Source organism: Haliotis rubra, unplaced genomic scaffold, assembly GCF_003918875.1.
Source record: "Haliotis rubra isolate DU_JTF1 unplaced genomic scaffold, ASM391887v1 Scf43, whole genome shotgun sequence".
In the NCBI taxonomy this organism is placed as follows: Eukaryota; Metazoa; Mollusca; class Gastropoda; order Lepetellida; family Haliotidae; genus Haliotis; species Haliotis rubra.
Window position 1 is genome coordinate 207,014 of NW_025767113.1, and position 122,088 is coordinate 329,101.

The window sequence follows — 122,088 nt, forward strand, 5'->3', positions numbered from 1 at the left end:
TCCCCTCACCTCATAATATGGATAGTCGTCATATGAGCAAAATATTCTCAAGCACTACGTTAAACCCAATTTCCCCTCACCTCATAATATGGAGAGTCGTCATATGAGCGAAATATTCTCAAGCACGACGTTAAACCCAGTTTCCCCTCACCTCATAACATGGATAGTCGTCATATGAGCGAAATATTCTCAAGCACGACGTTAAACCCAATTTCCCCTCACCTCATAATATGGAGAGTCGTCATATGAGCGAAATATTCTCAAGCACGACGTTAAACCCAGTTTCCCCTCACCTCATAACATGGAGAGTCGTCATATGAGCGAAATATTCTCAAGCACGACGTTAAACCCAGTTTCCCCTCACCTCATAATATGGATAGTCGTCATATGAGCAAAATATTCTCAAGCACTACGTTAAACCCAGTTTCCCCTCACCTCATAATATGGATAGTCGTCATATGAGCGAAATATTCTCAAGCACGACGTTAAACCCAATTTCCCCTCACCTCATAACATGGAGAGTCGTCATATGAGCGAAATATTCTCAAGCACGACGTTAAACCCAATTTCCCCTCACCTCATAACATGGAGAGTCGTCATATGAGCAAAATATTCTCAAGCACGACGTTAAACCCAGTTTCCCCTCACCTCATAACATGGAGAGTCGTCATATGAGCGAAATATTCTCAAGCACTACGTTAAACCCAGTTTCCCCTCACCTCATAATATGGATAGTCGTCATATGAGCGAAATATTCTCAAGCACGACGTTAAACCCAATTTCCCCTCACCTCATAATATGGAGAGTCGTCATATGAGCGAAATATTCTCAAGCACTACGTTAAACCCAGTTTCCCTCACCTCATAACATGGAGAGTCGTCATATGAGCGAAATATTCTCAAGCACGACGTTAAACCCAATTTCCCCTCACCTCATAATATGGAGAGTCGTCATATGAGCGAAATATTCTCAAGCACGACGTTAAACCCAATTTCCCCTCACCTCATAATATGGAGAGTCGTCATATGAGCGAAATATTCTCAAGCACGACGTTAAACCCAATTTCCCCTCACCTCATAATATGGATGAGTCGTCATATGAGTTAAAAATATTCTCAAGCACGACGTTAAACCCAATTTCCCTCACCTCATAATATGGATAGTCGTCATATGAGCGAAATATTCTCAAGCACGACGTTAAACCCAATTTCCCTCACCTCATAATATGGAGAGTCGTCATATGAGCGAAATATTCTCAAGCACGACGTTAAACCCAGTTTCCCCTCACCTCATAACATGGAGAGTCGTCATATGAGCGAAATATTCTCAAGCACTACGTTAAACCCAGTTTCCCTCACCTCATAATATGGATAGTCGTCATATGAGCAAAATATTCTCAAGCACTACGTTAAACCCAGTTTCCCTCACCTCATAATATGGATAGTCGTCATATGAGCGAAATATTCTCAAGCACGACGTTAAACCCAATTTCCCTCACCTCATAACATGGAGAGTCGTCATATGAGCAAAATATTCTCAAGCACTACGTTAAACCCAATTTCCCCTCACCTCATAATATGGAGAGTCGTCATATGAGCGAAATATTCTCAAGCACTACGTTAAACCCAGTTTCCCCTCACCTCATAATATGGAGAGTCGTCATATGAGCAAAATATTCTCAAGCACTACGTTAAACCCAATTTCCCCTCACCTCATAACATGGAGAGTCGTCATATGAGCGAAATATTCTCAAGCACGACGTTAAACCCAGTTTCCCCTCACCTCATAACATGGAGAGTCGTCATATGAGCAAAATATTCTCAAGCACTACGTTAAACCCAATTTCCCCTCACCTCATAACATGGAGAGTCGTCATATGAGCGAAATATTCTCAAGCACGACGTTAAACCCAATTTCCCCTCACCTCATAATATGGAGAGTCGTCATATGAGCGAAATATTCTCAAGCACTACGTTAAACCCAGTTTCCCCTCACCTCATAACATGGAGAGTCGTCATATGAGCGAAATATTCTCAAGCACTACGTTAAACCCAATTTCCCCTCACCTCATAACATGGAGAGTCGTCATATGAGCGAAATATTCTCAAGCACTACGTTAAACCCAATTTCCCCTCACCTCATAACATGGAGAGTCGTCATATGAGCGAAATATTCTCAAGCACGACGTTAAACCCAGTTTCCCCTCACCTCATAACATGGAGAGTCGTCATATGAGCGAAATATTCTCAAGCACTACGTTAAACCCAATTTCCCCTCACCTCATAATATGGAGAGTCGTCATATGAGCGAAATATTCTCAAGCACGACGTTAAACCCAATTTCCCTCACCTCATAACATGGAGAGTCGTCATATGAGCGAAATATTCTCAAGCACGACGTTAAACCCAATTTCCCTCACCTCATAATATGGAGAGTCGTCATATGAGCGAAATATTCTCAAGCACTACGTTAAACCCAATTTCCCTCACCTCATAACATGGAGAGTCGTCATATGAGCGAAATATTCTCAAGCACTACGTTAAACCCAATTTCCCTCACCTCATAATATGGAGAGTCGTCATATGAGCGAAATATTCTCAAGCACGACGTTAAACCCAATTTCCCTCACCTCATAACATGGAGAGTCGTCATATGAGCAAAATGTTCTCAAGCACGACGTTAAACCCAATTTCCCTCACCTCATAATATGGATAGTCGTCATATGAGCAAAATATTCTCAAGCACGACGTTAAACCCAGTTTCCCTCACCTCATAATATGGAGAGTCGTCATATGAGCGAAATATTCTCAAGCACGACGTTAAACCCAGTTTCCCCTCACCTCATAATATGGATAGTCGTCATATGAGCAAAATATTCTCAAGCACTACGTTAAACCCAGTTTCCCCTCACCTCATAATATGGATAGTCGTCATATGAGCGAAATATTCTCAAGCACGACGTTAAACCCAATTTCCCCTCACCTCATAACATGGAGAGTCGTCATATGAGCGAAATATTCTCAAGCACGACGTTAAACCCAATTTCCCCTCACCTCATAACATGGAGAGTCGTCATATGAGCGAAATATTCTCAAGCACGACGTTAAACCCAGTTTCCCTCACCTCATAACATGGAGAGTCGTCATATGAGCGAAATATTCTCAAGCACTACGTTAAACCCAGTTTCCCCTCACCTCATAATATGGATAGTCGTCATATGAGCAAAATATTCTCAAGCACTACGTTAAACCCAGTTTCCCCTCACCTCATAATATGGATAGTCGTCATATGAGCGAAATATTCTCAAGCACTACGTTAAACCCAATTTCCCTCACCTCATAACATGGAGAGTCGTCATATGAGCAAAATATTCTCAAGCACGACGTTAAACCCAATTTCTCCTCACCTCATAACATGGAGAGTCGTCATATGAGCGAAATATTCTCAAGCACTACGTTAAACCCAATTTCCCCTCACCTCATAACATGGAGAGTCGTCATATGAGCGAAATATTCTCAAACACGACGTTAAACCCAATTTCCCCTCACCTCATAACATGGAGAGTCGTCATATGAGCAAAATATTCTCAAGCACGACGTTAAACCCAGTTTCCCCTCACCTCATAATATGGATAGTCGTCATATGAGCAAAATATTCTCAAGCACTACGTTAAACCCAATTTCCCCTCACCTCATAATATGGAGAGTCGTCATATGAGCGAAATATTCTCAAGCACGACGTTAAACCCAATTTCCCCTCACCTCATAATATGGAGAGTCGTCATATGAGCAAAATATTCTCAAGCACGACGTTAAACCCAATTTCCCCTCACCTCATAATATGGAGAGTCGTCATATGAGCGAAATATTCTCAAGCACGACGTTAAACCCAGTTTCCCCTCACCTCATAACATGGAGAGTCGTCATATGAGCGAAATATTCTCAAGCACTACGTTAAACCCAGTTTCCCCTCACCTCATAACATGGAGAGTCGTCATATGAGCGAAATATTCTCAAACACGACGTTAAACCCAATTTCCCCTCACCTCATAACATGTAGAGTCGTCATATGAGCAAAATATTCTCAAGCACGACGTTAAACCCAGTTTCCCCTCACCTCATAATATGGATAGTCGTCATATGAGCAAAATATTCTCAAGCACTACGTTAAACCCAGTTTCCCCTCACCTCATAATATGGATAGTCGTCATATGAGCGAAATATTCTCAAGCACTACGTTAAACCCAATTTCCCCTCACCTCATAACATGGAGAGTCGTCATATGAGCAAAATATTCTCAAGCACGACGTTAAACCCAATTTCTCCTCACCTCATAACATGGAGAGTCGTCATATGAGCGAAATATTCTCAAGCACGACGTTAAACCCAGTTTCCCCTCACCTCATAACATGGAGAGTCGTCATATGAGCGAAATATTCTCAAGCACTACGTTAAACCCAGTTTCCCCTCACCTCATAATATGGATAGTCGTCATATGAGCAAAATATTCTCAAGCACTACGTTAAACCCAGTTTCCCCTCACCTCATAATATGGATAGTCGTCATATGAGCGAAATATTCTCAAGCACTACGTTAAACCCAATTTCCCCTCACCTCATAACATGGAGAGTCGTCATATGAGCAAAATATTCTCAAGCACGACGTTAAACCCAATTTCTCCTCACCTCATAACATGGAGAGTCGTCATATGAGCAAAATATTCTCAAGCACGACGTTAAACCCAATTTCCCCTCACCTCATAACATGGAGAGTCGTCATATGAGCGAAATATTCTCAAACACGACGTTAAACCCAATTTCCCTCACCTCATAATATGGAGAGTCGTCATATGAGCAAAATATTCTCAAGCACTACGTTAAACCCAGTTTCCCCTTACCTCATAATATGGGAGTCGTCATATGAGCGAAATATTCTCAAGCACGACGTTAAACCCAATTTCCCCTCACCTCATATGGAAGTCGTCATATGAGCAAAATATTCTCAAGCACGACGTTAAACCCAATTTCCCTCACCTCATAATATGGAGAGTCGTCATATGAGCAGAAATATTCTCAAGCACGACGTTAAACCCAGTTTCCCCTCACCTCATAACATGGAGAGTCGTCATATGAGCGAAATATTCTCAAGCACTACGTTAAACCCAGTTTCCCCTCACCTCATAATATGGAGAGTCGTCATATGAGCGAAATATTCTCAAACACGACGTTAAACCCAATTTCCCCTCACCTCATAACATGTAGAGTCGTCATATGAGCAAAATGTTCTCAAGCACTACGTTAAACCCAGTTTCCCCTCACCTCATAATATGGATAGTCGTCATATGAGCAAAATATTCTCAAGCACTACGTTAAACCCAGTTTCCCCTCACCTCATAATATGGAGAGTCGTCATATGAGCGAAATATTCTCAAGCACGACGTTAAACCCAATTTCCCCTCACCTCATAACATGGAGAGTCGTCATATGAGCAAAATGTTCTCAAGCACGACGTTAAACCCAGTTTCCCCTCACCTCATAATATGGATAGTCGTCATATGAGCAAAATATTCTCAAGCACTACGTTAAACCCAATTTCCCCTCACCTCATAATATGGATAGTCGTCATATGAGCGAAATATTCTCAAGCACGACGTTAAACCCAATTTCCCCTCACCTCATAATATGGAGAGTCGTCATATGAGCAAAATATTCTCAAGCACGACGTTAAACCCAGTTTCCCCTCACCTCATAATATGGAGAGTCGTCATATGAGCGAAATATTCTCAAGCACGACGTTAAACCCAGTTTCCCCTCACCTCATAACATGGAGAGTCGTCATATGAGCGAAATATTCTCAAGCACTACGTTAAACCCAATTTCCCCTCACCTCATAACATGGAGAGTCGTCATATGAGCGAAATATTCTCAAACACGACGTTAAACCCAATTTCCCCTCACCTCATAACATGGAGAGTCGTCATATGAGCAAAATGTTCTCAAGCACGACGTTAAACCCAGTTTCCCCTCACCTCATAATATGGATAGTCGTCATATGAGCAAAATATTCTCAAGCACTACGTTAAACCCAGTTTCCCCTCACCTCATAATATGGATAGTCGTCATATGAGCGAAATATTCTCAAGCACTACGTTAAACCCAATTTCCCCTCACCTCATAACATGGAGAGTCGTCATATGAGCAAAATATTCTCAAGCACGACGTTAAACCCAATTTCTCCTCACCTCATAACATGGAGAGTCGTCATATGAGCGAAATATTCTCAAGCACGACGTTAAACCCAGTTTCCCCTCACCTCATAACATGGAGAGTCGTCATATGAGCGAAATATTCTCAAGCACTACGTTAAACCCAGTTTCCCCTCACCTCATAATATGGATAGTCGTCAAAGAGGCAAAATATTCTCAAGCACTACGTTAAACCCAGTTTCCCCTCACCTCATAATATGGATAGTCGTCATATGAGCAAAATATTCTCAAGCACTACGTTAAACCCAATTTCCCTCACCTCATAACATGGAGAGTCGTCATATGAGCAAAATATTCTCAAGCACGACGTTAAACCCAATTTCCCCTCACCTCATAACATGGAGAGTCGTCATATGAGCGAAATATTCTCAAAGCACGACGTTAAACCCAATTTCCCTCACCTCATAACATGGAGAGTCGTCATATGAGCGAAATATTCTCAAACACGACGTTAAACCCATTTTCCCTCACCTCATAATATGGAGAGTCGTCATATGAGCAAAATATTCTCAAGCACTACACGTTAAACCCAGTTTCCCCTCACCTCATAATATGGAGAGTCGTCATATGAGCGAAATATTCTCAAGCACGACGTTAAACCAATTTTCCCTCACCTCATAATATGGAGAGTCGTCATATGAGCAAAATATTCTCAAGCACGACGTTAAACCCAATTTCCCTCACCTCATAATATGGAGAGTCGTCATATGAGCGAAATATTCTCAAGCACGACGTTAAACCCAGTTTCCCTCACCTCATAACATGGAGAGTCGTCATATGAGCGAAATATTCTCAAGCACTACGTTAAACCCAGTTTCCCCTCACCTCATAATATGGAGAGTCGTCATATGAGCGAAATATTCTGGTCGATGAGGCAAAATGTTCTCAGCACTACGTTAAACCCAGTTTCCCCTCACCTCATAATATGAGTCGTCATATGAGCAAAATATTCTCAAGCACTACGTTAAACCCAGTTTCCCCTCACCTCATAATATGGATAGTCGTCATATGAGCGAAATATTCTCAAGCACTACGTTAAACCCAATTTCCCCTCACCTCATAACATGGAGAGTCGTCATATGAGCAAAATATTCTCAAGCACGACGTTAAACCCAGTTTCCCCTCACCTCATAATATGGATAGTCGTCATATGAGCAAAATATTCTCAAGCACTACGCTAAACCCAAGTTTCCCTCACCTCATAATATGGAGAGTCGTCATATGAGCAAAATATTCTCAAGCACTACGTTAAACCCAATTTCCCCTCACCTCATAACATGGAGAGTCGTCATATGAGCGAAATATTCTCAAGCACTACGTTAAACCCAGTTTCCCCTCACCTCATAATATGGATAGTCGTCATATGAGCAAAATATTCTCAAGCACTACGTTAAACCCAATTTCCCCTCACCTCATAATATGGATAGTCGTCATATGAGCAAAATATTCTCAAGCACGACGTTAAACCCATTTTCCTCTCACCTCATAATATGGAGAGTCGTCATATGAGCAAAATATTCTCAAGCACGACGTTAAACCCAGTTTCCCCTCACCTCATAATATGGATAGTCGTCATATGAGCAAAATATTCTCAAGCACTACGTTAAACCCAGTTTCCCCTCACCTCATAATATGGATAGTCGTCATATGAGCAAAATATTCTCAAGCACGACGTTAAACCCAGTTTCCCCTCACCTCATAATATGGAGAGTCGTCATATGAGCGAAATATTCTCAAGCACTACGTTAAACCCAATTTCCCCTCACCTCATAACATGGAGAGTCGTCATATGAGCGAAATATTCTCAAGCACGACGTTAAACCCAGTTTCCCCTCACCTCATAATATGGAGAGTCGTCATATGAGCGAAATATTCTCAAGCACGACGTTAAACCCAGTTTCCCCTCACCTCATAATATGGAGAGTCGTCATATGAGCGAAATATTCTCAAGCACGACGTTAAACCCAATTTCCCCTCACCTCATAATATGGAGAGTCGTCATATGAGCGAAATATTCTCAAGCACGACGTTAAACCCAGTTTCCCCTCACCTCATAACATGGAGAGTCGTCATATGAGCGAAATATTCTCAAGCACTACGTTAAACCCAATTTCCCCTCACCTCATAATATGGAGAGTCGTCATATGAGCGAAATATTCTCAAGCACGACGTTAAACCCAATTTTCACCTCCATGTAGAGTCGTCATATGAGCCACTACGTTAAACCCAGTTTCCCCTCACCTCATAATATGGATAGTCGTCATATGAGCAAAATATTCTCAAGCACTACGTTAAACCCAATTTCCCCTCACCTCATAACATGGATAGTCGTCATATGAGCAAAATATTCTCAAGCACGACGTTAAACCCAGTTTCCCCTCACCTCATAATATGGAGAGTCGTCATATGAGCGAAATATTCTCAAGCACGACGTTAAACCCAGTTTCCCCTCACCTCATAATATGGATAGTCGTCATATGAGCAAAATATTCTCAAGCACTACGTTAAACCCAATTTCCCTCACCTCATAACATGGATAGTCGTCATATGAGCGAAATATTCTCAAGCACGACGTTAAACCCAGTTTCCCCTCACCTCATAATATGGATGAGTCGTCATATGAGCGAAATATTCTCAAGCACTACGTTAAACCCAATTTCCCCTCACCTCATAACATGGAGAGTCGTCATATGAGCGAAATATTCTCAAGCACGACGTTAAACCCAATTTCCCCTCACCTCATAACATGGAGAGTCGTCATATGAGCAAAATATTCTCAAGCACTACGTTAAACCCAGTTTCCCTCACCTCATAATATGGAGAGTCGTCATATGAGCAGAAATATTCTCAAGCACGACGTTAAACCCAGTTTCCCCTCACCTCATAACATGGAGAGTCGTCATATGAGCGAAATATTCTCAAGCACTACGTTAAACCCAATTTCCCTCACCTCATAACATGGAGAGTCGTCATATGAGCGAAATATTCTCAAGCACTACGTTAAACCCAATTTCCCTCACCTCATAATATGGAGAGTCGTCATATGAGCGAAATATTCTCAAAAGACGATTGAGCTGATTCCCTTCATGACGTTAAACCCAATTTCCCCCTCACCTAACCTCATAACATGGAGGAGTCGTCATATGAAGGCAAAATATTCTCAAGCACTACGTTAAACCCAGTTTCCCTCACCTCATAATATGGATAGTCGTCATATGAGCGAAATATTCTCAAGCACTACGTTAAACCCAATTTCCCCTCACCTCATAATATGGATAGTCGTCATATGAGCAAAATATTCTCAAGCACGACGTTAAACCCATTTCCTCTCACCTCATAATATGGAGAGTCGTCATATGAGCAAAATATTCTCAAGCACGACGTTAAACCCAATTTCCCCTCACCTCATAATATGGATAGTCGTCATATGAGGCAAAATATTCTCAAGCACTACGTTAAACCCAGTTTCCCTCACCTCATAATATGGATAGTCGTCATATGAGCAAAATATTCTCAAGCACGACGTTAAACCCAATTTCCCCTCACCTCATAACATGGAGAGTCGTCATATGAGCGAAATATTCTCAAGCACGACGTTAAACCCAATTCCCCTCACCTCATAATATGGAGAGTCGTCATATGAGCGAAATATTCTCAAGCACGACGTTAAACCCAGTTTCCCCTCACCTCATAATATGGAGAGTCGTCATATGAGCGAAATATTCTCAAGCACGACGTTAAACCCAATTTCCCCTCACCTCATAATATGGAGAGTCGTCATATGAGCGAAATATTCTCAAGCACGACGTTAAACCCAGTTTCCCTCACCTCATAACATGGAGAGTCGTCATATGAGCGAAATATTCTCAAGCACTACGTTAAACCCAATTTCCCTCACCTCATAACATGGAGAGTCGTCATATGAGCGAAATATTCTCAAGCACGACGTTAAACCCAATTTCCCTCACCTCATAACATGGAGAGTCGTCATATGAGCGAAATATTCTCAAGCACGACGTTAAACCCAGTTTCCCTCACCTCATAACATGGAGAGTCGTCATATGAGCGAAATATTCTCAAGCACTACGTTAAACCCAATTTCCCTCACCTCATAACATGGAGAGTCGTCATATGAGCGAAATATTCTCAAGCACGACGTTAAACCCAATTTCCCCTCACCTCATAACATGGAGAGTCGTCATATGAGCAAAAATATTCTCAAGCACGACGTTAAACCCAGTTTCCCCTCACCTCATAATATGGATAGTCGTCATATGAGCAAAATATTCTCAAGCACGACGTTAAACCCAGTTTCCCTCACCTCATAATATGGATAGTCGTCATATGAGCGAAATATTCTCAAGCACGACGTTAAACCCATTTCCCCTCACCTCATAACATGGAGAGTCGTCATATGAGCGAAATATTCTCAAGCACGACGTTAAACCCAGTTTCCCCTCACCTCATAACATGGATAGTCGTCATATGAGCAAAATATTCTCAAGCACTACGCTAAACCCAAGTTTCCCTCACCTCATAACATGGAGAGTCGTCATATGAGCAAAATATTCTCAAGCACTACGTTAAACCCAATTTCCCTCACCTCATAATATGGATAGTCGTCATATGAGCAAAATATTCTCAAGCACTACGTTAAACCCAATTTCCCCTCACCTCATAATATGGATAGTCGTCATATGAGCAAAATATTCTCAAGCACGACGTTAAACCCAGTTTCCCCTCACCTCATAACATGGAGAGTCGTCATATGAGCGAAATATTCTCAAGCACTACGTTAAACCCAATTTCCCCTCACCTCATAATATGGAGAGTCGTCATATGAGCGAAATATTCTCAAGCACGACGTTAAACCCAATTTCCCTCACCTCATAATATGGAGAGTCGTCATATGAGCAAAATATTCTCAAGCACGACGTTAAACCCAATTTCCCTCACCTCATAATATGGAGAGTCGTCATATGAGCGAAATATTCTCAAGCACGACGTTAAACCCAGTTTCCCCTCACCTCATAACATGGAGAGTCGTCATATGAGCGAAATATTCTCAAGCACTACGTTAAACCAATTTCCCCTCACCTCATAACATGGATAGTCGTCATATGAGCGAAATATTCTCAAGCACTACGTTAAACCCAATTTCCCCTCACCTCATAATATGGATAGTCGTCATATGAGCGAAATATTCTCAAGCACGACGTTAAACCCAGTTTCCCCTCACCTCATAACATGGAGAGTCGTCATATGAGCGAAATATTCTCAAGCACTACGTTAAACCCAATTTCCCCTCACCTCATAATATGGAGAGTCGTCATATGAGCGAAATATTCTCAAACACGACGTTAAACCCAATTTCCCCTCACCTCATAACATGTAGAGTCGTCATATGAGCGAAATATTCTCAAGCACTACGTTAAACCCAGTTTCCCCTCACCTCATAATATGGATAGTCGTCATATGAGCAAAATATTCTCAAGCACTACGTTAAACCCAGTTTCCCCTCACCTCATAATATGGATAGTCGTCATATGAGCGAAATATTCTCAAGCACTACGTTAAACCCAATTTCCCCTCACCTCATAACATGGAGAGTCGTCATATGAGCAAAATATTCTCAAGCACGACGTTAAACCCAATTTCCCCTCACCTCATAATATGGATAGTCGTCATATGAGCAAAATATTCTCAAGCACTACGCTAAACCCAAGTTTCCCTCACCTCATAACATGGAGAGTCGTCATATGAGCAAAATATTCTCAAGCACTACGTTAAACCCAATTTCCCTCACCTCATAACATGGATAGTCGTCATATGAGCGAAATATTCTCAAGCACTACGTTAAACCCAATTTCCCCTCACCTCATAATATGGATAGTCGTCATATGAGCAAAATATTCTCAAGCACGACGTTAAACCCAATTTCCCTCACCTCATAATATGGATAGTCGTCATATGAGCAAAAATATTCTCAAGCACGACGTTAAACCCAGTTTCCTCTCACCTCATAATATGGATAGTCGTCATATGAGCAAAATATTCTCAAGCACGACGTTAAACCCAATTTCCCCTCACCTCATAATATGGATAGTCGTCATATGAGCAAAATATTCTCAAGCACTACGTTAAACCCAGTTTCCCCTCACCTCATAATATGGATAGTCGTCATATGAGCGAAATATTCTCAAGCACGACGTTAAACCCAGTTTCCCCTCACCTCATAACATGGAGAGTCGTCATATGAGCGAAATATTCTCAAGCACTACGTTAAACCCAATTTCCCCTCACCTCATAACATGGATAGTCGTCATATGAGCGAAATATTCTCAAGCACGACGTTAAACCCAATTTCACCTCACCTCATAACATGGAGAGTCGTCATATGAGCGAAATATTCTCAAGCACGACGTTAAACCCAGTTTCCCTCACCTCATAATATGGATGAGTCGTCATATGAGCGAAATATTCTCAAGCACGACGTTAAACCCAGTTTCCCTCACCTCATAACATGGATAGTCGTCATATGAGCGAAATATTCTCAAGCACGACGTTAAACCCAATTTCCCCTCACCTCATAACATGGATAGTCGTCATATGAGCGAAATATTCTCAAGCACGACGTTAAACCCAATTTCCCCTCACCTCATAATATGGAGAGTCGTCATATGAGCGAAATATTCTCAAGCACGACGTTAAACCCAGTTTCCCTCACCTCATAACATGGAGAGTCGTCATATGAGCGAAATATTCTCAAGCACTACGTTAAACCCAATTTCCCTCACCTCATAACATGGATAGTCGTCATATGAGCGAAATATTCTCAAGCACGACGTTAAACCCAATTTCCCCTCACCTCATAACATGGAGAGTCGTCATATGAGCGAAATATTCTCAAGCACTACGTTAAACCCAGTTTCCCTCACCTCATAATATGGATAGTCGTCATATGAGCGAAATATTCTCAAGCACTACGTTAAACCCAGTTTCCTCACCTCATAACATGGATAGTCGTCATATGAGCGAAATATTCTCAAGCACGACGTTAAACCCAATTTCCCTCACCTCATAACATGGATAGTCGTCATATGAGCGAAATATTCTCAAGCACGACGTTAAACCCAATTTCCCTCACCTCATAACATGGATAGTCGTCATATGAGCGAAATATTCTCAAGCACGACGTTAAACCCAGTTTCCCCTCACCTCATAACATGGATAGTCGTCATATGAGCGAAATATTCTCAAGCACGACGTTAAACCCAATTTCCCTCACCTCATAACATGGATAGTCGTCATATGAGCGAAATATTCTCAAGCACTACGTTAAACCCAGTTTCCCCTCACCTCATAAGCATGGATAGTCGTCATATGAGCGAAATATTCTCAAGCACGACGTTAAACCCAATTTCCCCTCACCTCATAACATATGGATAGTCGTCATATGAGCGAAATATTCTCAAGCACGACGTTAAACCCAATTTCCCTCACCTCATAACATGGATAGTCGTCATATGAGCGAAATATTCTCAAGCACGACGTTAAACCCAGTTTCACCTCACCTCATAACATGGATAGTCGTCATATGAGCGAAATATTCTCAAGCACGACGTTAAACCCAATTTCCCCTCACCTCATAACATGGATAGTCGTCATATGAGCGAAATATTCTCAAGCACGACGTTAAACCCAATTTCCCTCACCTCATAACATGGAGAGTCGTCATATGAGCGAAATATTCTCAAGCACTACGTTAAACCCAGTTTCCCCTCACCTCATAATATGGATAGTCGTCATATGAGCGAAATATTCTCAAGCACTACGTTAAACCCAGTTTCCCTCACCTCATAACATGGATAGTCGTCATATGAGCGAAATATTCTCAAGCACTACGTTAAACCCAATTTCCCTCACCTCATAACATGGATAGTCGTCATATGAGCGAAATATTCTCAAGCACGACGTTAAACCCAGTTTCACCTCACCTCATAATATGGATAGTCGTCATATGAGCGAAATATTCTCAAGCACGACGTTAAACCCGAGTTCCCTCACCTCATAACATGGAGAGTCGTCATATGAGCGAAATATTCTCAAGCACTACGTTAAACCCAATTTCACCTCACCTCATAACATGGAGAGTCGTCATATGAGCGAAATATTCTCAAGCACTACGTTAAACCCAATTTCCCCTCACCTCATAATATGGATAGTCGTCATATGAGCGAAATATTCTCAAGCACGACGTTAAACCCAATTTCCCTCACCTCATAACATGGATAGTCGTCATATGAGCGAAATATTCTCAAGCACTACGTTAAACCCAATTTTCCCTCACCTCATAATATGGATAGTCGTCATATGGGCGAAATATTCTCAAGCACTACGTTAAACCCAGTTTCCCTCACCTCATAATATGGATAGTCGTCATATGAGCGAAATATTCTCAAGCACGACGTTAAACCCAATTTCCCCTCACCTCATAATATGGATAGTCGTCATATGAGCGAAATATTCTCAAGCACGACGTTAAACCCAGTTTCCCTCACCTCATAACATGGAGAGTCGTCATATGAGCGAAATATTCTCAAGCACGACGTTAAACCCAAAGTTGTATTTAACGTTGCATGTGACCTTTAACAAACCCTAGTAGAAGGTCGCAGCAGCTAACCTTTGAGCGACCTATGACCGTCCAATCAAACGCGAGACGGCCGAACGGATTTAACCAATCAGACAACAGCTGCTATTTAGGGTTCGGCGGGACTTACAAACTGTGTTTGGATTTGGTAAGCTGTGCTCTGATTGGTCAGTTCAAAAGGTTAGCTGACGCTGACGCGAATTAGGGTTTGTTAGACACAGTATAGCAGTGAAACGAATAATACTGAGCCTTAGTTTACTTAGACTGCTCCGCGCCGTGGGTATGCTTGGTGGCCATCGAAACACGACCAATTTTGCTCCGTCACTGACAGGCACGTCTTGCCTGATGCAGACAGCATCTAAAGTACAGGAGACAAGATTGGTATGGTGTTTTGTTCACTGGCGAGTCGAGATTTCACCAGGACAGCTCAGATGGCAGGACAAGGGTGTACAGACGGCGAGGTGAGCGGTATACTGACGCGTGCGTTGTTAAACATGGACAGATTTATTTCCTGAGACAGCAGAACAATTCGGTACTCCCCTGGCCAGCTGTTGTCCCGAACCTGCCACCTGTCCAACACGCTTGGGATGACACGGAGCGACGTTTGCTGAAGTAGGACAAGCGTTGGTTCAGACATGGAGCAACATTCACCAAGCTTTCTTCAATCGCTTATTGCTGTCTATGCATCGTCGTTGTCAAGCCTGCACCAACGCAAATGGTGGACACACACGATACTGCATTTGTGAACTGACGTTTGACACCATATCCCTTCAGTGGCGTGCCACGATGCCGTGTGTCAAGTCATACAGATTTCGGTATTATCCAGTCAACAGTTCAGCGGTGATTAAGGAAAACACGGCAAGACATGTATTATCTTTTTGCTTTAAAAGTGGCATAACATCAAATAATGCACAGTTACTTGATTCCAGTAGCATACTTCAAGCTGATTTCACCAGCAATTCATTAGAGACTTGAATAAAAAAAGTACTCGTTCGTATAGATCACTTAATTCCAGTCACGCCAAACTCCATCCGTGAGGCACAGAATCGTAAGGTTTTCTGTAGTGTATACAGCACATCGAGAGGTTACAGTGGTGTGTCATTGCCTCAAAAACAAAGGCAACAAGATCAACAAAAAGAATTTACTACTATCAACCTGTCGGCATGGAAAGCACACAAACCGAGTGGGAAAAAATAGTTACAAGTAACTTCATTTCAGCTTGTCTGATGATTGTCGCACAGAACACTTATATATATGTAAGGAATAAACTCAGGTTGAGTCAGATACCGTTAGACCGAGGACCCCCACCAGCTGAGCGAAGATTGGCAAGTCTCAGGTGTTTATTGCGCTTAAACCTAAAATCATACATATTGGCGCCCTAGTTTCGTAACCCGTGCACCCGAACACTATGCATATGCTATGAAAGAAATGGGTTTGAATCCGAGTTAGGCAGCAAATTATTAAGTCTTTCTGGTGAAGATCTGAATAGAACGCTGAGTCTGTTTGTCCCATACGTAAGGAACCAAAGGGGAGGTCAACACAATTCACGAGATTCGATGCAGAGATTCATGCGGAAAAGTGGTCGAGATTATTATGCATGCATACGTCATCACACAAGAGGGGGATGCTTTGTGGGAGCGCGGGCTGTTTAGGGATGACACCCCGGAGAAATTGCTTGAAACCGTCTTGAATTACAATGGAACAAACTTTTTGTTTACTCGGTGGAGGGGAACATCGTGTTACTAGAAACAACAAACATCAATTGGTATACTCTGAAGGTCATTTCAGTAGATGTTAATGAAGAGAACCCTGCCCGTGGTCCAGTTAGACTTCACCAAAAGTACATGTCATTGAGGTGAGTGAATAACATGGTACATGTAATTACTTTTAAAAAAAATTTAAAAGAATAAATAGTTTGTTTTAAAACCTGACCAAGGCTACATTGCAGCTTGTATGAAATGTATGTACAACTTGACTGCAGGTCAGTGGCATGTGATGACTTTTACCTTCGTCCACTCAAGTATCCTAAGCCTAACCAGTGGTACTCTGCCGCTACCTTAGGGAGACACGTTCTGTCTGGGGTGGTCAAGAGACTCTGTATGAGAGCGGTTTGGATGAGCAGCTGGTTGCCGAAAGAACAGGCCACAGCTATTCGGGCGTAAGCATAGGTGTAATTGCAGTTGAAATAATCATATACTGAATAACAACATCCGTTTGGTTTGATCACAAATGGGCACTGGTATTTTCCGATTCCAACTGACCTTCTATGTGACGGTCTCGACGTACTCATACCAACATTGGTGCTGATTATCAACTCTTATACTTCATCTGGTTATGTCCCAAGTGTATTCAAGTCAGCGCTAGTCTGAAGAAACCAGTCAGCCTACAGAGCACACCACAGCAGAGAGACAGTTCTGAATGACCTGCGATGTGGTAGTGACACAGGACAAGTGGCCATGCTCACATTACATGACCTAAGCAGTGCCTTTGACACGATTGATCACCAGAGGCTCCTTAAAAGACTTGATACAGAACTTGGAAGGATTCAGCTTTATCCTGGCTGGCATCTTATCAACAGGACAGGACTCAAACCGTTGTTGTTGGTGAGTGTCAACCGCATCTAGGCTTGAGTGCGGAGTCCCTCAAGGATCCATGTTTGGTCCGATCCTCTTCACCCTCTACACATTAATGCGCTCGGCATTAATGGGTACAACAAGGACTGGTCAGTATAATGTGTCTGAGTTGAGTATTCATGCTTCACTGCGGCATGGTATCTCAGTGGGCTAGCACTATAAAACCAGCTTAAGTCTGGGCTAGTACAAGCAGCCGCACATACACATACACACGCATGTCGCACACGTCGTCATATGAGCGAAATATTCTCAAGCACGACCTTAACCCCAATTTCACCTCATCTCTGGGACAGACTGGAAAACGCAAGCAATGTGACATAACTAGTGTGCCTGTTTGTGGAGCAGCCATTCCACTTTCTTCCACTGTCAAGGATCTGGGTGTTGTCGTCGATCAAGACCTCAGTGTGACTGAACAGGTCAAGTATGTTAGTAAACCTTGCTACTTCCATCTCCGCAATATCAGCAAGGCCAGACCATTCCTTACCAAAGATGTCTCCAAAACTCTCAGCTTCAGCCTAGTCACATCTCGTATGGACTACTGTAACAGCCTTTTGGCCGGATCTCCATCTTGTGTCACTGACCATCTCCAACGCATACAGAATTTAGCTGCTCGCATTGCCTCCCAGATCAAAAGAAAACAGATCACACCAACTCCATTGGCCACCCGTGAAAATCCCCTTCAAACAACTCTGTCTCGCATGCCAGTGCATGACAGACACAGCCCCACCTCTCAGATCTTCTTCAGGCTTATGTACCATCTAGATCTCTGAGATCAGAGAATCAATACCTCATGTTATCCCCAAAGTCTAACAAGTTAAATATGGACACCGTGTGTGTGCGTGTGTGTGTGTGTGTGTGTGTGTGTGTGTGTGTGTGTGTGTGTGTGTGTGTGCGGTGCGTGTGTGTGTGTGTGTGTGTGTGTGCGTGTGTGCGTGTGTGTGTGTGTGTGTGTGCGTGCGTGCGCATGTATGCATATGTGCAAAACACACGCACAAAGTGTTTCTATATAAAATGAGTTGCGTTGTTCACAGAATTAGCAGATAACAGGTTGATTTGTTGTTCAGCATTACACAGTGAACACAGCTGTCACGTGTCTCGCCTGGCCTGAGTCGATATTTCCTTGTTGGCAAGTTGACCCACTGAAGTTTGATACAATTACAAAAACTCCTCTGGCACCTCACACAACTGGGATCGCGTTGACCTGACGAAGGGACATAACTCCAGCTATCATGGCGCGGCAACCTGGAGAGGCGGGGTTCCCACTTAAGGTAATCTTACTCAACATGGCATGGCATGTCGTTTGTAATTTATTCCAGGTTTAGCTTAGCTTGGAGATGCGATTGACAAAGGTTGCTGACGCTCATACCGATCACTGGGTGTTGGAGACCATCATGGCGTGGTGGGGATGTTCATTAACTGGGACGTCGGCTTATCCTCCATAGATAATGTAAATGGCAACCTTTCACCCCGCCTGGCGAACGAGGCCAGTATTGCACACATACCGTAGGTACGATAGAGCTTTGTCAACTGCATACTCGTTTAACACATAGCAGAATTATGATTATATGGCCTCTGCACATAGCAAAGGAAGCATGCACGCTATACATGACAAGTTTCAAGGTCCACGAAGTCAGTAATATATTGCCCCACGCCATGCATTTCACATTCCCCTTCACCTCATGCTAGATGAAATATGTACACTGCGACAATATTTGAACACAGCCGCCCTTACTTATTTACTATTTTATTTTGCAAACAACAACCACCAAATGATTCAGTCAAATGTTTATGCAATACATTCATTGACTGTTGTGTAAACTATTCCTAGAAATGTGAATATAAATGATGAAAAACACAAAACGATATTTCAAAGACTACTTGTAAAAGACCTCGATTACATCATTTTAACATTCAAATGTCGTTGCGTCTGGCGACTAGCGCTATAAGCGAGGGTTCGCTGTGCCCCGATGACTAAGGCAGTTTCCTTTGTTCAACTTGTGGGAGAAATGTAGGGCTCCCCACACACTGACGTTCTTAGTGCAAACAGTGTGAGTGGTTGATACCTGTAGGGCTCCCCACACACTGACGTTCTTAGTGCAAACAGTGTGGGTGGTTGATACCTATAAGGCTCCCCACACACTGACGTTCTTAGTGCAAACAGTGTGGGTGGTTGATACCTGTAGGGCAGGGCACCCTTCCCTTGACACTGGGTAAACTACACCACACACTGTCGTTCTTAGTACACACTGTGTGAGTGGTTGATACCTGTAGGGCAGGGCACCCTTCCCTTGACACTGGGTAAACTAGACCACACACTGACGTTCTTAGTACAAACTGTGTGAGTGGTTGATACCTGTAGGGCCCCCCACACACTGACGTTCTTAGTGCAAACTGTGTGAGTGGTTGATACCTGTAGGGCTCCCCACACACTGACGTTCTTAGTGCAAACTGTGTGAGTGGTTGATACCTGTAGGGCTACCCACACACTGACGTTCTTAGTGAGTGGTTGATACCTTTATGACTCCCCACACTGAAGTTCTTAGTGAGTGGTTGATACCTGTAGGGCTACCCACACACTGACGTTCTTAGTACAATCTGTGTGAGTGGTTGATACCTGTAGGGCTACCCACACACTGACGTTCTTAGTGAGTGGTTGATACCTGTAGGGCTCCCCACACACTGACGTTCTTAGTACAAACTGTGTGAGTGGTTGATACCTGTAGGGCTACCCACACACTGACGTTCTTAGTACAATCTGTGTGAGTGGTTGATACCTGTAGGGCTACCCACACACTGACGTTCTTAGTGAGTGGTTGATACCTGTAGGGCTCCCCACACACTGACGTTCTTAGTACAAACTGTGTGAGTGGTTGATACCTGTAGGGCTACCCACACACTGACGTTCTTAGTACAATCTGTGTGAGTGGTTGATACCTGTAGGGCTACCCACACACTGACGTTCTTAGTGAGTGGTTGATACCTGTAGGGCTCCCCACACACTGACGTTCTTAGTACAATCTGTGTGAGTGGTTGATACCTGTAGGGCTCCCCACACACTAACGTTCTTAGTACAAACTGTGTGAGTGGTTGATACGTTCTTACTGTGTGAGTGGTTGATACCTGTAGGGCTACCCACACACTGACGTTCTTAGTACAATCTGTGTGAGTGGTTGATACCTGTAGGGCTACCCACACACTGACGTTCTTAGTGCAAACTGTGTGAGTGGTTGATACCTGTAGGGCTACCCACACACTGACGTTCTTAGTGCAAACTGTGTGAGTGGTTGATACCTGTAGGGCTCCCCACACACTGACGTTCTTAATGCAAACTGTGTGAGTGGTTGATACCTGTAGGGCTCCCCACACACTGACGTTCTTAGTGCAAACTGTGTGGGTGGTTGATACCTGTAGGGCAGGGCACCCTTCCCTTGACACTGGGTAAACTAGACCACACACTGACGTTCTTAGTACAAACTGTGTGAGTGGTTGATACCTATAGGGCAGGGCACCCTTCCCTTGACACTGGGTAAACTAGACCACACACTGACGTTCTTAGTACAAACTGTGTGAGTGGTTGATACCTGTAGGGCTCCCCACACACTGACGTTCTTAGTGCAAACTGTGTGAGTGGTTGATACCTGTAGGGCTCCCCACACACTGACGTTCTTAGTGCAAACTGTGTGAGTGGTTGATACCTGTAGGGCAGGGCACCCTTCCCTTGACACTGTTTAAACTACACCACACACTGTCGTTCTTAGTACACACTGTGTGAGTGGTTGTTACCTGTAGGGCTCCCCACACACTGACGTTCTTAGTACAAACTGTGTGAGTGGTTGATACCTGTAGGGCTCCCCACACACTGACGTTCTTAGTACAAACTGTGTGAGTGGTTGATACCTGTAGGGCTCCCGACACACTGACGTTCTTAGTGAGTGGTTGATACCTTTATGACTCCCCACACTGACGTTCTTAGTGAGTGGTTGATACCTGTAGGGCTCCCCACACTGTGACGTGACCCTTCCCTTGACACTGGTTCTTAGTACAATCTGTGTGAGTGGCTGATATCTGTAGGGCTACCCACACACTGACGTTCTTAGTGAGTTATTGATACCAGTAGGGCTCCCCACACACTAACGTTCTTAGTGAGTGGTTGATAACTGTAGGGCTACCCACACACTGACGTTCTTAGTACAATCTGTGTGAGTGGTTGATACCTGTGGGGCTACCCACACACTGACGTTCTTAGTGAGTGGTTGATACCTGTAGGGCTACCCACACACTGACGTTCTTAGTGAGTGGTTGATACCTGTAGGGCTCCCCACACACTGACGTTCTTAGTGAGTGGTTGATACCTGTAGGGCTACCCACACACTGACGTTCTTAGTGAGTGGTTGATACCTTTATGACTCCCCACACTGAAGTTCTTAGTGAGTGGTTGATACCTGTAGGGCTACCCACACACTGACGTTCTTAGTACAATCTGTGTGAGTGGTTGATACCTGTAGGGCTACCCACACACTGACGTTCTTAGTGAGTGGTTGATACCTGTAGGGCTCCCCACACACTGACGTTCTTAGTACAAACTGTGTGAGTGGTTGATACCTGTAGGGCTACCCACACACTGACGTTCTTAGTACAATCTGTGTGAGTGGTTGATACCTGTAGGGCTACCCACACACTGACGTTCTTAGTGAGTGGTTGATACCTGTAGGGCTCCCCACACACTGACGTTCTTAGTACAATCTGTGTGAGTGGTTGATACCTGTAGGGCTACCCACACACTGACGTTCTTAGTGCAAACTGTGTGAGTGGTTGATACCTGTAGGGCTCCCCACACACTGACGTTCTTACTGCAAACTGTGTGAGTGGTTGATACCTGTAGGGCTCCCCACACACTGACGTTCTTAGTACAAACTGTGTGAGTGGTTGATACCTGTAGGGCTCCCCACACACTGACGTTCTTAGTGCAAACTGTGTGAGTGGTTGATACCTGTAGGGCTCCCCACACACTGACGTTCTTAGTGCAAACTGTGTGGGTGGTTGATACCTGTAGGGCAGGGCACCCTTCCCTTGACACTGGGTAAACTAGACCACACACTGACGTTCTTAGTACAAACTGTGTGAGTGGTTGATACCTGTAGGGCTCCCCACACACTGACGTTCTTAGTGCAAACTGTGTGGGTGGTTGATACCTGTAGGGCAGGGCACCCTTCCCTTGACACTGTTTAAACTACACCACACACTGTCGTTCTTAGTACACACTGTGTGAGTGGTTGTTACCTGTAGGGCTCCCCACACACTGACGTTCTTAGTACAAACTGTGTGAGTGGTTGATACCTGTAGGGCTCCCTACACACTGACGTTCTTAGTACAAACTGTGTGAGTGGTTGATACCTGTAGGGCTCCCGACACACTGACGTTCTTAGTGAGTGGTTGATACCTTTATGACTCCCCACAGTGAAGTTCTTAGTGAGTGGTTGATACCTGTAGGGCTCCCCACACTGTGACGTGACCCTTCCCTTGACACTGGTTCTTAGTACAATCTGTGTGAGTGGCTGATATCTGTAGGGCTACCCACACACTGACGTTCTTAGTGAGTTATTGATACCAGTAGGGCTCCCCACACACTAACGTTCTTAGTGAGTGGTTGATAACTGTAGGGCTACCCACACACTGACGTTCTTAGTACAATCTGTGTGAGTCGTTGAAACCTGTGGGGCTACCCACACACTGACGTTCTTAGTGAGTGGTTGATACCTGTAGGGCTCCCCACACACTGACGTTCTTAGTGAGTGGTTGATACCTTTATGACTCCCCACACTGAAGTTCTTAGTGAGTGGTTGATACCTGTAGGGCTACCCACACACTGACGTTCTTAGTACAATCTGTGTGAGTGGTTGATACCTGTAGGGCTACCCACACACTGACGTTCTTAGTGAGTGGTTGATACCTGTAGGGCTCCCCACACACTGACGTTCTTAGTACAAACTGTGTGAGTGGTTGATACCTGTAGGGCTACCCACACACTGACGTTCTTAGTACAATCTGTGTGAGTGGTTGATACCTGTAGGGCTACCCACACACTGACGTTCTTAGTGAGTGGTTGATACCTGTAGGGCTCCCCACACACTGACGTTCTTAGTACAATCTGTGTGAGTGGTTGATACCTGTAGGGCTACCCACACACTGACGTTCTTAGTACAATCTGTGTGAGTGGTTGATACCTGTAAGGCTCCCATCACTCTGACGTTCTTAGTACAAACTGTGTCAGTGGTTGATACCTGTAGGGCTCCCCACACACTGACGTTCTTAGTACAATCTGTGTGAGTGGTTGATACCTGTAGGGCTCCCCACACACTGACGTTCTTAGTACAAACTGTGTCAGTGGTTGATACCTGTAGGGCTCCCCACACACTGACGTTCTTAGTACAAACTGTGTGAGTGGTTGATACCTGTAGGGCTCCCCACACACTGACGTTCTTAGTACAATCTGTGTGAGTGGTTGATACCTGTAGGGCTACCCACACACTGACGTTCTTAGTGCAAACTGTGTGAGTGGTTGATACCTGTAGGGCTACCCACACACTGACGTTCTTAGTACAAACTGTGTGAGTGGTTGATACCTGTAGGGCTCCCCACACACTGACGTTCTTAGTGCAAACTGTGTGAGTGGTTGATACCTGTAGGGCTCCCCACACACTGACGTTCTTAGTGCAAACTGTGTGGGTGGTTGATACCTGTAGGGCAGGGCACCCTTCCCTTGACACTGGGTAAACTAGACCACACACTGACGTTCTTAGTACAAACTGTGTGAGTGGTTGATACCTATAGGGCAGGGCACCCTTCCCTTGACACTGGGTAAACTAGACCACACACTGACGTTCTTAGTACAAACTGTGTGAGTGGTTGATACATGTAGGGCTCCCCACACACTGACGTTCTTAGTGCAAACTGTGTGAGTGGTTGATACCTGTAGGGCTCCCCACACACTGACGTTCTTAGTGCAAACTGTGTGAGTGGTTGATACCTGTAGGGCAGGGCACCCTTCCCTTGACACTGTTTAAACTACACCACACACTGTCGTTCTTAGTACACACTGTGTGAGTGGTTGTTACCTGTAGGGCTCCCCACACACTGACGTTCTTAGTACAAACTGTGTGAGTGGTTGATACCTGTAGGGCTCCCCACACACTGACGTTCTTAGTACAAACTGTGTGAGTGGTTGATACCTGTAGGGCTCCCGACACACTGACGTTCTTAGTGAGTGGTTGATACCTTTATGACTCCCCCACACAGTGGTTGACTGTAGGGCTCTTAGTGAGTGGTTGATACCTGTAGGGCTCCCCACACACTGTGACGTGACCCTTCCCTTGACGTGGTTCTTAGTACAATCTGTGTGAGTGGTTGATATCTGTAGGGCTACCCACACACTGACGTTCTTAGTGAGTTATTGATACCAGTAGGGCTCCCCACACACTGACTAACGTTCTTAGTGAGTGGTTGATAACTGTAGGGCTACCCACACACTGACGTTCTTAGTACAATCTGTGTGAGTGGTTGATACCTGTAGGGCTACCCACACACTGACGTTCTTAGTGAGTGGTTGATACCTGTAGGGCTCCCCACACACTGACGTTCTTAGTGAGTGGTTGATACCTGTAGGGCTCCCCACACACTGACGTTCTTAGTGAGTGGTTGATACCTGTAGGGCTCCCCACACACTGACGTTCTTAGTACAAACTGTGTGAGTGGTTGATACCTGTAGGGCTCCCCACACACTGACGTTCTTAGTACAAACTGTGTGAGTGGTTGATACCTGTAGGGCTACCCACACACTGACGTTCTTAGTACAAACTGTGTGAGTGGTTGATACCTGTAGGGCTCCTGACGTTCACAAACTGACGTTCTTACACTGACGTTCTTAGTACACCTGTGTGAGTGGTTGATACCTAGGGCACCCACACACTGACACTGGTTCTTAGTACAAACTGTGTGAGTGGTTGATACCTGTAGGGCTCCCCACACACTGACGTTCTTAGTACAAACTGTGTGAGTGGTTGATACCTGTAGGGCTCCCCACACACTGACGTTCTTAGTACAAACTGTGTGAGTGGTTGATACCTGTAGGGCTCCCCACACACTGACGTTCTTAGTACAAACTGTGTGAGTGGTTGATACCTGTAGGGCTCCCCACACACTGACGTTCTTAGTGCAAACTGTGTGAGTGGTTGATACCTGTAGGGCTCCCCCACACTGACGTTCTTAGTACAAACTGTGTGAGTGGTTGATACCTGTAGGGCTCCCCACACACTGACGTTCTTAGTGCAAAACTGTGTGAGTGGTTGATACCTGTAGGGCAGGGCACCCTTCCCTTGACACTGTTTTACACCACACACTGTCGTTCTTAGTACACACTGTGTGAGTGGTTGATACCTGTAGGGCTCCCCACACACTGACGTTCTTAGTACAAACTGTGTGAGTGGTTGATACCTGTAGGGCTCCCACACACTGACGTTCTTAGTACAAACTGTGTGAGTGGTTGATACCTGTAGGGCTCCCGACACACTGACGTTCTTAGTGAGTGGTTGATACCTTTATGACTCCCCACACTGACGTTCTTAGTGAGTGGTTGATACCTGTAGGGCTCCCCACACTGTGACGTGACCCTTCCCTTGACACTGGTTCTTAGTACAATCTGTGTGAGTGGCTGATATCTGTAGGGCTACCCACACACTGACGTTCTTAGTGAGTTATTGATACCAGTAGGGCTCCCCACACACTAACGTTCTTAGTGAGTGGTTGATAACTGTAGGGCTACCCACACACTGACGTTCTTAGTACAATCTGTGTGAGTGGTTGATACCTGTGGGGCTACCCACACACTGACGTTCTTAGTGAGTGGTTGATACCTGTAGGGCTACCCACACACTGACGTTCTTAGTGAGTGGTTGATACCTGTAGGGCTACCCACACACTGACGTTCTTAGTGAGTGGTTGATACCTGTAGGGCTCCCCACACACTGACGTTCTTAGTACAAACTGTGTGAGTGGTTGATACCTGTAGGGCTACCCACACACTGACGTTCTTAGTACAATCTGTGTGAGTGGTTGATACCTGTAGGGCTACCCACACACTGACGTTCTTAGTACAAGTGAGTGGTTGTTGATACCTGTAGTGGTGGTTGATACCCACACACTGACGTTCTTAGTACAATCTGTGTGAGTGGTTGATACCTGTAGGGCTCCCCACACACTGACGTTCTTAGTACAATCTGTGTGAGTGGTTGATACCTGTAGGGCTCCCCACACACTGACGTTCTTAGTACAAACTGTGTCAGTGGTTGATACCTGTAGGGCTCCCCACACACTGACGTTCTTAGTACAATCTGTGTGAGTGGTTGATACCTGTAGGGCTCCCCACACACTGACGTTCTTAGTACAAACTGTGTCAGTGGTTGATACCTGTAGGGCTCCCCACACACTGACGTTCTTAGTACAAACTGTGTGAGTGGTTGATACCTGTAGGGCTCCCCACACACTGACGTTCTTAGTACAAACTGTGTGAGTGGTTGATACCTGTAGGGCTCCCCACACACTGACGTTCTTAGTACAAACTGTGTGAGTGGTTGATACCTGTAGGGCTCCCCACACACTGACGTTCTTAGTACAAACTGTGTGAGTGGTTGATACCTGTAGGGCTCCCCACACACTGACGTTCTTAGTACAAACTGTGTGAGTGGTTGATACCTGTAGGGCTCCCCACACACTGACGTTCTTAGTACAAACTGACGTGTGAGTGGTTGATACCTGTAGGGCTCCCCACACACTGACGTTCTTAGTACAAACTGTGTGAGTGGTTGATACCTGTAGGGCTCCCCACACACTGACGTTCTTAGTACAAACTGTGTGAGTGGTTGATACCTGTAGGGCTCCCCACACACTGACGTTCTTAGTACAAACTGTGTGAGTGGTTGATACCTGTAGGGCTCCCCACACACTGACGTTCTTAGTACAAACTGTGTGAGTGGTTGATACCTGTAGGGCTCCCCACACACTGACGTTCTTAGTACAAACTGTGTGAGTGGTTGATACCTGTAGGGCTCCCCACACACTGACGTTCTTAGTACAAACTGTGTGAGTGGTTGATACCTGTAGGGCTCCCCACACACTGACGTTCTTAGTACAAACTGTGTCAGTGGTTGATACCTGTAGGGCTACCCACACACTGACGTGACCCTTCCCTTGACACTGGTTCTTAGTACAAACTGTGTGAGTGGTTGATACCTGTAGGGCTCCCCACACACTGACGTTCTTAGTACAAACTGTGTGAGTGGTTGATACCTGTAGGGCTCCCCACACACTGACGTTCTTAGTACAAACTGTGTGAGTGGTTGATACCTGTAGGGCTCCCCACACACTGACGTTCTTAGTACAAACTGTGTGAGTGGTTGATACCTGTAGGGCTCCCCACACACTGACGTTCTTAGTACAAACTGTGTGAGTGGTTGATACCTGTAGGGCTCCCCACACACTGACGTTCTTAGTACAAACTGTGTGAGTGGTTGATACCTGTAGGGCTCCCCACACACTGACGTTCTTAGTACAAACTGTGTGAGTGGTTGATACCTGTAGGGCTCCCCACACACTGACGTTCTTAGTACAAACTGTGTGAGTGGTTGATACCTGTAGGGCTCCCCACACACTGACGTTCTTAGTACAAACTGTGTGAGTGGTTGATACCTGTAGGGCTCCCCACACACTGACGTTCTTAGTACAAACTGTGTGAGTGGTTGATACCTGTAGGGCTACCCACACACTGACGTTCTTAGTGAGTGGTTGATACCTGTAGGGCTCCCCACACACTGACGTTCTTAGTACAAACTGTGTGAGTGGTTGATACCTGTAGGGCTACCCACACACTGACGTTCTTAGTACAATCTGTGTGAGTGGTTGATACCTGTAGGGCTCCCCACACACTGACGTTCTTAGTACAACCTGTGAGTGGTTGATACCTGTAGGGCTCCCCACACACTGACGTTCTTAGTACAATCTGTGTGAGTGGTTGATACCTGTAGGGCTCCCCACACACTGACGTTCTTAGTACAAACTGTGTGAGTGGTTGATACCTGTAGGGCTCCCCACACACTGACGTTCTTAGTACAATCTGTGTGAGTGGTTGATACCTGTAGGGCTACCCACACACTGACGTTCTTAGTACAAACTGTGTGAGTGGTTGATACCTGTAGGGCTCCCCACACACTGACGTTCTTAGTGCAAACTGTGTGAGTGGTTGATACCTGTAGGGCTCCCCACACACTGACGTTCTTAGTACAAACTGTGTGAGTGGTTGATACCTGTAGGGCTCCCCACACACTGACGTTCTTAGTGCAAACTGTGTGAGTGGTTGATACCTGTAGGGCTCCCTTGACACACAGACCACACACTGACGTTCTTAGTACAAACTGTGTGAGTGGTTGATACCTAGGGCAGGGCACCCTTCCCTGGGTAAACTAGGGACCACACACTGACGTTCTTAGTACAAACTGTGTGAGTGGTTGATACCTGTAGGGCTCCCCACACACTGACGTTCTTAGTACAAACTGTGTGAGTGGTTGATACCTGTAGGGCTCCCCACACACTGACGTTCTTAGTGCAAACTGTGTGAGTGGTTGATACCTGTAGGGCAGGGCACCCTTCCCTTGACACTGTTTAAACTACACCACACACTGTCGTTCTTAGTACACACTGTGTGAGTGGTTGTTACCTGTAGGGCTCCCCACACACTGACGTTCTTAGTACAAACTGTGTGAGTGGTTGATACCTGTAGGGCTCCCCACACACTGACGTTCTTAGTACAAACTGTGTGAGTGGTTGATACCTGTAGGGCTCCCCCCTGACACACTGACGTTCTTAGTGAGTGGTTGATACCTTTATGACTCCCCACACTGAAGTTCTTAGTGAGTGGTTGATACCTGTAGGGCTCCCCACACTGTGACGTGACCCTTCCCTTGACACTGGTTCTTAGTACAATCTGTGTGAGTGGCTGATATCTGTAGGGCTACCCACACACTGACGTTCTTAGTGAGTTATTGATACCAGTAGGGCTCCCCACACACTAACGTTCTTAGTGAGTGGTTGATAACTGTAGGGCTACCCACACACTGACGTTCTTAGTACAATCTGTGTGAGTGGTTGATACCTGTGGGGCTACCCACACACTGACGTTCTTAGTGAGTGGTTGATACCTGTAGGGCTCCCCACACACTGACGTTCTTAGTGAGTGGTTGATACCTGTAGGGCTCCCCACACACTGACGTTCTTAGTGAGTGGTTGATACCTGTAGGGCTCCCCACACACTGACGTTCTTAGTGTGTGGTTGATACCTGTAGGGCTCCCCCACACACTGACGTTCTTAGTACAAAGTGAGTGGTTGATACCTAGGTGAGGGTGAGTGGTTGATACCCACACACTGACGTTCTTAGTACAATCTGTGTGAGTGGTTGATACCTGTAGGGCTACCCACACACTGACGTTCTTAGTGTGTGGTTGATACCTGTAGGGCTCCCCACACACTGACGTTCTTAGTACAAACTGTGTGAGTGGTTGATACCTGTAGGGCTCCCCACACTGACGTTCTTAGTACAATCTGTGTGAGTGGTTGATACCTGTAGGGCTACCCACACACTGACGTTCTTAGTGAGTGGTTGATACCTGTAGGGCTCCCCACACACTGACGTTCTTAGTACAAACTGTGTGAGTGGTTGATACCTGTAGGGCTCCCCACACACTGACGTTCTTAGAACAAACTGTGTGAGTGGTTGATACCTGTAGGGCTCCCCACACACTGACGTTCTTAGTGAGTGGTTGATACCTGTAGGGCTCCCCACACACTGACGTTCTGTAGTACAAACTGTGTGAGTGGTTGATACCTGTAGGGCTCCCCACACACTGACGTTCTTAGTACAAACTGTGAGTGGTTGATACCTGTAGGGCTCCCCACACACTGACGTTCTTAGTACAAACTGTGTGAGTGGTTGATACCTGTAGGGCAGGGCACTCTTCCCTTGACACCGGGTAAACTAGACCACACACTGTCGTTCTCAGTGGCTTTGGGTAGTTCAAAAATTCAAAGATTATGAAGGATGACATTTCTCAATATGTCATCATGGCGACATCATCGATATATCAGCATTATGCCATCACATGTCATCAGATGCCATCATTTCACATCACTATGTCATCATTATGCCATCATTATCACCATGTCATCACTATGTCGACATTATGCCTCCATTGTCACCATGTATCATCATCTGTCATCATCATATCACCATATATCATCATTATGTCATCATATTTTATCACCATGTCAACATCATACCATTATTGTCACCATGTGCTATGATTATGTCATCATATATCATCATTTTGACACCATATGCCATCATATGGCATCCTACGCCATCATCATGCCATCACTATACTATCATATGCCATCATCTGTCATCATTATAACATATGCCATCATATGCATCATATGGTGTCATGTCATCATCATATCATGATATGTCATCATATCTCATCATTATTTCAGTGTATTACATGAAATGCCATCATATTTCATCATATGAGATCATTTGTCATCATATGTCATATAGATGCCACAATATATCATCGTATGCAATCATTTGTCATCATTAAGCAATCATATGCCATTGTATGTCATCATATGCCATCACTTGGCATCATATATCATCATACACCATAATAAGCCATTATATGTCATCATATGTCACCATATGTCGTCATATGTCATCATCTGTAATCATGATATCATCATTTGTCATTATATGCTATCATATGTCATCATTATGTCACCACTATGTCCTTATAATGCCATCATCTGTCACCATATGTCATCATATACAATCATATTTCATCATTATGTCATTATATGTCATCATATGGTATCATGTCATTCTTATATCATGATATGTCATCATATTTCATCATTATTTCACCATATGCTATCATATGTCATCCTATGCCATCATGTCATCATATCTCATCATATGCATCAAATGGTATCATATGTCATCATTATTTCATGATGTCATCATGTCTCAACATTATTTTATCATATCCCATGAAATGTCATCATATGTCATCACTATATCATCATATGCTATCATCTGTCACCATATGTCGTCATAGGCCATCATCTGCAATCATTATATCATCATATGCCATTATATGTCATCATATCCCATCATATGCCATCATATGTGATCATTATGCATTCCCTGTCGATGTTTGATGGTTTATATACTTCATTTTATTCATGTGAAATCATTGATACCCCGGAATATTCCTGTCGAGAATGACTTTGTAGTCATGGGATAATCACTAACTCTCAAAAGGCAACAAAGCACGGGGTGCTAAGAATCTATTCCCCTACAGTCTGGGTATACGATCCTTGGTGTACAGTACAGGTACGCTGTACTCGTCAGTTAGTAGACTACCCTTGATGTACAGTACAATGTACTCGTCAGTTAGTAGACTATCCTTGATGTACAGTACAATGTACTCGTCAGTTAGTAGACTACCCTTGATGTACAGTACGCTGTACTCGTCAGTTAGTAGACTACCCTTGGTGTACAGTACGCTGTACTCGTCAGTTAGTAGACTGCACTTGGTGTACAGTACGCTGTACTCGTCAGTTAGTAGACTGCACTTGGTGTACAGTACAGATACACTGTACTCGTCAGTTAGCAGACTACCCTTGGTGTACAGTACACTGTACTCGTCAGTTAGTAGACTGCACTTGGTGTACAGTACAGATACACTGTACTCGTCAGTTAGCAGACTACCCTTGGTGTACAGTACGCTGTACTCGTCAGTTAGTAGACTAGCCTTGGTGTTCAGAACACTGTACTCGTCAGTCAGTAGACTACACTTGGTGTACAGTACAGATACACTGTACTCATCAGTTAGTAGACTACACTTGGTGTTCAGAACACTGTACTCGTCAGTTAGTAGACTACACTTGGTGTACAGTACAGATACACTGTACTCGTCAGTTAGCAGACTACCCTTGGTGTACAGTACACTGTACTGGTCAGCTAGTAGATGATCCTTGGTGTACAGTATACTGTACTCGTCAGTTAGTAGACTACCCTTGGTGTACAGTACAATGTACTCGTAAGTTAGTAGACTACCCTTGGTGTACAGTACAATGTACTCGTAAGTTAGTAGACTTCACTTGGTGTACAGTACACTGTACTCGTCAGTTAGTAGACTACCCTTGGTGTACAGTACACTGTACTCGTCAGTTAGTAGACTTCACTTAGTGTACAGTACACTGTACTCGTCAGTTAGTAGACTACCCTTGGTGTACAGTACACTGTACTCGTCAGTTAGTACACTACCCTTAGTGTACAGTACACTGTACTCGTCAGTTAGTAGACTTCACTTAGTGTACAGTACAATGTACTCGTAAGTTAGTAGACTTCACTTGGTGTACAGTACACTGTACTCGTCAGTTAGTAAACTACCCTTGGTATACAGAACAGCTTCACTGTACACGTCTATGGGATCATGACATAAGGAGACAAGCAGAAGCTATGCCGTGGCATGGTACTACATGTGTGGAGTCAGATACAGTTTTACCACTTGTGATGCTTCAGGTGGAGCTCCACGTGCACATGGATGGTGCTGCGAGGCACCAGACCATCCTGGAAGTGGCTGCCACCCGGGGACTCATCCCGCACTGCAAAACCATCCAGGATCTGAAACAGGAGATCGTTATGTCCAAACCCAGCACCCTGGAACGACTCTTGCATTGCTTTGCGACCTTTACTCCCGTGTTTGCGTAAGATAAACCCCCAGTCACACCGGGGTCACGTTCTGGTGGCCATCAAGTCACGTATGAGGTCGGCCTTCTTGCACATTGCCTTTGTATTGCAGGCCTGTTGTACTTGGTGCTTTTCACTTCCGTAACTCAAATATACATATGACCAGATACCCTAGGACAAATACCCAGATACACTGAGACAAATACCCAGATACACTGAGACAAATACCTGGATATACTGAGACAAATACATGGATACACCGAGACAAATACCCAGAAACACTGAGACAAATACATGGATATACTGAGAAAAATACCTGGATACACTGGGACAAATACCCAGATACACTGAGACAAATACCTGGATACACTGAGACAAATACCCAGATACACTGACACAAATACCCAGATACACTGAGACAAATACATGGTTGCACTGAGACAAATACCTGGATACACTGAGACAAATACCAAGAAACACTGAGACAAATACCTGAATACACTGAGACAAATACCTGGATACACTGAGACAAATACCCAGATACACTGAGACAAATACCCAGATACACTGAGACAAATACCCAGATACACTGAGACAAATACCTGGATACACTGAGACAAATACCTGGATACACTGAGACAAATACCTGGATACACTGAGACAAATACCTGGATACACTGAGACAAATACCTGGATACACTGAGACAAATACATGGATACACTGAGACAAATACCCGGATACACTGAGACAAATACATGGATACACTGAGACAAATACATGGATACACTGAGACAAATACCTAGATACACTGAGACAAATACATGGATACACTGAGACAAATACATGGATACACTGAGACAAATACCTAGATACACTGAGACAAATACCCAGATACACTGAGACAAATGTCCAGTGTTCCGACTGGCTTATCTCTCCCTTGTGTGATGTAGTGGTAATCGGGATGCAGTGTACCGACTGGCTTATGTCTCTCTTGTGTGTTGTACTGGTAATCGGGATGCAGTGTACCCAGAACTGGGTAATCCGGATATGGCTTATGTCTCGTCTGTTGTAGTGGTAATCGGGATGCAGTGTACCGAATGGCTTATGTCTCTGTGACAAGTGGTAATACACTGAGACAATGCAGTGTACCGACTGGCTTATGTCTCTCTTGTGTGTTGTAGTGGTAATCCGGATGCAGTGTACCGACTGGCTTATGTCTCTCTTGTGTGTTGTACTGGTAATCGGGATGCAGTGTACCGACTGGCTTATGTCTCTCTTGTGTGTTGTAGTGGTAATCCGGATGCAGTGTACCGACTGGCTTATGTCTCTCTTGTGTGTTGTACTGGTAATCGGGATGCAGTGTACCGACTGGCTTATGTCTCTCGTTGTGTGTAGTGGTAATCGGGATGCAGTGTACCGACTGGCTTATGTCTCTTGTGTGTTGTACTGGTAATCGGGATGCAGTGTACCGACTGGCTTATGTCTCTCTCGTCTCTTGTAGTGGTAATCGGGATGAGTGTACCGACTGGCTTATGTCTCTTGTGTGTTGTAGTGGTAATCGGGATGCAGTGTACCGACTGGCTTATGTCTCTCTCGTCTCTTGTAGTGGTAATCGTGATGCAGTGAACCGACTGGCTTTTGTCTCTCTTGTCTGTTGTAGTGGTAATCGTGATGCAGTGTACCGACTGGCTTATGTCTCTCTTGTCTGTTGTAGTGGTAATCGGAATGCAGTGTACCGACTGGCTTATGTCTCTCGTCTGTTGTGAGTGGTAATCGGTATGCAGTGTACCGACTGGCTTATGTCTCTCTTGTCTGTTGTAGTGGTAATCGGGATGCAGTGTACCGACTGGCTTATGTCTCTCTCGTCTGTTGTGTAATCGGGATGTAGTCTCACTTATTTGTGTGTTGTAGTCTTAATCGGGATGCAGTGTACCGACTGGCTTATGTCTCTCTTGTGTGTTGTAGTGGTAATCGGGATGCAGTGTACCGACTGGCTTATGTCTCTCTTGTGTGTTGTAGTGGTAATCGGGATGCAGTGTACCGACTGGCTTATGTCTCTCTTGTGTGTTGTAGTGGTAATCGGGATGCAGTGTACCGACTGGCTTATGTCTCTCTTGTGTGTTGTACTGGTAATCGGGATGCAGTGTACCGACTGGCTTATGTCTCTTGTGTGTTGTAGTGGTAATCCGGATGCAGTGTACCGACTGGCTTATGTCTCTCTTGTGTGTTGTAGTGGTAATCGGGATGCAGTGTACCGACTGGCTTATGTCTCTCTCGTCTGTTGTAGTGGTAATCGGGATGCAGTGTACCGACTGGCTTATGTCTCTCTTGTGTGTTGTACTGGTAATCGGGATGCAGTGTACCGACTGGCTTATGTCTCTCGTCTGTTGTAGTGGTAATCGGGATGCAGTAACCGACTGGCTTATGTCTCTCTTGTGTGTTGTACTGGTAATCGTGATGCAGTGTACCGACTGGCTTTGTCTCTCTCGTCTGTTGTAGTGGTAATCGTGATGCAGTGTACCGACTGGCTTATGTCTCTCTTGTCTGTTGTAGTGGTAATCGGGATGCAGTGTACCGACTGGCTTATGTCTCTCTCGTCTGTTGTAGTGGTAATCGGTATGCAGTGTACCGACTGGCTTATGTCCCACTTGTGTGTTGTAGTCTTAATCGGGATGCAGTGTACCGACTGGCTTATGTCTCTCTCGTCTCTTGTAGTGGTAATCGGAATGCAGTGTACCGACTGGCTTATGTCTCTCTTGTCTGTTGTAGTGGTAATCGGGATGCAGTGTACCGACTGGCTTATGTCTCTCTCGTCTGTTGTAGTGGTAATCGGGATGCAGTGTACCGACTGGCTTATGTCTCACTTGTGTGTTGTAGTCTTAATCGGGATGCAGTGTACCGACTGGCTTATGTCTCTCTCGTCTCTTGTAGTGGTAATCGGGATGCAGTGTACCGACTGGCTTATGTCTCTCTTGTGTGTTGTAGTGGTAATCGGGATGCAGTGTACCGACTGGCTTATGTCTCTCTTGTGTGTTGTAGTGGTAATCGGGATGCAGTGTACCGACTGGCTTACGTCTCACTTGTGTGTTGTACTGGTAATCGGAATGCAGTGTACCGACTGGCTTATGTCTCTCTCGTCTCTTGTAGTGGTAATCGGAATGCAGTGTACCGACTGGCTTATGTCTCTCTCGTCTGTTGTACATAGTGGTAATCGGGATGCAGTGTACCGACTGGCTTATGTCTCTCTTGTCTCTTGTAGTGGTAATCGGGATGCAGTGTACCGACTGGCTTATGTCTCTCTCGTCTCTTGTAGTGGTAATCGGGATGCAGTGTACCGACTGGCTTATGTCTCTCTTGTGTGTTGTAGTGGTAGTCGGGATGCAGTGTACCGACTGGTTTATGTCTCTCTTGTGTGTTGCACTGGTAATCGGGATGCAGTGTACCGACTGGCTTATGTCTCTCTCGTCTGTTGTAGTGGTAATCCGGATGCAGTGTACCGACTGGCTTATGTCTCTCTCGTCTGTTGTAGTGGTAATCGTGATGCAGTGTACCGACTGGCCTACGAGTTCTGTGAGGATTGTTCCTTGCAAGGCATCAAGTATGTGGAGCCAAGGTTCTCACCCCATCTGCTTGCTAACACATTTGAGAAGCCAGTGTACGCCCCCGAGCCCGGCAACTTCTCACCGCACGACGTTGTGACAACGGTTAGTGAAGCGCTGAAGCAAGGAGCTCAGGACTTCAACATCAAGGTGAAGGCAATCCTCTGCTGTATACGACACTTTCCAGGTGAGAAGTGCATGTCGCCTTAATAGGATTTCATTTATATCATTAGGAGTCAGTCTGAAGTGGAAGGCAGACCGTATATAATGCTTGTCATGGAACTTAACCCAGGAAACGGATATAGACCTAGAAACATAATCAGGCCCAATATGTGGGATTGGAAAACACTTGTCAATCATCCGTTTCTGACACCAATATGTAAGATTGGAAAACACATTGTAAATCATCCGTTTCTGACACCAATATGTAAGATTGGAAAACACATTGTAAATCATCCGTTTCTGACACCAATATGTAAGATTGGAAAACACATAGTCAATCATCCGTTTCTGACACCAATATGTAGGATTGGAAAACACATAGTCAATCATCCGTTTCTGACACTAATATGTAGGATTGGAAAACACATTGTCAATCATCCGTTTCTGACGCCACTATGCAGGATTGGAAAACACACAGTCAATCATCCGTTTCTGACACTAATATGTAGGATTGGAAAACATAGTCAATCTTCCGTTTCTGACACCGATATGTAGGATTGGAAAACACACAGTCAATCATCCGTTTCTGACACCAATATGTAGGATTGGAAAACACATTGCCAATCATCCGTTTCTGACACCAATATGTAGGATTGGAAAACACATAGTCAATCATCCGTTTCTGACACTAATATGTAGGATTGGGAAACACATTGTCAATCATCCGTTTCCGACAGCAACACGTGGCTCACCCACATCTTCACAGAGAATGACATCAACAGCCATCCACATCGTTTTCAATCTTGATAAACTACGGGTCATTGTCCACAAGACAGAAGGGTGAAAAATAATAGTTTTGTATGGCACGTTACAACAACCATTCGGTCGTGACTGAAGGCTTGGTGTGATCAACATTGATCAGGGGGATATGGTCATGCAATGCTTGGTGTGATCAACATTGATCAGGGGGATATGGTCATGCAATGCTTGGTGTGATCAACAGCGATCAGGGGGATATGGTCATGGAATGCTTGTTGTGATCAACAGCGATCAGTGGGATATGGTCATGCAATGCTTGGTGTGATCAACATTGATCAGGGGGATATGGTCATGCAATGCTTGGTGTGATCAACAGCGATCAGGGGGATATGGTCATGCAATGCTTGGTGTGATCAACAGCGATCAGTGGGATATGGTCATGCAATGCTTGGTGTGATCAACAGCGATCAGGAGGACATGGTCATGCAATGCTTGTTGTGATCAACAGCGATCAGTGGGATATGGTCATGCAATGCTTGTTGTGATCAACAGTGATCAGGGGGACATGGTCATGCAATGCTTGTTGTGATCAACAGCGATCAGTGGGATATGGTCATGCAATGCTTGGTGTGATCAACAGCGATCAGTGGGATATGGTCATGCAATGCTTGTTGTGATCAACAGCGATCAGGGGATATGGTCATGCAAGGCTTGGTGTGATCAACAGCGATCAGGGGGATATGGTCATGCAATGCTTGGTGTGATCAACAGCGATCAGGAGGACATGGTCATGCAATGCTTGTTGTGATCAACAGCGATCAGTGGGATATGGTCATGCAATGCTTGGTGTGATCAACAGCGATCAGGAGGACATGGTCATGCAATGCTTGTTGTGATCAACAGCGATCAGTGGGATATGGTCATGCAATGCTTGTTGTGATCAACAGCGATCAGGGGGACATGGTCATGCAATGCTTGTTGTGATCAACAGCGATCAGTGGGATATGGTCATGCAATGCTTGGTGTGATCAACAGCGATCAGGGGGATATGGTCATGCAATGCTTGGTGTGATCAACAGCGATCAGGGGGATATGGTCATGGAATACTTGTTGTGATCAACAGCGATTAGTGGGATATGGTCATGCAATGCTTGGTGTGATCAACAGCGATCATGGGATGCTTGTTGTGACGATCAGGAGGACATGGTCATGGAATGCTTGTTGTGATCAACAGCGATCAGTGGGATATGGTCATGGAATGCTTGGTGTGATCAACAGCGATCAGGAGGACATGGTCATGGAATGCTTGTTGTGATCAACAGCGATCAGTGGGATATGGTCATGCAATGCTTGTTGTGATCAACAGTGATCAGGGGGACATGGTCATGCAATGCTTGGTGTGATCAAGAGCGATCAGGGGATATGGTCATGCATGTTTGTTGTGATCAACAGTGATCAGGGGGACATGGTCATGCAATGCTTGGTGTGATCAACAGCGATCAGGGGGATATGGTCATGCAATGCTTGGTGAGATCAACAGGGTTGAAGGGCGTGCACGAGGATGGAATGTTTGGTGTGATCAACAGGGTTGAAGGGCGTGCACGAGGATGGAATGTTTGGTATGATCAACAGGGTTGAAGGGCGTGCACGAGGATGGAATGTTTGGTGTGATCAACAGGGTTGAAGGGGGGACGAGGATGGAATGTTTGGTATGATCAGCATGGTTGAAGAGGGGCACGAGGATGCAATGCTTGGTATGATCAACATGGTTGAAGGGCGTGCACGAGGATGGGATGTTTGGTGTGATCAACAGTGTTGAAGGGGGGGGAGGGGGCGAGGATGCAATGCTTACTGCAATCAACATGATTGAAGGGCGGCTAGGGGCTGCAAAGCTTGCTGTGATCAACAGGGATAAGGGGCGTACAGTGAGGCTATGCTTGATGTGATCAACAGGGATAAAGGGCACACGGGGATGCAATGCTTGGTGTGATCAACAAGGATAAGGGGAGTACAGTGACGCAATGCTTGGTGTGATCAACAGGGATCTACGGTCACTAGGTGAAGTCACTAGGTGAACTTTAACGTCACTCAACGTCAATTACGAGTATGCCCCCGTAAGCATCGATAGCTGCTTGGCATCTCCTGCACATGGAAGCCATGAGATGACGAATCACATTCTGTGAAATGGTTGTCCACTGAGCCTGCATAGCTGCTGCAAGCTAAGGTAGAGTCTGCGGTTGAGGTTGTCGCCGTCGCAGACGTCTGTCCAACTAGTCCTAAAGATGTTCAATGGGGTTTAAATCTGGTGATTTGGAGGGCCAGGGAACAACGTTGATGTTGTGGTTTCTCAAGAAGGCAGTGGTGAGTCGGGCTTTGTGAAGACGGGCGTTGTCCTGCTGAAAAACGTCGTTGACATTCACCATGATGGGTTGCACATGGGGCCTAAGAATCTCGTCGACGTATCGTTGAGCCGAAAGATTCCCTCGAATGTGCACAAGGTCTGTTCTGGCATTGTAGGCGATGGCAGCCCACATCATGACACTAAAACCACCAAATCTGTCAACTTCCTGCACACAGTTTGCTGCAAAACGTTCACCTCGCCGACGGTAAACACAGGTCCTTCCATCCTGCCAACGAAGCATAAAACGTGATTCATCGCTGAACCAAACTTGCCTCCATCGTAGATGAGGTCATACCATATGTGCCTGAGACCACTGCAGCCGTGCTTGACGATGTTGCTGGGTGGGGATGACGCCTCTGACCGGACGTCGAGGTCGGATTCCTGCATCTCGTAGACGGTTGCGTACGGTCTGATCGGAAGTCCTACGCAGCCCTGGTATGGTTGAGGCAGTAGAAATCCCGCAGGTGACGTGACCGGATGTAGCGATCTTGTGCAGGCGTGGTCACACGAGGTCTGCCGGATCTGGGACGGTCACGAGTTGATCCATGTTGTTGGTGACGATTCCATAGCCTTGTGATGGCGCTTGGGTGAACATTCACAGCCCTGGCAACATCTGATCGAGATTCACCTGCTTCCATGACTGGGCATGACTGCATTGCGTGTCGGTGGCTGAACACTGAGCTATTGAAACCCACAACCCGTCACTTTAAAAGGTATTTTGCTCATGTTGCACGTGCAGAACATGAAGATCTCTCAAACAAATTTATTGGACACGAATACGTTTTGGGCGAAAAATTCGATGTTTTCATCTGTTTTCACAGTGGACAACTTTTATTGTCATTTTTCTGACAATGAGTGCCTCAACACGTGTAACATCACATACTATGAGCTTGTAACGTTATTACATATATTTCTCTTTAAAATTAAAAACAAATCCCTTTGCATTTCTTTTATTTCACTGACTGTCTGACTGAGTTTGGTTTTACGCCGCTTTTAGCAATATTCACTGCACGATGCCGCGTTGGAATGGATGGCACAATTCGTCAGATGTTTGCTTGGGGAAATCTTCCCTATTTCCCTCTCTTCGTTTGATCCACCAAATCTGTCCTCCCTTCGTTCGCAGTTCGGAGCAAAATGTTCGTGTCGACGTCGACGCCTTCCAATCCATCGTTGCAGGCGGAAACGCGATTCATCGCTGAACCAAACGTGTCGCCATTTGCCCAGGTTCCATGCCTGTACCCCGCCTCACCATTGGACACGTCGTTGTCGGTGTAGTCGTGTCGGCACAGGTCCAACTTTTGGTGGATATGCTCGAATCCCCACTTCTCTCAGACTAGTCTTATGGTTTGGTCGGCACTTGTCCTGCAGTGTCCGTTGCTGTAGCAAATCGGTGACGTAGGTGAAACACCCGGATGAAACCTGAGCAGGAATTGGTCACTCATGGTCTTCCACTTCTGGGATGATCTTGGGTCTAACTGAAGCGGGTATTTCGATGCCATAATCGAGATATAGTGCTGTGTTTTATTTTTATCGGACAAACGTTTACAAACACATTTTGGGATGTGCGCGCAATGGAGAACATCCACGACATGATTAACGGAATTCAAACATAGTAATTGTCTTACTGACAACTGCTGTCTCAAAATCGAAATATGCTGCTGAAAACGCCTGTGCGTTTCTTTTTTTTCCTTTTTTCCTATTTGTCTACTTTTGCTTTTCTTTATGTTTGTAGGGTAAAGTTCATACTGTTGAGCATTATGTTCCTTTCAGAATGGTCGCTAGAAGTGGCTGGCTTGTGTCGGGAGTTCCGCGACAGCGTGGTGGCTATCGATGTTGCTGGCCCCGAGTTCCTCAGCGGGATGGATCCTACACAGTGTCCCCATAAACTGGCCTTTAAGGTTCTTCTTACATTCGCTGTAGCGTTAAGCCATAAACTGGCCTTTAAGGTTCTTCTTACATTCGCTGTAGCGTTAAGCCATAAACTGGCCTTTAAGGTTCAACTTACACTTTCTGTAGCGTTAAGCCATACACTGGCTCTTCTTACACGCTCTGTAAACTAGCCAATAATATTCCTTTAACAATGTCTGTGTATTTAGCAGTTGCTTTCAATATATTTTCAAAAGTGGAACCGGATTCGTAAACAAGTAGTATGTTGCTTATCTGAATACCGCTCCGGAATACAGATAAATTATAGATGTAACAATCGGGAGGAGAAAAGCATGCTATTAACAAACAATAAACAATAGCTTTCTGGAAATGTAACAATCAAACACTGTAATATAACCACTTATAACATTAGAACCATTATACTTTATAGTAAGTGCAATTTAGCAAACATTTAGCAGTTACTGGTCACAGGATCGAGTGTTTGAGTGTAAAAATATCGAATCCTATACATAGAAGTACGTGACTTAGACTCTGTATGTCGTTAGGAGGCAGGGCCTTCCGGACAAGTCAACAAACAACACTGTATAGTGTTTCATACTACTTAAAGACATGTCTTTGTAACCCATTTCTCTACATGTTTTCAGGAGGTTGAGATTGCCGGCCTACATCGAACAGCGCACGCATCAGAAGTCAGATCGTCGGAGATGATGTACGAGGTTGGTAAATACAAACATAGCCTGTGGAGGTGCAGAACACTTCACACGCAGGCATCGCGCTGTCTGTGGTATTGTGGTATACTGCCTGTTATATACTAGTATACTGGTATTGCGGTATACTGTCTGCTATATTGTAGTATACTGGTATTGCGGTATACTGTCTGCTAAATTGTAGTATACTGGTATTGAGGTGTACTGTCTAATATATTGTAGTATACTGGTATTGTGGTATACTGTCTGCTAAATTGTAGTATACTGGCATTGTGGTATGTTGTCTGTTATATTGCAGTATACTGGTATTGAGGTATACTGTCTGTTATATTGTAGTATACCGGTATTGCGGTATACTGTCTGCTATATTGTAGTATACTGGTATTGAGGTATACTGTCTGTTATATTGTAGTATACTGGTATTGCGGTATACTGTCTGCTATATTGTAGTATACTGGTATTGCGGTATGTTGTCTGGTAAATTGTAGTATACTGGTATTGAGGTATACTGTCTGTTATATTGTAGTATACTGGTATTGCGGTATACTGTCAGTTATATTGTAATATAATGGTATTGTGGTATACTATCTCTTATATTGTAGTATACTGGTATTGCGGTATACTGTCTGTTTATTGATGTTTGTAGTATTCACACGTAGTAGGTGTGGGGGTAGATATCAGTGTCTAGAGAGACAGAACGGCGTTAGGGTTAAGGTACCCGGCAGGTGTGGGGGTAGATATCAGTGTCTAGAGAGACAGAACGGCGTTAGGGTTAGGGTACTCGGCAGGTGTGGGAGTAGATATCAGTGTCTAGAGAGACAGAACGGCGTTAGGGTTAAGGTACCCGACAGGTGTGGGGGTAGATATCAGTGTCTAGAGAGACAGAACGGCGTTAGGGTTAGGGTACTCGGCAGGTGTGGGAGTAGATATCAGTGTCTAGAGAGACAGAACGGCGTTAGGGTTAAGGTACCCGACAGGTGTGTGGGGTAGATATCAGTGTCTAGAGACAGAACGGCGTAAGGGTTAAGGTACCCGGCAGGTGTGGGGGTAGATATCAGTGTCTAGAGAGGCAGAACGGCGTTAGGGTTAGGGTACTCGGCAGGTGTGGGAGTAGATATCAGTGTCTAGAGAGACAGAACGGCGTTAGGGTTAGGGTACCCGGCAGGTGTGGGGGTAGATATCAGTGTCTAGAGAGACAGAACGGCGTTAGGGTTAGGGTACTCGGCAGGTGTGGGAGTAGATATCAGTGTCTAGAGAGACAGAACGGCGTTAGGGTTAGGGTATCCGGCAGGTGTGGGGGTAGATATCAGTGTCTAGAGAGGCAGAACGGCGTTAGGGTTAGGGTAGCCGGCAGGTGTGGAGGTAGATATCAGTGTCTAGAGAGGCAGAACGGCGTTAGGGTTAGGTAGCCGGCAGGTGTGGAGGTAGATATCAGTGTCTAGAGAGACAGAACGGCGTTAGGGTTAGTGTAGCCGGCAGGTGTGGAGGTAGATATCAGTGTCTAGAGAGACAGAACGGCGTTAGGGTTAAGGTACCCGACAGGTGTGGGGGTAGATATCAGTGTCTAGAGAGACAGAACGGCGTAGGGGTTAAGGTACCCGGCAGGTGTGGGGGTAGATATCAGTGTCTAGAGAGACAGAACGGCGTTAGGGTTAAGGTACCCGGCAGGTGTGGGGGTAGATATCAGTGTCTAGAGAGACAGAACGGCGTTAGGGTTAGGGTACTCGGCAGGTGTGGGAGTAGATATCAGTGTCTAGAGAGACAGAACGGCGTTAGGGTTAAGGTACCCGACAGGTGTGGGGGTAGATATCAGTGTCTAGAGAGACAGAACGGCGTTAGGGTTAAGGTACCCGGCAGGTGTGGGAGTAGATATCAGTGTCTAGAGACAGAACGGCGTTAGGGCTAGGGTACTCGGCAGGTGTGGGGGTAGATATCAGTCTAGAGACAGAACGGCGTTAGGGTTAAGGTACCCGGCAGGTGTGGGGGTAGATATCAGTGTCTAGAGAGACAGAACGGCGTTAGGTTAGGGTACCCGGCAGGTGTGGGGGTAGATATCAGTGTCTAGAGACCAGAGACAGAACGGCGTTAGGGTTAGGTACCCGGCAGGTGTGGGAGTAGATATCAGTGTCTAGAGACAGAACGGCGTAAGGGTTAAGGTACCCGGCAGGTGTGGGGTAGATATCAGTGTCTAGAGAGGCAGAACGGCGTTAGGGTTAGGGTATCCGGCAGGTGTAGCAATTTTACTCGGTACATGTGGGGTAGATATCAGTGTCAGGTGTGGAAGAGAGACAGAACGAACGGCGTTAGGGTTAGGGTAGCCGGCAGGTGTGGGGGTGGATATCAGTGTCTAGAGAGACAGAACGGCGTTAGGGTTAGGGTACCCGGCAGGTGTGGGAGGTAGATATCAGTGTCTAGAGAGACAGAACGGCGTTAGGGTTAGGTACCCGGCAGGTGTGGCGGGGAGTAGATATCAGTGTCTAGAGAGACAGAACGGCGTTAGGTTAAGGTACCCGACTGGTGTGGGGTAGATATCAGTGTCTAGAGAGACAGGGCAGGTGGGTGGGGTAGATAGTGTAGATATCAGTGTCTAGAGAGGCAGAACGGCAGTTAGGAGACAGAACGGCGTTAGGGCCGGGGTAGCCGGCAGGAGGGGTACATATCAGTGTCTGAGAGGCAGAACGGCGTTAGGGTTAGTGTAGCCGGCAGGTGTGGAGGTAGATATCAGTGTCTAGTGAGAGAGACAGAACGGCGTTAGGGTTAGTGCAGCTGGCAGGTGTGGGGGTAGATATCAGTGTCTAGAGACAGAGACAGAACAGCGTTAGGGTTAAGGTACCCGGCAGGTGTGGGGGTAGATATCAGTGTCTAGAGACAGAACGGCGTTAGGGTTAAGGTACCCGGCAGGTGTGGGGGTAGATATCAGTGTCTAGAGACAGAACGGCGTTAGGGTAGGGGGTACCCGGCAGAGACAGAACGGCGTTAGGGTTAAGGTACCCGGCAGGTGTGGGGGTAGATATCAGTGTCTAGAGAGACAGAACGGCGTTAGGGTTAGGGTACCCGGCAGGTGTGGGGGTAGATATCAGTGTCTAGAGAGACAGAACGGCGTTAGGGTTAAGGTACCCGGCAGGTGTGGGGTAGATATCAGTGTCTAGAGACAGAACGGCGTTAGGGTTAGGGTACTCGGCAGGTGTGGGAGTAGATATCAGTGTCTAGAGAGACAGAACGGCGTTAGGGTTAAGGTACCCGACAGGTGTGGGGGTAGATATCAGTGTCTAGAGAGACAGAACGGCGTAAGGGTTAAGGTACCCGGCAGGTGTGGGGGTAGATATCAGTGTCTAGAGAGGCAGAACGGCGTTAGGGTTAGGGTATCCGGCAGGTGTGGGGGTAGATATCAGTGTCTAGAGAGACAGAACGGCGTTAGGGTTAGGGTACTCGGCAGGTGTGGGAGTAGATATCAGTGTCTAGAGAGACAGAACGGCGTTAGGGTTAATGTAGCCGGCAGGTGTGGGGGTAGATATCAGTGTCTAGAGAGGCCGAACGGCGTTAGGGTTAGTGTAACTGGCAGGTGTGGGGGTAGATATCAGTGTCTAGAGAGGCAGAACGGCGTTAGGGTTAGTGTAGCCGGCAGGTGTGGAGGTAGATATCAGTGTCTAGAGAGACAGAACGGCGTTAGGGTTAGTGTAACTGGCAGGTGTGGAGGTAGATATCAGTGTCTAGAGAGACAGAACGGCGTTAGGGTTAGGGTAACCGGCAGGTGTGGAGGTAGACATCAGTGTCTAGAGAGACAGAACGGCGTTAGGGTTAATGTAGCCGGCAGGTGAGGGGGTAGATATCAGTGTCTAGACAGGCCGAACGGCGTTAGGGTTAGTGTAACTGGCAGGTGTGGGGGTAGATATCAGTGTCTAGAGAGACAGAACGGCGTTAGGGTTAGGGTACCCGGCAGGTGTGGGAGTAGATATCAGTGTCTAGAGAGGCAGAACGGCGTTAGGGTAAGTGTAACTGGCAGGTGTGGGGGTAGATATCAGTGTCTAGAGAGGCAGAACGGCGTTAGGGTTAGTGTACCCGGCAGGGACCTGGACTGTTACTGCTGTCTATAACCCTCTGACCAGCCATGGGAGATGTGGAGCTGAACGCCTGGACCAAAAACAACAGTGTCGAGATGTACAGACTATATTGTCTCCTCGGACTGCCTCTGGTTCGTACTCTTCTTCATTCAGAGACAGCATACAAGATCCTCATCGACCCCTCCACTTCACCGACTCAACTTAGCTCAGTCAAAAAAGAAGCGATTTTAAACAGGTCAATTATGAAAAGTTATGCATTTTGGAAAAAAGAAAATGACTTTCTCAAAAAGAAAGTGTATGATCTGGAGACTAAGACAGATACTTTTCAGGCCCATTCCAGCAGAAATATTTTGATTTGTCACGGCACAACAAATGAAACGTCGGTTGAGAGTGAGAAGGCAATTTGAGAATTTATGTTCTGAACACTTCACTCGACTCTGCTGATTCCATCCGCACTCAAAGAACCCACAAACTACACTCAAAGTCAACAAAACATCCTCATTATAACAAGATGTTCTTTCCCAAGGATACATCTGAGTAAAATATAACAAATTTATGTATAAGTTAACAACTTGTTGTAGTTCGTGGATGTGACGTCCTGATACAGATTCTTACACCTGCTTGGCTATCCCTTTGATGAGTACACCTCTGGCTTCCATCTCTTATCCCTTTGATGAGTACACCTCTGGCTTCCATTTCTTATCCCTTTGATGTCTACATCTCTGGCTTCCATCTCTTATCCCTCTGATGTGTTCTTCTCTGGCTTCCATCTCTTATCCCTTTGATGAGTACATCTCTGGCTTCCATCTCTTATCCCTTTGATGTGTACATATCTGGCTTCCATCTCTTATCCCTCTGATGAATACATCTCTGGCTTCCATCTCTTATTCCTTTGATGTGTACATCTCTGGCTTCCATCTCTTATCCCTCTGATGAGTACATCTCTGGTTTCCATCTCTTATCCCTTTGATGTTTACATCTGTGGCTTCCATCTCTTATCCCTTTGATGAGTACATCACTGGCTTCCATCTCTTATCCCTTTGATGTGTACATCTCTGGCTTCCATCTCTTATCCCTTTGATGAGTACATCTCTGGCTTCCATCTCTTATCCCTTTGATGAGTACATCTCTGGCTTCCATCTCTTATCCTTTTGATGAGTACATCTCTGGCTTCCATCTCTTATCCCTTTGATGTGTTCTTCTCTGGCTTCCATCTCTTATCCCATTGATGTGTGCATCTCTGGCTTCCATCCCATATCCATTTGATGTGTGGACATCTCTGGTTTCCATTTCTTCTCCCTTTGGTGAGTACAAACTGGCTTCCATTTCTTCTCCCTTTGGTGAGTACAAACTGGCTTCCGTTTCTTCTCCCTTTGGTGAGTACATCTCTGGATTCCATCTCTTATCCCTTCATATGTACACCTCCAACTTCCATCTCTTATCCCTTTGATATGTACATCTCTGGCTTCCATCTCTTATCCCTTTCATGTATTCTTCTCTGGCTTCCATCTCTTATCCCTTTCATGTGTACATCTCTGGCTTCCATCTCTTATCGCTGGCTTTAACCAACTTACTGCTTAGCCAGGTAATCATGTTGTTTTCGTTGTTACTCTCAGTTTATATACATCCCTCGTCTTCAGGTTACATTGCTGCTAGACAACGGTACAATAACCTGTATCGAAACGTCGCACTCACGAAATAGAAGAAGTTGTCAGTATTGTATTTCCCTACTTCTGAAATGCCACGAGAATAAGTGATACATCTGAGGTTTTATGTGGTCTAAAAGCCTTTAAATAACTGATGATTGTAAGCAGAGAGTTGGAAATGTTCGATTGCAGTTGTTTCCCTAAATGAGGCTGAGACGATGGCAAACCTGTAACCCTGGGTAATGACAAGCTGCTGAACGAGACATCCATCTTTATTTTTCGTGAAGAACAGGGGGGTGTCAAACTGACGGTCAGTGTTCACATAGATTTGTCCCTCGTGTAGATTTCAGTGCAAGGACCCGTCAGGATGTTGATATATTCATCCTTCTAGTAGATGTCAATGCAAGGACCCGTCAGGATGTAGATATATTAATCCTCCTTGTGGATTTCAGTGCAAGGACTCGTCAGGATGTACACATATTCATCTTTCTAGTAGATTTCAGTGCAAGGACCCGTCAGGTTGTACATATCTTCTCACTCCTTGTAGATTTCAATGCAAGGCCCGTCAGGATGTAGACATATTCGTCCTCCTTGTAAATTTCAGTTCAAGCACCCGTCAGGATGTAGATATAATCGCCCTCCTTGTAGATTTCAGTGCAAGGACCCGTCAGGATGTACATATATTCGTCCTTCTTGTAGATTTCAGTGTAAGGACCCGTCAGGATGTACATATATTCGTCCTTCTTGTAGATTTCAGTGCAAGAACCCGTCAGGATGTACATATAATCGCTCTTTTTGTAGATTTCAGTGTAAGGAACGGTCAGGATGTACATATATTCGTCCTTCTTGTAGAATTCAGTGTAAGGACCCGTCAGGATGTACATATATTCGCCCTGCTTGTAGATGTCAGTGTAAGGAACGGTCAGGATGTACGTATATTCGTCCTTCATGTAGATTTCAGTGCAAGGACCCGGCAGGATGTACATATATTCGTCCTCCTTGTGGATTTCAGTGCAACGACCCTTCAGGATGTACATATATTCGCCCTCCTTGTAGATTTCAGTGCAAGGACCCGTCAGGATGTACATATATTCGCCCTCCTTGTAGATTTCAGTGCAAGGACCCGTCAGGATGTACATATATTCGTCCTCCTTGTGGATGTTGTGGTGTGGTGTTGGGGTGTATCGCACTCTCATTTACGTGTGATATACATGTGTGGACTGGATGTTGTATTGTGGCATACTCTTTATCGTGTTGTATTCTATACACCTTGCTTCTTGTTTTGTTCCTGTCAATAGTGTGTGTTTTATAATTTTTCCTGTCCATACCTGCAGTTGTATTGTGGTTTCCTATCCATATTAAGTGTGTATTGTTGTGTCTCGTCCATGCCCTTGTTGTATTGTTGTGTCTCGTCCATGCCCTTGTTGTATTGTTGTGTCTCGTCCATGCCCTTGTTGTATTGTTGTTTCCTGTACATACTGAGTGTTCTTTTGTTCTAGGCTCTAGATGAGTATAATGCTGAAAGAATCGGCCACGGCTACCACAGTCTCGACTGTGACAAGATGTACCAGAGAGTTCTGAAGGAGAGGGTCCACCTTGAAACATGTCCAATATCTTCAATCATCACCGGAGGTGCTCCTAATGGAAAGGTCAACCACCCTATACTGAGGTGAAATATGCATGCGGTGAAGGTGAAACTAGCTTCTGTCATGTTTTACTCAGGTGTGTTGGGCACCTTCTGCTATGCTTTACTTGTCAGGTGTGTTTTCATCACCCTCTATTGTGCTTTACTCGTCATGTGTGTCGGTCACCTTCTGTTGTGCAGTACCTGTCAGGCGTGTTGGTCACCTTCTGTTAGTGTGTGTTGTGACGGGTTATCTCCCCGTTTGTGTTGTGACTGGTTAACTCCCCGTTTGTGTTGTGACTGGTTATCTCCCGAGTGTGTGTTGTGACGGGTTATCTCCTGAGTGTGTGTTGTGACGGGTTATCTCCCCGTTTGTGTTGTGATTGGTTATCTCCCGAGTGTGTGTTGTGACTGGTTATCTCCCCAGTGTGTGTTGTGACGGGTTATCTCCCCAGTGTGTGTTGTGACAGAATACCACTCTCTCTGTCCTGCTCCAGGTTTGCCGAGGACAAGGCCAACTTTTCCCTGAACACCGACGACCCCACTGTCCTGGACAACACCCTCACTGACGACTACATCACTGCGAGGGGGTTTGGCCTGTCTAATGATCAGATCACGCAATCGGTAATTATTTCAATTGTTACAATTCTTTTTACTAGTTGATGCAAATGATACAAGTCTGGTGGTAACCATGGTACACATATTGACACATCGGTACCAATGGTACAGGTTTTTATCCCCCCGGCATGTAATGCAGGGGGATATAGTCGACGCCTCGTCCGTCTGTCCGTCCGTCCGTCCGTAATCATTTTGTTTCCGGGGCATAACTCAAAAACCATTCAATATTTTTCAACAAAACGTGGTAGATATATCAAACAGATCCTTAAGTGGTGCCTTTTGCTATTTGCAGAATTTTGGCATATTTATTTTTCCCGGTTTTCATGGAAACGATTCGGACTTAATCCCAAAAGTGAGGGATGGGCTTCGTTACCGGGGCATTACTCAAGAACCGTTCAATATTTTTCAGCAAAACTTGGTAGATATATCAAACAGATCCTTAAGTGGTGCCTTTTGCTATTTGCAGAATTTTGGCATATTTATTTTTCCCGGTTTTCATGGAAACGATTCGGACTTAATCCCAAAAGTGAGGGATGGGCTTCGTTACCGGGGCATTACTCAAGAACCGTTCAATATTTTTCAGCAAAACTTGGTAGATATATCAAACAGAACCATAAGTGGTGCCTTTTGCTATTTGCAGATTTTTGGCAATTTTATTTTTTCCGATTTCCACGGAAAGGATATATGATACATATCGTGAAGGTGTTGCCACCCGCGTCTTTGCTTATCAGTCCCCATAGAACAGGGCTTTCTTTCCATGCAGATATTCAATGCAGCGAGATCGTCCTTCCTCCCTGATGGAGAGAAGAAACTGCTTGTGTCGGAGCTGGTGGCAGTGTACGGTGACCAGTGGTGACGGCATTGGGAGGGCCAACTGAAGCACCTTTGAGTAAATTGAGAGTATTTACGAAATAAAAGTCATCATGTAATTTGGTTGGAATTCATGAACTTGTTTAATCACCGGGTTAGTGTTTGATATGCCTACCCCTGAATTAAAATCTTTGAAATAAATTGATAAATGAAATGTCAACAAAATACAGCTAGTGATGTCCATTCTTTGTACCAGAAAGTTTCGGAACCCATTGATGTATTTACGTATCGTTTGACTTCATTTTCAAAATTAAGGAAGAGCTTTATGTTCAACGTTTCTACGTATTCCCGATCATTTACAAGTCATTGTTTGTCAGCAAGCTGAACTGCCCACATTTGCCATGACACGCCGTCTTTGAAAAGCCCCAAAACGTCCGTGTAAAGCCCCAGAACAAATCTGTTCATTCACCAGTTATTTGTATTTCAAGTATATATCATTATTTGTTGGAAAACGGGGGAGGGGCCATAAGGAGAAAGAGTGTTGTAATAAATAACACTTAGCCTCACGTCTGCTGGGAACACATCATGGTGTTATGTCAGTCGTTTGGATCACGTGGTGTTGCAAGAGTTCCAAGAGAGGTTTAAATGCAAGATTTCTTTACATCCATTTCAATGTACAAATTATTTCAAATGAAATTGTTTACTGTTGTGACAATTGGTTTTAAGTATTTTATCCATGGTGGTCCAATAATTAAAACACTTAATTAATATCTAAAGTTCATTTCCATTTAAATACTTATCAGTCAAAAGTGTAATCAATGTGGCCCAGTAAATGTCCATTACCCTGTGGCCTTAACCTTCATGTGTGATGTCAAAGCTCACAGGTCACATCTTGACCTCTCCAAAGCTCATGCATTTTGGAGCACATGCGTGCAGTGTGTATTGGACCTCCATGCTGCCTGATTGTCACCCAGCTGACTGTAAGCTGAGCTTTGTAAAGACACATATTTATATTTTACTCTTCAAGTGAACGCAATAATAATCATCAAATCCTCAGCAGCAGCCATTTATTATGAAGTGTAATTCCTTAAATATCAATGCATTAAACCCTGTTGATGCGAGTATCAGTTCTTGTGTCACCAGTTTGCGAGGTCACAAAGCCCGATTGTGTCTAGGGTAGTTCAATATTTGAGTGTTACTAATAAAGTCAAACTGGGTAACTTAATGGAGTATGGTGACAGGGGTGCCGCCGTACATGTGAATGAATCTGTCGTATTTTCGAGAAACTTTGAAATAGTTGATAAGGTTGCAATTGAAGATCTGACTGGTCTACATTTCGTTAGAAGCATATTCAGACGCGTTTTGTAGTGACTGGTGATTTTCTGTGCATAAATTCTGGAAAGTTGATACGTGACGTAAGACATTTCGGAGGAGGGGTCAACAGGAGGCGATGTCGAGGTTTCGTGTGGGTGTGACCAACTGGAAGCGATGTCGAGGTATCGTGTGGGTGGGGCCAACATAAGGAGATGTCGAGGTATCGTGTGGGTGGGGCCAACATAAGGAGATTTCGAGGTATCGTGTGGGTGTGACAAACTGGAGGAGATGTCGAGGTATCGTGTGGGTGTGACCAACTGGAGGAGATGTCGAGGTATCGTGTGGGTGTGACCAACTGGAGGAGATGTCGAGGTATCGTGTGGGTGTGACCAACTGGAGGAGATGTCGAGGTATCGTGTGGGTGTGACCAACTGGAGGCGATGTCGAGGTATCGTTTGGGTGGGGCCAACATAAGGAGATGTCGAGGTATCGTTTGGGTGTGACCAACTGGAGGAGATGTCGAGGTATCGTGTGGGTGTGACCAACTGGAGGAGATGTCGAGGTATCTTGTGGGTGTGACCAACTGGAGGAGATGTCGAGGTATCGTTTGGGTGGGGCCAACAGAAGATGTCGAGGTATCGTGTGGGTGTGACCAACTGGAGGAGATGTCGAGGTATCGTGTGGGTGGGGCCAACATAAGGAGATGTCAAGCTTTCGTGTGGGTGGGGCCAACAGAAGATGTCGAGGTATCGTGTGAGTGTGACCAACTGGAGGAGATGTCGAGGTATCGTGTGGGTGTGACAAACTGGAGGAGATGTCGAGGTATCGTGTGGGTGTGACCAACTGGAGGAGATGTCGAAGTATCGTGTGGGTGGGGCCAACATAAGGAGATGTCGAGGTATCGTGTGGGTGTGACCAACTGGAGGAGATGTCGAGGTATCGTGTGGGTGGGGCTAACATAAGGAGATGTCGAGCTTTCGTGTGGGTGGGGCCAACAGGTGGAGATGTCGAGGTTTCATGTGGGTGGGGCCAGCTGGAGGAGATGTCGAGGTTCGGTCAAGGAAGTAGGGCAAATAGTGTATAATCGGTTCAGTCACGTGGCCAATCAGGACGGACTGCATAATCCACACAGAAGAACCTATTGGACTTTTCTAACAGTCAAACAGAACCATGTACGACTATGACAATCAGCTGTTTATTATACAGTCCAAAACTACAGACATGTTTCTTTGAGAGGTACATTATATACTAGGCACATAAAGACTGTGCATACAAAAAATTAAAATCTAAATTAATCAAACCTGTGTAGACACATAAGGATTTAAACTCAGAGATTAGTGGCATGTATCCAACATGCATGCACGTGCCACGTTCTGTGACGTCAGTGGGTTCGTCCTTGAGACGCGCAATACGTTGTTGCACGTGCATTCCGGGAAAAAGAAACAGAGCAAATGAATGCCACACAATACTGTCACTTTGGAAAGCTCAACCCCTGCCCTTGCGATCGTTCAAAAAATTAAACGGCTATTGAAACGCATAGCATGCCAAGGCTCACGTCTACATAACGTCATGAGGCCATTGGGATGGTCCGTGGGGGAATGTCTCAACGACAAGTGGCTGCACATTTCCACTGCCACCAGAACACCATTTCTGCACTGGTGAGACGCTACCAGAACACAAATAACGTCATCGATCGGTCACGTTCTGGACGTCCACGTGTAACAACGCCAAGACAGGACAGATGGATAAGGGTGACCCATCTGCGCCACAGGTTTCAGACTGCAGTAATGACAGCCCGAACCATCCCAGGACTTCGTCATATCCACCCCAACACAGTTCGACAACGTTTACGTCATCACGGGATCAGACCACGACGTCCCACCATACGCCTATCCTGACACAACGTCATCGACAAGCTCGCGGAATGTGGTGCCGAAATCATGTCCGCAGACCCTTGTTTTGGTCGAGTAATTTTGTTTTTACAGATGAGTCCAGGTTTAACATTTCCCATAGTGATGGACGTCAACGTGCCTATAGACGCGTGGGAGAACGTTATGCACAGGCCTGTGTCTTGGAGAGGAATCGCGTTGATGGTGGTTCCGTGATGATTTGGGGTGGAATAACAGCACGCCAAAGAACTCCTTTGGTGATTGTTCAGGGCAACTTAACTGGTGTGGGATACAGGGATCAGATTCTTCGACCTGTGGCAATTCCTTTTCTGCAACGTCATGGCCCTGGGTTAACATTCCAACAGGACAATGCGCGCCCTCATACGGCAAGGGTAACTATGGATTTCTTGCAACACCACAACGTTGACATACTGCCTTGGCCTGCAAATTCACCGGATCTCTCCCCGAGAGAGCATATTTGGGACGAGATGGATCGACGTCTACGCCGTCTTTCTCATCCGCCAGATAACGTCCTTGATCTTGCAACAGAACTTGAGAGAATCTGGCGTGACATCCCACAAGCCTTCCTTGCACGTTTGATAGGCTCTATGCGTCGTCGATGCACTGCTGTTCTCAATGCCGATGGTGGACATCCCCATTATTGAGCTTGTGACATGGTCGTTTGACTCTTGTCCCGTTTGTGGACTCGTGACGTCATTGTGATTGACTTTTCAGTTGAAATTCTCACGACTGGTCTCATGATCCATCCATTGAAGTTTATATGTACCTTTGACATTGTTATCGTTCTTATCAACTGGGATAATATTTTGACAATGCACAGTTTCTTTATGTGGCTAGTATATATATAAGATGGAGTACTAAGTACTCATCACGTCATTGATAACGGTATTTGAATCTACATCGAAACGTCGCTCCTCGTTGTAAATACAGATCCTCACGTACAGACACGTTTGTACAGTAAATACAGGAAGCTGTGGAAAGTACAACCTCGAAAGTTGTTACAGTATTTCTCGCAACTTACGTAAATCAAGACTAAAGAACCTAGAGACAACGCAACAGCTGTGTTTGTGCCAGTTGGTTACAACACTTTACAAAGGGCAGGGAAACGTTTTTGACAGGCAAGCTGGTACTGAGGGGCGTCAAACGAACCATACGCTACACGACTGTTTCAGAAGGATCGTTCTCGAAGTCGTTCTGTGATAATGCAAAAGTACTGCAAGTGATATTTTGTACTGTGGTTAAGAGCTGACTTGGGACAACCAGGTTCGGAGTTTGAATCCCACTCGCAGGGTTCAGCATCTCCGTGGCAGAGAACAGTTTTACTGGAGGCACAAACAGGGAGTTGCTGCATTATCACCCACGGTTCGCAAGTTGCTGTCGTACTTCGTAGATTCCACAGCAATCACGTAATCGAACTGCTGGCGCTCTTAAACCCAATGCACTCAGTTTATACAAACAAGTCCACTGCCAGGTACTAGGTCTTACTTCCTTGAGATTTACATCCTAGAAACACAATTATGTGAAAGTGTTACCTGAACAAATACTATAAAGCGGTTAGCAATCGGGGACTGCTTCTAAACTCCGGAACTGATTTGGAACGTTAAGTTCATCACAGGGCTTTGGAGGTTGACAGCAAGAGCTTTGCCTGCACAGACAGCAGAAGACTTTCCTCACGACTGTCTTACACTCCAAACGGAAGCCGTCGTTACAGAAACTGTAAATAATGGGATTTGCTGCACTATTGATGAAAAAGGACCGCAGAAAAAGTTTGTAAGCGATCAAAGCCGAGTGATTACAATGAAGGCCGTCCTCAAAGCCAGGGTATATGCTTTTGATTATCTGCAATGCGAAGAATGGAATAAAACTGATGATGAAAACAAGAGTGACACAGAACAACATTATTGTTGTTTTGATGGTTTGATTCTGGTTCATGTTCTGTCTCCTTCGTTGTTCTGTGCTTAAGATACTAGCATCTCCATCAGCACTCAGTTGCATCACTTCCGCCCCCTTGTTTCCCAGCTTGCAGTTCAACTTCCGTATTGAGTCAGCAAGCGATGCCGATGAGTTTTTAGTTATGGCTGACCTTGACATGATTCTCTTCCTCCTTGATTTCTGCCTCCAGACGCGAACCACAATGAGTACATACAGGACTACGAGGACGGCCATCGTCGCCAGGCACATCACCGTCAGTATGACAATATACACCTGTGGGTACCATTTGTCAATAACACTGTCGTCAAAGGAACAATCGTATGTGTCAATCCCACTCATCTGCTCGGTCCGACGCCCATACAGCAGTGTCGCCGGCCATGACAGAAGTAGCGAACCAAACACGGCGAACACAATCCAAAGACGCGTCTCTCTGAGACTCATCTGTCTCTCAAACGGCCGACATATCTTCCTGTACCGGTCAACGGCAATGGCGAGTAAGGCGCCGGCTGACGCCGTGGTGTTGAAAGTGATTGTGAATCTCATTATCCTACATACATGGGGTGAGTTGAAGTGGTAATCAAACCGCAGGTCAACCATCTCGGCTGGAATGGCTATCAAACAGTTGACCAAATCAAAGATGGCTAAACTAAGGATGAAGTATTTCGACGTACTCGCAGTGAACTTGGAATAATATACAGCGCACACGAGCAGGTTGCCACAGAAGCCAATGAGAAGCAGGCCTCCTATAAACAATATGGCGGGCAGCTTATTAACGGCCTCGTCGTTCTCCAGCTGCATGAGGCGAGCCTTCAGTTCCGGCTCCGTGTGGTTCAGGCCGTCCGAGAACAGCAGATGAGTGCACGACGCCATGGTACCTGCAACAAGAAATACAGCTCAGTGTAATCAGGTGAGTCGTATTTCTACACAGCGATGTCATAGAAGGCTACAAGCCTAGGTTGGTTCACGTCAGAGCAGTCATATTTCTACACAGTGATATCATAGAAGGCTACATGCCTGGAGTTGGTTCACGTCAGAACAGTCATATTTCTACACAGCGATGTCATAGAAGGCTACAAGCCTGGGTTGGTTCACGTCAGAGCACTCATATTTCTACACAGTGATATCATAGAATGCTACAAGCCTGGGTTGGTTCACGTCAGAGCACTCATATTTCTACACAGTGATATCATAGAAGGCTACATGCCTGGAGTTGGTCCACGTCAGAGCAGTCATATTTCTACACAGTGATATCATAGAAGGCTACAAGCCTGGGTTGGTTCACGTCAGAGCACTCATATTTCTACACAGTGATATCATAGAAGGCTACATGCCTGGAGTTGGTCCACGTCAGAGCACTCATATTTCTACACAGTGATATCATAGAAGGCTACAAGCCTGGGTTGGTTCACGTCAGAGCACTCATATTTCTACACAGTGATATCATAGAAGGCTACAAGCCTGGGTTGGTTCAAGTCAGAGCACTCATATTTCTACACAGTGATATCATAGTAGGCTACAAGCCTGGGTTGGTTCACGTCAGAGCACTCATATTTCTACACAGTGATATCATAGAAGGCTACATGCCTGGAGTTGGTCCACGTCAGAACAGTCATATTTCTACACAGTGATATCATAGAAGGCTACAAGCCTGGGTTGGTTCACGTCAGAGCACTCATATTTCTACACAGTGATATCATAGAAGGCTACAAGCCTGGGTTGGTTCACGTCAGAGCACTCATATTTCTACACAGTGATATCATAGAAGGCTACAAGCCTGGGTTAGTTCACGTCAGAGCACTCATATTTCTACACAGTGATATCATAGAAGGCTACATGCCTGGAGTTGGTTCACGTCAGAGCACTCATATTTCTACACAGTGATATCATAGAAGGCTACAAGCCTGGGTTGGTTCACGTCAGAGCAGTCATATTTCTACACAGTGATATCATAGAAGGCTACATGCCTGGAGTTGGTTCACGTCAGAGCACTCATATTTCTACACAGTGATATCATAGAAGGCTACAAGCCTGGGTTGGTTCACGTCAGAGCACTCATATTTCTACACAGTGATATCATAGAAGGCTACAAGCCTGGGTTGGTTCACGTCAGAACAGTCATATTTCTACACAGTGATATCATAGAAGGCTACAAGCCTGGGTTAGTTCACGTCAGAGCACTCATATTTCTACACGGCGATGTCATAGTAGGCTACAAGCCTGGGTTGGTTCACGTCAGAGCACTCATATTTCTACACAGTGATATCATAGAAGGCTACAAGCCTGGGTTGGTTCACGTCAGAGCACTCATATTTTCACACAGTGATATCATAGAAGGCTACAAGCCTGGAGTTGGTCCACGTCAGAGCACTCATATTTCTACACAGTGATATCATAGAAGGCTACAAGCCTGGGTTGGTTCACGTCAGAGCACTCATATTTCTACACAGTGATATCATAGAAGGCTACATGCCTGGAGTTGGTCCACGTCAGAGCAGTCATATTTCTACACAGTGATATCATAGAAGGCTACAAGCCTGGGTTGGTTCACGTCAGAACACTCATATTTCTACACAGTGATGTCATAGAAGGCTACAAGCCTGGGTTGGTTCACGTCAGAGCACTCATATTTCTACACAGTGATATCATAGAAGGCTACAAGCCTGGGTTGGTTCACGTCAGAGCAGTCATATTTCTACACAGTGATATCATAGAAGGCTACATGCCTGGAGTTGGTTCACGTCAGAGCAGTCATATTTCTACACAGTGATATCATAGAAGGCTACAAGCCTGGGTTGGTCCACGTCAGAGCACTCATATTTCTACACAGTGATATCATAGAAGGCTACAAGCCTGGGTTGGTTCACGTCAGAGCACTCATATTTCTACACAGTGATATCATAGAAGGCTACAAGCCTGGGTTAGTTCACGTCAGAGCACTCATATTTCTACACAGTGATATCATAGAAGGCTACATGCCTGAGTTGGTTCACGTCAGAGCACATATTTCTACACAGTGATATCATAGAAGGCTACAAGCCTGGGTTGGTTCACGTCAGAGCAGTCATATTTCTACACAGTGATATCATAGAAGGCTACATGCCTGGAGTTGGTTCACGTCAGAGCACTCATATTTCTACACAGTGATATCATAGAAGGCTACAAGCCTGGGTTGGTTCACGTCAGAGCACTCATATTTCTACACAGTGATATCATAGAAGGCTACAAGCCTGGGTTGGTTCACGTCAGAACAGTCATATTTCTACACAGTGATATCATAGAAGGCTACAAGCCTGGGTTAGTTCACGTCAGAGCACTCATATTTCTACACGGCGATGTCATAGTAGGCTACAAGCCTGGGTTGGTTCACGTCAGAGCACTCATATTTCTACACAGTGATATCATAGAAGGCTACAAGCCTGGGTTGGTTCACGTCAGAGCACTCATATTTCTACACAGTGATATCAAAGAAGGCTACAAGCCTGGGTTGGTTCACGTCAGAACAGTCATATTTCTACACAGCGATGTCATGGAAGGCTACAAGCCCTGGACTGGTTCACTTGATAAAGAGTCTGTTCTGGATACCTAAGTTTAGAACTGACTTGAAGCTTAGGAATCAACATCGAGTTATCCTGTATCTGCAAGGGGCAATGGAGTATCCTAGCAGCTACAATGTTTGCAGCCCATTCCTGATGCCCCCGTGATAATGTTGGAATATTGCTAAAGGCAGCTTAAAATTATTTCACTCTCTACTTTTGTAACGTTTACGAGCATGGCCTTTAGAAGTTGCTATAGTGACTTGCAGATTGTTACCCTTTGCGTCAAGTTTTCAGGGCAACACTGCTGTGGGCTGTGTCCCATGCACGACCAAAGTCCTGAGTAAAATATCGTTATACCGCTAGGAATTACATGTGCAGAGATAAACAAAAACGACAAACAAAATGTTCTGGACGAAATCTGCGACAAGACGATTTGAAATCCCATCAGAGGTTTTCATTTGATTTTGCCAGAGATACCCACAGATTCATAAATCTGCTCAATGTTACATGTTTTGGATAAACACAGACCATATAACCATAATGAGACACATTTACACATTCAGACTCACATGTTGACACATTCAGACTCACATGGACACATTCAGACTCACATGGACACATTTAGACTGACATGTACATATTCAGACATCCATATACACATTCAGACTCACATGGACACATTCAGACTCATATGTACACATTTAGACTCACATGGACACATTTAGACTCGCATGGACACATTCAGACCCACATGGACACATTCAGACTTACATATTCAGGCCCACATGTAACCATCAGACTCACATCTACATATTCAGACTCACATGCACCTATTCAGACTCACATGTATATATTTAGACTAGACTCCCATTTACACATTCAGACTCACATGGACACGTTCAGACTCACATGGACACATTCAGACTTACATGTACACATTCAGACTTCCATATACACATTCAGACTCACATGGACACATTCAGACTCCCATTGAAACATTCAGACTCACATGGACACATTCAGACTCACATGGACACATTCAGACTCACATGCACCTATTCAGACTCACATGTATATATTAAGACTAGACTCCCATTTACACATTCAGACTCACATGGACACATTCAGACCCACATGGACACATTCAGACTCACATGGACACAATCAGACTCACACGCACCTATTCAGACTCACATGCATGTTCTTAAGGCATTTTTGTTTTATCACTAAAACTGCTCGCCCAAACGCACTCAGTGCATACTAGACGTATCACCCGAACACACCCGGAGAAGAGCACGGGAAAAACGAATAGGTTTTGCATATATAAGACGGTGGTCAGCGATACACTGCGCATTCGCTCCTTTCTGCCATTCGATGCTATTCGTTACAGGTCGTGTGTAGGCATTTATTTAGACATTTAGACTACGAATGACTTAGATGTTAGATGTGTAGGTTCAATTGGCTATTGTGGCGTTAGGTTGTTGAACTTGCATTAGTGTGTTTAAGGGTTAGACAATAAGCGGTATTTAGCAGTTCGTTTCATCTCAAAGTTCATTTAGCATCGCTTAAGAGAATCACGTTTAGTTCTTTGTAAATTTCATAGTTTTCTCACTTATAATAGTTATCACGTTTAGTTCCTTGTTTTAGGCCAAAAGGTAACTTCGAAATTTTAGTTGATTAGGAATTCAGTTAAGTCTCATAGCTCTGCCCAATCGTTTTATTTTCCACTGCGCAACAATGCATATATTAAGACTAGACTCCCATTTACACAGTTAGACGCACATGGACAAATTCAGACTCACATCGACACATTCAGACACACATGGACACATTCAGACTCACATGGACACATTCAGATTCACATGGACACATTCAGAGTCACATGGACACATTCAGAGTCACATGGACACATTCAGACGCACATGGACACATTCAGACGCACATGGACAATTTCAGACCCACATGGACACATTCAGACTCCCATGGACAATTTCAGACTCACATGGACACATTCAGACTTACATGGACACATTCAGACTCACATGAACACATTCAGATTCGCATGGACACATTCAGACTCACATGGACACATTCAGACTCCCATTTACACATTCACACTTACGTGGACACATTCAGACTCACATGGACACATTTAGACACACATGGACACATTCACACTTACATGGACACATTCAGACTCACATGGACACATTCAGACTTATATGTACGCATTCAGACCCACATGGACACATTCAGACTCACATGGACACATTCAGACTCACATGGATAAATTCACTCACATGAACACAGTCAGACCCACATGTAACCATCAGACTCAAATCTACATATTAAGACTCACATGCACCTATTCAGACTCACATGTATATATGTAGATCAGACATTTACACACATGCACCTATTCATGGACACTCAGACTCACATATATTCAGACTTACATGTACATATTCAGACTTCCATATACACATTCAGACTCACATGGACACATTCAGACTCACATGGACACATTCAGACTCACATGGACACATTCAGACCCACATGGACACATTCAGACTCATGGACACATTCAGACTCATGTACCTATTCAGACTCACATGAAAATATTCAGGCTAAACTCCCAGATACACATTCAGACTCACATGGACACATTCAGACTCACATGGACACATTCAGACTCACATTTAGATTCACATGGACACATTCAGTTCCCTACAATCATCACATGTGGAGCCCCTGCAGCCCCCGACATCAGCTCCTTACGGTCATCGCATCTGGAGCACCTGGAGCACCCAACACCAGCTCCCTATGATCATCACATCTGGAGCCCCTGCTGCCCCTGACATCATTTCCCTATGGTCATCACATGTGGAGCCCCTGAATCCCCCGACATCAGCCCCCTACAGTCATCACATGTGGAGCCCCTGCAGTCCCCGGCATCAGTTCCCTACAGTCATCACATGTGAAGCCCTGCAGACATCAGTTCCCTATGGTACACATCAGACCCACATGTGAAGCCCCTGCAGACTCCCCGACATCAGCCCCTACAGTCATCACATGTAGCCCCTGCAGCCTCCCGACATCAGTTCCAGGCTATGGTCACATGTGAAGCCCCTGCAGACCCCAGACATCAGTTCCCTATGGTCATCACATGGAGCCCTGCAGACCCCCGACATCAGCCCCTACAGTCATCACATGTGGAGCCCCTGCAGCCCCCGACTCAGCCCCTACAGTCATCACATGTGGAGCCCCTGCAGACCCCGACATTAGCCCCTACAGTCATCACATGTGGAGCCCCTGCAGCCCCCGACATCAGCTCCCTACAGTCATCACATGTGGAGCCCCTGCAGACCCCGACATCAGCCCCCTACAGTCATCACATGTGGAGCCCCTGCAGACCCCGACATCAGCCCCCTACAGTCATCACATGTGAAGCCCCTGCAGACCCCGACATCAGCCCCTATACAGTCATCACATGTGCCCCTGCAGACCCCCTGCAGACCCCGACAGTCATCATGTGGGAGCCCCTGCAGACCCTGAGTCATCACATGTGGAGCCCTGCAGACCCCGACATTAGCCCCTACAGTCATCACATGTGGAGCCCTGCAGACCCCGACATCAGCCCCCTACAGTCATCACATGTGGAGCCCCTGCAGACCCCGACATTAGCCCCCTACAGTCATTACATGTGGAGTCCCTGCAGACCCCGACATCAGCCCCCTACAGTCATCACATGTGGAGCCCCTGCAGACCCCGACATCAGTTCCCTACAGTCATCACATGTGGAGCCCCTGCAGACCCCGACATCAGCCCCCTACAGTCATCACATGTGGAGCCCCTGCAGACCCCGACATCAGCCCCTACAGTCATCACATGTGAAGCCCCTGCAGCCCCCGACATCAGCCCCCTACAGTCATCACATGTGGAGCCCCTGCAGACCCCGACATTAGCCCCCTACAGTCATCACATGTGGAGCCCCTGCAGCCCCCGACATTAGCCCCCTACAGTAATCACATGTGGAGCCCCTGCAGCCCCCGACATTAGCCCCTTACAGGCATAACATGCCCGGCCATGGCATCTATTGGAAAATGATGTTTGTGTGGCATCACAACACTGAATGTGAAAACCGTTCATGAAATTGGTTTGAACTTCAGCGTTCCAGTATGCAGCTGACGCAGCTCTTGCATGGCATCGTCTCGCTGATAATGGTGCACAAATGAGAAAGGCTCAAGCTTACAAGATACATCCCCAGTGAACATAACGAGGTTCCTTTTTTAAATAACCACATCTTATCACAGTTCGTACTTGTTTGGCGATGCCAAGGTTTGCTTACCCTGAACATTTTACTGGCACATATATAACTGGGTCAAGGCAAAATGTGAAGTTATTGACATGTCTAAACTTCTCACCAGAGTCGTCAGCAGCTTCAGGAACCGCAGCAACATCAGTAACTTCAGCAATACCGGCTACACCGGCTACACCGGCTACACCAACAAGGACAGCATGACTAGCACTTTAACGGTGGGTTGACGAGAGGGGCGTGCTGTGTGCGGTGTCCGTGAGGGTGCAGGATGGGATCATGTGGACAGCGTCTTGATGTGAAACCCGGCGCGTTTAGACGAACTCCCGACACACAGATCCGCTACACAGATCCGCTACACAGATCCGCTACACAGGGCGTGTGTAGTGGTTTCAGTGTAAGTGGTGAAACAGTACCAACAGTGTCGCGTCGTACATCGGTTGTGAAACAGTACCAACAGTGTCGCGTCGTACACCTGTTGTGAAACAGTACCAACAGCATCGCGTCGTACCTTGGTTGTGAAACAGTACCAACAGTGTCGCATCGTACATCGGTTGTGAATCGTACATCGTAGTTGGGTTGTGAAACAGTACCAACAGTGTCGCGTCGTACACCTGTTGTGAAACAGTACCAACAGTGTCGCGTCGTACCTTGGTTGTGAAACAGTACCAACAGTGTCGCGTCGTACCTTGGTTGTGAAACAGTACCAACAGTGTCGCATCGTACATCGGTTGTGAAACAGTACCAACAGTGTCGCGTCGTACACCGGTTGTGAAGGATCGGTATATATGGACAGTTATATATATGAACAGGTATACATATGGACAGGTAATTTGGAAACCACGGCAGGGTCATTATCAACAAGAGCAATCATATAAAAAGGTAGCAGTTAGAGGACTACATTGAGTCCTTTGAGATGATGACAGGAATGGCACCTGCAACAGGTACAGAGTGACATCGTCGTGGAAGGCATCCAAGCTCCTCACACCTTCCACAACAGCACCTCCTACCTGCAACTGTACGGTTATACCTGGGATACGCCCACCCACCAGACTACCACTTTACTGATCACATGAGCCTTACACACGTGTCACAACCTACAACACAGCTGCAGCGAGCAGTCAGCGTTCTATGTAGAAGTAGGACATGATTCGGCGAAACAGATAGGCAGCAGCTTAATGCGCCAACAAACACATCTTGGTCCATCTCGGCGTTATATGTACATTTAATATGTTGACTTTCTGCTAAGCGAATTCGGTAAACATCATCAGGTGTGTTCCGAATACGCGCGGCGCCTCTGTGTTTCTTTCCTCAAAGATACGTTACGATAACTCTCCACTATATCCTGGATGTATCCGCGGCTTGGGCGATGATTTTATTACCTCCCTTGGCTGGCTCCGCATTCTCACAGTAGCCAATCAGCTAAGCCGTCGTTACAACCGAGCATGCCAGTGTCAACAAAGATTATTTGGGAAATAATAAAGACAAATTCACAGATGTGAAAGGACTCCTTCGATTTCTTTCAGAGTACCTCTGCATCAATTGTGTTGCCAAGTATAAACGGTTAGATAATTTAAGAAGCGAAAGTGAGTTGTGATTGGTTCGCTTAACTTCCCAGCGTAGGCACCTGATTGGATAAAAAGCCAGCCTAGGGAGGTAATAAGATCATCGCCCCAAGCCGTGGATGCATCCAGGTCAAGTGGAGAGTTATCATTACGTATACCCTGGAGATTATCGAGGATGTTCGCCCTGTTGTTTCAGGGTTACCTACACAATAGGTGACTGAATCACGACTAGACAATACCATTCAGAATTTGTCGAATTAACAATGGCACTTTGAATATCTACACAACTCCTCCAATAGAATGCAGTGTAATCATGATTCACGTACAAATGAACTTTTGACTCTGAAATCCTAAACGATATTATCAAGTGTGGTGGAACATTCAACAGGAGCGGCCCAGCAGGTGTGTGGATCTCGGGGTCGTGAGTGCCTTCATTATCCGACTGCCAGATACATGGTGGTGCCGGTGATCACATGCTTGGAATCAGTCCGTCAACATCAGTAGGAAATAAAGGAACACAATCTGAACATGCAGATATCTTCTTGTCTTCTGGTGTAGGCCAGGCATGTGTGTTTCCCAGGACGCGCATCGTTCCAGAGAAGGACACATCACCAGAGACCATGGTCTCTGACATCACGAAGTCATTGTGTTCCTCGTCACTAGGAGTGCTCATTGATAACTTCTAAATTATACACACAAAATGTTACTTGCTGGAAATATATTCCTATTTGATGTAATCGGACGTGTGGAAGTTAGCATAGTTTAGATGTTTTGGAGTTAAAGAGTAATCAGGAATCTTGTATAGGAGACAGGCAAACACCTATCATGCAACATTACATCACGGTTACCGGTTGTGTAAAACAGATGATATAGATAGATAGATAGATAGATAGATAGATAGATAGATAGATAGATAGATAGATAGATAGATAGATAGATAGATAGATAGATAGATAGATAGATAGATAGATAGATAGATAGATAGATAGATAGATCGATCAATCATATCTCTGTACAACACATTCTCAAATGTTCATACCGATCCATGTTGCAATTATCCTGCCCAGTAAAATCATTGTAAAGTCTTGTTTGCTGAAAATACACCTCACACAGAGACACACTAATAACACGAGTACTGCTGTCAACAATACTGAAAATACACCTCACACGGAGACACACTAATAACACGAGTACTACTGTCAACAATACTGAAAATACACCTCACACAGAGACACACTAATAACACGAGTACTGCTGTCAACAATACTGAAAATACACCTCACACACGGACACACACTAATAACACAAAGTACTGCTGTCAACAATACTGAAAATACACCTCACACGGAGACACACTAATAAACACAAGTACTGCTGTCAACAATACTGAAAATACACCTCACACGAGACACACTAATAACACGAGTACTGCTGTCAACAATACTGAAAATACACCTCACACAGAGACACACTAATAACACAAGTACTGCTGTCAACAATACTGAAAATACACCTCACACGGAGACACACTAATAACATGAGTACTGCTGTCAACAATACTGAAAATACACCTCACACGGAGACACACTAATAACATGAGTACTGCTGTCAACAATACTGAAAAGCACCGGAGTGGTTCAACGTCATATGATGATGACTTCAGGTAATGACAGTTTTTGATGCCTCGAATCCAGTGAATTTCACGGTCCCAACCAGGGACTCACTCCGTCATCATTTTCTAAATCATAGGGGCCACAGACCCAGACAAGCTGTGAGTTGAAAGCGTTGCTTGGCAAGTTCATAGATAATGCACATTTAATCCCGTTAAAGGGAGCTGTTAACAAGCGGTGGATGATATGATAACGGTATCTGATGGACACTCGCGTGTAGTATAAACTATTCAATTAAAAGTGGGCATGTTCAGTAACGTCAGGTCACAACTGACACATGACGGGTAAACGGTGAAATGTATCACCGATTAGAGGCCGAATTTTACCGCATTGGAGGAATCTTTGCTGACACAATTATGTAAGTTCTCTGTGTTAATATTGTCAAGAGAATGCTATTTCTCCCAAACGATCTTTAGCTTGCGGTGAGGTCCTGGACCCCGTTCCTCAAAGCGATCGTTCTAGACAGTCGTAAGTCTGTGTTAAAGTATGAGGTACCTCAGGAACAGGGCCCTGACTGCTACTTGACTGGACTCCGATGGAAGATTGTGATATCATCATCACACATCACTATCAGTGAAGGACTGGGTTCCAGGCTGCTTGTGTAGGTTGTATGGCAAGCCTCGGCAGACTCCCCACCCACACCATCTGTTGTAGCCGACATCGACAGTGGTTATTCCAGGCCGCCACCCCCGAGAAGTCAACACTGATACATAAACACACACCCGCCGACCCGAGGTGTAACCTAAGGAAAAACTGCAGTTTAATTATAGCACGATCATGGAGATATCTGACTGAAAGGGAAGGATTCTCTGATAGTCCCCTGTCCGCAGATATCCTAATGTCCTCTCTCATATCTGCCCTACTGTCATTCTCACCCCTCTTCCTCTCTATCCTCCATCTATCCTCTGATATCTCTCAAAGTCTTCTCCTCAGTTCCATTTTCCCAGTTCACCTTGTCTCTCCCCAAATGTTCTTCTCATCTCTCCCTCTTTCTATCATCTTACCCTCTGATACCTCTCCCCAAATATTCTTCTCATCTCTCCCTCTTTCTATCATCTTACCCTCTGATACCTCTCCCAAATGTGCTTCTCATCTCTCCTCCTTTCTATCATCTTATCCTCTGATACCTCTCCCCAGTGTTCTTCTCATCTCTCCTCCTTTCTATCATCTTGGGGGCGGTGGGGTAGCCTGGTGGTTAAAGCGTTCGCTCGTCACGCCGAAGACCCGGGTTTGATTCCCCACATGGGTACAATTTGTGAAGCACATTTCTCGTGTCCCCCGCCGTGATATTGCTGTCATATTGCTAAAAACGGCGTTAAGTCATACTCAGTCAGTCTATCATCTTATTCACTGATACCTCTCCCAAATGTTCTTCTCATCTCTCCTCCTTTCTATCATCTTATCCTCTGATATCTCTCCCAAATATTCTTCTCATCTCTCCTGCTTTCTATCATCTTATCCTCTGATACCTCTCCCAAATGTTCTTCTCATCTCTCCTCCTTTCTATCATCTTATCATCTGATACCTCTCCCAAATGTTCTTCTCATCTCTCCTGCTTTTATCATCTTATCCTTCTGATACCTCCCAAATGTTCTTCTCATCTCTCCTTCTTTCTATCATCTTATCCTCTGATACCTCTCCCAAATGTTCTTCATCATCTCTGCTATCATCTTTTATCCTCTGATACCTCTCCCAAATATTTCTTCTCCATCTCTCCTCCTTTCTATCATCTTGAGGGGCGGTGGGGTAGCCTACCAATTAGGTTAAAGCGTTCGCTCGTCACGCCAAGACCCGGTTTTGATTCCCCCACATGGGTACAATTTGTGAAGCTCCATTTCTCGTGTCCCCGCCATTGATATTGCTGTCATATTGCTCCTAAAACGGCGTTAAGTCATACTCAGTCAGTCCATCATCTTATTCATTGATACCTCTCCCAAATGTTCTTCTCATCTCTCCTTCTTTCTATCATCTTATCCTCTGATATCTCTCCCAAATATTCTTCCTCATCTCCTGCTTTCTATCATCTCATCCTCTGATATCCTCTCCCAAATGTTCTTCTCATCTCTCCTGCTTTCTATCATCTTATCCTCTGATTACCTCTCCCAAATGTTTTTCTCTCATCTCTCCTCCTTTCTATCATCTTTATCCTCTGATGCCTCTCCCCAAATGTTCTTCTCATCTCTCCTGCCTATCATCTTATCCTCTGATACCCCTCTCCCAAATGTTCTTCTCATCTCTCCTTCTTTCTATCATCTTATCCTCTGATACCTCTCCCAAATGTTCTTCTCATCTCTGCTTTTCTATCATCTTATCCTCTTGATACCTCATCAAATGTTCTTCCTCATCTCTCCTCCTTTCTATCATCTTTAATCCTTTGTCTTCCAATCATTCATAAAGCAAGTTCGCTCCTTTCATCCACCTTATCCTCCATTCTCATGTCCAAATGTGTCTTCTTTGGCTCTTCACTTACTCTATCAGTCCGCCATCCTTTATTCTGTCCATTATTCTTCTCATCTCTCCTTCTTTCCATCTCTCCATCCTCTTCTTTCCATCCTTCTTCTCTCACTTTCTCTCATCTCTCCTTCCATCTTCTTCATCTCCATCCATCCCTCTCCTTCCATCATTTCTTCTCATCTCTTCCTCCTTTCTATCATCTTCCCCTCTGTTACCTCTCCCCCATGTTCTTCCATCTCTCCTTTTCCTTATCCTCCATTACCTCTCCATGTTCTTCTCATCTCTTCTTTCCTGTCTATCCTCTGTCCCTCTCCATGTTCTTCTCATCTCTCTTTCTATCATCTTATCCCTCTAATCTCTCTAAATGTTCTTCTCATCTCTCCTCTTTCCTCATCCATATCCATCTGTCCTCTCTCCCATGTTCTTCTCATCTCTCCTCCCTTTCTATCATCTGTCCTCTCTTACCTTCCTCAAATGTTCTTCATCTCTCCTTCTTTCCACCTCATCCTCTGTTCTCCTTCCCAAATATTTCACCTCTCTCCTTTCCTATCTTCTTCTCCATCTCTCCCCTTATTTCTATCTCATCTCTCCTTTTCCTCTTATCTTCTCTCCCTCTCCATTCTGTCATCATCTCTCCTTTCCTATTTCTTCATCTCTGTTTCTCATCCATCATTCTTCTCATCTGTCCCTCCTTTCTTCATCTCTCTTTTCCTCATCTTGTACCTCTCTCCAAATGTTCTTCTCATCTCTCCCTCCTTTCTATCATCCTCTCCTTCCATCTGATCTCTCCCCAAATGTTCTTCCTCATCTCTCCTTCCATTTCCTGTCTCTGTCCTCTGTCCACCTCATCTGTTCTTCCTCATCTCTCTATCCTCTGTCTATCATCTTATCCTCTCATACTTCTTCTCTGTCTCTTTCTATCATCTTCCTCTGTGCCTCTCCAAATATTCCTCTCATCTCTCCTTCTTTCTGTCTTCGTCTCTCCTGTCCTCTCCTCTGATTCTCAAGTCTTCCTCTCATCTCTCCTTTCTATCCTGTCTCCTCCATTCTCCTTCTTCTCATCTTCTCCTTTCTGCTTCTCTGTCCTGTCCTCTGATTCTCTCTCTCTTCTCATCTCTCTCCTTTCTATCTATCTTGTCCTCTGTGTCCTCTCTCTGTGTTCTTCTCATCTCTCCTTCTGTGTCCTTGTCTCTCATTCTCTCTCCAAATGTTCTTCTCTGTCTCTCCTTCTTTCATCTGTCTTGTCGTCTGTGTCTTCCCAAATGTTCTTCTCATCTCTCCTTCTTTCCCTCCCTCTGTGTTCTTCTCTCATCTCTCCTTGTTCTGTCTCTTGTCTCTCTTCTTGTCCTTTCTGTCCTCTCCTCTCTCCTCTGTCTTCTCCTCTGTCTGTCTCTGTCTTCTTCCTCTCTTTTCCTGTCTCCTTGTCTCTCTGTGTCTCTCTCTGTGTCCTCTCCTGTCTCTCCTCCTGTCCTCTTGTCCTCTCTCCTTCTGTCTCTCTTGTCCTGTCCTTGTCTCTGTCTGTGTTCTTCTCTTCTCTCCTGTCTTTCCTGTCACCTTGTCTCTGTGTCTCTCTGTGTTCTTCTCGTCTCTCCTTTCTCTGTCGTCTCTGTCCTCTGTCTCTCCTCCTTTCTGTCTCCTGTCCTCTGTGTCTCCTTCTGTCTCGTCCTCCAGTCCTTTCTCCTCGGTCTGTCTGTCTTCTCCTCCTTTTCCTGTCCTCTGTCCTCTGGTGTTCTCGTCTCTCTGTCTCTTGTCCTCTCTCTTCTTCTCTCTGTCGTCTTGTCCTCTGATTCTCTGGTCGTCTCTCGTCTGTCTTGTCATCTGGTCCCGTGTTCTTCTCGTCTCTCTCGTCTTGTCCTCTGGTCTCTGTCTCTGTCTCTCCTCCTCTCTGTCTTGTCCTCAGTGTCTCTGTTCTTCTCGTCTCTCCTTGTCCGTCGTCTCTCTCTCCTCCTCTCTGCTGTCTTGTCTCTTGTGTTCTTGTGTCTCTCTTCTTCTGTCTGTCTCTGTCTCTGTCCTCTCCGTCTCTCTGTCTCCTCTCTCCTTGTCTCTCTGTGTCTTTCCTTGTCTGTGTCTCTCTGTGTCCTCTTCTCCTTCTCTGTCTGTTCCTCTGATTGCCTCTCCGTGTTCTTCTCGTCTCTCCTGTCTGTCTTGTCTGATTCTCTGTCTCTTCTGTGTCTCTCCTCTCTCCTTCCTGTCTCTTGTCCTCTCTGTCTCTCCCCAGTCCTGTTCTTCTCTCTCTCTCGTCTTGTCGTCTGTGCCTCTGTCTTCTTGTGTCTCTCCTTGGTCTGTCTCAGTGTCTCCGTGTCTCTCTCCTGTCTTGGTCCTCAGTGTGTTCTTCTCGTCTCTCCTGGTCGTCTGTCCTCACAGTGTCTCTGGTCTCTGTCTTCTGTCTCTCCTCGTGTTCTTTGTCCTCTCTCCTGTCGTGGTGTTCTCTGTGTTCTGTCTCACCTCTGTCCTCAGTTCCTGTCCTTGTTCTTCTCGTCTCTGTCGTCTCTGTCCTTGTGTGTTCCTCTCTCTGTCGTTTCTTGTCCTCTGATTCTCCTCTTGTTCTGTCCTCAGTCTCTGTCTCTCTGTTCGTCTCTCTCTCCTCTGTCTTCTCGTCTGTCCTCCTTGTCCTCTTCTCTGTCTCGTCTTGTCATCTTGTCCGTGTTCTTCTCTGTCTCTCCTTGTCCTCTGTCTCTGCTGTTCTTCTTCTCTCATTCTTTCTGTCGTCTTGTCCTCTGATGCCTCTCTGGGGAGTTCTTCTCGTCTCTCCTCCTTTCCTGTCCTTGTCATCTGATCTCTGTCCCAAGTTCTCGTCTCTCCTTTCTATCACCTTGTCATCTGATTGCCTGTCTCAAGATGTTCTTCTCATCTCCTGTCTCTGTCTTGTCATGGGATCTCTCCCCAGATGTTCTTCTCATCCTCCTCTTCTGTCGTCTTGTCCATCTGATTATCTCCCAAGATGTTCTTCTCATCTCCTGTTTCTATCGTCTTATCCATTTGAAATCTCTCCCAAATGTTCTTCTCATCTCTCCTCCTTTCTATCACCTTGCTATCCTCTGAGTACCTCTCCCAAATGTTCTTCTCATCTCTCCTGCTTTCTATCATCTTATCCTTTGAAATCTCTCCCAAATGTTTCTTCTCAGCTCTCCTTCTTTCCTATCACCTTTATCCTCTGATACCTCTCAAATGTTCTTCTCATCTCTCCTGCTTTCTATCATCTTATCCTTTGAAATCTCTCCCAAATGTTCTTCTCATCTCTCCTCCTTTCTATCACCTTATCCTCTGATTACCTCTCCCAAATGTTCTTCTATTCTCTCCTGCTTTCTGTCATCTTGTCCTTTGAAATCTCTCCCAAATGTTCTTCTCATCTCTCCTGCTTTCTATCACCTTATCCTCTGATACCTCTCCCAAATGTTCTTCTCATCTCTCCTGCTTTCTATCATCTTATCCTTTGAAATCTCTCCCAAATATTCTTCTCATCTCTCCTTCTTTCTATCACCTTATCCTCTGATACCTCTCCCAAATGTTCTTCTCATCTCTCCTCCTTTCTGTCACCTTATCCTCTGATACCTCTCCCAAATGTTCTTCTCATCTCTCGTCCTTTCTATCATCTTATCATCTGATACCTCTCCCAAATGTTCTTCTCATCTCTCCTGCTTTCTATCATCTTATCCTCTGATACCTCTCCCAAATGTTCTTCTCATCTCTCCTGCTTTCTATCATCTTATCCTCTGATACCTCTCCCAAATGTTCTTCTCATCTCTCCTGCTTTCTATCATCTTATCCTCTGATACCTCTCCCAAATGTTCTTCTCATCTCTCCTCCTTTCTATAATGTTATCGTCTGATATCTCTCCCAAATGTTCTTCTCATCTCTCCTGCTTTCTATCACCTTATCCTCTGATACCTCTCCCAAATGTTCTTCTCATCTCTCCTGCTTTCTATCATCTTATCCTTTGATATCTCTCCCAAATGTTCTTCTCATCTCTCCTTCTTTCTATCACCTTATCCTCTGATACCTCTCCCAAATGTTCTTCTCATCTCTCCTGCTTTCTATCATCTTATCCTTTGATATCTCTCCCAAATGTTCTTCTCATCTCTCCTCCTTTCTATCATCTCATCCTCTGATACCTCTCCAAAATGTTTTTCTCATCTCTCCTCCTTTCTATCACCTTATCCTCTGATACCTCTCCCAAATGTTCTTCTCATCTCTCCTGCTTTCTATCATCTTATCCTTTGAAATCTCTCCCAAATGTTCTTCTCATCTCTCCTCCTTTCTATCACCTTATCCTCTGATACCTCTCCCAAATGTTCTTCTCATCTCTCCTGCTTTCTATCATCTTATCCTTTGAAATCTCTCCCAAATGTTCTTCTCATCTCTCCTTCTTTCTATCACCTTATCCTCTGATACCTCTCCCAAATGTTCTTCTCATCTCTCCGCTTTCTATCATCTTATCCTTTGAAATCTCTCCCAAATGTTCTTCTCTCATCTCCTTCTTTCTATCACCTTATCCTCTGATACCTCTCCCAAATGTTCTTCTCATCTCTCCTGCTTTCTATCATCTTATCCTTTGAAATCTCTCCCAAATGTTCTTCTCATCTCTCTCCTTCTTTCTATCACCTTATCCTCTGATACCTCTCCCAAATGTTCTTCTCATCTCTCCTGCTTTCTATCATCTTATCCTTTGAAATCTCTCCCAAATGTTCTTCTCATCTCTCCTTCTTTCTATCACCTTATCCTCTGATACCTCTCCCAAATGTTCTTCTCATCTCTCCTGCTTTCTATCATCTTATCCTTTGAAATCTCTCCCAAATATTCTTCTCATCTCTCCTTCTTTCTATCACCTTATCCTCTGATACCTCTCCCAAATGTTCTTCTCATCTCTCCTTCTTTCTATCACCTTATCCTCTGATACCTCTCCCAAATGTTCTTCTCATCTCTCCTGCTTTCTATCATCTTATCCTTTGATATCTCTCCTAAATGTTCTTCTCCTCTCTCCTGCTTTCTATCATCTTATCCTCTGATACCTTTCCCAAATGTTCTTCTCATCTCTCCTCCTTTCTATCATCTTATCCTCTGATGTCATCCCCAGCGTTCTGTTCTCTATTGTCCTCTGATATATTCTGGCTTCCCCATGATATCCCTGCCTCCCGGTTACAGACGTGTGGTGGTCGGTGCTACTGGTTCTCAGACCCAAGCACTTTAAGCCTAAATATTAAGTATTACATTGTTTTGTTTCCTCGACTATACAACGATTGTGTAGCTAGGAAAAACCTTTATTAACTGAGTTCAGAAAATGTCAACAGCATTTGTACCAACATACACAATGCAAGACCTGGGAACAATAGCGCGTCTGACACGTGCCTGTATATGTCGACCACATCAGCATTGCAAACCTGCCTAAACAAGGGAAGCTCAAAATGGTATGTATCAGCGGATGTGTAACCCATAGCTGTCAACGCCGCAGTGGTCTGACCACGTGCTAGCAAGGTAGCCGCATGGTAGTGTGGCGAATGCATTGTGGTGTGTTGAGTTGTTAGAGATAATGGCTTCGACAAAACATTTGCCATATTCCAGAGAGAGAGAGAGAGAGACAGAGAGAGAGTGACAGAGAGAGAGAGGAGAGAGAGAGAGTGACACAGAGAGAGAATGACTGTCAGAGAGAGACAGAGAGAGACACACAGAGAGAGACTGAGAGAGTGAGAGAGAGAGACACAGACTGAGAGACACAGAGAGAGACACATAGAGAGAAACAGACAGAGACAGAGTGAGAGAGAAAGAGAAAGTGAGTGAGAGAGAGAATGAGGATGAGAGTGAGAGAGTGAGTGAGTGAGGAGAGGAGAGAGAGAGTGAGAGAGAGTCAGAGTGAGAGAGGAGTGAGAGAGAGAGAGTGAGAGTGAGTGAGTGAGGAGAGAGAGAGTGAGAGAGAGAGTGAGAGCGAGAGTGAGAGTGAGAGTGAGTGAGTGAGAGAGTGAGAGTGAGAGTGAGAGAGTGAGTGAGTGAGTGAGTGAGCGAGCGAGTGAGTGAGTGAGTGAGTGAGTGAGTGAGTGAGTGAGTGAGTGAGAGCGAGAGAGTAAGAGTGAGAGTGAGAGTGAGAGTGAGAGTGAGTGAGTGAGTGAGTGAGTGAGAGTTGACGGTGGCAGCACTGTGAATGCATTGTTGTGTGTTGGCCTATTAGTGCCACAAGACCTCTAAGCCGAGACCGTCTGTACCTTGAATGTCCCTAACACTTGTACTATCTCAGCTTGGTCTGATACTTACATGAAACAGTCTCATCGTTGCCAGTACGTACGTAATCCAACATACTCCCCTATGCAGTGACGTCAGTTGTGTCCACTACTCAGTCAGTCGTCTCTGACGCCAGTCAGATGTGTCCACTGCTCCCCAGACTACTACATTGTGACGTCAGTCACCTGTGTCCACTGCTAACCAGACCACTACACAGTCACGTCAGTCACCTGTGTCCACTGCTCCCCAGACCACTACACAGTCACGTCAGTCACATGTGTCCACTGCTAACCAGGCCACTACACAGTGACGTCAGTCACCTGTGTCCACTGCTCCCCAGACCACTACACAGTCACGTCAGTCACCTGTGTCCACTGTTCCCAGACGACTACACAGTGACGTCAGTCACCTGTGTCCACTGCTCCCCAGACCACTACACAGTCACGTCAGTCACCTGTGTCCACTGTTCCCCAGACTACTACACAGTCACGTCAGTCACCTGTGTCCACTGCTCCCCAGACCACTACACAGTCACGTCAGTCACCTGTGTCCACTGTTCCCCAGACTACTACACGGTCACGTCAGTCACCTGTGTCCACTGCTCCCCATACCACTACACAGTCACGTCACCTGTGTCCACTGCTAACCAGACCACTACACAGTCACGTCAGTCAGTTGTGTCCACTGCTCCCCAGACCACTACACAGTCACGTCAGTCACCTGTTTCCACTGCTCCCCAGACCACTACACGGTCACGTCAGTCACCTGTGTCCACTGCTAACCAGGCCACTACACAGTCACGTCAGTCACCTGTGTCCACTCCTCCCCAGACCACTACACAGTCACGTCAGTCACCTGTGTCCACTCCTCCCCAGACCACTACACAGTCACGTCAGTCACCTGTGTCCACTGCTCCCCAGACCACTACACAGTCACGTCAGTCAGTTGTGTCCTCTTACTGCCCAGACCACTACACAGTCACGTCAGTCAGTTGTGTCCACTGCTCGCCAGACCACTACACAGTCACGTCAGTCACCTGTGTCCACTGCTCCCCAGACCACTACACAGTCACGTCAGTCAGTTGTGTCCACTGCTCCCCAGACCACTACACAGTTACGTCAGTCACCTGTGTCCACTGCTAACCAGACCACTACACAGTCACGTCAGTCACCTGTGTCCACTGCTCCCGAGACCACTACACAGTCACGTCAGTCAGTTGTGTCCACTGCTCCCCAGACCACTACACGGTCACGTCAGTCAGTTGTGTCCACTGCTCCCCAGACCACTACACAGTGACATCAGTCAACTGTCTCCACTGCTCCCCAGACCACTACACAGTGACATCAGTCAGTTGTGTCCACTGCTCCCCAGACCACTACACAGTGACGTCAGTCAACTGTCTCCACTGCTCCCCAGACCACTACACAGTCACGTCAGTCAGTTGTGTCCACTCCTCCCGAGACCACTACACAGTGACGTCAGTTGTGTCCACTACAGTTGTCTGTGACGTCAGTCAGTTGTGTCCACCGTTCCCCAGAGCCTCCACTAATTTGTGACGTCAGTCAGTTGTGTCCACTGCTTCCCAGAGCTTCTATCACTCACCCATCCTCTTCTTCACGCACCCATCCTCTACATCACTCAGCCATCCTCTACATCGCTCACCCATCCTCTACATCGCTCACCCATCCTCTAAATCGCTCACCCATCCTCTACATCGCTCACCCATCCTCTACATCGTTCACCCATCCTCTACATCGCTCACCCATCCTCTACATCGCTCACCCATCCTCTACATCGCTCACCCATCCTCTACATCGCTCACCCATCCTCTACATCGCTCACCATCCTCTACATCAGCTCATCCTCTACATCGCTCACCCATCCTCTACATCGCGCTCATCCCCATCCTCACATCGCTCTCATATCGCTCACCCATCCTCTCATCGCTCACCCATCCTCTACATCGCCTCACCCATCCTCTACATCAGCTCACCCATCCTCTGCATCCTCCTCACCCATCCTCTACATCGCTCACCCATCCTCTACATCGCTCACCCATCCTCTACATCGCTCACCCATCCTCTACATCGCTCATCCCATCCTCTACATCGCTCACCCATCCTCTCTACATCGCTCACCCATCCTCTACATCGCTCACCCATCCTCCATCGCTCACCCATCCCTCTACATCGCTCACCCATCCTCTACATCGCTCACCCATCCTCTACATCGCTCACCATCCTCTACATCGCTCACCCATCCCTCTCTACATCGCTCACCCACCCATCCTTACACAACCATCCTCTACATCGCTCACCCATCCTCTACATCGCTCACCCATCCTCTACATCGCTCACCCATCATCGCTCACCATCTACATCGCTCACCCATCCTCTACATCGCTCACCCATCCTCTACATCGCTCACCCATCCTCTACATCGCTCACCCATCCTCTACATCGCTCACCCATCCTCTACATCGCTCACCCATCCTCTACATCGCTCACCCATCCTCTACATCGCTCACCCATCCTCACATCCTCTACATCGCTCACCCATCCTCTACATCACTCACCCATCCTCTACATCGCTCACCCATCCTCTACATCGCTCACCCATCCTCTACATCGCTCACCCATCCTCTACATCGCTCACCCATTCCCATCCTCAGGACAAACTAAGAGGTCGAACATCAATCCCTGGTAGTCACCTTCCACTGGAAGAAAAACTGTTAGTAACACTTCATCACTCTCCCTGGAACCATGCGTTATCTTGTGTCGCTAGGCAACCCTTATCTAACCAAAACATTGCACCGGGGATTTATGGGTTAAAATTTCATGTAGAATAAACCAGCAATTAATATCATGGAACGTACTTAAAGAAGCGTTCGAGAAAAAACACATTCCAAATAAAGATGTTTTCAAAGTTTTAACTGAACAAGGACTATGACAGTCTGCATGCTTCAACTGAACAAGGACAACGCCAGTCTGTATGCTTCAACTGAACAAGGACTACAACAGCCTGTATGCTTCAACTGAACAAGGAATACAACAATCTGTATGCTTCAACTGAACAAGGACAACGACAGTCTGTATGCTTCAAATGAACAAGGAATACGACATTCTGTAGGCTTCAACTGAACAAGGACAACGACAGTCTGTATGCTTCAACTGAACAAGGACAACGACAGTCTGTATGCTTCACCTGAACAAGGACTACGACAGTCTGTATGCTTCAACTGAACAAGAACTACGACAGTCTGTATGCTTCAACTGAACAAGGACAACGACAGTCTGTATGCTTCAACTGAACAAGGAATACGACATTCTGTATGCTTCAACTGAACAAGAACTACGACAGTCTGTATGCTTCAACTGAACAAGGACAACGACAGTCTGTATGCTTCACCTGAACAAGGACAACGACAGTCTGTATGCTTCAACTGAACAAGAACTACGACAGTCTGTATGCTTCAACTGAACAAGGACAACGACAGTCTGTATGCTTCAACTGAACAAGGCCTATGGCAGTCTGTATGCTTCAACTGAACAAGGACTACAACAGCCTGCATGCTTCAACTAAACAAGTTCTAGAACAGTCTGTATGCTTCAACTGAACAAGAACTATGACAGTCTTTGTGCTTCAACTCAACAAGGACAAATACAGTATGTATGCTTCAACTGAACAAGGACAACGACAGTCTGTATGCTTCAAATGAACAAGGATTGCGACAGTCTGTATGCTTCAACTAAACAAGCACTATGACAGTTTGTATGCTTCAACTGAACAAGGACAACGACAGTCTGTATGCTTCAACTGAACAAGGAATACGACAGTCTGTATGCTTCAACTGAACAAGGACAACGACAGTCTGTATGCTTCTATGGACCAAGGACTACGACAGTCTGTATGCTTCAACTCAACAAGGAATACGACAGTCTGTATGCTTCAACTGAATAAGGACAACGACAGTCTGTATGCTTCAACTGAACAAGAACTACGACAGTCTGTATGCTTCAACTGAACAAGGACAACGACAGTCTGCATGCTTCAACTGAACAAGGAATACGACAGTCTGTATGCTTCAACTGAACAAGGACTACGACAGTCTGTATGCTTCTATGGACCAAGGACTACGACAGTCTGTATGCTTCAACTGAACAAGGAATACGACAGTCTGTATGCTTCAACTGAACAAGGACTACGACAGTCTGTATGCTTCACCTGAACAAGGACTATGACAGTCTGTATGCTTCAACTGAACAAGGACTACGACAGTCTGTATGCTTTAACTGAACAAGGTCTAGAACAGTCTGTATGCTTCAACTGAACAAGGACTACAGCAGCCTGTATGCTTTAACTGAACAAGGACTACGACAGTCTGTATGCTTCACCTGAACAAGGACAACGACAGTCTGTATGCTTCACCTGAACAAGGACAACGACAGTCTGTATGCTTCACCTGAACAAGGACAACGACAGTCTGTATGCTTCAACTGAACAAGAACTACGACAGTCTGTATGCTTCAACTGAACAAGGACAACGACAGTCTGTATGCTTCAACTGAACAAGGCCTATGGCAGTCTGTATGCTTCAACTGAACAAGGACTACAACAGCCTGCATGCTTCAACTAAACAAGTTCTAGAACAGTCTGTATGCTTCAACTGAACAAGAACTATGACAGTCTTTGTGCTTCAACTCAACAAGGACAAATACAGTATGTATGCTTCAACTGAACAAGGACAACGACAGTCTGTATGCTTCAAATGAACAAGGATTGCGACAGTCTGTATGCTTCAACTAAACAAGCACTATGACAGTTTGTATGCTTCAACTGAACAAGGACAACGACAGTCTCTATGCTTCAACTGAACAAGGACTACGACAGTCTGTATGCTTCAACTGAACAAGGACAACGACAGTCTGTATGCTTCACCTGAACAAGGACAACGACAGTCTGTATGCTTCAACTGAACAAGAACTACGACAGTCTGTATGCTTCAACTGAACAAGGACAACGACAGTCTGTATGCTTCAACTGAACAAGGCCTATGGCAGTCTGTATGCTTCAACTGAACAAGGACTACAACAGCCTGCATGCTTCAACTAAACAAGTTCTAGAACAGTCTGTATGCTTCAACTGAACAAGAACTATGACAGTCTTTGTGCTTCAACTCAACAAGGACAAATACAGTATGTATGCTTCAACTGAACAAGGACAACGACAGTCTGTATGCTTCAAATGAACAAGGATTGCGACAGTCTGTATGCTTCAACTAAACAAGCACTATGACAGTTTGTATGCTTCAACTGAACAAGGACAACGACAGTCTCTATGCTTCAACTGAACAAGGACTACGACAGTCTGTATGCTTCAACTGAACAAGGACAACGACAGTCTGTATGCTTCTATGGACCAAGGACTACGACAGTCTGTATGCTTCAACTCAACAAGGAATACGACAGTCTGTATGCTTCAACTGAATAAGGACAACGACAGTCTGTATGCTTCAACTGAACAAGAACTACGACAGTCTGTATGCTTCAACTGAACAAGGACAACGACAGTCTGTATGCTTCAACTGAACAAGGAATACGACAGTCTGTATGCTTCAACTGAACAAGGACTACGACAGTCTGTATGCTTCTATGGACCAAGGACTACGACAGTCTGTATGCTTCAACTGAACAAGGAATACGACAGTCTGTATGCTTCAACTGAACAAGGACTACGACAGTCTGTATGCTTCACCTGAACAAGGACTATGACAGTCTGTATGCTTCAACTGAACAAGGACTACGACAGTCTGTATGCTTTAACTGAACAAGGTCTAGAACAGTCTGTATGCTTCAACTGAACAAGGACTACAGCAGCCTGTATGCTTTAACTGAACAAGGACTACGACAGTCTGTATGCTTCACCTGAACAAGGACAACGACAGTCTGTATGCTTCACCTGAACAAGGACAACGACAGTCTGTATGCTTCAACTGAACAACGACAACGACAATCTGTATGCTTCAACTGAACAAGGACAACAACAGTCTGTATGCTTCACCTGAGCAAGGACAACAACAATCTGTATGCTTCACCTGAACAAGGACAACGACAGTCTGTATGCTTCACCTGAACAAGGACAACGACAGTCTGTATGCTTCAACTCAACAAGAACTATGACAGTCTTTGTGCTTCAACTCAACAAGGACAACGACAGTCTGTATGCTTCAACTGAACAAGGACAACGACAGTCTGTATGCTTCAAATGAACAAGGATTGCGACAGTCTGTATGCTTCAACTGAACAAGCACTATGACAGTTTGTATGCTTCAACTGAACAAGGACTACGGCAGTCTGTATGCTTCAACTCAACAAGGACTCTTACAGTCTGCATGCTTCAACTCAACAAGGACAACGACAGTCTGTATGCTTCAAATGAACAAGGATTGCGACCGTCTGTATGCTTCAACTGAACAAGCACTATGACAGTTTGTATGCTTCAACTGAACAAGGACAACGACAGTGTGTATGCTTCAACTGAACAAGGAATACGACAGTCTGTATGCTTCAACTGAACAAGGACTACGACAGTCTGTATGCTTCTATGGACCAAGGACTACGACAGTCTGTATGCTTCAACTCAACAAGGAATACGACAGTCTGTATGCTTTAACTGAACAAGGACAACGACAGTCTGTATGCTTCAACTGAACAAGAACTACGACAGTCTGTATGCTTCAACTGAACAAGGACAACGACAGTCTGTATGCTTCAACTGAACAAGGACAACGACAGTCTGTATGCTTCAACTGAACAAAGACTATGACAGTCTGTATGCTTCAACTGAACAAGGACTACGACAGTCTGTATGCTTCTATGGACCAAGAACTACGACAGTCTGTATGCTTCAACTGAACAAGGACAACGACAGTCTGTATGCTTCACCTGAACAAGGACTACGACAGTCTGTATGCTTCAACTGAACAAGGACTACGACAGTCTGTATGCTTCAACTGAACAAGGACTACAGCAGCCTGTATGCTTTAACTGAACATGGTCTAGAACAGTCTGTATGCTTCAACTGAACAAGGACTACAGCATCCTGTATGCTTTAACTGAACAAGGACTACGACAGTCTGTATGCTTCAACTGAACAAGGACAACGACAGTCTGTATGCTTCAACTGAACAACGACAACGACAATCTGTATGCTTCAACTGAACAAGGACAACAACAGTCTGTATGCTTCAACTGACCAAGGACAACGACAGTCTGTATGCTTCAACTGAACAAGCACAACAACAATCTGTATGCATCACCTGAACAAGGACAACGACAGTCTGTATGCTTCACCTGAGCAAGGACAACAACAATCTGTATGCTTCACCTGAACAAGGACAACCACAGTCTGCATGCTTCACCTGAACAAGGACAACGACAGTCTGTATGCTTCAACTCAACAAGAACTATGACAGTCTTTGTGCTTCAACTCAACAAGGACAACAACAGTCTGTATGCTTCACCTGAACAAGGACAACGACAGTCTGTATGCTTCAACTGAACAAGGACAACAACAATCTGTATGCTTCACCTGAACAAGGACAACGACAGTCTGTATGCTTCACCTGAGCAAGGACAACAACAATCTGTATGCTTCACCTGAACAAGGACTACGACAGTCTGTATGCTTCACCTGAACAAGGACAACGACAGTCTGTATGCTTCAACTCAACAAGAACTATGACAGTCTTTGTGCTTCAACTCAACAAGGACAACGACAGTCTGTATGCTTCAACTGAACAAGGACAACGACAGTCTGTATGCTTCAACTGAACAAGGACTACGACAGTCTGTATGCTTCTATGGACCAAGGACTACGACAGTCTGTATGCTTCAACTCAACAAGGAATACGACAGTCTGTATGCTTCAACTGAATAAGGACAACGACAGTCTGTATGCTTCAACTGAACAAGAACTACGACAGTCTGTATGCTTCAACTGAACAAGGACAACGACAGTCTGTATGCTTCAACTGAACAAGGAATACGACAGTCTGTATGCTTCAACTGAACAAGGACTACGACAGTCTGTATGCTTCTATGGACCAAAAGGACTACGACAGTCTGTATGCTTCAACTGAACAAGGAATACGACAGTCTGTATGCTTCAACTGAACAAGGACTACGACAGTCTGTATGCTTCACCTGAACAAGGACTATGACAGTCTGTATGCTTCAACTGAACAAGGACTACGACAGTCTGTATGCTTTAACTGAACAAGGTCTAGAACAGTCTGTATGCTTCAACTGAACAAGGACTACAGCAGCCTGTATGCTTTAACTGAACAAGGACTACGACAGTCTGTATGCTTCACCTGAACAAGGACAACGACAGTCTGTATGCTTCACCTGAACAAGGACAACGACAGTCTGTATGCTTCAACTGAACAACGACAACGACAATCTGTATGCTTCAACTGAACAAGGACAACAACAGTCTGTATGCTTCACCTGAACAAGGACAACGACAGTCTGTAGGCTTCAACTGAACAAGGACAACAACAATCTGTATGCTTCACCTGAACAAGGACAACGACAGTCTGTATGCTTCACCTGAGCAAGGACAACAACAATCTGTATGCTTCAACTGAACAAGGACAACGACAGTCTGTATGCTTCACCTGAACAAGGACAACGACAGTCTGTATGCTTCAACTCAACAAGAACTATGACAGTCTTTGTGCTTCAACTGAACAAGGACAACGACAGTCTGTATGCTTCAACTGAACAAGGACAACGACAGTCTGTATGCTTCAAATGAACAAGGATTGCGACAGTCTGTATGCTTCAACTGAACAAGCACTATGACAGTTTGTATGCTTCAACTGAACAAGGACTACGGCAGTCTGTATGCTTCAACTGAACAAGGACTCTTACAGTCTGCATGCTTCAACTCAACAAGGACAACGACAGTCTGTATGCTTCAAATGAACAAGGATTGCGACCGTCTGTATGCTTCAACTGAACAAGCACTATGACAGTTTGTATGCTTCAACTGAACAAGGACAACGACAGTGTGTATGCTTCAACTGAACAAGGAATACGACAGTCTGTATGCTTCAACTGAACAAGGACTACGACAGTCTGTATGCTTCTATGGACCAAGGACTACGACAGTCTGTATGCTTCAACTCAACAAGGAATACGACAGTCTGTATGCTTCAACTGAACAAGGACAACGACAGTCTGTATGCTTCAACTGAACAAGAACTACGACAGTGTGTATGCTTCACCTGAACAAGGACTATGACAGTCTGTATGCTTCAACTGAACAAGGACTGCGACAGTCTGTATGCTTTAACTGAACAAGGTCTAGAACAGTCTGTATGCTTCAACTGAACAAGGACTACAGCAGCCTGTATGCTTTAACTGAACAAGGACTACGACAGTCTGTATGCTTCACCTGAACAAGGACAACGACAGTCTGTATGCTTCACCTGAACAAGGACAACGACAGTCTGTATGCTTCAACTGAACAACGACAACGACAATCTGTATGCTTCAACTGAACAAGGACAACAACAGTCTGTATGCTTCAACTGAACAAGGACAACGACAGTCTGTATGCTTCAACTGAACAAGGACAACAACAATCAGTATGCTTCACCTGAACAAGGACAACGACAGTCTGTATGCTTCACCTGAACAAGGACTACAACAATCTGTATGCTTCACCTGAACAAGGACAACGACAGTCTGTATGCTTCACCTGAACAAGGACAACGACAGTCTGTATGCTTCAACTCAACAAGAACTATGACAGTCTTTGTGCTTCAACTCAACAAGGACAACGACAGTCTGTATGTTTCAACTGAACAAGGACAACGACAGTCTGTATGCTTCAAATGAACAAGGATTGCGACAGTCTGTATGCTTCAACTGAACAAGCACTATGACAGTTTGTATGCTTCAACTGAACAAGGACTACGGCAGTCTGTATGCTTCAACTCAACAAGGACTCTTACAGTCTGCATGCTTCAACTCAACAAGGACAACGACAGTCTGTATGCTTCAAATGAACAAGGATTGCGACCGTCTGTATGCTTCAACTGAACAAGCACTATGACAGTTTGTATGCTTCCAACTGAACAAGGACAACGACAGTGTGTATGCTTCAACTGAACAAGGAATACGACAGTCTGTATGCTTCAACTGAACAAGGACTACGACAGTCTGTATGCTTCTATGGACCAAGGACTACGACAGTCTGTATGCTTCAACTCAACAAGGAATACGACAGTCTGTATGCTTCAACTGAACAAGGACAACGACAGTCTGTATGCTTCAACTGAACAAGAACTACGACAGTCTGTATGCTTCAACTGAACAAGGACAACGACAGTCTGTATGCTTCACCTGAACAAGGACAACGACAGTCTGTATGCTTCAACTGAACAACGACAACGACAATCTGTATGCTTCAACTGAACAAGGACAACAACAGTCTGTATGCTTCAACTGAACAAGGACAACGACAGTCTGTATGCTTCAACTGAACAAGGACAACAACAATCAGTATGCTTCACCTGAACAAGGACAACGACAGTCTGTATGCTTCACCTGAACAAGGACTACAACAATCTGTATGCTTCACCTGAACAAGGACAACGACAGTCTGTATGCTTCACCTGAACAAGGACTACGACAGTCTGTATGCTTCAACTCAACAAGAACTATGACAGTCTTTGTGCTTCAACTCAACAAGGACAACGACAGTCTGTATGCTTCAACTGAACAAGGACAACGACAGTCTGTATGCTTCAAATGAACAAGGATTGCGACAGTCCTGTATGCTTCAACTGAACAAGCACTATGACAGTCTGTATGCTTCAACTGAACAAGGACTACAGCAGTCTGTATGCTTCAACTCAACAAGGACTCTTACAGTCTGCATGCTTCAACTCAACAAGGACAACGACAGTCTGTATGCTTCAAATGAACAAGGATTGCGACCGTCTGTATGCTTCAACTGAACAAGCACTATGACAGTTTGTATGCTTCAACTGAACAAGGACAACGACAGTGTGTATGCTTCAACTGAACAAGGAATACGACAGTCTGTATGCTTCAACTGAACAAGGACTACGACAGTCTGTATGCTTCTATGGACCAAGGACTGCGACAGTCTGTATGCTTCAACTCAACAAGGAATACGACAGTCTGTATGCTTCAACTGAACAAGGACAACGACAGTCTGTATGCTTCAACTGAACAAGAACTACGACAGTCTGTATGCTTCAACTGAACAAGGACAACGACAGTCTGTATGCTTCAACTGAACAAGGAATACGACAGTCTGTATGCTTCAACTGAACAAGGACTACGACAGTCTGTATGCTTCTATGGACCAAGGACTACGACAGTATGTATGCTTCACCTGAACAAGGACTACGACAGTCTGTATGCTTCAACTGAACAAGGACTACGACAGTCTGTATGCTTCAACTGAACAAGGACTACGACAGTCTGTATGCTTCAACTGAACAAGGACTATGACAGTCTGTATGCTTCAACTGAACAAGGACTACGACAGTCTGTATGCTTTAACTGAACAAGGTCTAGAACAGTCTGTATGCTTCAACTGAACAAGGACTACAGCAGCCTGTATGCTTTAACTGAACAAGGACTACGACAGTCTGTATGCTTCACCTGAACAAGGACAACGACAGTCTGTATGCTTCACCTGAACAAGGACAACGACAGTCTGTATGCTTCAACTGAACAACGACAACGACAATCTGTATGCTTCAACTGAACAAGGACAACAACAGTCTGTATGCTTCAACTGAACAAGGACAACGACAGTCTGTATGCTTCAACTGAACAAGGACAACAACAATCTGTATGCTTCACCTGAACAAGGACAACGACAGTCTGTATGCTTCACCTGAGCAAGGACAACAACAATCTGTATGCTTCACCTGAACAAGGACAACGACAGTCTGTATGCTTCACCTGAACAAGGACAACGACAGTCTGTATGCTTCAACTCAACAAGAACTATGACAGTCTTTGTGCTTCAACTGAACAAGGACAACGACAGTCTGTATGCTTCAACTGAACAAGGACAACGACAGTCTGTATGCTTCAAATGAACAAGGATTGCGACAGTCTGTATGCTTCAACTGAACAAGCACTATGACAGTTTGTATGCTTCAACTGAACAAGGACTACGGCAGTCTGTATGCTTCAACTCAACAAGGACTCTTACAGTCTGCATACAAGCTTCAACTCAACAAGGACAACGACAGTCTGTATGCTTCAAATGAACAAGGATTGCGACCGTCTGTATGCTTCAACTGAACAAGCACTATGACAGTTTGTATGCTTCAACTGAACAAGGACAACGACAGTGTGTATGCTTCAACTGAACAAGGAATACGACAGTCTGTATGCTTCAACTGAACAAGGACTACGACAGTCTGTATGCTTCTATGGACCAAGGACTACGACAGTCTGTATGCTTCAACTCAACAAGGAATACGACAGTCTGTATGCTTCAACTGAACAAGGACAACGACAGTCTGTATGCTTCAACTGAACAAGAACTACGACAGTGTGTATGCTTCACCTGAACAAGGACTATGACAGTCTGTATGCTTCAACTGAACAAGGACTGCGACAGTCTGTATGCTTTAACTGAACAAGGTCTAGAACAGTCTGTATGCTTCAACTGAACAAGGACTACAGCAGTCTGTATGCTTTAACTGAACAAGGACTACGACAGTCTGTATGCTTCACCTGAACAAGGACAACGACAGTCTGTATGCTTCAACTGAACAAGGACAACGACAGTCTGTATGCTTCAACTGAACAACGACAACGACAATCTGTATGCTTCAACTGAACAAGGACAACAACAGTCTGTATGCTTCAACTGAACAAGGACAACGACAGTCTGTATGCTTCAACTGAACAAGGACAACAACAATCAGTATGCTTCACCTGAACAAGGACAACGACAGTCTGTATGCTTCACCTGAACAAGGACTACAACAATCTGTATGCTTCACCTGAACAAGGACAACGACAGTCTGTATGCTTCACCTGAACAAGGACAACGACAGTCTGTATGCTTCAACTCAACAAGAACTATGACAGTCTTTGTGCTTCAACTCAACAAGGACAACGACAGTCTGTATGCTTCAACTGAACAAGGACAACGACAGTCTGTATGCTTCAAATGAACAAGGATTGCGACAGTCTGTATGCTTCAACTGAACAAGCACTATGACAGTCTGTATGCTTCAACTGAACAAGGACAACGGCAGTCTGTATGCTTCAACTCAACAAGGACTCTTACAGTCTGCATGCTTCAACTCAACAAGGACAACGACAGTCTGTATGCTTCAAATGAACAAGGACAACAACCGTCTGTATGCTTCAACTGAACAAGCACTATGACAGTTTGTATGCTTCAACTGAACAAGGACAACGACAGTCTGTATGCTTCAACTGAACAAGGAATACGACAGTCTGTATGCTTCAACTGAACAAGGACTACGACAGTCTGTATGCTTCTATGGACCAAGGACTACGACAGTCTGTATGCTTCAACTGAACAAGGAATACGACAGTCTGTATGCTTCAACTGAACAAGGACAACGACAGTCTGTATGCTTCAACTGAACAAGAACTACGACAGTCTGTATGCTTCAACTGAACAAGGACAACGACAGTCTGTATGCTTCAACTGAACAAGGACTACGACAGTCTGTATGCTTCAACTGAACAAGGACTACGACAGTCTGTATGCTTCTATGGACCAAGGACAACGACAGTATGTATGCTTCAACTGAACAAGGACAACGACAGTCTGTATGCTTCAACTGAACAAGGACTACGACAGTCTGTATGCTTCAACTGAACAAGGACAACAACAGTCTGTATGCTTCAACTGAACAAGGACTACAGCATCCTGTATGCTTTAACTGAACAAGGTCTAGAACAGTCTGTATGCTTCAACTGAACAAGGACTACAGCATCCTGTATGCTTTAACTGAACAAGGACTACGACAGTCTGTATGCTTCACCTGAACAAGGACAACGACAGTCTGTATGCTTCACCTGAACAAGGACAACGACAGTCTGTATGCTTCAACTGAACAAGTACAACGACAGTCTGTATGCTTCAACTGAACAAGGACAACAACAGTCTGTATGCTTCAACTGAACAAGGACAACGACAGTCTGTATGCTTCAACTGAACAAGGACAACAACAATCTGTATGCTTCAACTGAACAAGGACAACGACAGTCTGTATGCTTCACCTGAACAAGGACAACAACAATCTGTATGCTTCACCTGAACAAGGACAACGACAGCCTGTATGCTTCAACTGAACAAGGACAACAACAATCTGTATGCTTCACCTGAACAAGGACAACGACAGTCTGTATGCTTCACCTGAACAAGGACAACGACAGTCTGTATGCTTCAACTCAACAAGAACTATGACAGTCTTTGTGCTTCAACTCAACAAGGACAACGACAGTCTGTATGCTTCAATGGAACAAGGACTACGACAGTCTTTATGCTTCAATAGAACACCCACCACCCCACCATCCACCCTCTGCACCATCGCCCCAACATCCCAGTTCTAAGGACAGGACGCCCTGAAATCCGTACATTAACGACCTTGATTGTTGTAATTCATTTGATCGCCACAGCTGTTCCAAGGCAGAACAACAGAAATCATAGGTAAATCCGACAGCAAATTCTCGTAATTGAAACGTAATTACTCCATTGATTTTAGACAGGCCCTCGAGTTAGCAATAATGACAGATGTTACCAGCACACGCGGGACGTGCTAGCACCCATCTCCCCCTGTCGGAACTGGGACAACACTGCTATTGATTGACGTCATTACAGGTAAACATAGCGAGTCGAAGGATCCACTGTATAACTGCTGAGACACAACGAGCGCCAGCATCCCCACTACATGGACTGAGACACACAGCGGGCACCAGCATCCCCAATACATGGACTGAGACACACGGCGGGCACCTGCATCCCCAATACATGGACTGAGACACACAACGAGAACCTGCATCCCCGCTACATGGACTGAGACACACAACGAGCACCTGCATCCCATATACATGGACTGAGACACACAACGAGCACCTGCATCCCATATACATGGACTGAAACACACAACGAGAACCTGCATCCCCAATACATGGACTGAGACACACAGCGGGCACCAGCATCCCCAAAACATGGACTGAGACACACAACGCGCACCAGCATCCCCACTACATGGACTGAGACACACAAGAGCACCAGCATCCCCACTACATGGACTGAGATACACAGCGGGCACCCGCATCCCCACTACATGGACTGAGACACACAGCGGGCACCAGCATCCCCAAAACATGGACTGAGACACACAACGAGCATCAGCATCCCCACTACATGGACTGAGGCATACGACGAGAACCTGCATCCCCAAAACCTGGACTGAGGCACACAAGAGCACCAGCATCCCCACTACATGGACTGAGACACACGGCGGGCACCAGCGTCCCCGATACATGGACTGAGACACATAGCGAGCGCCAGTATGTGTAGATTTTTATGATAATTGCTTTAATAATCAGTTTCACAGCTGGGCGAAAGCCCGTCTCGGGACTCCTTTCACCTATACCCACGACCTGATACACACATGTGCTCGTTGAGACTGTCACATGGGCCTGCTCATAAACACTTTCCTAACCCTGATCTTGGCAGGAAACAACCTATTCATAAAACGTGAATATTTAAGTTTGTTCATGACTCTTGAAGCGTTGAAGTGATGTCATCAAGTGACAGATCTGACTGAAGCAAAGTAAAGTACAGCTTAAAGAACTTAAGTGCACCATCTGCCAAGTGCATTAACCCAAGCGCAAAGTTGCCCAGTGCATTCAAGGATGTATATATTTTCCAAATATGTTCTCTCACGATTATCCATTGTCATTGATTACTAAGTATACTGTATATATTGAAACTCGAGCAGATGTGGATCTAACACTTGTCCTGCTCAGAGATCTGACGTGTAAATATTTAACTTAACGAACCAGCTATCTGTCCTTTGTGAATGACGTCATGATCACGTGTGGCCAGGGGAAGTAACAAATGAACTCCCTCCCACAACAGAACACGTTAACAACCTTTCACCTCCAAACAAACCGTTTGTTTCCTGATTTGTATGGAGTCGGTTCTAGGGAGCGCTGTGTCTGTATATCGCCGTAGTAGTGGGGGAAACCCCTTCACTGTATCACTTCGGCCCTTTGTCCGGTATGAGATGAAGGACTCGTGACAAGGAAAACTGATGAATCTGACGTTAAATCAAACTACCTCACTCACTCATGCAAGTGAGCTCACTCATACTGACTCAAACTTGTGTGACACAGCTTACACGTTCAAAATACTCAGTGACGTCACACCGACGATACACGTGAAAGAATTCCTCCTTGGTTGTGACAGAGAGCTATTACTGCATTACGTCCCCCACCACGCTCTACCACTCGCCTGTTGGTGTTGTCAACAACTATACAGCTATAAAACGTCCATTGTCAATATATGTCTGCAATAAGAGGACAGTAACAGATTCACTTACCTATATATGTTGATTAATCCACATGAGTGTGACACAAGCCTGGAGCCCGCTACACCGAGCATACAGAGTCAGTAAACACGTCTACCATGGCCAACTGCCGCCACACTGTGGAACTTGCAATTCAAGACCGTTTCTGTCAATATCTCGTTTAACGCGAGATTAGGTCACGTGTGTTGTCAATTTCCTGACTGAAGCCCGTAGTGTGACCTGGTACATTGTTAACAGGTTGTATTCCAAGACATTTTAACCTTAAATCTGCTTTCCACAACGCGTTTATTTAGCCATATTGTCGCAATACGCCTGGCAGAGTCTGCCGCGCTCGGTGGCAGGCACATGTTGCGCGGCGTGTTCAAAGTTTCCTCAGTGAGAGATCTGGTTTCCAACAACGATGGGAGTGGAACAAAAATACAGACTTTTGTGAGTTTACAGGAAAGGAGGAAATGTCTTTGATTGAAATAACGCAATCAGGAATAAGACAAATGTTAAAAAAGACGCTCCGGAGAGGGAAATCAAAACACTTCTATTTTCATATTATTTTAACTACTTTCAAGAAAAGGGGTTATTGTAGGATTGTCTTGTACAATAACACTTGAGTTTATTGTCGGTGTGTTTGTCTGGTACAGTAACACTGACGGTTCCTGTTGGTGAGTCTCTCTTGTACAGTAACACTGATGGTTCCTGTTGGTGAGTCTCTCTTGTACAGTAACACTGATGGTTCCTGTTGGTGAGTCTCTCTTGTACAGTAACACTGACGGTTCCTGTTGGTGAGTCTCTCTTGTACAGTAACACTGACGGTTCCTGTTGGTGAGTCTGTCTTGTTCAGTAACACTCTCCTTGTCTGTCTTGTTCAGTAACACTGACGGTTCCTGTTGGTGAGTCTGTCTTGTACAGTAACACTGACGGTTCCTGTTGGTGAGTCTCTCTTGTACAGTAACACTGACGGTTCCTGTTGGTGAGTCTCTCTTGTACAGTAACACTGACGGTTCCTGTTGGTGAGTCTTCTCTACAGTAACACTGAGTAACACTGACGGTTCCTGTTGGTGAGTCTCTCTTGTACAGTAACACTGACGGTTCCTGTTGGTGAGTCTCTCTTGTACAGTAACACTGACGGTTCCTGTTGGTGAGTCTCTCTTGTACAGTAACACTGACGGTTCCTGTTGGTGAGTCTCTCTTGTACAGTAACACTGACGGTTCCTGTTGGTGAGTCTCTCTTGTACAGTAACACTGACGGTTCCTGTTGGTGAGTCTCTGAGTCTCTCTTGTACAGTAACACTGACGGTTCCTGTTGGTGAGTCTCTCTTGTACAGTAACACTGACGGTTCCTGTTGGTGAGTCTCTCTTGTACAGTAACACTGACGGACGGTTCCTGTTGGTGAGTCTCTTGTACAGTAACACTGAGTCTCTTGTTCAGTAACACTGACGGTTCCTGTCGGTGAGTCTCTCTTGTACAGTAACACTGACGGTTCCTGTTGGTGAGTCTCTCTTGTACAGTAACACTGACGGTTCCTCACTCATACTGACTCAAACTTGTGTGACACAGCTTACACGTTCAAAATACTCAGTGACGTCACACCGACGATACACGTGAAAGAATTCCTCCTTGGTTGTGACAGAGAGCTATTACTGCATTACGTCCCCTACCACGCTCTGTCATTCGCCTGTTGGTGTTGGTAAAAGTCAACACTGACGGTTCCTGTTCGTGAGTCCCTCTTGTACATTAACACTGACAATTATTGTTGGTGTGCTTGTCTTATACTTTAACATTGTAGATTATTGTCGGTGTGCTTGTCTTATACTTTAACATTGTTGATCATTGTCGGTGTGCTTGTCTTGTAATTTAACACTGACGATTATTCTTGGTGTGCTTGTCTTATACTTTAACATTGTTGATCATTGTCGGTGTGCTTGTCTTGTACATTAACATTGACGATTATTGTTGGTGTGCTTGTCTTATACTTTAACATTGTTGATCATTGTTGGTGTGCTCGTCTTGTACTTTAACATTGTAGATCATTGTCGGTGTGCTTGTCTTGTACTTTAACATTGTAGATCATTGTCGGTGTGCTTGTCTTGTACTTTAACATTGTGTATTATTGTCGGTGTGCTTGTCTTGTACTTTAACATTGTAGATCATTGTCGATGTGCTTGTCTTGCATATTAACATTGAGTATTATTCTTGTATGTTTGTCTGTGTGTTTGTCTTGCATATTAACACTGAGCATTATTCTTTGTACAATTATCCCAGATATGACAACAATAGTCAAATATCGGCATCACAAACGATTTGTACATGGTTTCTAGCGTTTTTCTGGAGAGGCGATATTTAAAACTTCGAAGACAATTTATCATGGTGCTAACTTTCTTAACAATATCTTCAATATGACTTTTCCATCCACAATCACTCTGTAGAGTTATACCCAGGTGTTTAGGACTTTCCACTTCTCGTATCAGGGTTTGGTTCATGTTCAAGGTCGGAATCGTGTCGTTTTTATGTTTACGAGAAAAATTGATTGTTTCGGTTTTATCAGGGTTGAAGGTGATTTAAACAATATTTATTCATTATTGAATGGACGGATTGGTAAACAGGCTATAAGCCTATAAAAATACCTCTCCGAATGCAATGCGATGGGAAATATTTATATACATTCATCATTACAGACAAGAGAACACACCATTAATGACTTAATGAAAAAGACAGTAGTATAATTAATCAATTAGGTAAAAAATCGTTTTGTTGAGGTAAAATAGTCATGTACAGATTTTACAATATTTTCATTGATTTCGTCAGAATATGAGTAACTTCCACATTGTACAGATTGAATATTAAAACCATTTATGTAATAGAAACACTTGAAGGTAACTTGCCACTTGTCTGCCCAGCTAGAGATAAGGTTTAAATCATCGTTCAGACAGGATGCGGCAGTATCACGATCATCTACAATTACGTAAAGTGAGGTGTCGTCAGCAAATAAACGTATGTGGCTTTTTATAAAAAGTAAGGGTCCCAAAACGGAACCTTGTGGGACGCCAGCAAGTACAGGTTTATAATCGGAACTGTATCCATTAATGACGACTTTTTGTGATCTGTTTTGTAAATTACTTCCAACCAATCCAAACGTGATCCACCAATGCCATAGGTTTTAAGTTAAGTATTATTCTTGGTATGTTTGTCTGTGTGCTTGGCTCGCTGAGTATTATTCTTGGTATGTTTGTCTGTGTGATTGTCTTGTATGTTAACACTGAGTATTATTCACGGTATGTTTGTGGTGGTTTAAACATATTTTATTCTATTCAAGAAGCAAGAAAAGGATTGGCAAACAAGCCTAAATGGCTTATATTAATGCCGCTCCATCATACATGTGAAGGTTCACATTTGTGCATAATACATATTTATAGTGGTTATATCAAGTTATCTCTGAATAATAAACAATCATGGATATCAACAATTTATCTCTGAATAATAACAATCATGGATATCAACAATTTATCTTGGTTCAGTTTCGTGGCCAGTTGATACAAATAAAAAAAAAATAAGAGAAGCTACAAAACTTTATGAATCAAAACGTTTTGATGTAATAATGAATTGATGGACTGACCGTAGAATATCCATATTCGTCTGATGAGATACTGAGTTATTGCCATTTAGCACATCCCGCAGGGAGAACCCTTTCACATAGAAATACGATTCGTATCGAGTGGTATTATATTTAGGACACATGAAAAAATAGTGGAATACATCCTCATAATCTTGTGAGCAGGAACAAAAAGCATTATCAGAAATGAAACGATTATACTTATCACTGATTAAGTCACTGCATCCCAACCTAAGGCGGCAGTGTATTATTTGACAAAATCGACTACCAAAATTTAGATCGAACATTGTGTTGGTATTAACTTGTGGTGTGATTGAATTCTTAAACTGTCCAACAGAGGACGCGTTTGTAGCATTTGTAGGTGGGTCATTCCACAGTTTAATTGTATCGGGCAAAAACGATTTGGCGTAATAAGCAGATTTGCTTCTTATAGTCTGATAAGTTTCATTATTCCTAAGATTTTAGTTACTGTTATCAGAAACATTCCCTGGAGCAAGATCACAAAGATAGTCAGGAACCATATGGTTTACCATTTTGTAAAATAATGTTAATTTAAAAGTTTCTCTCCGTTTCGATAAGGAAGTCATGTTTGTCTCATGATATAGTTTCGCATGGCTTTACCTCTAACTGCACCGCATATTGTGCGTAAGGCATCTAAGTGAAGGTTTTCTAGTGTTCCTTTGTACAATTGTCCCAGAGATGACAGCAATAGTCAAATAGAGGTAAGATAAAGGATTTATACATTGTTTCGAGAGTTTTGCGTGATAGTCTATATTTAAAACTACGAAGGCAGTTAATCATAGGGCTAATTTTCCTTATCATTTCATTAATGTGGGAATGCCAGAGGAGGTTTCCTGAAAAATAATGCCTAGGTGTTTATGAATCTGCTCTTCATTTATAGGCGTACCATTCATCGAGAGGGGAGGTTTCTTAGAAGTTTTCGTTTTGTGTGAAAACTGGATAGTTTCAGTTTTGTTTGGATTAAATTTTACTTGCCAGGTTTCCGCCCATTTAGATATTCTGTCTAAATCTGAGTTAAGAATAAATGCACTCGTATGGGGATCGTCGATTATTACATAGAGTGATGTGTCGTCTGCGAAAAGGCGTATATTACTTTCGATTCCATCAACTATGTCGTTTATGTATATTAAGAATAAAAGAGGTCCAAGGACTGATCCTTGGGGCACTCCGGCTATTATCGGTTTTAATTCTGATTTGTAACCTTGGATAACTACTCTTTGCATTCTATTTTGCAAATAACTTCCAAACCATTTCAGTAACTTCCCATCTATCCCACATGATTTTAGTTTATGGATAATCCCTTTGTGCCAAACTTTATCAAATGCCTTGCTTATATCGCAGAATACAGCTTTTACTTCTTTTCCGTTGTCTATAGCTTTAGCAATAAAGTTATACAAATGCGTGAGTTGGTAAGCTGTTGAGTCTCCTGGCATGAATCCAGATTGTACTTTTGAGAGGCAATTGTTATCTCTCATGAAGTTAAAGACATATTTAAATATACATTTTTCAAATGGTATGTTTGTCTGTGTGTTTGTCTTGTATGTTAACACAGAGTATTATTCTTGTTATGTTTGTCTGTGTGATTGTCTTGCATTTTAATACAGAGTATTATTCTTGGTATGCTTGTCTGTGTGATTGTCTTGCATGTTAAAACAGATAATTATTCTTGGTATGTTTGTCTGTGTGTTTGTCTTGCGTGTCAACATTGAGAATTATTCTTGGAATATTTGTCTGTGTGTTTGTCTTATATGTTAACATTGAGCATTATTCTCGGTTCGTTTGTCTTGGTGTTTTTCTTGTATGTTAATGTAGGAGTATGCCATTATGTATATATATGCAGCTGTTTTTTTAATTTGTATTTTAATCACTAAGTCTAGCCCTAGCTTAAACACTCAATCTAACCTGCTTCACTTTCACAATAGCACTGTCACCCCTGCGCTTACATTGTCTATTGTCTCTATTGTCTTGCCCCAGCCCCAGGCCCCTTATATTCAACAGCAGGGTGTTCTGTGGGTCAGCTACCATTTTCACTTGTCTGTCACTGGACATCGTTCTCAACAGTTTCTAACAGGTTAGAATATTTTTGGATTGTATATTGTATATTTTCATGTTTAGTGTGTATGTATTATTTCTTAGCTTCCTTTAAAGCATGTATCATATTATGTGTGGTAAATATAAACCAAATCAACTATTTGTAATATGTAGCATAACTAGGCCTTAGCAATACTTTACATATGTAAGTTTATTGTTGGTAATCCTAAATAACATTTTCCACGAGGATGTTACCTAACTTATAAATTATTGTGTAGGTAAACATAATGTGTACATCTACTTCTATAAACTTTGCATGTATGAATGAATGTATGTATGATGAGATGGGTTATTGGAACAGATATTTTATGTACAGTAGAGTGATAATGTACAGATGTAGAACGTTATATATTATTGGATTTACATATGTTTATGTTCAGATATGGCAAACATAGTTCCTGGCGTTTGTGACGGTAACGGGCACAGTGTCATACACTCGGTGAGGGTATTTTCATATTATGTTATGTGATGTTATGTTATGTCGTGCTACACGTGTATCTTGAAATATAAACATTATATACATATATACACACATGTCTGCTCTGTGACCTCATTGATCAGTAATGATTGTATTGATTATATATGATCGTAGTACTTACTGTTAATCCGTAATGATTGTATTGATTATATATGATCGTAGTACTTACTGTTAATCCGTAATTGATTACTATTATATATGATCGTAGTACTTACTGTTAATCCGTAATGATTGTATTGATTACTAGTATATATGATCGTAGTACTTACTGTTAATCCGTAATGATTGTATTGATTATATATGATCGTGGTACTTACTGTTAATCCGTAATGATTGTATTGATTATATATGATCGTAGTACTTACTGTTAATCCGTAATGATTGTATTGATTATATATGATCGTAGTACTTACTGTTAATCCGTAATGATTGTATTGATTATATATGATTGTGGTACTTACTGTTAATCCGTAATGATTGTATTGATTATATATGATCGTGGTACTTACTGCTAAGCCTCACATGTATTGGCCCATGAAGTGTTGTAGCGTATTTTGATGCAATGTATTTATTTTTCACAGGGCTTAAAACTGACATCTACAGAAACTATTTGCCATTGTGACATATACCAAACCACTCCGGTTACATTAACATTGAGTATTATTCTTGGCACATTTAAAGTTATCGTCCTGTTGTCTGTGAGGGAGAAGATAACTCTCGCTTACATGCTAAAATCCAAAACTATATCATGTTTCCCTTTGTAAAACATATAGTATGTTTTTCAGATTATATGACGGTATTGACCTGTAGGTATTGGCCTGTAATTTCGATCAGGTCGACCTGCATGATGGAGCTGTGATGGACACATTTGACCATCCCATCAGCGGGTGATTCAGATGGTGATTGAAACGCTCGTAAAATATAATTCTTCCGTCTATCGTCAGGTTAGTTTATGTCGATTGTGATGGGGTGACCGTGACGGCTCAGGAACGTTGATTCCTGCGTTCTGCTGGTAATTCCTGGTCAAGATGGCTGTATGGGGTCTGGCATTATCATGTTAAAAATGCAGGCCTCGACCATGTGCTACCATTAATGGAATAAGTTCGGGTGCTAGCACCTGGTCGCAGTAACCAGCAGCATTAAGGTTCCCACGGATAACCAGAGTCGGGAACGGGCAATCCCACAGAAAGCACCCAAAACCATGAACTTCCGCCCAAATCTGTCAATTTCCTGTACACAACACTAAGTATAACGTTCACGGTGTAGCCTCCACAGGGTAAATCTTGATTCATCACTGAAGACAACTCGATTCCAGTCTCTCTGAGTCATTCGGTTACGAAGGTGACGTAACACAATTTGACCTCCGTCTGTGACGTCACACGTGGTCGACCAGGCCTAGCGCCCAGCAGTGTTACCAATGTGTTGCAGTGTCTGTAAATCATAAACAGTCCGACGGCTGCACCCCATTGTCCTTGCAACGTCACTTACTGACGTTACCGCTTCCAGCATGCCGACATTTTAGCGCTAATATTGTGGGGTGCACGATGTTTGGATTGACTGTTCTGTGGTGCGATTTTTCTTGAGTTGATACCTGAGGATTAATATTATGATACCCGAAAACTGTCTACTATAACAATTCATATTTTTTATTTACAAGAATGAATTGTGAAGTGTTTTTTTTAATCAGTATATATTATGCATATTTCAAAACAATTTTCAAGTCTATATTTATTCCAGATGGCTCAAAACAATATTACAAAATAATTGCTTTTCAATTTTATAACCATCAGACAACAGGCCTGCAAAACATCACAACACATTGACGTGAAACATCGGAATTTTTCTTGGCCTTACCCCAGACAATATACAGGTTGTATATTTATCACGATATTTCTTGAATAAGTAGCTTGGCCGCTCAGAATGGTCAACCGTCCATAGGCCAGTCGTGATGGACACCATAGTGTCAGGCCTATACTTCGCTACGAATACGATGAGCTTGTCTCGCTCAGAGGAAGTGCTTTGAACAAGGCTGGATTTCAATCTGGATCTACCACAGGAATGTGTGCTGGGCAACTCTTAGGGCGGAAGATCAAACTATGACAATAAACACAGAACAGAGGTAAGCGAGGAGGTGTAAGACGACATGTGAGAGCTCGTAAGTCGAGACCACCGCTCCAAACAATCGTATCTAATGTGATCTGTTCGGAACAAGATTGATGAAGTTGATGCATGCACACGATATATGTACGAATTCAGAGATAGCTGTATGTTACGTTTCACTGAAACCTGGCTCAATGACGCCATGAGCAGCGACAGTTTGATTGTGCCAACTTTTGCCTCACCTAGACATGAGTGAAGAGAAGACTGATAAATCCATAGGAGGCGGAGTATGTATATATGTTCATCAAACATGGTGTAAGAACATTGTGGTACGAGAGAAGATATGCATTGCGGCCATCTCATCTTCCCCGTGAGTTCGGGCAGACATTCACGATTCTCACATGTATCCCACCTAGTGCTAACAATAACTACGATGTCATCTACAATCACGTGCAAAGCTTGAATCAATATCACCCGAGGCTCCTAAGCTTGTGTTCGGCGACTGTAACGTTGCGTCACTAAGAACTAAGAAAATTGATCACGATGATTGGGGAATTTCGCATTATATTTTTTATAAATCTCGAGAAGATGATGAGAAGATATGATGTCGACAGATTTGCTTCTCATTACAAAGCAAAAGTGTGAACTTTCTGTTCAAGATTCTGGGATCAAGGATGTGTTGCAATAGATGCATTCACTGAGCATTGTGTGATACAACCAAATGGACTGTGCCACCTGTGTATCTTGTTTGTAGAGTTCTAGCTCATGTGAAGGTTTGCAAAGTTAAAGGTTATTTGGTTGTACCTGCGTGTTACTCTGCCAGTTACTGGCCACTGTTCAGTCCGAAGGGAACTGTCATACCTGAAGTGCTTGATTACGTGTATTGACCCAGAGACAAGGAAGCTTATGTACCCAGTCTGATTCCAGGGGTTATGTTTGGTGAGAGAGACTTAACCTTTGACATGTTGGCAATCAATATGAAATACTCATTGACTTATTCTCTTTGCAGATGTCTTTGAGATTGCTTACGCTGGTGACATTCATAGCCTTTCAGGGCCATGCAGAGAGTTAGTAGAATTCCAGAACTTCTGCACGAGCTGAGATGTATGATTAGGGAATTCAGAGGTAGTTAAAGTGGGCGAGAAGTAATGATATGCCTGTTATTTTCCTGTTAAACCTTTACATTGTGCCATATTACCTAGTTTCTGTGATGCAACTAAGCCACTCTTTCTCGCCCGTACATGCGGCTTTTTATAGCATTCGTCATGCTCATAGTATTATAGGCTTACCCAGTCCTACTGATAATCTTCAGGTGAGAAATGTGTTGGAGGCTGCAAAGAGCAAATTGGCTAAACCAGTGTGTAAAAAAGAACTTATATCTATCGATATATTAGAAAGTTTGGTTGATTTTTATTCGGATACAGAGTGTTTGAAAGATGTCCACATTGTGTCAATGTGCCTGCTTGTCTATGCAGGTTTTCTGAGATCTGCAGAGTTGCTGAGTTTGAGACGCACTGTTATTTTGATTTATGAAGCTTGTATGACGGTTTTCATTGAGAAATCAATGACTGATATGTATAGAGATGTGGGGTGGTTATTGATCAGCAGGACAGGTACCAAGATGTGTCCCGTCATGTGCATGGTTGGAGAAGTATCTGGCGTTAACGCAGTTTCCCGAAGAATCACAAGAGTACTGGTATAGGAACATTTCCAAGTGCCTCAGAAAAGAAGATAGGGCTATGACTTATTCTCGTTTGAGAGAGTTGTTTATTGAAACGTTTTCTCCATTCGTGTCTTATATTGAGCAGTACGGGTTGCACAGTTTGCGTGTTGGTGGTGCGGCTGCTAACAGTGGCATACCGGACAGGATGTTTAAGAGGCATGGCAGATAGAAGCGCGAGAGCTCTAAAGACGATTATGGCAAAGATTATATAGAGACGCAGTCACTTGGCCTCTAGTTTTGCCCGTTTTTAGGGTCTCGCGGTGGTGCACAACATAGCCATCTAATGTGTGTCATGTTATTTGTTCTATTGTGTTGGAGGGGTTAGGAGAAATGATATTTTTCTAGCTTGTGGGACGAATGAGATATATATCACTTTTTCCTAGCGACTGGGAATACAACAAAGGGGTTAATTCAGTCGTAGGTGACGCCTAATGAGAGTATATAAGGCGTATGATATTTGCAAAAGGTTTTGATATTGTACTTTAACCCATTCTAAATGTTTCAGGTCAATATATGGCTTGTCGCCATGAGAGAAGCTCGTCGCTGTCTGCAGGATCGTAGCTATTGCAGAGGCTCGTCGCCGTTTGTGGGGTTTGTCGCCGTCGGCAATGCTTGGTGCCGATAGAGGCTGGTTGCAATTGAGAGGCTTGTCGCCACCCTGAGAGGCTTGTCGCCACCCTGAGAGGCTTGTCGCCGTTGCCATGCTTGGTGCCGACAGAGAGGCTGGTCGCCGTCTGCCATGCTTGGTGCCGACAGAGAGGCTTGTCGCCGTCTGCCATGCTTGGTGCCGACAGAGAGGCTTGTCGCCGTCTGCCATGCTTGGTGACGACTGAGAAGCTGGTCGCCATCGGCCATGCTTGGTGTCAAAAGAGGCTTGTCGCCAGTTGAGAAGCTTGTCTCCGTCGACCATGCTTTGTGACGTTTAAGGCTTGTCGCCGTCTGCTAGGCTTAGCGCCACATGAGAGGTTCGTTGCCAGTTATATAGGTTTGTCAGTGTCTCTGAGAGGCTTGTCGCCTGCTTCCTTTCAGGCTAGTACATATATACACCCTTCTTTCACGCAATAAACCGCGGTGGTGCACAGCATAGCCATCCAATGTGTTTTATGTTATCTGTTGTGTGTTGGAGGGGCTAGGAGGATGATATTCTCTGTAATAAGCAAAATGGTTTTCGACGCGGGAGATCATATTGGCTCAAATACAAGCATCATTGAGACCCGGAGGCTAGTTAGAAAGCCCACCTTTGCTGCATTGTCGACTTTAGGAAGGCCTATGGCAGAATAGACAGACAATTACTTTGGGAAAGATTGACAGAAAGTGGCGTCAACGGGAGGATGTTTGCAGCTATCCAGTCATTATATTAGCATGTCAAGTGTGCAGTACAAGTCAGTCATTTAAAAACGGCATGGTTCGATTCCAATAGGAGGCTAAAACAAGGCTGTATTTTATCTCCTCTATATTTTAACCTTTACGACCTGATCAAGACTGTGAATGCGCTAGGGGTTGGTGTTTCTATAGAAGACGAGTGTTTAAGCATCAAGGAAGGATAACAATATATGGATGAACAACTTCTTTATTGCTGTGAGAGCGACGTTTCGGTGTAGGTTCTAACACCGTTATCAAGCAAGTGAAGAACAGCATAAGGATGAAGGAGCATATATACAAGTTAGAGAAGATGTTTGTACAGTACAATAGGGATAAGGAAACCAGACACAATAACAGCACAAGGGCTTAGATGAAGGAGCTAACAAATGAAGTCTGCAAAGTACACAATGGGAAGTGAAGCCTGTGGTATACATAAATAGGTGATTATGTGGATATGCGTTGTATACATAAATGGGGGATTATCGATGATGGGGATCTTTAATGAGCTGATAGTACGCAGGAGGTATGTAGTAACCTTGGTCACGGTTGATTGATGGCTGGAGTCTTTTGATGTAAATGGCTTCTTGGAGTTTCCTGAGTATATAGTCTTTGAGGTTGGCTGTTACACACTGTGACCCCCACCCCCACCCGTTACAACCCTTTTTCTTTCTTTACTAGGTCCCATTTTATTAAAATAAGTACAGCCTAACTGTACCACCATAACATATCCCCCCAACATGCTATACACTTATTTTATACTCACCTCCACCTCCTTTTTTTGGGTATGGTGGTTTATCCCTATTACTACATTATTAATTAATTTATATATCAACCCCACCTACCCCGTCGGCGACACTGGCCACGCTAAAAGCCGACGTAAAACCTCAAATTTCGTTCGTTACACACTGTAATACCCAAGAAGACATAAATCACATACTCATACACTGCCGGCTACAAAAGACAAACATTAAGCAACTACAAAACAGCATTCCCTCTAAATATCACAATAACATCCCACTACTCCTCAACCCCCCACAACCCAACAAGTATCTTCAACGCCCTAACATTATTCCTACAAAACTCAAACCTTCTAAAAAGAATCTAAAACTCATTAAACAAACTACAGCCACCTCTCTCACCTCCCACTTACTGCAACATTCAGGCCAGCCGTTCAAACCTCGATTATCCATTCTTCCTCCCTACAACTTCAGACACGGCTCTCAATTTCATTTATCCCTACTCTGCACACGCCACGCTCGCTCTTCCCTCTCGCTAAATGTAAACAACCCGTCACAAGCCCACACTGCCAAGGTCAAGGTCACTCGCCTGCCAGCTAACTAACACCGCTTGTCCCTCAACCCGACCTCTGCCTCTCTGCGCCTCCCTTGCTCCCCTCAAGGTGGTCGGGATTGTCTTTGATGTGATCTGATTTTGAGTCTAGTTTAGATTCTGAGGTCTGATGTTCAAAGAAGTAATGTTTAAGCATCCTAGCGTACGCAGATAATGTGGCGTTGCTGGCAGATACAGCAGAAGAGTTTTACTCGCAGGACACCAGTGTTTTTAGTATGTGCAAATGGCGACACGAATGGAGCATTGACTCCGCCATGGAGAATATGGAGAACATTTTACTCAGCTGTCTTGGGAATGGTGTATCAAGTAAAAGATGAATACCAACATGGAGAAGAGGAAAGTAGTACATGTTAGAGGACAATCGACACCAACAACAGATGTTGTATTCTCATGTGGAGGTGATGTACTTGCCATGCCGGACTCTTACCACTATCTTGAGGTGCTTCTTAGTGAACATTTAAACAACAGCACAACGGCGAAAACAGCGGCGAAGCACTCGGATTGTTCATTGCGAAATACAAGGCAATAAGAGGTCTACCTGCCAACGTTTATACGAAGCTGTGAGACACTATGGTATGGCCAGTCATGGGCTATGGATCCGCTATATGGGATACCTCAAACCATTCTCCAGTCAACGCTGTACACCAGCTATGAGGTTCCATCTCGGATTGGGGAAGTACGCGCCAAATCTTGCTGTAAATGGTGACTCCGGGTGGATTTCCCCCAAAGTACGACAGAGGACAAGCGCGGTTTGACACTGGGCAACAATGAAAAACGCAAGTCCAAGAAGAATTAACTAGAGGGTGTTTACGTGGGCAGATACTGCAACGAAAAAGAATTGGAATTTTAGAATAAGAACGCATCTTCGAGACTTGAACTTTATACATAATCTTGGCATTCAGTGGAGACGAAGCTTTTAGCCAAACTGGTCCGTAGAACTACGTTACAGCATCGTGGGAGGCAAAGGTCAAGGCTGACATGGGAACCATTGGTGCCAGCAGAAACAAACTCAGAACTTACAGAATGTCCAAACACAACTACACAACGGAACCTTGTGTCTAAAGTTTAGATGTGGAGTAGCGCCGCTGAGAGTGGAAACAGGACGTTACAAAAATATTCACCTAGATGAGAGACTCTGTTTCCACATATAGACGGTACAGAGGACGAGATACATGTGCTTTTAACCTGTCCGCTTTACAACGAAGAACGGAAGGATCTCGTCGATGCCAGCAAAGAAAACTGGCCAGACCTAGATTACCTGCCAACCAGCCATTTTTTTAGTAATATTCTAGGACACCCGAATTTAGTCTTTCACACCTCCAGAACCTGCCATAATATACTTTTTAAACGAAGGAGTATTTTATATACCTAAACTTTTAATTGGTATCCCTTTTATTATGTGTAAATTTTAATGTCTTATCTTTTAGATACGTTTATGTCATATTCTTATAATGTTTTAGTATTTACATTTTTTTGTCACTTGTAAATCGCTGGTCGATTAGTTGTGTATATTTATAACTTTGTACATAATTTATGAACTGTAACAAGTACACAAGTGAGACGATAATAAAACATTGATTGATTGACTGAACAGTTATGCCTCACTATCAGCAGTATGTCAAATGTCCCCCACGTCAACAGAAAACCGTCGACTTATGCTACGGCAATATCAAAGATGCCTACACTGGGAAATCAAAAGCTCCTCTTGGTTCGTCAGACCATAACTGTGTTGACCTTGTTCCAGTATATACACAGAGACTGAAGCGCGAACCAGAAGTTAAGAAGACGGTACTATCATGGGACACGGATTCAGTCAAGAAATTACAGGGTTATTTTGAATGTACTGATTTGGACGTATTTTGCGATAACTCATCTGACCCCGGTGCTATAACTGATTACATAACTTTCTGTGTAGACTCAATCACCCCGAAGAAGGAAATAACAATATATATTAACAACAAACCCTGGGCGACGAAGGAATTAAAAGTCATGCTTAGTGACAAGAAAAGAGCCTGTTGTACTAATGATAAATCCAAACTGAAGCCCATTCAAAGAGACATTAATGTGCAAGTGAAGAAGACTATAAACACAAATTGGAGCGACAATTCTACCAGACCAACAGTCGTCAGGCGTCGAAAGGAGTGAAGACCATGATCGGTCTGCAGAACAAGCCATCACATATCAACGTAGAAGACGACCGGAAATACGCTGAAGATCTAAACCAGTTTTATTCACAATTCGATACCTTTGACTTTACCGACCAGCGCAAAACCGTCATAGACGGTATCATACCGGACAATGAGCGCGCTATCACTATTACACAAGAGATAGTCAAAACCCAGTTTTCCAAGCTGAATATACGGAAGGCATCAGGACCTAATGGGCTGGATGGAATTATCCTCAAACGATGTTGTGATGAGTTGTGCCATGTTTTAGGCGACTTTTTCAACTCTCATCAGCATATCATACCAACAATATGGTATACCTCAAAAGTCATCGCCGTGCCTAAGAAAAGCAACCCATCTGTACTGAACGACTTCCGTCCAGCTGCCCTCGCGTCCATAGCCATGAAGTGTTTTGAGAGGATCATGCTAAATACACATGTACTCTGATATCTATGGGTGGACAGCTCCTTGACCCTCTTCAATTTGCATATAGATCACAACGAGTGTAGAAGATGCTAAAGTAGCTATTTTAAACAGTTTTTACAAACATTTAGAACCCCCCAAATCTTATGTTAGACTTCTTTTATTGATTTTTCCTCTGTTTTGAACACTATTTAACCACACATTTTACAGCAAAAACTTTTATCCATGAATGTGAACCGGAACCTTTTACTGTAGATTGAGCAATTCTTGATGAACCGACCCCAATACGTGAATCAGACAAACTCATCAACAATGTACACTAATACTGGAGCACCTCAGGGCTGTGTCATATCGCCCTTGCTTTTCATTCTATATACCAATGATTGTGTATGTCGTAACCGTGATTTTCTGACAGCCAATTTGCTATATAGAACAAACTTTATGGATAACAACTTCTTTTATTCGTGAGTGCGACGTTTCGATACAGATTCTTGTACCGTCAAGCATAATGGAACATGACGACGACGAGTTTGATGGTTTAGCGTCGGCTTCTGGCGGGCGCCAATTTCGCCGACGGGGCAGGTGGGTATTAACATTAAATTATGAATAGCTGGTAATAAGGAGTAAAGCACCTGCCCAAAAAAATGTAAATGTAGGGGCTTTAACCTAGAGTAATTTAGAATAGAAACGTTTAGAAATAAGATAAAAAAATAAATAAAATAAAAACCGAAGTTATAAAAGGGAAAGAAATCGGAAAAAACCGCAGTGATTGTTAATAAATGAGAGATAGGGTTAAACCGAAAATAAGATGTAAATATGGGGCATAATTGGGGGGTGGGGGGTGGGTGGTATAAAATGAGTATAGCATAATGGGGCATATAAAGTGATGCAGATATGCTGCATGATTTAAATAAGGGGCTTAAAAAGGAAAGAAATAGGGGTTAAATAGGGGGTGGGGGTTGGGGGGAGGCGGTGAGGCAGAGGCCGTGGCTGTGGGTTGAAAGGCTGTGGGTGAGCTGGCTGGGTTGAGAGGCCGTGACCTTGTACTGGAGAGGTTGTACTGGTTTGTTTACAATTTAGTGGCTAATGATTGGCTGAGAGAGGGTGCGGACGTCGTAGCAGAAATGAGGCACTCTGGATAAGTGAAATTGATTCCCAGGTCTAAATAGGTAGGCTTATGTTGGTAATAGAGTAATAGTATGGATAAATGAAGTTTTGAAGCCTAGTCTAAATATATAAGCTATTGAGAGGTAGTGTACTGGAGATTTGTTTGGGAGGTTCTAAATTTTATGGATTAAGTTGGAGTTTTGTAGGAAGGTGGCTATGGCGTGGAAGATAGTGGGAGGGTTGAGGGGATTAAAAAGTAAATGTATATTATTGTGGTATTTAGATGGTATACTGCTGTATAGTTGTGTGATGTTTGTTTGTTGTAGGTGGCATTGTGTGAATATATGGTTAATGTCTTCTGGTGTGTTGCAGTGGGAGCAGGGTCCATCTGGGTGTCTGTTTTGTTTATAGAGTGGATAATTGAGATTTGTGATGCCTGTGATTAGTCGGTTTATGCAGATGTCAATGTTTTTGATATTGGAGAATGTAGGAAGTTTGCTTATAGGTATTTTGATTATGTTTTTAACCCATGTTGATTTATTAGTATTTATGTTGTGCTGGAAGTTTAATTTGGATATATTTGTTTTAATAAGTTGTTTGAGTTCTGTTTTGGATGTGTGGAAATTGATGCTAGGTGAGTTGTGTGTGGTTGCTAGCTTGGCGGCTGTGTCTGCAGTGTTATTTCCTGGAATGTTGGTGTGGCTTGGTATCCATATGAATGTTATGTTTTTGTTTAAGCGTTTGAGTGAGTCTGTTTGTATTATAATATTATGCATTAAGTCAGGGCGTGATTTTGAGTGCATATTTTGTATTTGTTTGATAGAGCTGAGAGAGTCGGAGAGTATGAGAAAGTTTGTTTGTTGAATTGGTGGTATTAGGTGTAGTGCTGAGAGGATTGCAGTTAGTTCGGCGGTGTTAATAGTGGTGTAGTTTGAGTAGTGCAGGTTTGTTGTTAGTGGGGGTTTTTGATCTACATGTATACCTATGCCTGTTTTATGTTTTTTGTTGATGGATGGATCTGTGTAGATGTGGGTGTATGCAGGGTAGTTTGTTTGAATATGGTTGTTTATAATATTTAATTGGGTGTGTATATCAGTGTTGTTTGGCAGGTTTTGTAGTGTGGAGGCTAAAGTGGTGTCTGTGGGTGGTGGAGGTTTGTGGTGGATGTAGCTTGTAATGGGAGGTGTGTGAGGTATGGTGTTCAACTGTTGGGCATGTAGCAGACTGGTGAGGTGGGTAAGGCATGGAGCTATACTTGGTTTTATTTTGAATTTTTTAAGTGTTGATTTTTTATGTTGTTATATTTGTTTGTAATTAGTTTGAAGATGGGGTTGTGTTGGGCCCCAGCCCAGTAGGTGAGTGTGGTTTGGTTGATTCTGTGGGTGATTGAAGAGGTGCCTGTAATAAGGAGCAGTGTATTAAGGGAGGTACCACTCCTCGAGTCTGTGGCTAGTTTGAGGGCCTTATATTGGACTGAGTTTAGTTTTTGGAGGTTACAGGGGGATAGGTTGTGGAGAACCGGAGCGGCGTAGTCCATTCTCGACAGTATAAGAGTTTGTTTATGTTGATGAGTGTGTGTTTGTCGGCACCCCAGTTTGTGCCGCTGATGGCTCGCATTAAGTTTAAATCTTTTTGACATGAGTTGACCAAGTTATGAATGTGGGGTGTCCATGTCATATGGTTGTCGAAGGTTACTCCTAGGAATTTGGCTTCATTTTTTAACTCAATTTTTTTATTATTTATGTGTAGATTGGGTGTATAATTTTGCATTCTTTTAGTTTTGAATAGAATGCCCACGGTTTTTTTGACATTTATATGGATTCCCCATTTTTGGGCCCAATTTTGAATGAAATTTAGCATTCTTTGTATTTTAGTAGATGCCTGTTTTACAGAAGTGGATGAAGTCCAAAATGAAATGTCGTCGGCAAATTTGGCAGTTGAGATTTCAGGCCATTTTTCTGGAAGTATGTCGTTAATCATAAAGTTGAATAAAGTTGGGGATAGTACACTCCCTTGGGGGGGTGCCATTTTCTATGGGGTAGGGATCCGAAATGGTGTTGTGAGATTTGATTGTTATTTGTCTATCGTTTAGGAAAGAGTGAATGAAATTTAGAATTCGACCGTGTATGGCATGTTTTTGAAGTTTTTGTAGGAGGCCGTTATGCCAAACCATGTCGAATGCTTTACTGAAATCTATAAAAATGGCCATTGAGTATTGTTTTTGTGCTTGGGCTACTCTGATGTCTTGTTCCAGATGTAAAATGTGGTCTAAAGTTTGTCGATTAGGAGTGAAGCCACTCTGGTCGTCTTTCATAAGATTTTTATTTAAGATTTGGTGTTTTAGCCTATTGTTAATGATAGTTTCAAGAGTTTTGCATAAGTGAGAGGTGAGTGGATCGTTATTTGGTTTGCCAGGTTTGAGGATTGGTACCACCCTGGACGTTTTCCATGCAGTAGGTATGTTGCCTGAAGTCCAGATGTGGTTGAAGAGTGTAAGTGTAAGGTTTTGCATGTTTGGTGTGAGTTTGTTTAGTATGGTGTAATTGATGGAACATGAAGAAGGGGGAAGTATATATATACTGGATGTAACAATGTAACAAAGAAAACAACATAATTAGCATAAATTGGCTAGGCAGAAAGCTGATGAAGCCAGAGAGTAGACAAAGGACAGGCGTGAAAGCCAATGATGTACAAATATTTGATAATTGGGGCTTGCTTTGATCTGGTCGGAAATGGCTGAAATGACTCAAATAGAGTGGTCTGACATCACCATTCTCTCTAACAAACAAACGCAAGCTCACCGAAGCCATCCACATCAAACGCCCAAAGCCCACCATCAACCGAGACCAAGGATACTTCATTCCATCCGCTTATGATGCACTCATCCACCAAGCCCAATCTACTGTATAAACTCTGCTGTATAAACATCTCATTATTATTTGTACATCATTGGCTTCCACGCCTGTCCTTTGTCTACTCTCTGGCTTCATCAGCTTTCTGCCTAGCCAATTTATGTTAATTATGTTGTTTTCTTTGTTACATTGTTACATCCAGTATATATATACTTTCCCCTTCTTCATGTTCCAATTATGCTTGACAACGGTACAAGAATCTGTATCGAAACGTCGCACTCACGAATAAAAGAAGTTGTAATCCATAAAGTTTGTTCTATATTGTACTTCCCAACTTCTAAAATGCCACTCAAAGAAGTCAATTTGCTGTTGATGCGACTTTGGTGACACTATGCCTGTTGAATTCAAGAGTGAAACTGTTAAAATTGCAACACAGTATAAAAATATCTTGGCACTATTATCGACAATAAACTACAATGGGGTCCAAACATTGATTTACTTTTAAGAAATGCCAACAAAGATTGTGATTATGCGCAAAGTGAGATCTTTTAACATAAGCAAAAATGTGATGCTGCTGTTTTATCGTTGTTTTGTGGAAAATATTTTAACCTTTTCAGTTCAATGCTGGTATGGCTCTCTTAATACCAAACGCAAATATTATCTAAACAAAATCATTTTAATTGCAAGTAAAATCTATGGGGTGTCTGTTTCGGGTTTACATTCTCTTTTTAATTCCCGTGTTCTTATCTTCGCTGAGAGAATAATAATTTGAATCCAGCCATGTTGTATTTTCTGAATATGATCTTTTACCTTCAGCCCACCGATACCAAATGCCCCGTTTTATAACAAAAAGACTTCAAAATTCTTTTATTCCAGCAAGTATCGCCTTTTTAACGACTGTTGACTTTGTCTGTCTATGGTGTTGTGTTTTCTTAACCTTTATGCCAGTGTTAATATTTAATTATGTGATCTTCAAATGTAAAGAAAATTCCCCTAGGGGTAATAACGTATTGTCATTTCACTGTCAAAGTTAACATTGAGGGCAAGAGTGACAGCAGCAACATAGTCTATGCATTTTATGCTCCACAATCCATTTTCCGGATCAGTTAAAAAAATGATTGACAGCAATATCGTGAACAAAAGATAATTCTGGTTTAGATGACCTTTATTTATGTCTTAAATAAACAGTTCAGAACTTGGGCTGTGTGGCAGGTGAGCTTCATATACTACACATCAAAAGTTTAGACTCAATTAAGGCACTCACTATATGTTATGGATATATACATCTGTGCATAAAATAAGCACCCCCCTGTATTTTTACCAATTAATTTTGTCTGAAATGAAATTCTAAACGCCTTCCAAAAAATAACCTTGATAATTTGATAGAGCAAGCATTTAACATTTAAAAAATTAAAACATCATTGAAATTTCCATGTACTTTAATTAGGATAACTGCCTAAATTTAAAATAGGTGTTTTTCTGTCCGAAAACAAGTTACCTTATTTTGAAAAGTGAAAGTAATAATTGTTTGTTATGTGGCCTATATATTCTTATTTATTGTGAATGGATGAAAGTTTGTAAACTAAGATATAGGAAAAGTTACAGTCAAACTATAAAAAAGTACAAATTTTAAATGCAGTAAAAGTTGCTTTCCAAACAAAACAAACAGATTTCAGCTGTAATTATCAGTATCCGGCAAGGAAAAGTGTTCATTCAATACAATGAACTCAAAATCATAAAAGATTTATTCCAAAATTGTATTAATTTCAGTTTTTGTCAGTTAGCCATCTAATATAAAAGAATTGCTATTTTAAGTCAAAACTTAATTTAATTGTGTAGTTTGAGCAGGAGAGGAATAGTTATTTTGGGTAAAAATTCAGTCCCATCACATTTTCATCAACATATTCTTTCATAAAGAATAGAAAAGGTTGTGGTATTTGTAAAACTGTCAATGGATAAAGCTTCTGTAACTACAAGTTGATTAAATTGATGGCTATACCCTAACTTTTCTGTAGCATCACATCTTATTTTCCAAATAAGGTAGTGCTTAATTTATGCACGGGTGTATATATATGGTTACATCGAAGATGAATTTCTAAACTAACTGGGGGGGGAACCAACGGCAAGATTGGGCAAATGTCAAACGTCGATTTCATTCTGGAACACCCCCAGGTACAGTTGAATATGCAAGCACAGGGACATCTATCTCCGTTACTATTTCTCTTCATCAAGTACTGACCCGTATAAGCGAGGTTAAGTTCCATTTGCCAACAAACCTTCTCATTGTTGTGGGAAGGTTGTACACTGGTGACGCCATTATACAACGTCCACACAACAATAGTGTTACGTCTTTTAAGGTTATTTCAAAAATGTTACAGCAACATTACCTATATATCGTGTGCATGTGTGTAGGTAGATAGGTACGTGTATGTGTGAGCTGTAGTATGTGTGTTAATTTGTGTGTATGTTAGTACACAGTATTTATGTGTGTGTGCGTGCGTGCGTGCGTGCGTGCGTGCGTATGTATGTATGTGTGTGTGTGTGTGTGTGTGTAGGTAGGTAGGTAGGTAGGTAGGTAGGTAGGTAGGTAGGTAGGTAGGTAGGTAGGTAGGTAGGTAGGTAGGTAGGTAGGTAGGTAGGTAGGTAGGTAGGTAGGTAGGTATGTATGTATGTATGTATGTATGTATGTATGTATGTATGTATGTATGTATGTATGTATGTATGTATGTATGTATGTATGTATGTATGTATGTGTATGTGATTTAAACAGTATTTTATTTCCATTAATAATTACATTTTTCATAGTACACAACATAAGAAAATGGAATTAGGATTAGCAAACAGGCCATATGGCCTATGTCAATGCTTCTCCGCATATAATTCATTATTACCTTGACTTAATTCTATGGAGCAGACATTAGGACATTAATGAATGAATCAAAACAAAATAAAAATAAAGAAAAGAAAATAAAGAACAAGATACCAAGTGCATTTTATGTTTATAGGTTGTTACTTGAATTCCGTAAAGCGGTTAGTTTCAGTTATATAATTCTGTACGGATTTTATTAGGTTTTCATTGTCTAAAGGAGATAAATCGTCATTGCCGTGAAGTATGGTATATATGCTGAGGTGGTTAAGGACAAAGTATTTGTCGAGTCTAAACTGGGCATAGCGGGGACATGACAGAAAAAAATGGATAGCATCTTCTCTGTTGTGGCCACATGAACAAGTGGGATCATCAATCAGGAATCTGTCAAATAAGTGTGATTTTAAATCACTACAACCTAGCCTAATTCTGGATAGGATCACTTGGTATTGTCGCTGGCCATAACTAGCAATGTATATAAAATTTGAAGAAATCTGAATATCTGTGGAAATCAATTGTTTAAACCTAGATAGGGAATCTACATTTCTGATATTGATATCAAGTGCATTCCATGCTTTAACAACAGAAGGCAGGAAAGATCGGTTATACTGGGATAAGCGCCCAGCATTTGTCTGAAAGTCGTTGGAGTTACGAAGGTTATATCCTGTTATGCTGGAGATACTAGGTGGGACCCATAATGATAGGTATTTAGGAGTCAGCCCATTGACCATTTTGTAATATATACATAATTTATGATAATGTCGCCTGTCAGACAATGAGCAATAACCCGTTTCCCTGTAAAGCTTTTCGTGACTAGTTCCTCGTACTGCTCCACATATTGTTCGAAGAGCATCCAAGTGTAGGTTTTCTAGCATTTTACTTGTTCTTTGTTACAATTATCCCAAATGTTATTGCAGTAGTCAAATATGGGTAAGATAAAAGATTTGTACATAATTTCAAGCGTTCTTCGATTTAACCTGTATTTTAGACTACGCAAGCAATTAATTAGTGGGCTCACTTTACGGACAAGATAATCAATATGTTTGTGCCACTTTCCATCTTCCTGAAGAACCAGCCCTAGGTGTTTATGATCACTTACTTCAAGTATAAGAACATCATTCATTCGAAGAGGTAATTTAGGACTAGAATTAATTTTAGTCGAAAATAGCATGGCTTCAGTTTTGGTAGAACTAAATTTCACGTGCCATTTATCAGCCCAGTCTGTTATACGTTCTAAGTCACTATTCACTATAGCGGTTGAGAATTCAGGGTCTTCAATAATTACATATAAGGAAGTGTCATCAGCAAAAAGTTTAATATTACTTGTTATCCCGTGAGTCAAGTCATTGATATAAACGAGGAATAACAGAGGTCCTAAAACTGAGCCCTGAGGAACTCCAGCTAGAACAGGTCTATAATTTGACATGTAGCCATTAATTACTACGGCTTGTTTCCTATTACTAAGGTAGCTCCCAAACCAATCCAAAAGATAACCGCTTATCCCTGTTGACTTTAATTTTAATAGTAAACCCTCGTGCCAAACACGATCAAATGCTTTGCTAATATCGCAGAATATAGCACGAACTTCCTTTCCATCATCCAAGGCTTTGGAAATCACATGGTATAATTCAGTTAACTGATAAACAGTTGAATCTCCAGGTTTGAATCCCGACTGTGAGGTGGTTATAATATCATTATCCAAGAAAAAATTATAAACATGCTTAAATACACATTTTTCAAATACCTTAGAAAGAGAAAATGTCAAGGCTACTGGTCTATAATTATTGCAATCATGAACTGGTCTATAATTATTGCAATCATGAACGTATGTATGTATGTATGTATGTATGTATGTATGTATGTCTGTCTGTCTGTCTGTCTGTCTGTCTGTCTGTCTGTCTGTCTGTATGTCTGTCTGTATGTATGTATGTATGTCTGTATGTATGTCTGTATGTATGTATGTGTATGTATGTCTGTATGTATGTATGTATGTATGTCTGTATGTATGTATGTATGTCTGTATGTATGTCTGTATGTATGTCTGTATGTATGTATGTATGTATGTATGTATGTATGTATGTATGTATGTATGTATGTATGTATGTATGTATGTATGTATGTATGTATGTATGTATGTATGTATGTATGTATGTCTGTATGTATGTATGTATGTATGTATGTATGTATGTATGTATGTATGTATGTATGTATGTATGTGTATGTATGTATGTATGTATGTATGTATGTCTGTATGTCTGTATGTATGTATGTATGTATGTATGTATGTATGTATGTATGTATGTATGTATGTATGTATGTATGTATGTATGTATGTATGTATGTATGTATGTATGTATGTATGTATGTATGTATGTATGTATGTCTGTATGTATGTATGTATGTATGTATGTGTGTATCCGTATGTATGTATGTATGTCTGTCTGTATGTCTGTCTGTATGTATGTATGTATGTATGTATGTATGTATGTATGTATGTATGTCTGTATGTCTGTCTGTATGTATGTATGTATGTATGTATGTATGACTGTTTATTAGTTTTATTAGTCTCCCATAACCTACCTGGTGGTTTCTGTACTTTTAAACTTCGCCAAAATGTTTGTATTACATGGCAATGTACAGAAAGTGAGACTTAAATATACATTAAACCTCTCTTTCTCTGTACAATGAAAGCTGAGTGTCGTCATAGGCGACGCATAACGGTAACAGCTAAGTTGTCATCGTGCGTATGACGTTGCAGTTAGTGACTATAGTGGGAGACGTAAAACGTAGTCATGGGTGACAGTAAGGTTACGTTTGTGACCTCATCGTGTTTTGACGTCATAGTTAGAAACAATAGTGGTGGACGTGTATGCATTATGGTTTCAGTGCACAAATACATCCTGAGTTACATTGAGAAGGTTACAAACTTATACTTTTGAATTAAGCATAAGTTTAAACAACCTTATGAACATTTGTTCTTTTTCCATCCATAATAATGTATCATTGTTAAACAATTGATAAAACGGAAAGATAGTAAACTGGCCATTCCCGCATTCATCAATGTGTTTGCTTACATTTATACATCGCACATTAGGATCTCGAATTTGTTGTCTGTGTACAGTGACTCGGTCCTTTAGTTGCATTCCAGTTTCTGCAATGTAATGCTCACAACATCCCGCACATTTTTAAACATATATAACATTTTTGCTGCGTCAGTTCACGTTGGTTTTCTTAGTAAATAGTTTGTCTTCACAAAATGTAAATTTGCAGTCTTCAGTTATGATTGAACAAGTTCCAGGTGATGCGATACAGATTAGTGGTGCGATACAGATTAGTGGTGCGATACAGATTAGTGGTGCGATACAGATTAGTGATGCGATACAGAATCGTGTATCGTTTGATTTGTTTGAGTGGCATCTAGAAGTTGGTGGTATAGAGATGACAGAACTTTATGAATCATATACATACGCATGAATGTCCAGAATAGTACAGGTGTTCAGTCATAAATATCAGATAGTTCAACAAAAACGGTGCCTTTTTCTCCAACATGTTTCATTGTTTACTCTTCAGGGAGATTGTAGCAGTTAGTAGTTGTCCTATAACAAGACATTTCTGAAATAAATGGAGAAGAAGATAAAAGTGAAACATGTTGGAGAAGATTCGTGTCGAGTAATTATTTCAGAAATTTCTTGTTATATATGTACCACTGTACACTCTGTAATCTCACCTTTATAACCCTGTTTTTCCCTCACCCATACTTGCTTGACACGTATACAAGAGATGGCAACGTTTCGGTATACGGCATAAGAACCTGTTCCGAAACGTCGCTATTGTGAAAATAAAGAAGCTGATCATCCATATAGTTCTGTCATCTCTATACCACTAAATTCAAGAATGCCGCTCAAACAAATCAAATGATACAAGAATCTGTATCTAAACGTCGCATCACCTGAATAAAGTAGTTGTTCATCCATAAAGTTTCTCCTTATCCAACAAGATCCCTCCTCTCCAAGAAACATAACCTCCTGTGCATTCCTAAAATCAGAACAGTTCAATTTGGTCAAAGAACATTTTTTATGCTGCAGTGCCGGAGTGGAATCATCTCCCACAACATTTTGAGAGAAATAAAAGAACTTTCAGCCTTTCGAACAGCACTAAAGAACCATCTTTTCCAAAGAGCCTTCTCGTCTTGACACGAGTGCCTTGAGCATGCATTGTGCATGAAATATGCGCCATATAAATTAACTATTATGTTTATTATTATTATAAAATGTTAGCTGGAAAACCCGATGAAAATTTATCAGGGTTCGCACGGGTTTGAAAAGGCCTTAAATTGGGATATTTCGACCATTATAAGGCCCTCAAACCGTATTAGCCTTGAAAAGGCCTATTTTGCTGTGCTTGGCCTTAAAAAGGTCTTTTTTAGCACAACTTGTCAAGTTATGATTTTACCGAAAACTAATACATAAAACAAATGCCTTGCAATGGCAGTGTTAATTAATCTACCAATGCCGCGATGTATAGTTCCTCAAAATTATTGATTGGGCCTTGAAAAGCCCCTAAAAAGGCCTTAAACTTGACGGCTGATAATCTGATTGTAGGACAAAACCCCCTGTGGACAAAAACCCCTTGGACAAAAGCTCCCTAGGACAAAACCCACAAGGACATAAAACCCAAATGAAGACCTGTGGACAAAACCCCCAAACATGTTTTAACTACTGAGTGATTGGCTTAAGTGATATGTTTTTATTAAATCAGTAATAGAGATTATCAGGGATAGGGATTAACAGGCTTCATTAATTAACTTAGTATTTAGTTTGTAAACATTATTGAGGATGACGCTTCATTATTGATTAGGATTAACTGACTTCAAGAGTATTAAAAGCTTAATTAATCAACTTAGTATTTATATAAATTTATGTACATATTATTAAGTATTTCAACTCACTATCAACTCACTGTCATATTACAACTGGTATAAGTATATGCTCCATAAACTAACGTCCTTAAGGCCACACTAAGGGGAGACAGCAAAACCAACAACATCTGCGAATCTTGGAATTCAGGTTTCAAGAAGCTAGTTGGCCATGACAATCCTTCAGTGTGGTCTATTGTCCAGGGTTTCCAAAGAGACGAGTGCTTGGTGTCAACTCTCCTCCACCAGTATGCCCGAGGAGTACGTCCAGACAAGACAACCATCAAATCAAGAGACTACAGGGCTTCAAGGTTGTTGAACCTATGTTCCGATCGAAGAGATGCTAAGATCTCCATTGAAGACTTTCTGATCGGTGTCGGACATAACATCAGGTTGTGTTGAGAGGCAAATTAGTGCTCAGATCGGCTGAATAAATATTTGACTGATAAACTATCTTCATTATTCATTTGGAATTCACCCTACATGGTGGGGGGTTTGTCCTAGGGCTTTTTGTCCACAGGGGTTTTTGTCCGCACACCGATAATCTGTACGAACCCTGTTTTTTGAACTTCTATAAGACGTTAACGTGTACAACGGTATGGGGTGATGATAACATTTTGATAATTACCCCTTATTAGATAATAACTTGAAATTATATAAGTTCATAACTTACCCTTGACCTTGATGACCCCAGCATTGTTTCACGGGCTTCAATAAATCAGCTGGTTCAGGTGCATAAACAATAAACGAGTCCAGATGTTCGTGCTTGTCAAAGCAGCTGCCATACAGATGCTACAAGCGGTTGATACATCATTATTTCACACTGGTGGAACAATTGTCATGTACTGAATTGTAATATTATATATCAACAAACCGTTACATTACATTCCTTTGAAGAGAAGAATTGAATGTTTTTCAATGTTTCAAAACAGCATATATTTATGAACATTAAGAAAAATGGTATTCTAAATTATTGACTACAAAAAGGAAATAATGAGCAATTATAGTAGTCTACTGTGTACACAATACGTACAATACTACATAACCTGCGTGCATTATATATATCGAATACGGTCTCCAGGCACATTATAATAACGATGGCAATGAAACAGTGTATCTCTATTCGCAACAATACGCTTTATGTTATCATGTACAATGGATATATTTTGGGTCCCTTTCTGTCATTGTAAATGTATGCAGCTTTCCCATTTCAGGTCAACACGGCAGTGTGGATACATAACCAATCTTGGGGAAACCCTGGGGAAAGAAGCGCTCCAAAAATTATAGCTCAATAGAAAGGCTTACACCTCATGCTATAGAATCTCTCAACATTCAACGAAGTAATAGTTGAATTAGCCCTGTACGATTTGTGTAGAAGCTGTGTAGAGCACTTGTTTAGGCTGTTTAGGCTATATGAAATTATATGAAATTAAAAGTCACACGATTTTCTATTCTTAATATGGTAGATAAAATCAACATTGTAATAGATTTACATTTTGACATTGATCTGTCTAGACGTATTGTCGTCAAAGGTTACAATTTTGCCTTTGTCAAAAAGGTGAGTGAGTGAGTTTAGTTTTACGCCGCACTCAGCAATATTACAGCTATAGGGCGGTGGTCTGTAAATAATCAAGTCTGGACCAAACAATCCAGTGATCAACTGCATGAGCACCGATCTGCGCATTCGGGATACAATGACACATGTCAAACACGTCAGTGAGCCAGACCACCTGATCACGTTAGTCGCTTCTTGCGACAAGCATGGATTACTAGGGGTGGGTATTGCAGAGAATTTTCA

At 43.6% G+C, this 122,088-nt stretch overlaps 4 protein-coding genes and 1 long non-coding RNA gene across 6 annotated transcripts; 3 read left to right on the forward strand and 2 right to left on the reverse strand.

The window, feature by feature from the left end:
• The first annotated feature begins 18,677 nt into the window (after positions 1–18,677).
• Positions 18,678–51,797, forward strand: LOC124288996 (adenosine deaminase-like). The gene is made up of 8 exons (XM_046725592.1): positions 18,678–18,814; positions 33,233–33,417; positions 36,931–37,187; positions 42,093–42,220; positions 42,854–42,925; positions 50,123–50,292; positions 50,745–50,871; positions 51,629–51,797. Exons 1-8 carry the CDS (start codon positions 18,776–18,778, stop codon positions 51,719–51,721), a joined length of 1,071 nt encoding a protein of 356 aa, XP_046581548.1. The 5' UTR covers positions 18,678–18,775; the 3' UTR covers positions 51,722–51,797.
• Positions 51,798–55,521: 3,724 nt separating this feature from the next.
• LOC124289019 (orexin receptor type 2-like) lies at positions 55,522–93,814 on the reverse strand. The gene is made up of 2 exons (XM_046725618.1): positions 93,245–93,814; positions 55,522–57,706 (listed from the first exon to the last, which is right to left on the reverse strand). Exon 2 carries the CDS (start codon positions 57,699–57,701, stop codon positions 56,454–56,456), a length of 1,248 nt encoding a protein of 415 aa, XP_046581574.1. The 5' UTR covers positions 57,702–57,706; positions 93,245–93,814; the 3' UTR covers positions 55,522–56,453.
• On the forward strand, positions 63,478–64,332 carry LOC124288922 (DNA-directed RNA polymerase II subunit RPB1-like). Its single transcript, XM_046725513.1, has one exon. The coding sequence runs from the start codon at positions 63,478–63,480 to the stop codon at positions 64,330–64,332; it is 855 nt and encodes a 284-aa protein (XP_046581469.1).
• On the reverse strand, positions 71,430–73,143 carry LOC124288923 (octapeptide-repeat protein T2-like). Its single transcript, XM_046725514.1, has 4 exons — positions 72,817–73,143; positions 72,327–72,653; positions 71,926–72,162; positions 71,430–71,597 (listed from the first exon to the last, which is right to left on the reverse strand). Exons 1-4 carry the CDS (start codon positions 73,141–73,143, stop codon positions 71,430–71,432), a joined length of 1,059 nt encoding a protein of 352 aa, XP_046581470.1.
• Positions 93,815–100,822: 7,008 nt separating the features above from the next.
• On the forward strand, positions 100,823–104,345 carry LOC124289020. Of its 2 annotated transcripts, none has more exons than XR_006901566.1 (2): positions 100,823–100,994; positions 103,756–104,345. It is a non-coding gene; the product is annotated as an uncharacterized LOC124289020 (long non-coding RNA). The 2 variants fall into 2 exon arrangements; XR_006901567.1 differs by lacking the exon at positions 100,823–100,994 and adding an exon at positions 101,225–101,546.
• The last annotated feature ends 17,743 nt before the right edge of the window (positions 104,346–122,088 follow it).

Bases quoted from the DNA above. Each gene is read 5' to 3' on its own strand.
- LOC124288996 (XM_046725592.1), top strand. From the start codon at position 18,776: ATGGCGCGGCAACCTGGAGAGGCGGGGTTCCCACTTAAG. The intron at 37,188-42,092 runs GTGAGAAGTGCA...TGTTCCTTTCAG, and splicing joins CTGTATACGACACTTTCCAG to AATGGTCGCTAGAAGTGGCT. The intron at 50,293-50,744 runs GTGAAATATGCA...GTCCTGCTCCAG, and splicing joins GTCAACCACCCTATACTGAG to GTTTGCCGAGGACAAGGCCA.
- LOC124289019 (XM_046725618.1), bottom strand. From the start codon at position 57,701: ATGGCGTCGTGCACTCATCTGCTGTTCTCGGACGGCCTGAACCACACG.
- LOC124288922 (XM_046725513.1), top strand. From the start codon at position 63,478: ATGGTCACATGTGAAGCCCCTGCAGACCCCAGACATCAGTTCCCTATG.
- LOC124288923 (XM_046725514.1), bottom strand. From the start codon at position 73,143: ATGACAAGGACAGGAAAGGAGGAGAGACGAGAAGAACTCCCCAGAGAG. The intron at 72,654-72,816 runs GTGAGACAGAAC...ACACTGAGACAG, and splicing joins GACAGGAACTGAGGACAGAG to ACCAAGGAGAGACACAAGAA. The intron at 71,598-71,925 runs GTGACAGGAAAG...AGATGAAAGAAG, and splicing joins CAGAGAGACACAGAGACAAG to GAGAGACAGAGAAGAACATT.